The sequence below is a fragment of the Budorcas taxicolor genome, chromosome 23 (genome assembly GCF_023091745.1).
Source record: "Budorcas taxicolor isolate Tak-1 chromosome 23, Takin1.1, whole genome shotgun sequence".
NCBI lineage: Eukaryota > Metazoa > Chordata > Mammalia > Artiodactyla > Bovidae > Budorcas > Budorcas taxicolor.
This window is the reverse complement of record NC_068932.1, coordinates 36,949,954-37,094,132: the sequence shown is the minus strand read 5'-3', so window position 1 is coordinate 37,094,132 and position 144,179 is coordinate 36,949,954. Positions and strand designations below refer to the sequence as shown.

General features: G+C 42.0%; 1 protein-coding gene across 1 annotated transcript; it reads left to right on the top strand.

Moving 5' to 3' along the window:
* Window positions 1-66,152: 66,152 nt before the first annotated feature.
* Window positions 66,153-143,042, top strand: PDZD8 (PDZ domain containing 8). The gene is made up of 5 exons (XM_052660692.1): window positions 66,153-67,036; window positions 93,392-93,517; window positions 107,938-108,040; window positions 135,941-136,103; window positions 140,277-143,042. The coding sequence occupies exons 1-5, from the start codon at window positions 66,153-66,155 to the stop codon at window positions 142,469-142,471; spliced, it is 3,471 nt and encodes a 1,156-aa protein (XP_052516652.1). The 3' UTR covers window positions 142,472-143,042.
* Window positions 143,043-144,179: the final 1,137 nt, after the last annotated feature.

The following is a 144,179-nucleotide window of genomic DNA, read 5'->3' as shown; positions in this document are numbered from 1 at the left end:
AAAGTTGAAAAATCTCCAGTGCTACCCAGACCTGCAGCCTCCATGTGTCCTTTACCTCCCCGACGTGGGCGGGAGGAGTGGGCAGTGTTCTGGAGGCTGCCTCCACCCTGCCCTGGTGGACTTAAACAAACCTCAGAGTTGCCTAACTTCCCCTGACATATTCTTAGCTCTGCATTCACCTCCTGAATGTTTCTGAAATCTGTAGCTTATGCATCCCTCACGTTTCAAAGCCTTGAGTATAAAGTGCATAAGAGAGAAGGAAAGACTGCATCAAATTCTTCCAGGGACGTCGCCATGAGGTCCCTGGCACCTGGTGTCCTCTTACAGCCGGTGAAGCATGGCCTTGTGCCCACATGTCATGGCTAGGAACACACACACCTACCCCATCGTCTGCAGGGAGAGAGCCTCTGCCACTGTGGCTGCCTGCCTTGCCACCTGCTCTCTTACGCACCAATGCTGGCTGCTCTGGGGCAGTGGGCTGGCACGGCACTTACCCTCACTGCCCCCATCCACTTGGTGCCATCAAGGACTGCCAGCCTACTCACCAGTGTCTGGCCACCTGGTAACCTCTAGGCTGCCAGGGCCAATATCTACCAGAGACTACAATGATGCTTTGTAGTCTCGTGAACTAGTACTTTTTACCATCTGGTAGAGAAGGCAATGGCACCCCACTCCAGTACTCTTGCCTGGAAAACCCTATGGATGGAGGAGCCTGGTAGGCTGCAGTCCATGGGGACGCTAGGAGTCAGACACGACTGAGCGGCTTCACTTTCACTTTTCACTTTCATGCATTGGAGAAGGAAATGGCAACCCACTCCAGTGTTCTTGCCTGGAGAATCCCAGGGACGGCGGAGCCTGGTGGGCTGCCATCTATGGGGTCACACAGAGTCGGACACGACTGAAGCAACTTAGCAGCAGCAGCAGCAGCAGCATGAGAGGATTTCAGTATTTTAATCACCATGAGGAAATAACAGTGTGTCCTTAGCAAATCACAATCCTGAGTCAGAAGGACCTAGGGGCCATGAGGAAGGGCGGATGGGGATAGAGGGGCAACCAATGAGGAGGGGTTTCTCTATAGGCTAGACAGGAGCAGCTGAGGGAGGCAGCCCAGGAATCTAGTGTTAAGGCCCCCAGTGTCCCTGAGGGGATGGAGAATGAGCTGAAAAGAGAAGCTAGAAGTATGGGTCTGCTTTAAACATCTGAACTTTGTTCCCTTAACCACTTGATGGTAAAAACTAAGGGTGGAGTGCTGGGTAGATGTACCATGGACCATGTACCCACACCATGCCAGGCTCTGTGGAAGGCATGCCCCTAATAGTTTTCTTTACATTTTTCAAAGAAACTATCTCTTTAAAGAACATATTGCATATTGTCTCACATTTTACATGAGGATAGTGAAGCTCGGAGAGTCGACTATTTATCTATTCATTCACCCTACAAATGAACATACCAAATACTGTGCCTCGCACTAGGTAAGGACTGACCCAAACAGACATGGGCCCTGCCTTCATGGAGCTTACAGTCTGGTGAGGAAGACCCACATTAAAGAAATGAAGTGAAAATTGCTCAGTCGTGTCCGACTCTCTGCAACCCCATGGACTGTACTGTCCATGGAATTCTCCAGGCCAGAATCCTGGAGTGGGTAGCCTTTACCTTCTCCAGGAGATCTTGCCAACCCAGAAATTGAACCCAGGCCTCCCACATTGCAGGCAGATTCTTTACCAGCTGAGCCAGAAGGGAAGCCCATATTAAAGAAATGAGCCCACAAATAAATATATGATTATATGTCACTGTAAAGTATAGTTTAAAAAAGGCCAAAGGTACCATGAGAGTGAATGATGTGGGGACCTAATGCAAACAGACCACTCAAAGAGAACTTCCATCTGCAGGAGCCCTCCATGACCCAGGCAGTGAGCTGCAGAACCAGGATTCTAACGCACAGCCTTGTTCTTCCCAGTGGTTCCCCATCACTAAGCAAATGGGAAGAGAGGGGCTGATCAATCTCCCCTTTGATATCTACAAGTCTTGGACATATCGTTGGCTGCTGTGGCCTAAGTTTCTCACTTCTACCTTCCCATCATCTGTCTTACCAATCTCTCTTGGTGTATGGGGTTGGGATAAGTCAGACATGGGAAGCTAGTGATGGGACCACTTAAATAAATATTGACCAGTAGCAAGAAGCTTAGAGGCCCATTCCTGACTCTGCTGCTTACCAAGGATGAGACTCAGACACTTTGCTTTGCCCAGACTCTAAGGGGTCATGCAGTGATGTTGGTTACCTTTCACTAAGCACCTACCACACGTCAGAAGCTGAATAGCTGCTTTCAGTGAGCATTGTCCTCTGTGGTTGCCTGAATTATCAACGCTGATTCTTCATTCCTCCCTGCACTCATGCCCTTGCCTTGGGCCAATTGTGGGCAGACTGTGCTTCCTGATCCCTGTCACCAAGCTCAGCCACGTGACTTACTTTAGACAATGGCATGTTAGTAGAAAAGATGCAAGCAAGGACTTGAAATGTGCTTGAGCAGTCTTTTTCTTGTGTCTCTGCTCTGGCTATGAGAAGAGATTCCCCTAGGCAGCTGTTGCCACCTCAGCCTGGGCCCTCAGTAAGATTCATGGAGAAGACTGGAGTTATCCAGACACACAGCTTGAGCCAGAGCTGCCCAGCCTAGCCCAGCTCCAGCAGCTGGTCCCAGCCAACCCTTGGAAACATTAGAAGTAAATATTTTGTTATTGGATGTCACTGAGATGTACTGGTTGATTGTTACGCAGCAATAGCTAGCTAGCTGACACAGTATTTAAAACTTACAACAACTCTATGAAGTTTTGTTTGCTATCATTTTCTAGATGGATAAACTAGAATTGAGGTTTATTCTTTGGCCTATGTCATAAAATTAGCATGTAGCAGAGTTGGGATTTAAAGCTAGGACTTTCTGGGGCTAAAGTCCTCCAAAAGGTTTGTATTGGTGCTGCTTCAATAAAACCTTTGCATTGATACTGATTCTGTGATAATCTGAATTTGGATGTGATGTACTGGACAACTGGCCCCTAGAGCCTGGAGCTGCCCAGTTGCACAAGTTTATTCTAGTTGTTTTATAGACTTATCAGTGATGCTATCCTAATTCACAAAAATTTAAGTGCCTGTTTAATAGCAGGTTTTGTGGTCCTGGGCTGTCCCTGGTATGCAGGAGACCCCGGTTCAATTCCTGGGTCAGGAAGATCCACTGGAGAAGGGATAGTCTGCCCACTCCAGTATTTTTGGGCTTCCTTGGTGGCTCAGCTGGTAAAGAATCCACCCCCAATGAGGGAGACTTGGGTTCGATCCCTGGGTTAGGAAGATCCCCTGGAGAAGGGAACGGCTACCCACTCCAGTATTCTAGCCTGGAGAATTCCAACGAGTGTATGGTCCATGGGGTCGCAAAAGAGTCAGACACGACTGAGCAACTTTCACTTCACTTTGTGGTATTACAGCAGGTTTTGTGGTATTAAAATTCAGTAGAAAGCAGGAGCAATTTTTAGAATAAAACTTAAGTGTCTTGGAAAGGGAGAAAGAGAAATGAAGGAGATGGATTGTATTTAAGAAGATAAAAATCCCAGTGAGGGAAAGAAGGAAAAAGAGATGATTACTATTATTCATTTCAAGAGGCTGGAGTGGAGCTAACACTCCAACCAGGAGATCCATGAGAAGTCGCTTGTGGTTATCATCAGGCAAGTGACAGTGGTAACTTGAGCGAGGGTGAAAGGGTTAAGTGAGCTCCTGGAGAATGAACACACATGATGTGGCAAGCGTACTAAAGCCACGCTGTGAGGGAACTGGGCAAGTCAACCAACCTAAGGTCAATGGCATCCTCCAAGTTCCTCCTCCCCATCCAGACTTAAGAGCTACAGAGCCCAACTCTAGGTCAGGGCTGGTTTCCGGTTAACTGGGCACCTCATCTCTTCTTCAGCCTGGGTTGGGGTCCCCAGTTAGCTGGAGTCCCCAGCAGGATCCCATGTCCTCATAGCAGGAGGGCAGCTGTGTGACCTGGGCCGAGGTGCGTCCCCACTCCCCACTCTGCCTGGGCCTGTTCCAGTCTCACAGGAGGGTAGATTGCAGACCTGGGTCAAAGCTGAAAAGATGCTGGAGAAGCTTCCAGTTTTCATAGAGGCCAAGGTGGGGATGGGGAACAACGTGGAGGAATCCAGGCTTGAACTGCTTTGGATCAGAGACTGACCTTCTGTCTGCAGGGCATGAAATGAAAGCCAGGAAGGGGGTTGATTTATCTACCACAGGATGAACCAGACTTCTGCTCTTCACCCGATCAGATTCAACTCGCAAGGAAGGCCTGGGGACAGGGATCAGAAGCCTTTGTCAGGCAGTCTCTGGTGGTAGCTGACATCTGCTTCCTGCTCCCTTAAAACTCAGCAGTGGAAACTTGGGCAAATAAAGGACAACCATGTGTGTCACCAAAAGATACCAGGACCCCAGCCTCACTGCCTCCTGTATCCCTGGACTTGGTTCCAGAGGCCAGTTCTGCCAAGGGTGGAGAAGCCTTTCCCTGCTTAAGCATCTGGGTCATGGCTTTGCTAAATGTTTGTTTCTGAGAAGGCTGACTTCCTTAGGCAGTGACTAAGCTTCAAAGTCATAAAACCCGGTACTAAACCTGTCAGTGAGGCTGTCAACTGGGCCAGGATGCAGACAGTAGGTGGTGTTTGCAGCCAGGCAAGGCCCCATACTTCCAGTTCCTCCAAGTGCCCCAGGCGGTCCCTGTCTGACCTGCTCTGAAATCCACAGGCTCTCCAGGTCCTTTCTGATGGGCCAGGAGGTCCAGCTGGCATCTACCTTGGATGCAGAGCAGGGCTGTGCCCGGGTAGAAAGACGGGCCAAGATCAGTGTGACTTAGATGACCTACACTGAGTCATTCTCTGAAACCCTTTCTGAATCTGTGGTCAGAGAAACCTGGGATGTGTCGGAGGGGGCTGTCTCCCAAGGGGTTTCCAACCCAGCTCATTGCAACACCATGTACTTCCTGTGGATGGTTTTCACACACAGTGGTCATGAAACCCACAGTCTGGAGACTGACCTCAGCTCAGCTCAGCCACATGACTTGGGCAGGAGGCATCTTTGCTCTAAGCCTCAGTGTTTTTCAGCCATAAAGTGGGAACTAAATATACTAAAGATAGTATCACCTGTCCAGCCTGCTCCACAGGCATTTGGAAAAGCTCAAGAGGAATAATATACCCAGAGGATTTGAATAAGGGCAGAGTGCCCCATAACAGTGAAGAATAACAAGTCTTGAGTTCAACCCAGCAGACCTTTACCAAGTGCCTCCTCTCTGCCAGACGATGTCTGGGCATCAGAGATCAGAGACGAGGGAGGAGGATACAGGTCCTGCCCCCATGGGCTTAGCACTCTGCTGTATGCTCGGGGGAGACAAAAATGTCTCCTAATGGTAGATTCCCAGGTGGTGCTAGTGGTAAAGAACTCTCCTGCCAACACAGGAGACTTAAGAGATGCAGGTTCAATCCTTGGCTCAGAAAGATCCCCTGGAGAAGGAAATGGCAACTCACTCCAGTATTCTTGCCTGGAGAAATCCATGGACAGAGGAGCCTTGTGGGCTACAGTCCATGGGGTCACAGAGTTGGACATGATTGAGCACATTATAGCACTCATCTATTTTAGTAATAACAGCTCATTCACTGAGCACTTGCTGTGGCCCAGGCTTGAGTTAAATACCTCACGTACATGTAATCCTTGGACAACTAGGCAAGGAAAGCATGGCTATTTTCCTTTTACAGATGAGGAAACTGAAGTTCAGTGGAGTGCGGTCATTTGCCCAAGGTCACTCAGCTAAGCAGCGATTTCAAAATCTCTCTTCCCAAATGTGCATTCTTCTCTCCTGGACTCAGCCACCATGCACTAGTTTCCTTTTGCAACCTTTAGCAACAGGACTAAAGAGCTTTGAGCTTTATTGTGTCAGTGTAGACAAGGATGTGGGTATAGAGTCTCTGTATCAATAGAGCACCAGTGTGGAATGGATGCTTTTGAGCTGTGGTGTTGGAGAAGACTCTTTTGAGTCCCTTGGACTGCAAGAGATCAAACCAGTCCATCCTAAAGGAAATCAGTCCTGGATATTCATTGGAAGGACTAAGGCTAAAGCTGAAACTCCAATACTTTGGCCACCTGATGTGAAGAACTGACTCCTTGGAGAAGACCCTGATGCTGGGAAAGATTGAAGGCAGGAGGAGAAGGGGACGACAGAGGATGAGATGATTGGATGGCATCACTGACTCAATGGACATGAGTTTGAACAAGCTCTGGGAGTTGGTGATGGACAGGAAAACCTGGCACGCTGCAATCCAAATCTGAATCACAGAGAGTCAGACACAACTGAGTGACTGAGCTGAACTGAACTGGAAGCATCTTGTCTGTCTTCCTATTTAGACTGGACCCATCTCCCAGCAGGTGAGCAGCCTCTCTGTGCAGTGGGCCCACAAGTAGCAGTCACAGCATGCCCGGGCCCAAACTTCTGCTTATTTGAAAGCAAGCAGACTGTCCCAAGCCAGGCCTCCTTTTCCTGCAGCAGAACCTTGGGCAAGCTCTCTCACTGACCTAGTGTTCTCTGTGACATGAGAGGAGAGTGACACCTGCTTTGAGGTGCTTTCATGGAAGTGACAGAGAAGACGCCGCTACAAAGCCTGTGGATCCTGGAGAGCCTTCACCGCCCACTCCTCCCCAACTCCTTCCTGCCCCCGCCCCTCCATTTCCGGTCCCAGGCCCTCTAGGTAGACCCTGCCCTCAGCCTTCCGGGCAGGCCAGGCTCCAGCTCTGGAATCTTCTCCCACTTCTCAGAGGGCTCAGCCCAGCAGAGGTTGGCGGGTTTTTTTTCTTGTCAGGATGAGAGGATTGTGGTGACTGGCTCGGGCACTCGGGAAGGTGGGGAGCCTTTCCCACAACACAGGCTGTCTTAGATGTGGCTCCAAACAGACATCTGGGCCAAACACCCATTTTCAATCAGCAAGTGTGGGGTGGGCTCCAGCTGGTCTGAAGGCTCAGAGAACAGAGAGAGAAACCTGCCCCCAGGGGCTCCCCAGGCCAGACGAGACACAGGCTCACGTCCATGCTATAAAGGGCTGCAAGTGTTTCCATGATGTCTTCGCAAGCTCTGGGGGCCCAACGGTGAGGCTGGGGATTCCTGCAGGGAGGAGAGAGATCAGGGCTGGCTTCCTGGATGGGCGCCCCCATCGTCGGAACTGAAGATGCATTCAGGGGGAGCCAGGTGGAAGGAGAAGTGAAAGCAGTGGTGTGGAGTTTACAGGTTCAAGGAGCTCCCAGGCCTACCCTTCAGGAGTAGCAGCCCTTCCCTACCACAGCAGCCTACAGTATCCATGGGCAGTACCTAAGCAGAGGACTGTGTGCAATCTCTCAGTCCTGGCCGACTCTGGGACTCCATGAACTGTAGCCCGCCAGGCTCCTCTGTCCATGGGACTCTCCAGGCAAGAATAGTGGAGTGAGTTACCAGTTCCTTCTCCAAGGGATCTTCCCAACCCAGGAATCGAACCCAAGTCTTCTAGGTCTCCTGCCCTGGCAAACAGATTCTTTACTCCTGCACCACCAAGACATCTGCCTGGTCTCCCTGGGGCTCCAGCCTTTAAACTTGCCTTTGCCAGCCGTCACAGGCTCACTCTGCTATTCAGCATAGCAGCTCCGAAGGGTAGGATTAGATCAGAGGAGGAAGCTTTGTGGATATTTCACTTTAACCACATCTAGTTGAATTTGTTGTCATGCAAATATAGGATTTTAAATACATTTGGAGAGATCAGTCCTGGGTGTTGTTTGAAAGGAATGATGCTAAAGCTGAAACTCCAGTACTTTGGCCACCTCATGAGAAGTGTTGACTCATTGGAAAAGACTCTGATGCTGGGAGGGACTGGGGACAGGAGGAAAGGGGGATGACAGAGGATAAGATAGCTGGATGTCATCACCGACTCGATGGACGTGAGTTTGAGTGAACTCCGGGAGATGGTGATGGACAGGGAGGCCTGGCAAGCTGCAATTCATGGGGTCACAAAGAGTTGGACACGACTGAGTGACTGAACTGGACTGAACTGAAAATAAAAGTGGGGATTGGTGGAGAGCAGAGGGATGAGGTAGGTGGATTGGAAAAGAGAACTTTCCATGGCTTGTTTGCAATGAGAGATTCTGGTTGACCCATCCCAGACAGGGCCTGGGCAGAGTAGGGGAGAGAATGGTGCCAAGCTCTTGCCTTCTTCTTCCCTTCCTGCTCCCAAACACTGGGTTTGGTATCCACAGGCTGAACCCACCCTTACCCTTTCAAATCTTGCTCACTCTGTCCATTAAGCTTATTCAGAGACAGCACTTAGACTCTCACACCAAAGCTGATCTGAACCCAGAGCTGGGGTGAACCCTCAAATGGCCACCATTTTATTATTTTTCCATGTAGCCCATGGTCTTGCTTTGATGCTATTTTTACCAGTACATAGAAAGAGATTTAATGTGTGATACTTAGATATACACCCAAAAGTTTTTAATTTAACATAAGTACCACCTATATGCCCACCACCCAGGTTAAGAAACAAACTTTTTACCAATAGAATTGAAACTTATCACACTGTCTCCTCCCTCTTCAAAAAAATCTGAATTTGGGGTCCATCCTATTTATCTATTGAGATTAAATTTGGCTACAAATCAGAGAAACCCCAAAACAGCTGCTTAAGCAGGATAGCAGTTTATTCACCTTTATAAAAAGAGAACTGTTCGAGGCTGCTGTGGGAGCTGCATGATACTCAAGGACCAACTGTGCTGTGTGCCAACATCCACAGCACAATTTCCACCTCCTGGACTGTGATAGCTGCGAAGATCCAGCCATTGCATCTGCTTTCAAGCCAACAAGAAGGAGAAGGGAAGGAAAGGTGACTTCTTAAAACTGCTTACTATGATGATCACATATCCCATTGCCCAGAACTTGGTCACAAGGCAACACTCAGTTGCGAGAGAAGGTGGAAGATGTACAGTAGTCTCATTCCAGCTAGCCCTGTGCCCAGTTAAAAATCAGGAGTCTCCTTCTAAGGAGGAAGCAGAGAGTGAGATTGTGAGACACCCAGTGGTCTCTGCCACATCACATTCTTAATCAGAATGCCATTTTAGCACCTTGAAATGTTGAAGATGCCCGTTTTTGTTTTTGTTTTGGTAAAGAAAAGGCAAATATGAATAATAAAGCACAATGAGTTTTCACAAATGGATCAAGATATAGAATGTTACCAAAAGCCCAGAAAGCCCCCATTAAAAAAGAACTCAATTGGAAAATAAAATGCCAGGTTACGAGCTAGCTCTTTCTGTGTTGGCTCACGAGAATTTCGTTTGCATTACTCCTTGGTCTTACAGTGGAGTATTCCTACTTTCCCTTCTGGAAGTCTGCCTCCTGATGAACAAGCTGAAGTTGCACTTCCCTTAAGAGAAATCCTGACCCACAAGGGCTATGTCCATGGATTTGGTTCTAAGCTGCATTAGCTACAGAGAACTTTTATTGTGCAACTATGACGTGTCAGTGGATGTACTGAATGAAGATGCCACTTTTTAATTTAATTTATTTATGTTTGGCTGCTCTGGGTCTTCATTGCTGCACATGGGTTTTCTCTCGTTGTGGTAAGCGGGTGTTACTTTCTAGCTGTGGTGCGTGGGCTTCTCACTGAGTTGGCTGCTCTTTTGTGGGGCATGGGCCCGAGGGTGTGCAGGCAACTTTAGTAGTTGTGGCATGTGAGCTGGTAGTTTTTGGCGCCTGGGCTTAGTTGCTCTGAAGCATGTGGGAGCTTCCTGGACTGGGGATCAAACCCTTGTCCTCTGTACTGGCAGGCAGATTCTTAACCACTGGACCTACAAGGAAGCCCAAGATGCTGCTTTTGATGCCGTCCACACTCCTGGATCTCCCACTGCCTGGGGTATGTGATGTCACCTGGGATAATATTAAGATGATTAAAAGAGAAAAAAGTGGCCCAAGTGGTCTGTAAATATGAAACGACTTAAAGACATTGCCACAGGCTTGCTGTTGGTCCTTTTCCAACGGGATCTGAGCTGTGAGCCCTCTGCTTCGTGGAGCACAGCCTTCCTCTAGGTTTCTGGAACTCTCAGGCTGCCTACGTGCTCAACTTCCATGCTGCCTTCTTCCCTCCCTCCCTTTCATACTGTGCCAGCCCATAATAGACTTCGTTCTTTTAATCTTGCTTCATCAATCATTTCTGTAAGTCAAGTCCCTGAAAACGTTTCCCCTGAACCCCCTCCAAACCGTATCTAAAACACTTACCTTCTGGTAAATGCATCATAGCCAATTCAGTCTGCCACTGCGGTTGCCCTTAGAGAAAGAGGATGTGGAAACTGCAGAGGAGCAGAAAAGGCAGGCGCTGGCTCTCTGTGGACTGCTGTGTCTCTCTTTTGTCAAGATGCTGAAACAGCATTGAAAAGCCCTGCATGTAATCTACATTTTGGTCTTTACCATAGCAGTATAATCTGGTGGTTAAGGGTTTGGACTCTAGCTTGAGTGCCTGGGTTAATATCCTGGCTTCATCACTTGTTTGCTGTGGCCAAGTCACTTAACTTCTTGGAGCTCTGACTTCCTCAGCTATAAAATGGGAATGATGAGTGTTTACCTCACTAGGCAGTTATGAAAATTAAATGAGATAATACATGCATGGTATTTAATAAGTGCTCCAGAGCTGTTAGCTGTTGATTTATCCTGTGGCCCACCCAATATCCAGTCTCTCCTTGTCATTATTAGCAGAATGCCGATTTTATGCTGGGTGCCAATACACCTTGGTTTTAAAAAATTGATGATACTAATGTTTCCTGGCTTCCTTTGCACCCAGTACTCATGTGAGACTGTTCTTGCCAAGGTGACATCAGCTGGAATCTCCAGTAATGCACCCGGGGAAACTTTTTAAAGGAGCAGACTGAATTGGCAAATGCTTGTCTGCCCTTCTTCCCTTTCACCTTTTTCTTGTTTAGAATGTGAGTGTGATGTCTGGAGCTTCAGCAGCTATTTTCTAACCATGAGCCAACTTTGAGGATGGGAGCCATATGCTCAGAATAAAGGAATAGAAAAATAAAAGGAATCTGGAACTCTTCTCCCACATGATGCTATGGAGCTACCATACTAGTCGTGGAGTGCCTGCCTTCAGATTTCTCATTACCGAATGAATGAACAACCCTCCCAATCTGCTTAAACTTTTACTTATCAGGTTCCTGTGGTGGCTCAGAAGATAAAGAAACTGCCTGCAATGCAAGAGACCTGGATTAGATCCCTGGGTTGGGAAGATCCCCTGGAGAAGGGAATGTTTACCCACTCCAGTATTCTTGCCTGGAGAAATTCACAGACAGAGGAACCTGGCAGATGACAGTCCATGAGGTCGCAAAGTGTCAGACATAACTGAATGACTAACACTTTATTACTAGCAACCATGTACAACTCCTAGATACTACAAGCATTAGGCTTCTTCTGATGAGGAACAACTCCAGTTAGAGCTGGGCAGGAGAGCATGAAGTGGTTTCCACACTGCATGCCACAGAAGCCGGGCAGTTCCGTGGATCCCGCTTCTCAGACTGGAGATTGGGAGTGGGGGCGTAGGGGACCCCATTGCCTCTTCCTACCCCATCTTTTTTTTCCAACTTTCATTTCAATGTGCTGGAGGGGAAGAGGAGACCCACTTAGCTTTCATTTAAAGAACACATTTCAGGGCAAAAAAAGTAAAAGGTTTAGAAACCAATATTCTTTTCCAACCCCCTCATTTTACACACGAGTGATCTGAGGCGCCAAAAGGGAGGTCACTTGCCCAGTCGAGCTCAGCCAGGCAGAGCCAAGAGGAGAACCCAGGTTTTCTGCTCTTTCCGGGTGCCCTGCCAAGTGCTGGAACTGCCACAAAAAAAAAAAAAAACAAGCAGATCCAAAGAGTTTATAATGTCTGACGAAGCCCCAACCCTCTGAGCCCTGATCAGCTGCCGGCTTGGGACAACGGACAGACCTCTCCAGTTTGAACTAATGAGGGCTGGGAATGCCCTTTCAAGGATCTAGGCAGCCAGTGTGCCCTCCTGCTGAGAAAAATTTGGACCTGTTTCCGCTTCTAAGTAATTCATTAATTGTTTGTTTATTTTTTTTTTTTAACACACACACTGGATGCAAAGGAGGTAAATGGATGGTGTGAAATCCTCAGGACATGGGGTTCTTTGTCCCCGTTCCTGTAGTTCTCCTTTTCAAAATGGTGCCTTAATCAATTCAAGATCAATGGCTGCTAAGTTGCAGCTGTAAACAGCGCCTCTTTCAAGGTCAATTAGAGAGCAGCCCAGTGTTCTACAGCAGGAGGTTGGCTGTGGGAGGAGCAGCCTGGAGGGCCTGGGAGCACGGAGACTGCTATACCTGGCTGGAGGCCATGTCCTTGCAGGGTTTCCCTATTCAGGCACACTTGATCTACTCAGTAGAAAATAAATGACCACTTGGGTGGAACTGGTGGCTCAGTGTTCAAGAATCTGCCTGCAAGCAGGAGATTTCGATTCCTGAGTTGGGAAGTTCCCCTGGAGAAGGAAATGGCAACCCACTCCAGCACTTCTGCCTGGGAAATTCCATGGACAGAGGAGCCTGGTGGGCTACAGTCCATGGGGTCACAACAGAGTCAGATACCACTTAGCAACTGAATGACAACACTGGGTGGTATAGTAACAATTCAGAATATCTCATTCTAGGACTTTAACTAGAAACTCTTTTCCTTCTCCCTCCAGGCCATCCAACCATCCATCTACCTAGCCAGTATGTATCGAGCACCTTCTCATGGTCTAGCACTGGTCCTGAAGAAGACAGGCAAGGTCCTCATTTGCAGCTTATTTTGTGGCCTACAAGGAGAGACTGAAAACCAGCACGTTAACAAGCAAACAAACAACAGAGCCTGTGGAAGCTGCCCAGAGGAGGCCACAGGGTGCCTCCTCTAGGGCAGCCAGGACAGTACAGCTCTCCCCTCTCCCCCAGAACCGGCAGTTCAGGCAACCCAGGTTTGATCCCTGGGTCAGGAAGGTCCCCTGGAGAAGGGAATGGCAACCCACTCTAGTATTCCTGCCTGGAGAATCCTATGGACAGAGGAGCTGGGCAGGCTACAGTCCATGAGGTCACAAGAATCAAACATGACTTACCAAATAAACCACCACCATAACTGTCTTAGAACTATCATATCATGCAGTCGTCAGTTCAGGCCAATTCAGTTCAGTTGCTCAGTCGTGTCCAACTCTTTGTGACCCCATGAATAGCAGTACGCCAGGCCTCCATGTCCATCACCATCTCCCGGAGTTCACTCAAACTCACGTCCATCCAGTCAGTGATGCCATCCAGCCATCTCATCCTCTGTCATCCCCTTCTCCTTCTGCTCCCAATTCCTCCCAGCATCAGAGTCTTTTCCAATGAGTCAACTCTTTGCATGAGGTGGCCAAAGTACTGGAGTTTCAGCTTCAGCATCAGTCCTTCCAAAGAACACCCAGGGCTGATCTCCTTTAGAATGGTTGCATCTCCTTGCAGTCCAAGGGAATCTCAAGAGTCTTCTCCAACACCACAGTTCAAAAGCATCAGTTCTTTGGCGCTCAGCTTTCTTCACAGTCCAACTCTCACATCCATACATGACCACTGGGAAAACCATAGCCTTGACTAGATGGACCTTTGTTGGCAAAGTAATGTCTCTGCTTTTGAATATGCTATTAGGTTGGTCATAACTTTCCTTCCAGGGAGTAAGCATCTTTTAATTTCATTGCTGCAGTCACCATCTGCAGTGATTTTGGAGCCCAGAAAAATAAAGTCAGCCACTATTTGCACCGTTTCCCCATCTATCTGCCATGAAGTGATGGGACCGGATGCCATGATCTTAGTTTTCTGAATGTTGAGCTTTAAGATAACTTTTTCACTCTCCTCTTTCACTTTAATCAAGAGGCTCTTTAGTGCTTCTTCACTTTCTGCCATAAGGGTGGTGTCATCTGCATATCTGAGGTTATTGATATTTCTCCTGCCAATCTTGATTCCAGCTTGTGCTTCCTCCAGCCCAGCATTTCTCATGATGTACTCTGCATATAAGTTAAATAAGCAGGGTGACAATGTACAACCTTGATGTACTCCTTTTCCTATTTGGAACCAGTCTGTTGTTCCATGTCCAGTTCTAACTGTTGCTCCCTGATCTGCATACAGATTTCTCAAGAGGCAGGTCAGGTGGTCTAGTATGCCCATCTCTTTCAGAATTTTCCACAGTTTATTGTGATCCACACATTCAAAGGCCTTGGCATAGTCAATAAAGCAAAAATAAATGATTTTCTGAAACTCTCTTGCTTTTCTGATGATCCATTGGATGCTGGCAATTTGATCTCTGGTTCCTCTGCCTTTTTTAAAACCAGCTTGAACATCTGGAAGTTCATGGTTCACGTATTGCTGAAGCCTGGCTTGGAGAATTTTAAGCATTACTTTACTACCATGTGAGATGAGTGCAATTGTGCAGTGGTTTGAGCATTCTTTGGCATTGCCTTTCTTTGGGATTGGAATGAAAACTGACCTTTTCCAGTCCTGTGGCCACTGCTGAGTTTTCCAAATTTGCTGGCATATTGAGTGCAGCACCTTCACAGCATCATCTTTCAGGATTTGAAATAGCTCAGCTGGAATTCCATCACCTCCACTGGCTTTGTTCGTAGTGATGCTTTCTAAGGCCCACTTGACTTCACATTCCAGGATGTCTGGCTCTAGGTGAGTGATCACACCATCGTGATTTGTGGGTCATGAAGATCTTTTTGTACAGTTCTTCTGTGTATTCTTGCCACCTCTTCTTAATATCTTCTGCTTCTGTTAGGTCCCTACCATTTCTGTCCTTTATAGAGCCCATCTTTGCATGAAATGTTCCCTTGGTATCTCTGATTTTCTTGAAGAGATCTCTAGTCTTTCCCATTCTATTGTTTTCCTCTATTTCTTTGCATTGATCGCTGAGGAAGGCTTTCTTATCTCTCCTTGCGATTCTTCTCCTCCACCACCCCTGCCTCTTTCAGCAAGCCCTTAATTTACTAAAGCTCACTTTCCTAACCTATAAATCAGCGATAACACTATCTTACTCATGGAATTGTTATGAGGATTTTTTTTTAAAGTGATGCTGAGCACATTTCTGGCATGGAGTAGAGGCTCCATGGATGGTGGCTGAATCTGCCTTGAGGCAGGGAGTCTCACTAAGAGTTCAGGAGGGTGGATTGAGGCACAGGCACTGAGGGTCTTCCCTAGGCGGGGAGCCTTGGGGATGAGAACAAGGGCTGGGAACGATGTTGAAGTGCAAAGATAGGTGGGCCTGCACCACTACCTAGGCAGGAGTGGGAACAGTGATTCAATGGGGCAAGAAACTGGGAGAAGCTTGGGAGACTTGCTGAGAGGTGCCATTGACAAGACTGGGGACCCCAGAGATGCTCAGTTTGGGGATGCCAGTAGACCACCGGGTAGGCCTCAGGAGACATCTGGATAACTGGGAGTTAGCCACATGGTGGTAGTCATGGCAACAGTGGCTGGCAGGCTCCTGAAGGAGACATCTGCTGTTTCTCACTGTCCAGCACATGCACACACACCTCTTCTAAGAGCTGCTCCCCCTTCATGCCCATTAGGGGCATCTGGCAGGACCGCTGAGCCCTGCCCCACAATATACGAGGATACCTAACACAATCCTAGCACTCAACTCGCTTGGCCACGTGACTGCTCCAGTGATGAGGATATGACCCAACACAGGGTGCTCAGAGCCCTGCCTCGGGACTGTTAAGTTGCAGTTGGAGGAGAAGGGCTTGGTTTTTTAGTCCCAGAGTAGGAAGAAATTGAGGGCTGCCGGGTACCAGCCTCTGTGGTGTGTGAAAAAGCTAATTTTAAGGAGAGAATAAGCCAAGCAGAGTTGAAAAATAAAGAATTCTGACAGCAGCATGCTCCTGATTCCAGTTCACCCAAATCCACAAAGCTGCTGTGCTTCCTTGAGTTCTCTGAGCTACTCCAGGCATGTAAGCTTCTAAATTCCCTCTTTGTCCAACTTGGCTTAAGTTGGGTTTCTGTCACTTGCAACCCAGAGTTTCTTGGCAACCTCTCTTCTCAAAGGCAGAAAGATTACATAGCTGTGGCTTTTAACACTTTACTACTCATGGACCCATTTGAGAAGCAGATGAAAGCTACAGATGCACGCACAAAAATGTTATCTACAATCTAAGGTCCCAGCGTGGGGTGTTAGAACCTCTGGGATACAGGAAACAGCAGAGAACCTAGGCTGACCATTGAGGGGCAGTTCCTTTCAGAAGGCCAGGGGAGAGACTAAGGCCAGAGGAGAAGCAAGAACATAAGATGGAAGGAAAACCATGAGGGGCATCATGGTGGAAGCCAAGGATGGAGTGTTCCAAGAGGGAGGTTGCTACCTGTGACTGATGGAGGCCATGAAAGGCCATGAAATTTGGAAGCAACTGAGTAGATGGTGACTGCAGCCATGAAACTAAAAGACACTTACTACTTGAAAGAAAAGTTATGACCAACCTAGATAGCATATTCAAAAGCAGAGACATTACTTTGCCAACAAAGGTCCATCTAGTCAAGGCTATGGTTTTTCCAGTGGTCATGTATGGATGTGAGAGTTGAACTGTGAAGAAAGCTGAACGCCAAAGAACTGATGCTTTTGAACTGTGGTGTTGGAGAAGACTCTTGAGATTCCCTTGGACTGCAAGGAGATCCAACCAGTCCATTCTAAAGGAGATCAGCCCTGGGTGTTCTTTGGAAGGAATGATGCTAAAGCTGAAACTCCAGTACTTTGGCCACATCATGCAAAGAGTTGACTCATTGGAAAAGACTCTGATGCTGGGAGGAATTGGGGGCAGGAGGAGAAGGGGACAACAGAGAATGAGATGGCTGGATGGCATCACAGACTCGATGGACGTGAGTTTGAGTGAACTCCAGGAATTGGTGATGGACAGGGAGGCCTGGCATGCTGCTATTCATGGGGTCGCAAAGAGTCGGACACGACTGAGCAACTGAACTGAACTGAACTGAACTGAGTGGATGTTACAGGGAGTTCAGCAAGTGAAGCATGGGGAAGGTTCATGGAAGCCAGGTTGGGAGATATGTAAGAATGAATGACACTTGGAAACACTATGAAGTGAAAGTCACTCAGTCGTGTCCGACTCTTTGCAACCCCATGGACTGTAGCCCGCCAGGCTCCTCTGTTCACGGAATTCTCCAGGCAAGAATACTGGAGTGGGTTATCATTCACTTCTCCAGGGGGTCTTCCAAACCAAGGAGTCGAACCGGGGTCTCCTGCAAGGCAGGTGGTTTCTTTACCACCTGAGCTACCAGGGAATTTGGTGAAATGAGCCAGATACAAATGGCCACGTGTTATTTGATTACGTTTATATGAACTGTCCAAGCTAGTATAGGTGGATCCGGAGACAGAAGTTTAGCGGTTGCCGGAGACTGAGGAAGGGAGGAATTGGGAGTGACTGCTGATGGGTATAGGGTTTCTTTTTAGGGCAATGATAATGTTTTAGAATTAGATAGTGCTGATGGCTTCACACTATAGTGAACACACTAAAACCACTGACTTATACACTTTAAAAGAGTGACTATTGTGGTATGTGAATCATATCTGAGGTTTTTTTTTAAGGAGTGGGTAAAAAAGGATGGGAAACAGCAAGAGTAGACCCTCCTCCAAGGAGCTTAGCATGGAATCCAGGAGAGCTGGGTAGCACATGCACACAGGTAGCAGGACCAAAGAAACGGTTTTTCAGGATGAGAAATCCTGACTGCGGCGAGAAAGTGAGTACGGAAGGCAAAATATGACATGTGCATGCTCAGTCGCTAAGTCGTGTCCTACTCTTTGCGACCCCATGGACTGTAGCCCGCCAGGCTCCTCTGTCCGTGGGATTTCCCAGGCAAGAATGCTGGAGTGGGTTGCCACTTCCTTCTCCAGGGGGGATCATCCCTACTCAGGGATCAAACCTGTGTCTCCTGCATCTCCTGCATTAGCAGGCAGATTCTTTACCACTGAGCTACCCATTAAGCCCATGCAAAATATGACACACACACACACACACACACACACACACACACACACACCCCACCAAATGTTCCTGACTTAATCCCTGGAACCTGGAAATGTTACCTATCATGACAAAGGGGAATTAGGCTTCAAATGGAATTAAAGTTGGTAATCTGCTAACCTGAAAATTGAAAGATTATCCTGGATTATATGGATGGGACCAAAGTGATCACAAGGGTCCTTAAATGTAGAAGGAGGCAGAAAGAACAGTGAGTGATTCAATGGGAGAAAGACATAACCAGCTACTGCTGGCTTTGCAGGTGGACGAAGAAGGGGCCATGAGTCAAGGAACACGAGCAACTTCTAGAAGCCAGAAAAGATACAGGAAATGGATTCTCCCCCAGACCCTCCAGAAGAGCAGCCTGGCTGACACCTCGATTTTGGCCCAGTGAGACCTGTATAAGACATCTGACCTAAGAGCTCTAAGATACATTCACATTGTTTAAGTTTGGGGTACTTTGTTGTTAATACATTAGCCACAGAAAACTAATACTGTAAGATATTCCAGTAACAGAGATGATTAAAGTTACGTCAAGCGGATGTGAGATGGTGGTGATATAGGAAGACTCGGCTGAGAGTCACCTGACATGTGAAACCCCAAGCTGCCACTAAACTGACAGAAAGAGAGAGGGAAATCAACCCTGGCCAACCTAAGAGAAAATACCAAATCCTTACTGAAAGTATTGTGCTAAGTCTCTCAGTCGTGTCCGACTCTGCAGCCCTGTGGATTGTAGCTGCCAGGTTCCTTTGTCCATGGTATTCCTCCAGGCAAGAATACTGGAGCGGGTTGCCATTTTTCTCCTCCAGGGGATCTTCCTGACCCAGGGATGAAAGCCTACCGCAAGCACCACCTGGGAAGCCATTGCTTAGAAAATTAAACAAGAAGCAGAAAAAGAGGCAAGACCAAGTTAACAGAGAACACAGTCACGGGCATGCCACAAGAAAAGCTTGACTGAGACATCACTCTTGGCACCAGGGGACACTCCCGGTCACAGTCATTACACCAGCAACAGCGGCTACCAGCCGGAACAGCCTCTGCCTCTTTGGGTCACTCGAGATTCCAGGTCCCAGGGTAGAGAGCCAGTGGCCAGCACAGTTAAGTGCTGCCCCCTAGTGGACAAGAACGAAGAGACGCCCTCTGCTGGGCTTGGCCTTCCTCAGGGAACTGGAGGCTCCGCCTCCCACCTTAACCCATCCTGTGGGAGAATGTCTCCTAGAACCAAGCAGTTTCACACGCTGCTGCTGCTGCTGCTGCTGCTGCTGCTGCTGCTGCTGCTGCTGCTAAGTCGCTTCAGTCGTGTCCGACTCTGTGCGACCTCATAGACGGCAGCCCGCTAGATCCCCTTGAAAAGGTCTAAGGTCCCTTGACTTCAGATAATTACCGTGGATGGTGGAATTCCTTGGCAGTCCAAGGGTTAGGACTTGGCACTTTCACTTGGCGTGCGTTCAATCCCTGGTCGGGGAACCAAGATTCCGGAAGCGGTGCGAGGCAGTAAACATAGATCGATATAAATGGATAGATAATTACTATGGAATGTTCCTGCTGGAAAAGACTTTTGAGATCTATAATGCAGCACTCCTCTTTGGGAAGCTCAGAGGGACTGGTCCCCAGCGGAGTTGGAACTAGAACACAACCTCCCAGCTCCCTTTCCAATGGTTATCTGCCCCCACTGCACTATCCTGCAGCCTGCAACTAGCCTGCTGCAGGGTAGCTCCAGAGAGGAGGCGGGTGTTGCCATGGCAACCGAAAATCACAGCTTTTCCAAGACTGGATGGATTTCTTGAACTGTCATACTTTTCTAAGGAGAGATGAGTAGTATTTCTATGTGATTTACTCCTTCTACCTTTGTTAACATAACTTTCAAGTGATTACATTAACAGTTCAGCAAAACATCCCTTTGCCTGGTTCTGTATATTCTTTCCGAGAATCTGATTGCCCCAGGGACAGACAGGTTACAGAGCACCACTCAAGGGCCTCTGGGCAACGGGGCCACAGTGCCTGGGGTGAGAGGACGAAGAGAAAGCAAGAGGGAACCTGGGCAGGCAGGGAGGGAGCTGGGACTTCTAGTGAATTCATTACTTTTCAGCAAGCTGGCCAGGCAGCACTGCATCTTGGCTGGACAGGGCAATTAAACGGCTTCCCGAGCTCCTAATGAGTCACTTTCTTGAGATTTAAGCTGCCCTCAGAGTTTCCCAAGGGAATTTATTCTCAAAAGTGGCTTCCCCTGGATGCACCTGGTCCACTTCCACTGGGTTTGGCCAATTGGTTGGAAACCGGGAATTCTGGGTTCAGAGCCACAGCCTGTAATTTGCAAGGGGTGATCAGTTTGCACAGTTCAGCCCTAACTCCAGCACTCATAATCATGCCTGCCAAAGACTCTTCCCCTTGTGGGGGCAGCTCAGGGGTCTGCTTTCTCATAAACCTCTTCTAAGATGCCCATAGAGGGTCTACCATGCTTTGCACCTAGTTCACCAGGAGTTGGACACAGCCCCAAAGGCAGGATTTATGATTGACTTGGAGCCAAAGCTCTGTCCTAGAGCAGAAGCTAAACCAACCAGACTCTCTCCTGGGGCACTGAGAGCTGCAAAAAATTGTTACTAAATATGAGCATGAGCAGTGGAACGATTTGCTGAGAGGAGGGGAATGATGTTGGAGGGAGAGGAGTCTTCCTGAGGCATGGCTGCTTGAGGAGGTGGAGCATTTCAGTTTCTGTTTAATCTGGAACAACCTGAGTGCATCTCTGATCCTGTGACCCAAAAGATCCTCTTTCACACAGTCACACACACATAGAAAACCAGGTGGACAATGGTTCACTTCCATCTGACTGACTCAAGCCAGAAGGACTCCGCCTTTGCCTCACACTAAGACATATGTGTGTCTAGTTGCTCAGTTGTGTCCAACTTTTGTGACCCCAGGACTGTAGCCCACAAGGCTCCTCTGTCCACGGGGATTCTGCAGGCAAGAATACTGGAGTGGGTAGCCATTCCCTTCTTCAGGGGATCTTCCCAACCCAGGGACTGAACTCAGGTCTCTGGCATCGCAGGCAGATTCTTTACCATCTGAGCCACCAGGGAAGCCCCAAGAAGACATATGGGACCTAGAAAAATCCAAGAACTGTCCTCAGTTCCTCACTTTAGTTTTACCTTGAAATATGGGCAGGGTCAAAATAGCCTCCTTTGAAATAGAGTGATCTTGTACATGTTTGGTTTCACCAAATTATGATTTGTGTGTTCATGGGTCCATCTCTCCCAAGAGACTGCACTTATGGATTGAAACTGGGTCTTACTCATCTCTGGAAGCCTAGTGTCAATGTCCCAGTTACGTACTGCTACATAACTATCCCAAAACTTACTCACTTAAAATAATACTCGTTTCACATCATGATTTTGTGAATCAGGAATTTATACAGGAGTCATCTTGGTGATTCTTCTGTTATACACAGTCTCCACTGGGGTGACTCAGTGACATTCAGCTGGCCGCTAGCTGGGCTGGAGAGTCCAAGACGGCTTCCCATATCACTGGTGCTGCAGTGGGATGGCTGGAAGATTGGGCTCAGCTGGGACCCTCTCTCTAGTCCCAGAAGTATAATCAAAAGCAAACACTTCAAGAAGACATAGGCTGAAAGAGGCTCTGAAGACCTATCCTTAGAAGTCCCCGAATATCATTTCAGCTGCATCTTATTAGTCAAGCACATCAGTAAGAGCAGGCCAGATGCTAGAAGGAAATTCGATTCTACTGCTTGTTGAGGGACAGCATTCATGAACTGGAAGGGAAGACATTGGTGGTCATCCTCCTTATACATAATCTACCACAGCCTAATACAGTAATTGCCAATAAATATTAATGGATAAATGAATTAATATGAAAACAGATTAGCCCTACTTAGTTCACACAGATGATGGAGTGGTTCAATGAATACAAAGCACATGAAAATGCTTTCCAAACCATCAAGTGCTACAAAGAAATAAAGGTTTATCTTAGAAGAAAACTACGAAGCTTACTCTATTTACAAATGAGTGTTTGCAGGGTTCTCTCTGGGCTCTCCCGTCCCACGCAGAGATTCATGACAGACATCACTAATCAGCCACAGCTCTTTTCCACTGATGCTGTACACAGTCTCAGAATCCTTCTCAACTCAGCACTCCAGTCACCCAATACAAATTGGTCAAAGTTATCATGGGAGTTGAAACCTCTTTACTATCAATTTTCTTGCCTAAGTTCTTACTGCTAACCCACCCCCAAAAAGTCCAGGCCCTTAGTTTCTTAAAACATACACACAAACTGCTTCCTTTTTAAATAGAAAAACATAAAGTTTAAGTCCTGAAGAAGGTGAAATAGCAGACACCATCACCTTCCGAAATTGGTTTTGTAATGGAAACTGAAACTGATTGATGGCAGTGAGCTCTGCCACTGTGAACTCTTTTAAAATAAATAACTGCATGTAAGAATAGTCATAAGACATTTCAAAAAGGAGAGAATTTGTCTACCTTGACAAATTTTCCCGCATGGAAACTGCGTTTCAAGGTGAGGCAAGGCAAACCTTGCGCATCTGGATGAATGCAAGCTGAGCTGCCTGACCACCATCTGCCTCCATGCTCATCACCCACCCACTGATCCCCCTCACACCCACCCTGCTGGCTGTTCAGCCTTTCGGAAAATACGTTTTGATGACTCAGCTAAAGTCATTGAGGAAAGATAGAAAAATCCACAAAACAGCCTCTGGTTCTAACATGGCTTTCTGCCGTGTGATTGTTGATCCTGCAAGGCCAGCAGCAGGTCATGCCTCCCATGGGGTGAGTGGTCCTGAAAACTGCTTCTCTTCCCTCCCCAGCCTCCAGTCCTGCCCTGTTCTCAAGCAAGAAAACAAAAGGCTGACAATCACTGATAGAATTTGGGGAGGCCAACTAGACAGCTGTAGGTCACAGGATTTGGAATAAGGAGACGGATTCCGGTCTCTGGGAGGTTGGGCTTCCAATGGCTCAGTAGGTAAAGAATCCACCTGCAACAATGGGGACATGGGTTCCATCCCTGGGTCAGGAAGATCCTCTTGAGAAGGAAATGGCAACCCACTCTAGTATTCTTGCCAGGAATATCCCGGGACAGTAGAGCCTGGCGGGCTACAGACCATGGGGTCACAAAAAGTCGGACCCGACTGAAGCAGCTGAGCACAGCACAGCTCACTTATTAATCGCAGGTCAGCTTACATCCCTGAGCCCATCTGCTCATCTGTGCAATGGGAGCTATACTAAGACTGGCCTCGAGGGAGCTGGACAGTTCAAAGGCAGTGACAGATTGGAGCCGGGAGCCCTTTCTACACAGCTGGGCCAGGAGCCACCAGCAGGATATGGAACCACAAATCGGGTAGTCAGCTTTCCATGTCAGCATCCCGGCTTTCCCAAAAGTGGAAAATCCAGGTCTGTAAAGCTGCCCTCCCCTACAGAGAAGGAATCAGGCCACAGTGACTGGGATGATGCTTCATGGAGCTACGTTCCATGTCATCTGCTTAGAAACAACCCAAGTAGAGGAGTCCTAGCTGACCCTGCTGGAACCACACCTTGAGCTTCTTCATGAAGTGTTCCCAAGGAGTCCTCTAAAGTAGGCATGAGGTGTTATTGTTCTTGTGTTACAAATGAGGCAACAAGGCACAGAGAGGTTAAGGAGCTTACCCAAGTTTCCCCAGATGGTTGACTTGGGATTCAAACCTACAGAATCCAGCTCCAGTGGCTTTAACCTCTAGGCTACACTACCTCCCCCAGAAGATGAGGGTGGCTGGAAAGAAGTTGGGACCCAGCAGCTCACTCAGAAAGGGTCTCTTTCCCTCCGCTTCTTATACTTTGGGAGCAGTCTTTTTATTCTTATACTGCAGGGAAAATAAATGAGCCAGAGTCCCAGCAAAAAACAGTTGACATCAAGCATCCTGTAGAGTTAAAAAAAGAAGAAGGGATGATGTCATTTACCTAAATGTTTTAAAACATACAGAAAACATGACATTTTTTCTAGAGATTCAGACATACACAGCAGCACTGAGACATTCCTTAGAATGATAAACATCATCTGTAAGATTTACCTTGGGGATAGGTGCATATTGGGTAAGGGTACCCAAAAGGCTTCAAATATATCTATAATTATTCAAATCAGTTTCAGTGATGGGAACATGAACATTCAGTAAATCCCTATGCCTTTCTGAATGTTTAAAATATTTCCAAATTTAAAAAATAACTTTCTGCCTTAGAATACTAACATCTCAATATTGACATCTGATTCATTTGTTGCCCCTTAGGTTATATATCAGCTCCCATTTCTTTGTCAGCTGATGATCAGATTGCCTTGAGCATCTGCTAATAATAACAATAACAACAGTAACTAACACTTATTGAGAGCTTAGTATGTACCAATACGTGCTTCCCTGGTGGCTCAAACAGTAAAGAATCTGCCTGCAGTGCAGGAGACCTGAGTTCAATCCCTGGAGAACTTCTGGAGTCAGGAAGTTCTCCTGGAGAATGGAATAGCTACCTCACTCCAGTATTCTTGCCTGGAGAATCCCATGGACAGAGGATCCAGGTGGGCTACAGTCCATGGGGTTTGCAAGATTCGAACACAACTGAGCAACTAACACACACACACACACTTACCAATTTTGTTAAACACTTCTTAAATATCAACTCAGTATTCCCAGCGACTTTGTAAGGTAGGAACTGTTATTAGCCCCATTTCATAGGTGAGGAAGCTCAGGCTTAAAGGAATTGGAGCATGTCTATGGTTCCTCAGATAATATGCTACAGAGCTGAGATTTGAATCCATTACTGCCTGACTCCAGAGCCCGATTTTGAACAAAATTCAGGTGCTAGGGGAGGGGAGAGGCAAGTAGGAAGAATGACGTGACCCCCAATTTCAAGGGGCTTCTGGTCCACAGTGGACGCCATGATGTCCTCATTTCCCTGAGTCACTGGAGGCGCTGCTAGCCACAGCCCTCAGCTGAGCCCCTCTCCAGGACTTGCCCTGGGCTGAAGAGAGACAAGTGGTCCAAGGTCACGCCTTCTTCTGGGACCAGCTGCCTCCAATGACTCAATGAGGGGGTGGAAACGCCCAGTCTTTGCCCAGCTCTGAAAGCACTCCCATGGTAGCGCTCCTGGAGGTTGTCTGAGACCAAGGTTGCAGGGCTGCAGTTCATCTTCTTCCTCTGCCCACTCCTGCACCTGTTACTCCCCCATGAGCTTGGGCGTGAGAGCATCTCCAATAAACTTCTCGTGTGCAAGAGCCTGCTTCCCAGGGAACTGGCCTGGGATCCCATCTGACAAGAGAAGAAAGGACACAGGGACAATTCCATACTACACTGAAAATATCCCAGGGAGAGGTCTAGAAGGGCATGAGGAACTACAGAGCCTTCCTGGAGGAGACGAAGATTCAGCTGAACTTTGAAAGATAGGGAGAATGAGAATATTTCTATTTGGCCATAGAAAGGAATGAAGTTCTGACACGCTACGATACCCAGAAACCTTGGGAACATTATGCTAAGTGAAAGAAGCCAGGCACAAAAGACCACGTGTACCATTCCATTTATATGAACAGGGAAATGTCTGGAACAGGGAAATCTATTCAGAAAGGAAATAGACTATGGGTTGTCTAGGGCTGGTAGCCTGGGGCTGAGGGGACTGGGGAAGTGATGGCTAAAGCTTATCCAGTTCTTTTTTTTTTTTTTTTAATTAGTTTTTTATTTTTTTAATTTTAAAATCTTTAATTCTTACATGCGTTCCCAAACATGAACCCCCCTCCCACCTCCCTCCCCATATCCGGTTCTTTTTAAGGTGATGAAAATGTTCTAAAATTAACTGTGAAACATTGCACATACCTGTGAATACACTAAAAATGATTTTATCTTACACTTTTGGTGGATTGTGTGGTATGTGAATTGTATCTCAATAAAGCTGTTTTTTCTTTTTTTTTAAGAGGAGAATCTGGAGGAGAGTGGGAGAATCGCAGATGGGCAAAACCACAGGCAAATACATAGAGACTTACATGAATGTGTGTGGGCGTGTGTAGGTGTGATGAGAAACAGCAAAAAAACACAGGTGGCAGGAGGCCGTGGCCAAATAAGGAAGGTCAGAAGTCCCTCCAGAGAGGAAGTTTGTTTTGGAAGGTCTGGGAGTAGTGAGATGAACATGATGCTACCTTCCCCTCCTTCTATATTTTGTGACTGCTTTGTAACATTTTTTTTTCTTCCATTTTATTCAGACTACATGTTGTCATAATTTTAATTTAAAGAATCTCATAGGTCTCCAAGTCTTCTGATTTCTCCATCTCAAAGGCAGCCACTAAGGAGATCAGCCCTGGGATTTCTTTGGAAGGAATGATGCTAAAGCTGAAACTCCAATACTCTGGCCACCTCATGCGAAGAGTTGACTCATTGGAAAAGACTCTGATGCTGGGAGGGATTGGGGGCAGGAGGAGAAGGGGACAACAGAGGATGAGGTGGCTGGATGGCATCACTGATTTGATGGACGTGAGTCTGAGTGAACTCCAAGAGTTGGTGATGGACAGGGAAGACTGGCATGCTGCAATTCATGGGGTTGCAAAGAGTCGGACATGACTGAGTGACTGAACTGAACTGAACTGAACTGAAATTCTTTGCTTGGTGATATTTTTGCTACATCTGAAGTTGTACCATCCTGGGAAAGGAAGTTAACCAGCCAACAGAGATGTCCTCAGCTTTGCTTGGAATCTCAGTTGCTCTCTCTCCTGCTAGATCAGGTCAAGAACAGCTAAGCCAAACAACTTAGAGGGGGAATCCAAGAACAGCAGCCTTCAGAGATGGGGCTGCAGAAACCCAACTGTTTAATTAAAATATGAAGTCACGGTACACTTAGCTTTTGATCAACGTGCCTCTCCTGTTCCATTTTAAATCCCAGTGCTCGTGGCTCTGCCCGGCTTGGGAAGAGGTTCTGCCATCTGGTGTAGATCAGTACTGACATCCAGTGGTCGCAGAGAATTCTCTGCCTGAAGCTCTCCATCTCTGTCTTCCCAGAATCCAGTGGGTGCTCACCCAAGGAAAGGAGGAGCTATGGAAGCTGACAGCTACCAATACATGCTGTTAACTTGGCAAATGGTGTGATCTGTAGCCAGAGGCCAAGCAACTCAGTCCAAAGCCTTGTCAGTTTACAAGATGCCCAGGGGTTATCTGAATGACAACCCTAGTGTCATAGGGAGAAAATGGGGCCATCACCGGCAATGCAGTAAGACCATACAAAGTTAAAATGTTAAAGAGCCACAGGGCCTTGAAAAACACACTGGCTTTTAAGTTAGAAAGCTTGGTTCAAGGGACTTCCCTGGTGGTCCAGTGGCTAAGACTTTACACTCTCAATGCAGAGCACCTGGGTTCAATCCCTGGTCAGGGAATTAGATCCCACATGCCACAGCTAAGAGTTCAAATGCTGCAGCTAAAGATCCTGCAGGGCACAGGGAAGATCGAAGGTCCCACATGCCGCAGGTAAGACCCAGCACAGCCAAAGAAAAAAACCTTGGTTCAAGACCTGCTGCTCTGTGTCACCTTGAGCAAGCCCCTTGAACTGTCTGTGCTTCGGCTTCCTCACCTTCAAAGTTGGGCTGGTGCTACCTTCTCAGCCAGCTTCCTAGTTCTGTGGTAAGTGTCAGATGAGAATGTTTGCAAAGCATTTTGTAAGCTGCGAAATGCTGTGCAGCTGGGGCTTCTAGGATGAAATGGTGATGGACAGAGTAGGGCAAACAGGAGCTGGTAAATACATGTTGAGAAGTGACTCTGGAGGTTTGGACAAATGACAAATAACACTTCCAATTTCCAATTTCACTGAGGCTTTGGAGACTCAGCCTTGGACCGCCAGGGTGACCTCATCAGAAAAGGGCATTCTACATTTTCCCCTGGACTCAAGTCTCTGAGAGTTGAGTAACTTCAGAGCCCAGCTAACTTCAAAAATCATGTATCAAACAGGTTTTTAAAAATAGAATCATAACCCAAAGGAAAAACACAAAGCACCATTTCTTCTAATGTCGAAGGGAGCTATTGTTAACGCTAATTGCACTAGTAGACTACACCCTTGTACATTTCTTCTTTATTTTTTCTCGTGTTTTTCCATTTGTATTAGGACTAGGGTTTTGGCAAGGAAGACTAGTCTTGCAAAGTGGCTCTAAATGAAGTTATGAGATGACCAGAGATAGCGAAATGGGTTGTGCATAGGAGAGAAAATGTGGGGAGGTGACTTTGGAGACTCAAAGACCATTATTCTGACTCTTTCAATGCCACCAGATTTCATAAATTACCAGAGCGGAATTTTTTAAAGCTTAGTCCAGTCTTTCTACTTGAGCTTAATTTGAAAGAACTATAAACCAATTATCCCCTGCTTCCTTGAGGTATCAGAGGGTGTCGAAGCCAAAGAAATAATTATGTTGCTGTGTAAGTCTATCTGTCAAGGAAAAAAATTCTATTCTTGCCCTGCACGTGCTGTGTGCTAAGTTGCTTCAGTTGCAACCCTATGGACTATAGCCCACCAGGCTCCTCTGTCCATGGAATTCTCCAAGCAAGGATACTGGAGTGGGTTGCCATGCCCTCCTCCAGGGGATCTTCCTGACCCAGAGATCAAACCCTGTCTCCTCCTGCTTTGCAGGTGGATTCTTTACCACTGAGCCACCCGGGAAGTCCATTCTATCCCTAGAAGGGTTGTTTTGTTCCGTTTTGGTTTTTTTACAGTTTATAGAATTATAGGAAGGGCTGGAAAAGTATAATTTCCAGTCACACAGCAGAATCAGGCCACAGGGAGCAGGTGCCTCTTCTGTTACCAGGAAACCACCTACTGAGCTGGGTGGACTGGAAGCCTCCCTCCCTTTTTTTTGGTGCCTGGCAAAATCTATTGCCGGGACTGTAGATCCAATTCATTGGAATGAAGCAGGTGCAGTTCCTTGAAAAGGGGGAGCAAAGCTGAGAAAGAGAATAAGGGATGCTGACAAGTCATGATAAAAATGTCCATGACACCTCACAGAGCAATTGTGCAGATAAACTGATAATGGGTACAGAGCTCCCACAACATGGCATTGTTTAAAGCCTCCTACGGGATGCTTCTTGTCGTTTGTAGGCAGAACCACTGGCAAAGCTCAGAAGCCAAGTGGCTGGGTGACCAACCCAGGACTGAGATTCAGGTGTGATTGGTTTGTAACTTGTGACCAAGGCTGAGTCATAAAACCTCACCAAGTTCAGTCCTATTAGAATTAAATGATGATATGTGCCTGCCACAATGTCTAAGGCTTTAGTACCTTCCTTCCAACAATTAGAATCATTATGGAAGAAGGATTTCGAAGCCCAATGGTGAAAGTCAGATTTCTAAAGATGTCAGCAGCTGGGCAAACTGAATGGGACCCAGTTGTCTAAGGGGCGGCGGGGGGGACACTGATGCCAAATCAGCCTTAACCTGGAAAAGTTTTAAGTTACTATCGTCCATAGCAAAGAAATGCCAAAGGAAGTGTGAGTTCAGATGGGCATTTTTTTCCTTACTCAAGCCATTGTTCAGTTAATACCCTTTTTTTTAAAGCTGAGTCTGATATCAGTTCTTTGGGTTTCTGAGACCAAAACTGGATAGGCAGTGTGCATGGGGATTTCTTCAACTGTTTATCCACATCCTTCATTGGCCATAGGCCCATCACTGCACGCTGGGTGTACAACCTAAAAAGACCGGTTTATTAGCATGGTGCCTCATGCCCCAGGTCTTCTAGGACTGGCCCCATTTCAAATAGCCTGCCCTGCTCTCTTCAGGAGCTCACTCACTCTGCATCCCATTTTGCTTTCTTCATAGCACTTCTCTTTTTTTCAAAGTGTCCCTGTGTGTTCATTTCTTGGTTGACTTATTCATTTTTCTGCTACCCCCAGTAGGACATCAGCTGCATAAGAATAGCCCTCATCTCCCCAGCTCATTACAACATCACCAGCTCTCAAAACACAACTGGCTCGGGGGGTGACTCAGCAATATTTATTGAACGGTACTGAACTGAATCAAATGACTGAAGAATTGTCAGACCATGTGGTCTGTTTTTCTTTTCCCAAGAGATAGTCACAGCACTTGAATTTGGAACTTCAGTCCCATTTGGGCCTCCACTTTATAGATGAGGAAACATCCACAGAGGGTGAGTGGTTTGTTTGACATCAAGTGACAGAAAGGAACAGCATCAGGGCTCCCAGTCCAGCGCTCCTTCTACCCTGGAAACACATGGATGGTTAGATGCAGCCTAGCAGATCAGAGCATCGATGAGGAGGTGCTGAGGTGAGAAGCAGTTAGGGAACACCAAAAGTTGTGCTTTGTTTATTTGTTTGGTTCTGAAAGCTCTCTCTGGGAGCCTAATGTAATTTCAATATAGATACTCCAATTTACAGAACTCTCTTCTGACATCATCTCCTACAGATGCTATGATCTTTCTTAAGATCCAGATAGGGTTTTAAGGACAACCAGCTCTAAGCCTGTGAGTCAGGCTTTCTGTTTCTGTGAGTCAGGACACTTTGGGTTGCAAATACCAGAAACGCAACCAAAGTAGCTCAGACAAAAAGGTCTCTCATCCAACCATGGAAAGAGCTGCAGCAGGGCTACAGGAATGACTGAAACCAGGAACTCCAGCACCACCTTTCCTCCACCCGTTGAGTTAATCTCATGCAGCCCGGTTTTCTCCATGAGCTGAGAACACGCTCACTCATCGATCTCACATCTCAATGCTTCCACCTCCAAAGAGTTCCAACTTTTTAATCTTTTTTCCACTTTTTAAAAACTTTTTATTCTGAATTGGGGTATAGCTGATTAACAATGTTGTGACAGTTTCAGGTGAACAGCGAAGAGACTCAGCCATACATGTACATGTATCCATTCTCCCGCAAACTCCCCTCCCATCCAGGCTGCTGCATAACACTGAGCAGAGTTCCCTGTGCTCTACAGTAGGTCCTTGTTGGTTACCCATTTTAAATATAGTAGCGTGTGCATGTCCCTCCCAGGCTCCCTAACTCTCCCTTCCCCCATCCTCTCCCAGCCCCACCCCTGGAAACCGTAAGTTGGTTCTCTTAAGTTTGTGAGTCTCTTTCTGTTTTGTAAGTTCTTCTTTTTTTTTTTTTTTTTTTTTGACTTTTTTAAAAAATTTTAATTGGAGGCTAATTACTTTACAATATTGTGGCGGTTTTTGCCGTACATTCACATGAATCAGCCATGGGTGTATATGTGTTCCCCATCCTGACCCTCCCTCCCACCTCTCTCCCCATCCCATCCCTCAGGATCGTCCCAGTACACCAGCCTTGAGCACACTGTCTTATGTTCTAAATGGTTCCAAGTGTTTGAATTCCCAGGTAAGAACTCTGACCGGTCTAATCTGAGTCAGGTGCCAGCACTAAGCTAATCAATTGCTTGGTGTGGCATAGGATGAGACCACTCAGCCCAGACTTGGTCCTATTTCTGTGAGTTTCCTTCAGGGTTGTGATCTACATATCCCCATCATGGGTATCTACCACAGTTTGGTGCTTGACAATTTTGACTACCATGTTGCCTCTTCAGTTACTTCATAGCACTAAATGGTTCATGCCCTTCATAAGTTAAAACAAAACAAAACCCTCCAACTTGCTGCACTAAGGTTTAAGACACAAATGGGTTGACTGACTCTCAAGTCCCTGCCAGCTTCTACCCGTGAGTGGTTTCTGGATGACAGTTGCTCTATTGTCCCAACATTCTCCCCAAATGTGAACATCCCTCTGCTCTATCTCCTAGAACCAGAAAACCAGGTACCCAGGAAGAAAAGTTATGACCAACCTAGATAGCATATTCAAAAGCAGAGACATTACTTTGCCGATTAAGGTCCGTCTAGTCAAGGCTATGGTTTTCCCAGTAGTCGTGTATGGATATGAGAGTTGGACTGTGAAGAAGGCTGAGTGCCGAAGAATTGATGCTTTTGAACTGTGGTGTTAGAGAAGACTCTTGAGAGTCCCTTGGACTGCAAGGAGATCCAACCAGTCCATTCTGAAGGAGATCAGCCTTGGGATTTCTTTGGAAGTAATGATGCTAAAGCTGAAACTCCAGTACTTTGGCCACCTCACGCGAAGAGTGGACTCATTGGAAAAGACTCTGATGCTGGGAGGAATTGGGGGCAGGAGGAGAAGGGGACGGCAGAGGATGAGATGGCTGGATGGCATCACTGACTCGATGGACATATGTCTGAATGAACTCCGGGAGTTGGTGATGGACAGGGAGGCCTGGCGTGCTGCGATTCATGGGGTTGCAAAGAGTCGGACACGACTGAGCGACTGAGCTGAGCTGACCTGAGCTGAGAGAACCTAATGGGGCTGGAGAATAAGCCTGGTTGAAGAGGATGAAACTCTGTTGCACTGTGACCAGCAGGAAGAAACTCCCAGCTTACAAGGGCAGAATTGGGCAGAAACCAGGTCTTCTAGCTCTTCGCCACCAGCCTGCCATCCCTGAAAGCCTGAAACCTCTGAGGCCTCACTGTCCTACAAGTGGACACTTGGGTGTGCCCTACCCATCTCTCCCTGCAGAGATGTGGGTGTCCCCTTCCTGGTGGAGCCCAGGGGCTCCTGAAGACACAAGTCTGTGTGGATATGAGAGTCACACATCTAAAAGGCTCCAGCCCCACAATGGTGCTCTGCCCTTTGCCCTGTGACAAAGAGACAGTGAAAACCAAAGAAGCCAGCAGCACTTCCCATCCACAGGGATTAGTGCTCCTAGAAGTTACTGCTGAATCTTAAAATGAAAAGCAGTGCAAGCAACTTAATGCCTCTGATGGTGGCTCTCAGGCTCAAAAGACCTTCTGGATCTTAGAAGAAAACTGGGGGGTCTGAGTCTGGTGCCTCTATAGCAGGATTTCGGGGTTTGGAAATGGATCCAGTGCTTCTCACCCCTCTCACGTGCCTGCATTTTACAAAGTCGTGCCTGAGATGCCTCTCTTGGGTGTATTTCTTTGGGATGTGGCCCTGAACTTGGTTTAAGAAGTGGACAGCAGTTAACTGGGTGGCAATTACCTGCCATTTAGATGCAGACAAGATGTGGGGATACACGCAGGAGGAATAAGGCCTTCTAAGGACCAGGGAATAGGTGATGCTGGAGCTAGGACTTCAATACCCAAGTAGAGGCATGGAGAGAGAGCATGGAGAAGGTATAGAGCATGGGACATTCTGGAAGATCCTTGACTAGGATATAGGATGTGAGGTGAAGGGTAAGCTTATGATCATGAATGTTTTCTGACACATTTAAGCTGTACCTTCTAAGAACTGAACAAGCACAGACCACCTTCCAGGTAAGCTAACCATGACCAGAAAGAGGAGGGGACTTGTGAACCATACATGCCCAGAGCAGAGCACAGTTTGGGTTTCTCTGCCACCCTCAGCGGACAGTGGCCCATTGACTTACCAGCTTCCTTACCACAGGCAGCTGCTGGGAGAAGGAGAAAGATAAGAACAGGGAAGGGCAACATGCAGATGGTCCACTCAAGACCCACCCAACCCAGGAGGTGACTGGCAGCAGTATGCAGGCTGGCCATGATCCATCAGCCCCAAGTTAGAGCTGCTGGTGCCAGGTCAGTATTAGAAGGAGGGCGGTGTTGGCCCAGGAGACACCATGCTTTGCCAGCAAGGCTTGAAGCGCAGGGTTCAGGACCCCAGAAGGTTTATCACACCTGGACCAGAGGAAGCCCCTCCTTCATAGGCAGAGAGATTCCCCATGGAGGAAGAGTGATGGTTTGGTCAGAGTTGCCACCTGCCAATGCAAGAGACCCAGGAGACTCAGGTTCAATCCCTAGGTTGGGAAGATCCCCTGGAGAAGGGAATGGCAACCCACTCTAGTATTCATGCCTGGAGAATCCCATGGACAGAGAAGCCTGGCGAGCTACAGTCCATCGAGTCTCAAAGAGTCGGACACTGGAGCAACTTCACGTGTATGCATGCAAGCACTCAGGCAGCCCAGAGAGTCACCTGGCTGCTTCCTCAGCTCCTCAGGGGCCCCAAAAGGAGCAGGCACAAAATCAACAGGAGTTGGTTATAACAGCTGTACCCTCCTGTCTGCTCTCTCTCCCTCCCCCTCCCTTTAGTAAAAGACAACTCTCCTGGTTGGTTTCTGGTTGCCAGTCATTGTTCGTGACTTGTCATCAATCTCAAGGTGTGCTCGGATGCTTTATATTTACTTGGAGTTGCTTGCTTAGGCATGCTGAATCGGCAATCCTATTAGCGGAATTTTTCTTTTCATTGTGTTTGTGAAATGAAATAAAATAAACAGGCCCTGTCTCTAGGGAGCTCTGCCTGCCTCATTTCTCCAAACACTGTCAGGCTCTGGGGAGATCCTGTGAGGGCTTTCAATGCAGCCAAGGGTACACCTTTACCTTTGGTACTAAGAAGGCCTGGGAGGAAGGGTGGTTGGCTCCTCCAGCCAGGAAGAGAATCGTGGTGAAGAAGAGAGTCCTGACTGGCCACAGTGAAGGGGTTCTGCAACTGATCATGGCCCACGGCTGCGGTGCCAGACAGGGCAGGTAAGGTAGGGAGATGGGTCCTAGTCCCAGTTCTGCCCTTCCAACCTGGGAGCCTTGCATGCGAAGTCATTTCAGTCGTGTCTGACTCTTTGTAACCCTATGGACTGTAGCCTGCCAGGCTCCTCTGTCCTTGGAATTTTCCAAGCAAGAATACTGTAGTGGGTCACCATTTCCTTCTCCAGGGGATCTTCCTGACCCAGGGATCGAACCCATGTTTCTTACATCTCCTGCATTGGCAGGCAGATTCTTTACCACTAGCGCCACCTGGGAAGCCCTGGGAGCCTTAAGCATATAATTCAAGCTCTGAGTGTCACTTCATTCATTTGCAAAGTGGGGAGAACAAGTCCTGCCTCATAGAGATTAAATGAAATCTCCTACACGTAATGCCTTGGCACGATGCCTGGTGCAGACACATCTGGTGAATATTTCCATCCTTCCTTTAGGGGCATTGCATTCTATAGGGCTGTACGTTAGAGAGTGCTTTCTGATGGTGCAGGAAGAGGAGGGGACCTTTTGTTGGGTCCTTTGGGGGGAATAATAAAGGTATGGGAAAGGCTTTGAGAACCTGAAATATATATATGATTAATGAGACAAGAGGGCAGTGAGCTCTCCTGAAAGCTCCAAGGAAGTGATTTATTGCCCAGAAGCAGCGGTGCTCCAGCACCACAAATGGGGGAGCACTTTTCTGGGTCACAGACCTTGACCATGCACTCGCCATGCTCCACATGAATAGTGTTTGTGTCAGAGAATTCCAGGGATGGGGGAGCCTGGTGGGCTGCTGTCTATGGGGTCACACAGAGTCGGACATGACTGAAGCGACTTAGCAGCTGCAGCAGCAGAATTTAAAAGAAGTTCATTCCTAGCTGGCTTTTGGGGCTGCCTGCTCCATCACTGTGAGCACAGGCTCTGTGCAAAATGCAACCCTCTTGCTTCGTGCTGGAGAGAGACAGAGGGGAGGGACCTCCCCACTCAGTGAAAGGTTGAAAGTGAAAATCGCTCAGTTGTGTTCAACTCTTTGAGAGGCCATGGCTGTACAATCCATAGAATTCTCCAGGCCAGAATACTGGAGTGGGTAGCCTTTCCCTTCTCCAAGGGATCTTCGCAACTCAGGAATCAAACCCAGGTCTCCCACATTGCAGGCAGATTCTTTACCAGCTGAGCCACAAGGGAAGTCCGAGAACACTGGAGGGGGTAGCCTATTCTTTCTCCAGTGGATCTTCCCGACCCAGGAATTGAACCAGAGTCTCCTGCATTGCAGGTGGATTCTTTACTAACTGAGTTATCAGGGAAACCCTCAGTGCAAGGTTAGGACACATTTTAAGCAATTTTCATAGAAAAAGAAAACCCTCCTGTAAACTCCCACTTGTAGGGAAATCTTGGTCCAGTACTGCAAAGGGATTTTACTTGATCGGTAAAAACTTCATGTTGAAAAAAGACTGTGAAAAAAAGCAGAGTACAAAGTTGTACTACATGCTGTATGATCCAAGCTATGTTGAAATGCATTAAAAAATTTTTTTTAAGATGAAAACACCTTCTTGTGTCTAGCCAGCGGATGATGATTTTTTTTTTTTGTCTTCTGCCTACTTTTCTTTTTTTTTTTAAGTCAGTTTTTAATTCATTACAATATTGCTTTTGTTTTATGTTTTGGTTTTTTGGCCAGGAAGTATGTGGGATCTTAGTTCCCCAACCAGGGATTGAACTTGAACCCCCTGCACTGTAAAGTGAAGTCTTAATCACTGGACCACCAGGGAAGTTCCCTTCCTACTCTCCTGTGTTTTACTAATTTTTCCATGAGCATGTTGTTGTTGTTGTTGTTTTAAATTTTTTGGCCATGCCACGTGGCATGTGGGATCTTAGTTCCTCAACAAGGGATCAACCCCTATCCCCTTGCAATGAAAGTGCAGAATCTTATCCACTGGACTACCAGAGAAGACCCCAGCATGTAACTTTATAAAGATGATAAGGATGAGGGGAGAAAGGAAGAGGAGGAGGTGAGAAACCTTGAAAGGTCTCTCAAGCCTTTGTGTATTGCTGGTTTCCATTTAAAATTACACTTTCCCTCTCTGGATACCCAGAAGTCACTGGGGAGGTGGAGGCAGCATGGCAATAAGTCCATGGGCCTCAGGACAGAATTGACAGCTACAGGACCCAAGGCCACTTCCCAGCCCTGCCCAGTGCTGACAGCCTAGGGAATTACCTTAGTCGATAAAGAATCTGCCTGCAATACAGGAGACCTGGGTTCGGTCCCTGGGTTGGGAAGATCTCCTGGAGAAAGAAATGGCAACCCACTCCAGTATTCTTGCCTGGAGAATCCCATGGACAGAGGAACCTGGCAGGCTACAGTCCGTGGGGTCCCAAGAGTTGGACATGACTTAGCAACTAAACCACCACCATGTTGACTTACCTAGCATCTCACATGCTAGAGAAAGAAAAGGTCAATGAGGCCAGTTGTTCTCCAAAGGCCGTCTTATACACAAGTGTTGTGTTAGTTGTTCAGTCGTGTCTGACTCTGCAACCTCATGGACTATAGCCCACCAGGCTCCTCTGTCCATGGCTTTCCCAGGCAAGAATATTGGAGTGGGTTGCCATTTCCTTTTCCAGGAGATCTTCTCAACCCAGGGACTGAACCTGGATCTTCTGCCTTGCAGGCAAATTCTTTACTGTCTGAGCCTTGTACACAAGCTTAGTACATAAAACAGGTTACAAAGGAGCCAGACAGCTATTTAAAAGGAAGGAAGGGAAGCAAAGAGGGAAGGAGGGAAAGATAGGGAGGCTCCACCCATCCCCACCTCCATCCCCTGGTCTATGAGGCCCCTCTTTTGATTTTTGTGGAAAGCAAACAGAGCTTGAAAACCTTATAAGATGGGCTTGGGTTCAACGGTCCCATCATGTGGCAAATAGAGACTTGAAGAAAGTGGGATAGGAGGGAGGAGTCTATTTCTAAGGAATTGAGAAATATGTTTTTTGCTGAAAATCCATTTCCAATCAAGCAGGTCCATCCAGCTCTGTTTTGCTGCTGCTGCTGCTGCTGCTGCTAAGTTGCTTCAGTCGTGTCCGACTCTGTGTGACCCCATAAACAGCAGCCCAACAGGCTCCCTCATCTCTGGGATTCTCCAGGCAAGAACACTGGAGTGGGTTGCCATTTCCTTCTCCAATGCATGAGAGTGAAAAGTGAAAGTGAAGTCGCTCTGACCCTTCGAGACCCCATGGACTGCAGCCTACCAGGCTCCTCCGTCCATGGGATTTTCCAGGCAAGAGTACTGGAGTGGGATGCCATCGCCTTCTCCGAGCTCTGTTTTAGAAACAGGCAATAAAGATGTATTTACCAAACAATTCTGTCTCCTGGGAAAAGGGTAAGGTTTTATATGTGAATACATTTAAATCTGAATTATCTACTTGCTTCATGAGCCCTACAATTTATGAGATTGAATAAAATCATGATTACTAGCAGTTCATCCAGGCTTACAACAAGTTGTTTCCAACAAGTTATGTGCTGGGCTTCCAGAGTGGGGAAAATATCCTTTTAGATTTCCTTCTACTAATTCCTAATTGTCTCCTGGAAAACAGATTGCTGTGGGTGTTATTGATAGTTTCTTTTTTTAAATGAAAGGTGAGTTTGTGTATTATTGGAACTCATTTGCAAATATGATCTAAAATATCAGTATTAAAGGCAAGAAATGTATTTTTCTGCATTTGGACTGTCTCGGCACCTTTTTGAGGTCTAGATCCTGGTGAATGGGCAGCCTTCAAACACATCTGCCTTCTCAGTCTGTTCAGCCACTGGGCCTCTGAGTGTTTTCTTTCTTTTGTCTTTAAAGAGAGGCAGGCAGAGGCCGCAGGCAACATTCTCAAAAGTGCTGGTGTGAGTGAGGGTATATGTGGGCGGATGCTCAAAGGGTCACTCTGAGTGCGTTTCTTGTCTGTCATGTGCTATGTGCCAAGGGGACTCAGCTGAGAGGAATCACAAGAAAGGGTCTGCAGAGGGGCCAGCCTTGCATGTGCTCCAGAGAAGGCAAATATCTCCACAAGGACCCTTCACTGGGTTCACATCTGAGACTAGGGAGCCCTAAGTACAGGCTCTGGTGGACAACTGCCACCCCACCAGCTACTTCCGGGGTGACCTTGGGCAAGTTTTGCCGCCTCCCTGGGTCTGTGCTCTCACCTGTAAAATAGAGATAATCCCAGTAGCTTGTTGTGAAGACTTTTTACATAATTCCATTGGCATTGCAATTATATAAGAAAATGCCCATAACTTTTAGAGAGACTCACAAAATATACAGAAAGGAAACAGCATGAGATCAGGGGTTTAAAAAAATTGAGTAAAAATATAGTGGGGGATGAGTCCACATACATCAAGCTCAAGAAAGGGCAGAATGAATTTATGATGATAAAAATGAGAGTGAGAATTGAAATGAAAATGAAAGAAAAGCAATGAAAAATGAGAAATGGAAAAGAGCACCAGGACGCCTTCTGGAGTGCTGGAAATATTTTATAATCTGATTTCACTGATAATTGCTTAGATGGCAAAACTCACCAACCTGCAAATGGTTCAGAAAGATGATGACGATGACGATGACAATATGTGTAGAAAGTATGATAAAGCTAATGTGGTAAAATTTTAACATGTAGGAAGTCACATTAAAGAGTATATGGGAATTCTTCATGTTATTTTTGTAACTTTCTACAATTATGAAATCGTTTCGAAATAATAAAAGTTCAAATTTAAAAAAAACACATACCTATACACTAAATATATCTGAATCTCACTAAATATGAATTACATGTCAAAGGAAAATTTAAAAGGGGGATTAGGAAGTATACACAACAAGATCTTTAAATGTTGAGTCTGAGTGATAGGTGTATGGAGATTCGTTGTACTAATCCTTTCTACTTTGGTATATGTTTGACTATTTTATTACATTAAAAAAATTAAAAACAGCCAAAATATCTGTCAAGCTCCTGGCCTTGTGCCTGGCAGAGGGAGGCTTCCGCCTCTGAGAATGGCCACCCTGTATACTCTTGTAGGGTGATGGGGAATCACACATCTGCTGTTACTGGCATTGCCTGTGACCATGCTGGACAAACAATGCATCTGAAGCTGGTTTTCTCTGCTCTTCAGCTAAAGAAACAAATAACCAGACTACGCTGGGGATACATGTCCTTTCCTAACACCCACCGGGGTGAATCTCTTTGTCTGAGAGTCTTCCTCCTGCAGAAGCCACATTCACTCAGCTGTAGCCACAGCCAAGCCACAGGGAAGTCAGGGAGGACAAAGGCGGAGTCATGTAAACACCTTGTAAAACAAGCAGGAACCACTCAGGATCAAATTTCAGGTCTGCAAGGTAAACATTTGCCTTGGTAGAGACAGAGGGAAAAAGTGAGGGCTGATGACCTTTAAAGTGAAGCAAGCACATCTCTTAAGGAAGTCTCAGTTTTTATGAGGACAGGAGATTTGGGTACTTTCCCATCACAGATGACCTGTGTGACCTTGGATGAGTCACTTCCCTCTCCCTGGGCCTCTTTCTTCCACTTCCGAATGAGCATTTGGACCAAAGTCTTTGACTACAATCCAGCTTTGTGATTCTTTATTAAAACATAGACCCAGGACTCTAGGTCAAGGAATGAGCAGCAACCCACCCATGGAATCTACCAGAAGTCTTTGCATATTTCCCAAACCCAGACGGGAGACAAGTGAGGATGCAAACAGGACAGAGATTGTGGGAAAGATACCTGATATGGTTAAATCATCTGAATTTTCCAGAGAAGCTGAAAATCTAGATGTTTATGTCTGATTTTCAAATGATAGTAATGATTTCAAATTTTTTTGTCAGTGCAGCGCTAGGCTACCAAAAATATCCATGAGCAGAATTGAGTCCCTTGCTGCTCAAGCGTGCTTTGGTGTGATGTCATAGCCTCCTGGCTGCAGGCTGGAGATAGGGTCTCTGATCTTATCAACATTAGGATTTGGTGTCTCCCTAGCTCTCAGAGAAGATCACCTCAAAGCTCAACACAAATTTTAATAAGTATTTCAAACATTTTTTACCACAATCTACAGTAAAAAATCTATTTATGCTCCATCAGTGGTGACACACAATTGCACCGAAATATATAAAGCTGAAAGAAGAGATTAGCAAAATAAGAGCGACCCCCCCCCCCCACTACAAGTAATGCCCTCTGATATTTTCTATTCTATTTTTATCCTACTTTATTTTTTTAAACGCTGGTGGCAACCCACTAAACTGAGTTCAGGGTCATGTTAGAAAAACATGGCTTTAGAATTCAGTTAATTTTCATTTAATTCTCCCTGTCACCTTATGAGGTAGGAATTATTGTCATCCCCATTTTACAGGAGAAAAATGAATCTCAGGCTTCACACACCAGATCTGATTTTTTTTTTATTTTATTATTAAAAAAAAAAAAGAATGAGAGGAATTAGGAGACTCCAAAGGGCAAAGTCAGAGAAGAAGAAGTCCCAGAGATTAAGTAATCAAGAAGGGCCTTGGGGAGAGAGGGAACATATGTATGCCTGTGGCTGATTCAGAATATGTGGTAGAAACCAACACAATATTGTAAAGCAATGCAGTCTCTAATTAAAAGTAAATAAATTTTGAAAAATTTTTGAAAAGGAGGACCTTAGAGAAATAGAAAAATCAAGCAGAAAGAGTAAGCTGTATGCTGTGGGGCATGCAACATAAAGGCTCCCCTTTGTCTACCCTGTGAAATCTGCAGTAAAATCTGCATGGCTCCTCACACCATGGGTGAGTGATTTCTACCAGGAGGAACCAGATTTGTCATCCAGGTGACCCCAGCGGACTCAAAGAGGATGAGGAAGTTGTTAATCCCTAAAGTCACATTCATGAACTTGAAACTCCCGTTCTCCAGACATGTAGGGAAGGGTAATTGGTGGGAGAAGGGGTAGGATTTCACATCCAGATCTATCTGACAATCAAGGCTGGCCTGGGAAACCTTGTCACTCACCTCTGCTACTTCCCAGTTCATCATTAGTGAACTGACAAAAGCTCCGTATCTTCTCCATAGGCGATGATCAGAGAGGACAAGAGACAGAAGCCTAGCTTAGGGATGTCAGTGGGAAAGGTTTGGTGTTTTAAGACACTGATGAACTTTGCTCCTAATTGGACCAGTCAGCTAAGCCTGATAAAACTGCATCTAATCAAGCTTTGCAGCCATCTGGTCTGGAGCAGAGAGCCTGGCAGCTTTCTACACAGCCCGGCACAGTCCAGCATAGCCTGGCCTGCACTTGTAGCATGTCTGGGCTGCATTCTAGGATGGCTGAGTCTATCCCCATCTCTCTGTGTCTTTTCCTGGAGTCCTCCACTTCCAGACTCCTAAAGAGAACCAGTAGAGTTGTGTCTGTTTATATAACCAAGAGGCAACGATTTCAAGCATTTGCATTGGGTGACTTTCTGCTTTCTCTAAAGTGTTTGGTGCAAGCCCAGTTGTTGAGTAATGTTTAAAGGCAAGGAGTCCTAGATTAGCATCACAAAAGTCAATTAACAAGTCAATTTCTTCCCTTGGTTTGTATTTGTATATTATTAATGAACTACAAAGCCTGCCAGTGCAGTAAATTAGCCTAGGTAACTGGGGATCAGAGTACAAACATTTTTTTCCCTTAATGGCCCCAACTTTTATCTCATACTGAGAAAACTATATGCAAGTATGGGGAGAGCTCCTTGTTCTGGCAGCCGCTGTGGAAGCACGTTGGAACAGCTCTGATAAATATTGACGTCTGTTTATCCAAATGCCACAGACCATGCTGGCAAGTCGCCACCCCCTCCCACCCTTGCATGGCCCTAACTGGCAGGACTCATTATGCAAGGAGGAGACATAGGAGCTTCAGCTGCCTTTGCTGAAGGACTTTGAGCCTTTGTTTTCTGAACATGCACGTACACACACACACACACTCACAAATTAGGGGAACTAGTTGTCCTGATCTACCAAGGTCAAGAATAAGACACACAAAACAACAACAAAAGAAGCCTATGTCCTATCTTTAATGGAAGGGCAGAAATATATTCTCTTATGTAAAAAAAGAATGGTAATTGGAAGATTCTGCCTCACTGAAATAACTAGCTTAGGAATGTGTGAATCCTGCCCAAAAGTGGCGCTTTGTTACAAAATCAATGCCTTTAAGAACTGAATTGTGCTGCGTGTGTGTGAGTGCACGTGTGTGTGTGTGTGTGTGTGTGTGTGTGTGTGTGTGTGCTCAGTCCCTCAGTCATGTCCAACTCTTTGAGATCCCATGGACTTTAGCCCTCCAGGCTCCTCTGTCCATGGGATTCTCCAGGCACGAATACTGAAGTGGGTTGCCATGCCCTCCTCCAGGGGATCTTTCTGACCCAGGGAACAAACCCACATCTCTTGCATCTCTTGCATTGGCAGGGTTCTTTATCACTCCACCACCTGTACCAAAGCATTAACATGGAGATGTTAGTAACCACCCACTCGGTATGTCACAACTGAGCAACGACTCTGTACAACAGTGTGAACCATATCCTTCATCCAGTCTCCTCTCATCTATTACTAAGCAATATGATTCAGCTTCAAAATGTTTGGTACTAAACAGAGTGTAAATTAATAAGGTCTGTGTATTCATTCGGAGAAGGCAATGGCACCCCACTTCAGTACTCTTGCCTGGAAAATCCCACGGACGGAGGAGCCTGGTAGGCTGCAGTCCATGGGGTCGCTAAGAGTCGGACACGACTGAGTGACTTCACTTTCACTTTTCACTTTCATGCATTGGAGAAGGAAATGGCAACCCACTCCAGTGTTCTTGCCTGGAGAATCCCAGGGACGAGGGATCCTGGTAGACTGCCGTCTATGGGGTTGCGCAGAGTCGGACACGACTGAAGCGACTTAGCAGCAGTAGTAGAAGTATTCATTCCTTTAATGAATATTTATTGAATGCTTATAATGTGACTGCCAGGTGCCAGGCACAGAACAAAAACTGAAAAACACAGTCCCTCAAAGAGCCCGGTAGCTAGCTAGGGAAGCAGACAGATAGGAAAACACTATAAAGTGGACCACAAGAGAGGTGTAGCCCAGGCTCCCAGGATAGGTGGGGAGAGGGCCATCAGGAATGGCCAGTGAAGGTCAACGTCCAGGGGAGAAGGTAGACGCTCCTACTAACATCGCCAGCATTGATTCCTTCTAGGGTGATAAACTGACTCCTCCAGGTAGCCTTCTCAGACAAGCACATCATCAAATAGAAAAATCTCAAGGGGACATCTCCCCATGCCCTGGGAATCCCACCTCCCTTTGTTGTTGTCGTTCAGTTACTAAGTTGTATCCAAGTCTTTGCGACCCCACAAAATGCAGCATGCCTTTCCCACACCATCTCCCGGAGTTTGCTCAAATTCATGTCCACTGAGTCAATGATGCCATTTAACCGTCTCATCCTCTGTCATCACCTTCTCCTCCTGCCCTCAATCTTTCCCAGCATCAGGGTCTTTTCCAGTGAGCTGGCTCTTCACATCAGGTGGCCAAAGTATTAGAGCTTCAGCTTCAGCATCAGTCCTTCCAATGAATATTCAAGGTTGATTTCCTTTAGAGACAAAATAAGACAAAACAGTTCCTCATTTCAGAATAAATTTTCTTTCTGACAAAATCTGTTTTCTGTCTGCCTAAAGCACCTTTATTTATTTTTTTTAAACTTTTTATTTTGTATTGGGGTATAGCCAATTGAAAATACTGTGACAGTTTCAGGTGAACAGTGAAGGAACTCAGCCATACATGGACATATATTCATTCTCCCTCAAACTCCCCTCCCATCCAGGCTTGCCTAGTCTTCTTTAGACTAAGCTTCTTGACACACTTTAGGGGATGTCGACCCTGAGGGAGCCCTGGGGGGTCAGGCCAGGGATGCCAGAGGCTCTAGTGAGAGTTACCTGGAGTCAGAGGCCTGTTGGAAAGCCGCATGCAACCTCTTGTATCTGTGGATGTGCAGAAAAGCAGCACATGACTGCCTGATGTCTCATTTCTTCACACGTCAGTCGGTCTGTGTGTGTGTGAATGTCTCTACCTCTTATGACTTTCTACCTGGATGGTCTAATGAGTATCTACATGCATTCCCTTTACCTGGAATATCCCTCATCTCCCCACCTCTATTAGCTTCATCTAGTTACACACCAACACACTTTCAGATCTCAGGGATATGTGCCTTCTTCAGAGATGACTTCCCTGACTCCTCAGGCTAATTGCCCAAGTTATTCATATTCTCTGTGCCAAGCCCTCTCCTCCATGACCTTAGCTGTAGCTTGCAATGATGCATTCATCTGGGTCATTTTCTTTTATCTCTGCCTGCCTCTCTCAGGGTCACAGGCTCCATGTGGGAAGCACAGAGTCCAGTTTATTCCTCTCTGTAATCCCAGCTCTTACCTGGTGCAGGTTCAACCCCTATGTCAAGAAGATCCCCTGGAGAAGGAAATGCAAGCCCCTCCAGTATTCTTGCCTGGAAAATCCCATGGACAGAGGAGCCTGGTGGGCTACAGTCCATGGGGTCGCAAAGAGTCGGACACAACTGAGCGACTGAGCATGCATACATGCACAATCCTAGCTCTATTTCTGTGCATATTATGCACTCAGAAAATTCTCCTTGGTTATTCAATGAATTTCAAGTAATGAGATTCTCTCCCAGAACTTGTTTCTCCTGTTCTGCCACACCACTGCTTGGCTTGGATTTCTGTTTGGTTTGAGGCTTTGTTTTGTGGATCAAAGGCATTATAGGCAAAGGCAAAGTCCTTCCACCTCCAAATATCTCCTGTGCCAGTTGGCCAAAAGGAGCCCTTCAAAGGAAGAATGCAAAAATAGTAAATAGGAATTTTTAAAAATTAAGGTCTGAGTTCAAACAAGCCAAATATTTTGCCAAGAGTAGCATACACCGGTTGTTTCAGAAGGCTATCATAGACACAAATCAATAATGTTTTCCTTCTAGTAGATTAACTTCATGTTTAAAACAAGAATCTAGTGGACAGCTCTTTGCTTTCTCCCCTCTATGATATGATGCGGTTATACTATAGCGAGGAGTTTGAGGACACAGAAGGTTAGAAAGCTAAGGACATTGTCTAAAGCAGGAAAGAAGACTTGGAAAGAAGGTCAGATTCTCCCTGACCTGTCAAGTGGGATAGAATTGTTTATGCACTTGAAATGTGATGTGCAGATAAGTCACGTTGAAGGTGACTGTGTTGGCTGCACATAGAAAGAACCAGAGAAGGCCAGCCTGCTGACAGGGAGGATGACAAGAGGTCAAGTGTCCATGAACAAGACAGCCACCCCATTCCCACCTTCCTGAATCCTGATCTTTGTCCCTTATGAAGCCAGCCTGAACTTTCCATCCTTGGAATCCATGATACCCCTTGTGTCTCCTGAGAAAATGCCCACTCCTCACATTTCTTGGTGCCAAAGTTACTTGGAGTGAGTGAGTGAGTGAGTGAGTGAAGTTGCTCAGTCGTGTCCGACTCTTTGTGACCCTGTGGACTGTAGCCTACCAGGCTCCTCCATCCATGGGATTCTCTAGGCAAGAATACTGGAGTGGGTTGCCATTTCCTTCTCCAGAGGATCTTCCCAACCCGGGGATCAAATCCAGGTCTCCGGCATTGTAGGCAGACGCTTTACCCTCTGAGCTTTGAGTGTGTTTCTGTTCTTTATGTATTAGTTTCCTGTGACTGCTGTAACAAATTACCACAAACTGGGTGACTTAGAACAACAGAAATTATTCTCTCACAGTTCTAGAGGTTAGAAGTCTGAAGTTAAGGTGTCAAGATGGCCAGACCCCTTCAGGCGCCTCTAGGGGGAGAATCCTTTGCTTTTTCCAGTTTCTGGTGGCTCCTGGCATTCCTTGGCTTGTAGCCACATCACTCCAGTCTCTGCCTCCATTTTCACATGAACTTCTTCTTTTCTGCCTCTCTCCCCATTTGTCACTTCTAAAGACGTTTGCCATTGGATTAAGAGCCCACTTGGTTAATTCATGATCATCTCATCTCAAGATCTTTAACTTAATTACATCTGCAAAGATCCCTTTCCAAATGAAATCATGTGTATAGTCACTGTGGGTTAGGACTTGGACAAAGCTTTTTGAGGGTCACCATTCAGCTCATTATACCTTGCAACCCACTGAGCCCAGGGGTGAGTTGACCAAACATTCCTGATTAGGCTTGCAAAGTGTCAGTGACCAGTTGATGTAAAGCCCACAACACAAACTGTTCTAGATTCTAAAGAATGAATAAATGAAATAAAAGGCAATTTGTATTTTTTTTTTGGTAGGGGAAGTGCTTTGTGACCAGTTGTTCTTGAATATTCTGGGATGGAGTCAAGCCTTGGTCTGTCATATCTGAACTCACTGTCTTCTCTAGACCCTTCTGGATTTGTATTGATGATAATATAGTGTGGTGAATTGAGCACGTGCTAGGTATCAGACACTGTATTTGGCTCTTTATGGGGCAACACCATGATCTTCTGAGGGTGGTTTTCATATCCCCAGGAGTCACACTCAAATTGGTCTGGTGCAAAGTCAGCATTTTCATCACCAGGAAGACCTTTTGGAGATTTGGCACCTTTGAGGGCTGTGGATATTAGAGAAAAGAGAAGGACCTAGTATGGGCAGCCCCTACTATGTGTCAGCTTCCCAGGTGGCACTAGCTAAAGAACCTGCCTGCCAATGTAGGAGACACAAGAGATGAGGGTTTGATCCTTGGGTCAGGAAGATCTCCTGGATGAGGGCATGACAACCCCACTCCAATATTCATGCCTGGAAAATCCCATGGACAAAAGAACCTAGTGGGCTAGAGTCCATAGGGTTGCAAAGAGTTGGACATGACTGAGGTGACCTAGCATACACACATTACCACGTGTCAAGCACTGCCTTTGGTCATCACAGTTATCTCCTTTGATCTTTATAGATCCTCCATGAGAGAGATGGTACAGAAATTCACAGGAGGCCAATCAGGCTAACCAGGTCTTTCCCTGGACATAACCTGCTGAAGTCAGTAGGACAAAGTCCCATGTGCTCCTGCTCATCAGTGCCCAGGAGTTTTCAGCCCCTACAGATCTATTTCTACCAACCTAAGGAAACACAACACAGGTAGACACCAGAGTGGTAGTTGTAAACTGAAGGTGAGAAAGCACTTCCTGAATTTAGAATACTCTTCTCGCTGGAGAAGCTGCTAATATCACCTCTCAAGTTGTGGGCTTGGATGAGAAGTGAAGCAACCTTCAAGGTCATGCCCCAAAGGGACGGCTTCTCCTGGTACATGTTTTGTCTTGGTAGTTTTCTACCCCAACCCCAGGGAAGAGTTTATTTCCAAAAGCCTATTCTCATAGTTTCCCTCTTCCTCCTTATTGTCAGTGGAATTTTTCCCGACACACGGTGCAGATCAAGATAATCACTGACCTCCCCCTTTATTCCTACTCACTAGCTCTACCCACACAGTCACCTAAGTCAGCCACCAGGACGTCATCCTGAGCTCTCTCATGCCCAATCAGTCATCAAGTCCTGCTAGTGCTAAAGAACCTGCCCGCCAATGTAGGAGACATGGGAGATGAAGGTCGATCCCTGGTTTGGGAAGATCCCCTGGAGCAGGGAATAGCAACCCGCTCAAGTATTCTTGTCTGGAAAATCCCATGGACAAGAGGAGCCTGGAGGGCTACAGTCCATGGGATCACAAAGAATCAGACACAACTGAGTGACTAACGCTTTCACTTTTCACGTTTTTGCTTACATATGACCTCTGAACATGAACGGTAGGGGAAGGGAATAATGCAAGGCCTTTTGCAGTTGTTTTGTGGTTAAAATTAGTATGAAGTCCCTTGAAGGATCCTTTGCAGAGTAGAGAGTAGTTTCAAAGTAGAAGTTTCCTAACCTTCATAATACATTGGGAACATGTGTCAGATTTGTTCATTAGACAACATGGAGTATTAAGTGTTGGAGTAGGAATTTTTCCTTGGTCAAAGACATTTTGGTTCCTTTTCTTTAAGAATGAGACCCCACCCAAACCTACCCCCAGAGACCTTTGAGGTCACTAAAGAATGTGGAAGAAGAAAGTCTGCCCAGCTAAGCGATTTTATGGAAAAAATCATACACTTGTCAGTTGAAGTCTTAATTACTCTCACTGTGATGGGAATAACCATAAAAAGTCATGTGGTCTAAACTGGACAGGATAGATGGTTTTGAATTGTCTTCAGTCCAAAGATATTTCGGTCTGAGCCAGGAAGTGAGACACTGAGGGTAAAAACATCTGAAACCCATGAGCACCTTCCACCTATTGATCAAAGGTATTAGAGGATGTAATGAGCCCAAGCGTGGTTTGAGGAAAGTAGCTTTAGCACAAATGAAAGCAGAATTTCCTGGGGCTGAATAAGCATCTCGGTCAATTTCTATAGAGTTCCAGAAAAGAGAAGTTTTGACAGTTTACCTGATCAATGCATTCTGGTCCTCAAATGGATTTCTTTTAAATATGTGTGTATAAAGCCTGATCAGGCTCTTAATAAAGCATCGATTACTTGTCAATGAATCCAGTAATTGTCTAAGCTCCTGTTCAGTATGTATAAGAAACACGCCCACACATGTGACTTATAGTGTCAATAGTTGTACAATATCAGTGTGCTCATCTACCCACAGGAGTACACATAAACCAAATGCATCCAAATAATTCATTCAACACACTTTGAATTCCTGGGCTGGAGTTACAAACACAGATAGAATGTAATCCCTGCCTTCAAGAAGCACAGTCATGTGGGAGTGACAGGTATGTCAGCAAAATAAAAGTCCCTGTGGAGTGACTGAGTCAAGGATAGAAGTTTGTACTAAGAAAAGGGAGGTCTGGAGGCAGGGGTGTCAGAAGGCTCGGAGAAGGAATTTCAAGAAAAAAGAGGGAAGCTGGCAGGAAGACAAGGGCACGTCATTATGAGAGACCTGCTTGTGCAAAGGCCCTGAGGTATAAAGTCTTAGTACTCAGGGGACTGCCGATGGTTAGGTATGATGAGTATTGAAACAGGGATGTACGATAAAGGTGAAGAAATATAGGGAGAGATCTGATTTTTTTCAAAATCAATATTTTTATTGATGTACAGTTGATTTACAATGTTATATGAATTTTTGCTGTACAGCAAAATGATTATTATACATATATACATTCTTTTTTCATTTTCTTTTCCATCAAAATCACAGAATTTTGAATACAGCTTCCCTGTGCTATACAATAGAACCTTGTTGCTTGTCCACTATATATACATACATATACACATATCATCTGCTGCATCTGTTAATCCCAAATTCCCAGTCCATCCCTCTCCCACCCCACTTCCCTTTGGCAACCTCTAGTCTATTTTAAATGTCCCTGATTCTGTTTCATAGACAGATTCATTTGTGCCATATTTTAGATTTCACATATAAGTGATATCATATGGTTTTGTGTTTCTCTTTCTTCACCTCATATGATGCATCCATGCTGCTGCCAGTGGCATTATTTCATTCGTTTTTGTGGCTGAGTAGTAGTCCATTGTATATATGTAGCACACCTTCATTATCTGTTACTAACCTCAATAGACATTTAGAGGTCTTTGGTATTGTGAATAGTGCTGCTATGAACATAGAACTGCATGTATCTTTTTGAGTTACAGTTTTGTCTGGATATATGCCCAGGAGCAGGATTGCTGGATCATATGGTAATTCTATTTTTAATTTTCTGAGGAATCACCATACCGTTTTCCACAGTGGCTGCACCAACTTAAGTCCAAACAGTGTAGGAGGGTTCCCTTTTGTCCACACCAGGAGAGGTCAGATTTTTCACTCACTGCTTCAGATAGCATTGCAGACTCTACCATCTGAGCCACCAGGGAAGCCTCAGATAGCATTCTGTTCAGTTCAGTTCAGTTCAGTCGCTCAGTCGTGTCCGACTCTTTGTGACCCCATGAATTGCAGCACGCCAGGCCTCCCTGTCAGATAGCATTACTGAATACTTATTACTTACCAGGCAGGTACTTCTTGATACATCACTAAACAAGACAGATGCAGTTCCCAAGCTCATGGAGTTTATGTTCTGATGGGCTGAGACAGGATAAACAAGCTAATAAACTTAATTTCACATAGTGATGAGTGCTGTGAAGGCAATAATCAGGAGGCAAGACAAAGTAATGGGTTTGGAAAGCAGCTTAGAAAACATGGTCTGGGAAGGCTATTCTGAGATGAAGGCTGTTAAATGAGGCCAAAGATGAAAAGGCCAGAAATGGGGACTAAGGACCCTAGCCTTTCCCTTCTCCAGGGGATCTTCCTAACCCAGGGGTCGAACTGGGGTCTCCTGCATTGCAGGTGGATTCTTTACCGACTGAGCTATGAGGGAAGCCCCAGAAATGAGGACTAAGGACCCAAATGTGGAGGTTCTTATCATTTAGGGGACAGAGAAAGGAAGAAGAGGCAGCAAAGAAAACCAAAAGAAATAATCAGAGATTAAAGACAGGAGTTGGGAGAGGACAGCGTAATGGAATCCAAGGGAAAAACAGACTACAAGGAGAAGAAAGGCCTTCACTTCATCCTTCTCCCTTCACTTAGTTTTTTTAAAATAGATGGTTACCAGATTCCCAGGCAAAGACGGTGTATTAAGCCAAGCATCTGGTTTTCCTCCTCTTAAAAATCTCACTTAAAACTATATTAAAGAAAAAATTTCTAATACCTAAATCCACAAGGACAGAGAAAGTTGGCTAAGAGACAATATCAAAATTCTGAAAAGCAGATGTGTGTGTGTGCTAAGTCACTTCAGTCATCATCTGACTCTGCGACCATATGAATTGTAGCCCACCAGGCTCCTCTGTCCATGGGATTCTCCAGGCAAGAATGCAGGAGTGGGTTGCCAGTGGGTCCTGCAGGGGACCTTCCTGACCCAGAGATCAAACTGGCATCTTTTGTGTCTCCTGCATTGGCAGGTGGGTTCTTTACCACTAGCACCACCTGGGAAGCCCAGAGAGCAGACAGAGGAGTATTAATTGACTTGACAAACACAAGGAAGCCAAATTCTAAATTGACAATGGGGAATGTGGAGAAAATTCAAAAGACTCAGGAAATGGTGGCACCACATACCTTTAGAAATGAAAGTAAAGCTGGGAGATTAAAATTAGTTAAAACTGGGAGGACTTAGTTGAAAGCTGTGTGAGAAATAATTCCTTCCTCCCACTCCACATCACTACTCCTCTCTTACCCTGGCAGAGACTGGGATTATAATATTTGGAGAGAGTAAAACACAGCTGAGGGCATGAGTGCTATAGTAAAATAACTTAAAATTTGTAAATGGATGCAGCTGATCTCTGAATTCCTCCTGATTTCTGCCCTTACACGGTTCCCAGAACGCTGACATTCTGGTCTGTATCTTTAAGCCAGGAGAATCAAAGAACATTCTCTAAGGAATCTAACTTGCCTGGGAGGAAATATCTAATGATACAGCATGAGCAATTACTCTAAGGGTGGCTGATTCAGATCATTCTACAGACAGTTCAAAATCTAGAAGCAGACTAGCATACACAAAGCTCCTATCAGCTACCTGGCCCACCTCTCTTAAATATATGCAACAAGCAGGATCACCTGACTCCTGAGAAATAAACACTCACACTTATGGTCAACTGATTTTTGAAAAGGGCACAAGACAGTACAGTGGAGGAAAGGACAAAGTGTTTCCTACAGATGATTTGGGACAACTGGATATCTACATGAAAAAGAATGAAGCTGGACCCCTACCTCACACCATACACAAAAGTCTACTCAAGGTGGATTATGTACTACATACACGTAAGAGCTAAAACTATAATTCCTACAATAAAATATAGGGGCAAGTCTTCGTGACCTTGGGTTAGGCAATGATTTCTTAAGTAATGATGCAAACTGCACAAGAAAACAGATAAATTTGACTTCATCCAAATTGAAAACTTTTATACGTCAATGGACACTATCAAGGAAAAGTGAAAGTGAAAGTCGCTCAGTCGTGCCCAGCTCTTTGCAACCCCATGGACTATACAGAATACTGGAGTGGGTAGCATTCTCTTCTCCAGGGGATCTTCCCAACCCAGGGACTGAACCCAGGTTTCCCGCATTGCAGGCAGATTCTTTACCAGCTGAGCCACAAGGGAAGCCCAAGAATACTGGATTGGATAGCCTGTCCCTTCTCCAGCGGATCTTCCCAACCCAGGAATTGAACCAGGGTCTCCTGCACTTCAGGCAGATTCTTTACCAACTGAGCTATGAGGGAAGCCCAATCATCAAGGAAATGAAAAGACAACTCACAGAAAGGGAGAAAATATTTGCAAATCATATATCTGAGAAGGCACTTATATCCAGAAATACAAAGAACTCTTGTAAATTAATAATAAAAGACAAGTACCCCCAATTTAAAAATAGACAAAGGATTTGAAAAGATATTTCTCCAAAGAAGATCATCATTAGATGTGAGGGAAATGCACATCAAAACCATAAAGAGATCCTACCTCACACTCATTAGGATGGCTAAAATCAAGAAAACAAGCAATGGCAAGCAAGTGGAGAAACTGGAACACATATGCACTGCTGGTGGAATGTTAAATGGTGCAACTGCTTTGAAAAACAGCCTAGTAGTTTCTCAAAAGGTTAAACATAGAGCTACCATAAAATCCAGCAACTGTAGTCATAAGTATATATTCAAGAGAAATGGAAACATATGTCCACATAAGCATTTGTACACACTGTTTCATAGCAACATTATTTGTCATAGCCAAAAAAGCAGAGAAACCTAAATGTCTAACATCTGCTAAATGCATAAATAAATTGTATATTCATGCAAGGGAATATTATTTGGTCCTAAAAAAGAATAAAATACTCATAAATGCTATAGCATGGATGAATCTTAAAGGGATTATGCTGAGTGCAAGTTGTTATTCAATCACTGATTCACTCCCAACTCTTTGTGACTCCATGGACTGCAACGTGCCAGGCTCCTCTGTCCTCCACTATCTCCCAGAGTTTGCGCAAATTCATGTCCATTGAGTCAGTGATGTTATCTAATCATCTCATCTTCTGCTGCCCTCTTCTCCTTTCACTTTCAATCTTTCCCAACATCAGGGTCTTTTCCAATGAGTCAGCTCTTCACATCAGGTGGCCAAAGTGTAGCCAGTGACAAAAAAATCACATATTGTGTCATTTCTTTTACATGACATATCCAGATTAAGCACACAGATAGAAGATGATTCGTGGTTGCCTGGGGTTGGAGTGAGAGGAAAAGAAGGGTGATTGTTAATGGGCATGAGGTTCCTTCTTCAGGTAACAAAAATGTTCTAAAATTAGATTACAGTGATGGCATCACAACTCTGAATATAATAAAACTAATCAACTGCACAGTTTAAATAGATGAATCTTATGGTATGTGAAAAATATTTCAACAAACCTATTAAAAATCTCACTAATCATAAAGATATCAACAAAATATAAAACGTAAAGATATGCCGATATCTTCCTAGTACTACAGTATGTTTCCCCAGCTTGTTACTCAAAACCCTCTTGGCACTTTTTCGACTTGTAATAACCTTGTAAAGCCGGTTGGTCTTCAAAAGATGAAGCAAGTCAAAGTTTTGTAATTAGAGGGAAGAAATACTTCTAAGTTCAGAGGTCAGGTTTTTACTCAATAGGAAAGGGTAGGTCAGAAAATATTGTTTTACAACATCTTAAAACTAACTTTTAACACATGCTTATTAACTGTTTGCATGGTGTTAATAAGCTTTATTTGTCTTTCTGAAGAATCTGAGGAGTAAGAAGAATAAAGATGCTTAGCTAGGGGTCCCACTGAATTTTTCTTCAGTAATGTTGATTATTTGGTTCTCTGGATGTGAGATGGTAGGCAGCAAAGAGCCAGTATGTCAAGGTGGTCACCAGGTTGGAATCCAGACAAGTGAACCTGGATTCGTTTTCTTCCTTTGCCACTTAGTGGCTGTGTGACCTTCTGCATGTTGCTTAGCCTCTCTGTGCTTCCATTTCCTCTCTGTAAAATAGGAATTCTATCTCCATCCCATGAACAGAGGAGACTGGTGGACCCCAGTCCATGGGGTCATAAAGAGTCAGACATGACTGAAGCAACTTAGCATGCATGCGTCCTGATTCAGTTTTTATCTGAGGGCCTAGCCCATTGCAGTTACCTTTGTTTTTAAAAAGCTTTTAACAGGCGCTTATGAGCACTATCTCTTGGTTACTTTGTCCTGATTTTAAAAATAGTGTTGGCATTTTCTGCAGATCTGTATCTTATTCCTGTTTCATTAGTTCTGTTTTATTTTGATGTGTTTATTATTGAGTTACTTGTCCAAGCTCTTCCTTGAAACTCTGCTATCAATCAGGAAATAAAGAATTAAAGCATTTGATTGCTGTGTATTTTGTTACTGAACAGTGGTGGCTCTACTGCTGCTTAGCTGAAAAATAGAGTGTAGAGGGGGTGGGGGGCAGTAAGGGGCAGTAAGGGCAGGCGGCACTACACAAATTTCCTTTTAAAGGTCCCAGGTGGCAGCATTCATAAAGAACTCGCCTGCCAATGCAGGAGATGCAAGAGACACGAGTTCGATCCCTGGATTGGAGGATCCCTTGGAGTAGGAAATGGCAACCCACTCTAGTACTCTTGCTTGGGAAATCCTATGGCCAGAGGAGCCTGGCAGGCTATAGTCCACGGGTTCACAACGAATTGGACATATAATGAACACATATACATTATGCATTCACTCCAGAAATTCTCTGGGGGTTGAGTAGGAATCTTTGTAACAATGCAAGTATTTCTTGGCCATCAATAGCACATAAACAATAATAATAAAGTTCAGTTGTCCTTGATATTTTGCCAACTTTTAGCCACATAAAAACTAGAATGTGCAAATTTTTTTAAAGCTTTGCCATTGTGAATCCATATTCATAATACAGAAAGAGAAGACAAATCCTGTTTAACAGCCTGATTTATAATTTTCAAACATTTTCAGTATTCCTACTCTAGCCCTGAGTCCACATATTTTAAGACTGGGCCCCATTGCTTCAATCAGATAATCAGATGATTCTTTTCCTGAAGTTTAGCTAGTAATAACTTACTGACACTAAGCATGTGTCAGACTTCCTATTAAGCACTCTCCACATATTACCTTATTAAACCCTCTTAATAGTCTTGTGTCACCAGTAATTTTATTATCCTTGCTTTACAGAGAGGACTCTGAGGTTTGTAGAGTTTAAGTGACTTGCTCAAGGTCATATAACCTCTAAGTCCTGGAGCTGGGATCTGACTCCAGGAGGCCAGAGTAACTTTGGGAAGGGGTAGTGAGGAGAGGCAACCTTGATGCACAGTGCTGTGGGGAACTTGGACAGAGGAAGGTGATGTGGGAGGGTCAAGGTATAGGGAGAAAGGGCTGCAAGGACACGTTCCATTGGACTTTGCAGTCAGACCGGAGATTTGAGGTCCCCTCCAGGGAGCATCCCCAAGCACCAAGGACTAACAGATATCTGAACAGGTGGGCAGGAGTGCCAGTGTTGCCAGCTTTTCATATTTTCCTGACTTTAACATACACAGGGAAGAAGAATGTCACATGTAACTGTGTTACTCTTAGACGCTCGTTCTGAGGTCTGATTTCTTCTTTCCTTCCTTTCTCTCCCTCTCTCCCACTGTCTCCTCTTTCTCTGTCTCTCTCTTTCAGGAAATACACACCGAGTTAACACTATGCACTAAGAACTATGCCTGGTTCAGGACAAAACAGACAGAACCTCACCCTTATGTCCAGAGGAGAGACAGAGAGCAAACTAACGAGAAAAGACTGAAAACCGCCATGATGATCCAAAATGCCACGAAGGAGAGGTAGGTGTTCTGGAAAAGCGGGAACTAGGGGGATCTGGCCCAGTCTCAGGGTGAAGTGAAAGTTGCTGTCGTGTCTGCTCAGGCCAGGAATACTGGAGTGGGAAGCCTTTCCCTTCTCCAGGGGATCTTCCCAACCCAGGGATCGAACCCAGGTCTCAGGGATCGAACCCAGGTCTCCCGCATTGCGGGAGAGATTCTTTACCAGCTGAGCTACGAAGGAAGTAGGGACGAATTCCCTGAGGCAGTGACTTGTCAGCAATGACCTAGGTGGTAGTAGGGGTTAACCATACAAAGGCTCGGGAGAATGTTTCAGGCTGGGAGCCCTTTAAGGAAAGAGCCCTGTGGATTAGAGCATGAAGATTCTGAGAGGACGCTAGTGAGGCTGGATTGCGAATAGAGGGCAAAGTTCCAGATCTTCCAGACCAGGAAGTAGGCAAATTATGGCCCCCTGCTTAGTTTTGTAAATATAGCTTTCTTGGAATACAGCCACATTTGTTTATCTACCGCCTGTGGCTGTATTTGGCTACAATGGCAGAGTTGAGTAGTTACAACAGAGAACTCATAGCCCACAAAATCTAAAGTATCTCCTTTCTGCTCCTTTACAGAAAAAGTTTGCAGACCCCTGATCCAGGGGGTGTTTCCAAATGAAACCAGTGCTGGGCAGACAAAAAAAATATCCAGTGACATAACTAGGCCTGCTATATCTATGCTGGCCAGGCCAGTACCCACACGCTTTGTAGAGGAAGCCGCTTCTGCTCCTGTGGCCAGAGCGGAGTAGACCAGAGATCAGTCCCAGAGCAGCCTGCAACAACATCAGTTGAACAAAAGAGAGGCTGAACAACACTGAGATGACTCAGCACAAATGCAGGGTGAGGGGGCTTGGGGAGCTAACCAATCAGAGCTTCTCTTTTGGAAATATAAGTGCCGAGTCAGCAAAATAAGGAGGGCTATTTGCACTCAGATTGTCAAGGCCAACATTACTTAGAAAAGAGTCTTGGTTTCTAAATATGTAGCTCACCCTACATCCCAGGGTGTAAACAGGAATCCACACAGTAAATACCTCCTTGACTGAAGGAAAACCACACTTGACTCTTCCTCCTAAGGAATTTACCTGTCTTGATCACTATAGTCTGATGCCCTGGGAATATCTTCCTCTGCCTTTTCAAGAGAAAATGTTTCTGTTTTTGAGTTTTATTTATTTTATTAATTTGATTGCGCTGGGTCTTAATTTGGGCACACAGGATATTTAGTTGCAACATGTGGCATCTAGCTGCCTGACCAGGGGTTGAACCCCAACCCCTCTGCATTGGGAGCTCAGAGGCTTAGACGCTAGACTACCAGGGAAGTCCCTATCTTTGAATTTTAGACAGCAAGAAACAAGCTACTTTTCTGGCAAGGAATATGGTCAAAAGAAAGACTCCCTTATTGAAAGAGAATTTAAACACTTCAGTAGGTGCTTAGGAAAATGTAACCATGTTATGCCCAAGTCGCAAAATCTCCCAATGACCACCCGGGAGCCGATATCCGATGCAAAAGCAAGAGAGTTTTTATTACCAAGCTCAAGCTGGGGCTCCCACCGTTACTGACCCGGCAGCTAAGGAGAGGAGCCCCGAGTTTTGGGTTACACTGCTTATATAGGGAATATTCAGGTGAAAGGGTAACAAAGGGGGTGTTCAGGCTGAAGGACTACTGATTGGTTACTTCCTCTTCCACTTTTAAGGACTCTAACAATCATACTGGACACAATTGGATAATCCAGAATAATCTCCCTCTCTTAAAGGAAGCTGAATAGCAACCTTAATTCCATCTGCAACATTAATTCCTTTTTGTTGTATGACATAACTTATGGAAGGGTCCTGTTGATCATGGCATCCGGTCCCATCACTTCATGGGAAATAGATGGGGAAACAGTGGAAACAGTGTCAGACTTTATTTTGGGGGGCTCCAAAATCACTGCAGATGGTGACTGCATCCATGAAATTAAAAGACGCTTACTCCTTGGAAGAAAAGTTATGACCAACCTAGATAGCATATTCAAAAGCAGAGACATTACTTTGCCGACTAAGGTCCGTCTAGTCAAGGCTATGGTTTTTCCAGTAGTCGTGTATGGATGTGAGAGTTGGACTGTGAAGAAGGCTGAACACCGAAGAATTGATGCTTTTGAACTATGGTGTTAGAGAAGACTCTTGAGAGTCCCTTGGACTGCAAGGAGATCCAACCAGTCCATTCTGAAGGAGATCAGCCCTGGGATTTCTTTGGAAGGAATGATGCTAAAGCTGAAACTCCAGTACTTTGGCCACCTCATGCGAAGAGTTGACTCATTGGAAAAGACTCTGATGCTGGGAGGGATTGGGGGCAGGAGGAAAAGGGGACAACAGAGGATGAGATGGTTGGATGGCATCACTGACTCAATGGACGTGAGTCTGAGTGAACTCCGGGAGTTGGTGATGGACAGGGAGGCCTGGCGTGCTGCAATTCATGGGGTCACAAAGAGTCGGACACGACTGAGCGACTGAACTGAACTGAACTGGGGATTAGGATGTGGACATCTTTGAGGGGGTCACTATTCTGCCCACCAAGGCACCACTGGTGGTTTTGAGCACTTGAGTGAAACAATCAGACTTATGCTTTAATGCACAGGGGCATCTGTGTTTGAACTGACATCAGGGTGGCCAGGGAAGAAAGAGAGAGGCCACTGAAGAGTCTGCTCTGAAAATCCAGGCCCAATATGGTGCCTGAACCAGGATGTTGAATTGGTAAAATTTCAAATATATATTGAAGATAGAACCAACAAGATTGATCAACAGAGCAGATGTAGATATATGCAAAAGAAAGGTGTCAAGGACAACATGGGGCTTTTGGCTTGAGTACCTGGAAAAACAGAGGCACCATTAATAGAGGGCTGCCCGAAGAACCAGTAGTGGTGAATATTAGCTTAGTTTTGCACAGTATTAATATGTGAAGCCATGTGGTTGAATTAGATCACCTAAGGAGTGAATCACTCACCTAGAGCCAGACATCCTGGAATGTGAAGTCAAGTGGGCCTTAGGAAGCATCACTACGAACAAAGCTAGTGGAGGTGATGGAATTCCAGTGGAGCTATTTCAAATCCCGAAAGATAATGCTGTGAAAGTGCTGCACTCAATATGCCGGCAAATTTGGAAAACTCAGCAGTGGCCACAGGACTGGAAAAGGTCAGTTTTCATGCCAATCCCAAAGAAAGGCAATGCCAAAGAATGCTCAAACTACTGCACAATTGCACTCATCTCACATGGTAGTAAAGTAATGCTTAAAATTCTCCAAGCCAGGCTTCAGCAATACATGAACCGTGAACTTCCAGATGTTCAAGCTGGTTTTAAAAAAAGCAGAGGAGCCAGAGATCAAATTGCCAACATCTGCTGGATCATTGAAAAAGCAAGAGAGTTCCAGAAAAACATCTATTTCTGCCTTATTGACTATGCCAAAGCCTTTGACTGTGTGGATCACAAGAAACTGTGGACAATTCTGAAAGAGATGGGAATACCAGACCACCTGACCTGCCTCTTGAGAAACCTGTTTGCAGATCAGGAAGCAACAGTTAGAACTGGACATGGAACAACAGACTGGTTCCAAATAGGAAAAGGAGTACGTCAAGGCTGTACATTGTCCCTCTGCTTATTTAACTTATATGCAGAGTACATCATGAGAAACACTGGGCTGGAGGAAGCACAAGCTGGAATCAAGATTGGCAGGAGAAATATCAATAACCTCAGATATGGGGATGACACCACCCTTATGGCAGAAAGTGAAGAAGAACTAAAGAGCTTCTTGATGAAAGTGAAAGAGGAGAGTGAAAAAGTTATCTTAAAGCTCAACATTCAGAAAACTAAGATCATGGCATCCGGTCCCATCACTTCACGGGAAGTAGATGGGGAAACAGTGGAAACAGTGGCTGACTTTATTTTTGGGGGCTCCAAAATCACTGCAGATGGTGACTGCAGCAATGAAATGAAAAGACGCTTACTCCTTGGAAGGAAAGTTATGACCAACCTAGATAGCATATTGAAAAGCAGAGACATTACTTTGCCAACAAAGGTCCGTCTAGTCAAGGCTATGGTTTTTCCAGTAGTCATGTATGGATGTGAGAGTTGGACTGTGAAGAAAGCTGAGTGCTGAAGTATTGATGCTTTTGAACCATGGTGTTAGAGAAGACTCTTGAGATTCCCTTGTACTGCAAGGAGATCCAACCAGTCCATCCTAAAGGAGATCAGTCCTGGGTGTTCACTGAAAGGACTGATGCTGAAGCTGAAACTCCAATACTTTGGCCACCTGATGCAAAGAACTGATTCATCTGAAAAGACCCTGATGCTGGGAAAGATCGAGGGCAGGAGGAGAAGGGGACGAGAGAGGATGAGATGGTTGGATGGCATCATCAACTCGATGGTCATGGGTTTGGGTGAACTCCAGGAGCTGGTGATGGACAGGGAGGCCTGGCGTGCTGTGGTTCATGGGGTCCCAAAGAGACAGACACGACTGAGCGACTGAACTGACTGGCTGAAGGAGCGAATATAAAAACAAAAGAGGTGAATGTGCCCTGGGACCCCATTGTTGCATTGATTCCCAGCAGTAGATCTGGATCCGCCAGTAGATCTCAGGGGCTTACAAACTTCAAGCCTCTTGCAGTTGCAGCCTATCATTCTCCCCCACAGTTACCTTCCTCTGCTTTGCAGGGGAGTACAGCCAAGAGCAGTGTCTCTCCTCTCAGTCTAATGGGGCATTCTGGTAATAGCGCTGCCTCTTCTCTAGCCTTTTGCTTCAAACAAGTGGTCTCAAAGTTTCAGAAAAATAGGGTAGCTCTCTCTCACCAAAAGTGGAGAGGATGACATGTGAATATATTCATTCATTTAATAAATATCAGTTGAGCACTTACTACATTCCAAGCTCTACATTGACTGGGAAACACTGTGGTTTATAAGACACATTGTACAAGTGATGACAAAAAGACATGATGAACCTATATCAGGATTGAATCCCATGGGTTCGCAAAAGAGTTGAACACAACTTAGCAACTCAACAACAACAGAGACCTGAGAAATAGCTAGATAGCTTAAAGGATATATTTCTCTAAAGCAAAAGAGGTCCAGAGGTGGGACTGCAAGGTTGTATATAGGTTCAGTATCATCAGTGTTCTAAGATTCTTCTTTCTGTTTAATTATCTCCAATGCATTCTAAACTCTATGGTTTTCTCCATATCTTGTGATATTTGCATTATTTTATATCATTTTTATAAATGGTTGGTAGGTTACTCACAAAGTCTCCATATTCACATGCTTTGGCTTTCTCATCTTATTTGTTCCCTCACCAAGAGGAATTCAGAATTTAACAGCAGAAGTGGTTCACGCCTCTATCTGGCTGGTGAGAATGCTGGTCTTATTTGTACCCCATCTTCCAGTGTTCAACTGCCTTTCCCCTTGAAATGGATACTTCCCAGGAAGGCTGGTGAGGCAGATACATTCCAATGACATCATTTGAAACTCATTAAAAGGTCAGCAGGCTGGCTAAGTACTTCTTCCTTCAAAAATATACTCAGAATCATAAATGTTGAGAGCTGGGGGGTCAAAGGTTCTCAGACTTTTGAGTTTCTGTGAACTAGCATTAATATTTTTAAAAGGTTGCTGAATTACTATTCTTCCAGGGAATGCCATTAAAAATAACAAGCTTCTAGGAACACAGTATCACCTCCCACAATGCACAGGACATCCCTCATAACAAAGAATTTTCCAGCTCCAAATGACAATAGTGCCCAGGTTCAGAAACCCTGGGTTAGCTGCCCTTAATGAAAGGTAAAAGAAGAGAAGCCCCCAACCTGGCAGACATCTGCATTGGCAGACACTGTTCAAATGTGGGAGTGGGTTGGCCAGATGGGCTATGATGAGGTCAGCTAGACAGGCGGTGGACTGGCTATTCCAGGCCAGGGCAGGGTGGAGGGACAGGGCCAACGCTTATGGACATCTTGATTTTAAAATGGGATAAGGCACATAAAATCTGTAACACTAAGCCGGACACATGGGCTTTCCTGATGGCTCAGCAGTAAAGAAACTGCCTGCAATGCAAGAGACACTGGTTCAATCCCTGGGTTGGGAAGATCCCCTGGAGAAGGAAATGGCAACCCATTCCATCATTCTTGCCTGGCAAGTCCCATAAACAGAGGAGCCTGGCAGGCTACCGTCCGTGGGGTAGCAACGATTAGAACATGACTGAGCATGAGCACGAATGAATGAACCTTAGGGGACAAACTCTACTGGGCGCCTGATCAACCCTACATAATGGATTGAGAAGATTTGAGGTTCTCAGAGGTGATCTGAGGAGTAAGGATGAGGTAGGAGGGTAGAACAGGGAAGAGCCTGCAAGATGGAGTCTGAAACCGAGACTCCCAGGAAAATCATCAACTTGTGTGTGGGGGAGGGAAGTGGGCAAAGAATATTTTAAGATGCATAATGCATTAACGCACAATTTGAAGTATCTCAATAATATGAAGATTACTCAGACAATCTTCCACCTCACCTCCAGCTTCTGTGATGTTTAGTACAACGTGAACGTGTTATTGGCTCAGTCCTGTCTGACTCTTTGTGACCCCATGGACTTTAGCTCACCAGGCACTTCTTGTCTATGAAACTTCCCAGGCAAGAATACTGCAGTGGGTTGACATTTCCTTCTCCAGGGGATCTTTCCTACCCAGGGATCGAACCCAGGTCCTCTGCATCGCAGGCAAATTCTTTACCCTCTGAGTCATCAGGGAAGCCTTACTACAATGGTGCAGGAGTATTACAAAGGTTTTTGGTGGATATTAAGGGTCTACATTTCCCACTGGGGTTGAAACAGTGTAGAACTGAGACAGCAGCCCAGAAGCAGAGGCAGGAGCCAGAGGTGATCACAGGAAGAGAGGCTGCTTGGAGCTCCCAGATATCCCTGCAGGGTTCTGGACTTCCACAGGATGTGGAATATGGTTTGGAGCCTAGTTCTCTCATCAGGATTACATTTTCATAGTAAAGGAGCCATTCTGGTCTCATACCTGGGCATGCTGCTGCTGCTGCTAAGTCGCTTCAGTCGTGTCTGACTCTGTGGGACCCCATAGATGGCAGCTTACCAGGCTCCTCAGTCCCTGGGATTCTCCAGGCAAGAACACTGGAGTGTGTTGCCATTTCCTTCTCCAATGCATGAAAGTGAAAAGTGAAAGTGAAGTCGCTCAGCTGTGTTAGACTCTTAGCGACCCCATGGACTGCAGCCTACCAGGCTCCTCCGTCCATGGGATTTTCCAGGCAAGAATACTGGAGTCGGTCGCCGTTGCCTTCTCCAACTTGGGCACGAGTAAGTAAGATGAGATCAGCTTGGTTCCAAAGTTCTATACCTGCTCCAGCTGGGTCAGAATTCTGTTTTCGTTCTAGACTTGCCCAGACTCAGGACAGTCACTGGCTTGGGGATCTTACAGGACTAGAGAGGAGCCCTGCCCTGGCCCCTTAAGGCTATCCAGAACCAACGAGACTTTTAGGTATGGAGTATTCTGACCTTTAGTTCAGAAAACTAAGATCATGGCATCTGGTCCCATCACTTCATGGCAAATAGATGGGGAAACAGTGGAAACAGTGACAGACTATTTTGGGGGGCTCCAAAATCACTGCAGATGGTGACTGCAGCCATGAAATTAAAACATGCTTGCTCCTTGGAAGAAAAGCATGACCAACCTAGACAGCTTAAAAAGCAGAGACATTACTTTGCTAACAAAGTCCATCTAGTCAAAGCTATGGTTTTTCCAGTAGTCATGTATGGATGTGAGAGTTGGACTATAAAGAAAGCTGAGTGCCGAAGAATTGATGCCTTTGAACTGTGGTGTCGGAGAAGACTCTTGAGAGTCCCTTGGACTGCAAGGAGATCCAACCAGTCCATCCTAAAGGAAATCAGTCCTGAATATTCATTGGAAGGACTGATGCTGAAGCTGAAACTCCAATACTTTGGCCACCTGATGCAAAGAACTTGACTCATTTGAAAAGACCCTGATTCTGGCAAAGATTGAAGGCAGGAGGAGAAGGGGACAACAGAGGATGAGATGGTTGGATGGCATCACAGACTCGATGGACATGAGTTTGACTAAACTCCGGGAGTTGGTGATGAACAGGGAGGCGTGGCATGCTGCAGTCCATAGGGTCCCAAAGAGTCCGACACCACTGAGCGACTGAACTGAACTGAACTGATCTGATCCGTGTGGGAGTAGGGGCAGATCTTTGTGTTGTCCCTGTGGTTGGAGCACAAAAGCATTTATGATGTAACCAGACGGCAGGGGGAGTAACATTGTTGCTGGGCAACCTGGCTTCATTAACTCTATGGCTTTCCTCAAGGGGCTACCCTGTGCAAAATTTCCTAGTCTTTCCTCACCTCCCTCTCCCTCTTTCCCAACTCCCCCTTCCTGTGCCCCAGGGAACCAATCAGCCCCCTTCCAACTCTAGCAATCTTGTTATCCTAGTGCAGAGTGGTGACCGAGGACTTAGGGTTTAGTTTTAGACAAACCAGGCTCCATTGTGTAACCCAGCAACTTCCTTTGCCTCTGTGCAGCGTTTGCATTTGTAAAACGGATGCTGGCTAACTAAAACTGGTGGCTAACTAAAACTGTCTCTTAAATGGACTAAATGTGGCAATACACTCAGGGGCTTAACGCACTCCAAGAGCTTGACGGTGACTATTCATCTTCCAATCATCTAGCAAGTTCATCTCACTCCTCATTCATTCCTTGTAGCCGTTCTTTTCTGTCCTTCTGGTTTAAATCTCAAATATCTATCTAGGTTAGTTCGCATCTGAAGCTTTTTTTTTGGTTTGTCCCTCCTTCCCAGGGCCCACCCTCTGCGGACGCAGAGCGTCTGTTGGTCAGGCTGATGGTCGGTTACGGCAGTCTCCGAGGCAATGCAATCTTGTCCTCGGCTTGGAAAGTCTCCGAACCGCTAGCTCAGATCTTCTGCGGCGCGGCCCTGCATGGAAAGCCGCCAGCCCATTCTCAGGGGCGCGAGTGGAAGAATCACACTGCAGCAGAGGTAACAGACAGGGACCGAGGCCAATGAAGGGGGATGGGCGCATTAGAAGATAACGGGATGACCGGGATCAAGAACACGCCGCCACGCCCTCTCCGCCCGGCCTCTTCTCCTCCAGCCGGTGGCCCCAGTTATCCCCCTAGATCCGGACAGCGGCTTCCGAAGTGACAGCCACGTGGACTGCGGGGGACTAGAATGTTGCCATGGGGGGCGGGGCTGGAAGGGCGCCTGAGAGGTGAAGAAGGACCCGCGTACGCATGCTCGGGCGCCGGCTGCCAGGCGACGCCGCCGGGAGCGAGTACGCTCCTGACGTCACGCGCCGCTCGTCCAATGAGCGGCGGTCGGAGGGAGGCGCCGTTCCGCCCCCTCCCGCCTCCGCCGCCGCCGCCTCCGCCGCCACCACGGCAGCCGCCTCCGGGAGTGTCTGAGGGGGCGCGGGGCCGCCGCAGGCTCGGGCGCCGCATCGCGCGGTCCGGAGCCGCCGGACGAGGCCCAGCGTGCCGCTTGCTCCGACTCCCGCCGCCCGATGTCCTCAAGATGGAGGCAGCGGGGAGGGCGGCGTGAAGAAAGCGGCGCTGTGGGCGCTGGGGCAAGGGCCCGGGCGTCCCGGGCGGAGGCGGCGGCGGCGGCGGCGGCGGCGGGATGGGGCTGCTTCTCATGATCCTGGCGTCGGCCGTGCTGGGCTCCTTCCTCACGCTCCTCACCCAGTTCCTGCTGCTCTACCGCAAACAGCCCGAGCCGCCGCCGGACGAGGCCGCCCGCGCGGCCGACGGCTTCCGCTACATCAAGCCGGTGCCGGGCCTGCCCCTGAGAGAGTACCTTTATGGCGGCGGCGGCGGCGGCGGCGGCGGGGCTGAGGAGCCCTCTGGCGGGCCCCCCGAGGGCGGCGCGACCCCTGCCCCCGAGACCCCCGCCCCGCCGACGCGGGAGACCTGCTACTTTCTCAACGCCATCATCCTGTTCTTGTTCCGGGAGCTGAGGGACACCGCACTGGCCCGCCGCTGGGTCACCAAGAAGATCAAGGTGGAGTTCGAGGAGCTGCTGCAGACCAAGACGGCTGGGCGCCTGCTGGAGGGACTGAGCCTGCGGGACGTGTTCCTGGGCGAGACCGTGCCCTTCATCAAGACCATCCGGCTCCTCGGGCCCGTAGCGCCCTCGGCCACCGGGGAGCCCGACGGCCCCGAGGGGGAGGCGCTGCCCCCCGCCACCACCCCCGAGGAGCTGGCCTTCGAAGCGGAGGTGGAGTACAACGGGGGCTTCCACCTGGCCATCGACGTGGACTTGGTCTTCGGCAAGTCCGCTTACCTATTCGTCAAGCTCTCACGGGTGGTGGGGAGGCTGCGCTTCGTCCTCACCCGCGTGCCCTTCACCCACTGGTTCTTCTCTTTCGTGGAGGACCCGCTGATCGACTTCGAGGTGCGCTCCCAGTTCGAAGGGCGGCCCCTGCCCCAGCTCACCTCCTTCATCGTCAACCAGCTCAAGAAGATCATCAAGCGCAAGCACACCCTCCCGAGTTACAAGATCAGGTGAGAGGAAGGTTGCGGGGGAAGGTCGCCCGGGCGCTAGGGCCCCCTGGCTGCTGGGACCCTGAGCCTGGCAGGGCACTGCCTCCGTCGTTGGGTGGGAAGGGCAAAGACTTAAACAGCCCCTGCTTTCCAGGGCTCTTCCCCACCCTGGACGGGGCCCTCGATTAAGTGCCCACATTCTTTGCTTCCGAAGGGCATTAATAAGGAGCTGGAAGCCTTTCCGTGTGCTCTTGGTCATCCACGGTGCTGTCAGCATATTGAAAACGGAAGGGAAGTCCCTCCTTCCCCGGACGGCTCTGGGACTGTTGAGAAACTATTTCTCTAGGTGGTTGCTGCATTGAGGGCAGCCTTGCAGCATCGCCTCGGCCACACTGAGAAACTGTTCGTGGATACCAAGTACAGGCATGAGGAGTGTGCTGGGAGCCCAGAGCTGTTGTATTTTGCAACCGCAGGCCAGTTTTGCCGTGGTGCTTTGGCAACTTTCAAGGCAGAGGCAGCATCTATCGGAAAGGAATACTTTTCCACTGCAAATTGGAAACGAGTTGGGAGCCTATACATCTTGTACTTCTCTGTACCTTTTGTGTTAATGTCGTCTAGGGTAAATTCTGTAGCACAACCCCAGGCTGCCCCGTGACCTTTCAACTCTACTTGGCTGTAGGCTCCTCCCACAGTACCTGAAATTGCCCAACAGGTAGTATTTTAAGATGGGTAGTGATTTTAACTTTGTAAAGCCTACCTATATTTGGCGGCTTGATTTTTGTGTAGTATACTATTTTGATTAATGTACAAGGGTTTGGGTTTTTATTTATTTATTTTTAATATAAAAGTGGAAGGGGAAAAGAAGTTTTGTGGGGCTAGAGTCGGTGTTGAAGGGTCATATGTGGTTATTCTAAAACAGATACATTTTTAATTTTACGTAAAGTGTTTAACCCTTTTGGATTTTGTTCTTTACCATAAAATTATGTCAGCCTGGTATTTGGCTTACCTAGTTCCCTTTAGTGGAAGTTACATGTTGCTAGATCACTAACTTGCTACCACAGTTTAAAACGTCAATGACCCAGGTAATTAAGGAATGTTTTATGTTTGGGACAGAGTATTGACTTGTGTTATGTGGCAGGTTTACCTTAGTAATTGTGTTTGTTTAGGCTAATAGCACAGTGACAGCTTAAAACCATCAGGTGGCAGAAATTTATAATGGAAAAGTTCCATAGATTTGCAGAAGATGGTGAACTGGTCACTGTCTTGATTTCCTGTTCTGTGAAGTAGAACATAGTTTATGAAGCCTACTCTTTCAGCTCTGGAATATGTGACTAAATTCTCAATGAATGGCAGTGTTTAAGCAGTGAGGTGTTTATAGCAGTGTGTGGCTGAGAAAGTCATGAGAGAAAGTTGTTACAGATTTTGATATGTTTTCACAACTTCAGTTCTCATATTTTCTAAGTGGCTTTAAGATGCCAAAGACTTGACTAAGCTGTTACTAATATTTAGGGGTTATTTGCAGGATAGCCAGTGGTAACGGAGAAGGCAATGGCGCCCCACTCCAGTACTCTTGCCTGAAAACCCCATGGATGGAGGAGCCTGGTAGGCTGCAGTCCATGGGGTCGCTAAGAGTCTAACACAGCTGAGCGACTTTACTTTCACGCATTGGAAAAGGAAATGGCAACTCACTCCAGTGTTCTTGCCTGGAGAATCCCAGGGACGGTGGAGTCTGGTGTGCTGCCGTCTATGGGACACGACTGAAGTGACTTAGCAGCGGCAATGAGATTACATGTCATTTGAGTTGTTTGGTTGTTTGTTTTCAATGTTGACTTGAAATTCAGTTAAATCTGAAGGAAATTATGATTTTAGGGCTTATGGAGCCATTAATAGGTTTATTTCCTTTGAAGGAACTTTAGCACTGTTAAATTGAATAGCATCATCATTTAAAATATAGTCAAATTGCTTTTATTTATTGTATCCAAAAGGATTTTTAGAAAACCTAAAAATCTTCGGTGTGTTTGGGTGTTTATGATATTTCAACTTTTAAACCTTAAACGTTAAATGGTCACCTCCAGAAGTCTACACACTTGTGCTCTATATTCCAAAGCATTTCAGTAGTCAGTGAGTACTGCACAGAATATATCACTCAATTTGTAAATATTTACTGTGCATCTGCTATGTGCTTACCATTTTTCTGGGTACAGAGTTTCAATACAGTCTCAACCCTAATGGAGGTTGGAGTTTAGTGAGGATTGGATTAGCTGTACTTCATAAGATTTAGCTAGAATGTCATTGATGGGGTAACATTGAAGTCACTAGGAAGCTGATTTTAGTTTAGTAAAAGAAAATGATAGAAGTATGAGGATGGAGAGTGCTGCTTCAGAAAGTGTTGAGTTTTCTTATCTGTGTGTAGCTTTTCTGCCAGGAATATTTTAAACTACTGATGTTGTGGAGCAAATTCAAGTTTTAGCAAAGAGAATAAATTAAAATACATTTAAGATATGTCACAATTCTCATAATGAGAATTAAAATAGCTATGGTTTCTCCTTTTTTATAGATGGGGGAAGAGTGCTCAGAGTAGTTAAATAACTTGCTTAAAGTCACACAACTGTCAGATGGTGAAATGCAGCTCAGATAAAGCCAGACTACCCTTTTTTCTTAAACTATACTGTGTTGTCCTTAAGGGATTTTTAAAGTATGCCATCAGAATAATGTATGTGGGGGGTATCCTTCCAAATTAACTGAGAACTCTCAAGAGGCATATGACAGTACAGCTTTTTTTCCCCCTTAAATTAGAAGTTTTGCAAAAGATTCCTTTTAAATTTAAATCATAAGGTTAAATCTTTGGGTGCTGCTCTATTTAGCGTTTCATTTTTAATCCAGCAGATTTTGTTTCCAAATAGAAGGTCTTGCTAGTTTATCCTTTTTAGCTGTCTACTCTATTTAGTAGAGCTAAAGCAGGAAAGAAAACTGTTTTGAGTCTTAGGATCTTTTGGCACTTGGAATTATTATAAAGCAGAAATATCTTAACAGTTGGCCTTGTTGTCACTTCTTCCCCCTCCTCATTTGTTTTTCCATTTTCATGTTGCTAAAGTAAAAGTGTAAAGTGGCCCATCAGGGCTACCAGTTCTCATCAGATGAGAGGGCAGCTCAAGTGGTTGGCTGCTTTCTAAGGACCTAGCTGATAGACACTTCATTTTACCCAGCTAACATAGTTAGTAAAGGTTGTAGTATTTTTTTAATAAGTATACATTTTTTTACATATTATTCTAATTTTATTAATATTCCAGTGTCACTATCTCAGTGTTAATTTTTTTGATTTTTTTCTTAAAATGTACACTTTAAAATAGTAAAGCCATAATTTTAAAAATTATTATTAACCAAAAATTAGTCTTCAAGAGAAAAAGATTACCTTCAGTGTTCTATTCTTTTTTTTTTTTTTCTCAAAAATTTTTTTAAAATTCAATTTCCTATTAGCAGAGAATTGTGGGTTACCAGTGCTCTTGACTCTGTGGAGAACCCATCTTCAACATGAAATCTGAGTCATAGTCCTGAGGAGTTTAGGGTTTGCAAGTCAGATATTTAAGATTCTTACTGATGCTCCTCTTCCTAGGGTATCATTGCTGAATAGTCAGCAGTGGTTGCATACTGAAAGGCCAGATCTGGTTCGTAGGTACTTTCAATTTGGCCTGCACTATAGTTCTTTTGTTTCTTCATTGCCAGCATTTAAAAATGGAAAATATTGCATGATTTGGATTTCTGGCTTCTCTTAGGAAAATCTGGAAGATCTTAAAGCACTAGGCCTGCATTTGTCCTAGCAATAATAAGATGGGAGAGATGGAGTCTAGTCACAGCTGCAGGAAGCTGGTACATAGAGTGAGTCCCCACCCACTTGCTACATTTACTGATGACACTTGCCTGGCCTGCATTATATACATTTGAAATTGCTTACTAAATGAAGAACATTACTCTTGCTCTTCACTGCAAGTGGGAAGAGTGTCAGTAGCTGGGTAGTAGAGGGTGATCATTTTTATCCCTTTTTAAACATTATATCTTTGAAAAGCCTTTCACTGAACAACTTTATTTTATAAAAGATATCATTATAATGTTGAATGTTAAAAACATCATTCTATTGGAAATCTTTTTAAAATCCCTTGAACTGTTTCTCATTTATCTGATGTATAGTGATAGTAAGTAGACAGTGGCTGCTTTTCCCTTGAGTGCTGGACTTTTGCTTTAGTGCAAAGTGTGGGTCATCAATTAACTATGTATAAGTCTTTACTTCTCTGAGTTACAAATAAGGGGGCATCTACTTATTGACACTATTTGAATTTAATAAATGAGTATGGAACAAATATTGGAAAACTTCACTTTTCAAGTTCATGGAATGTCTTCTGAGCATGACTGTTTTGTCAAAACTGTTTCATTCAATGTTCTGATACATATTTGTAGAAAATTTTCACATATTCTTAATGACTGGAGATTGAGGATAGGTTTGTATTTAGTTCGATAGGTTCTTTTAGCATAATTATCTGTATCTTCTCTAATATATGATTAATTTCAGAGAACTAAATTAGGCTTGGTCTGGAAAGCTTCATACTCTATAATGTAGCTTGTAATTGTGTTATTTCTTCCTTGGTCTGAGATGAGAAAGAAAAACATTTATTCTTAATGTTAATTATAACTTTTAAAAATTTTATTGAATATTGGAAGTAAAGATAGTTTCTAGTAATCAATGTCTTCTTAAAAATTTTCAAAGTGAATTCTCTGAAAGCTGACAAAATCATTTGTAAAGTTAAATGTATTCTATTGTGTTTATTCACTTACACTTTCATACTTTTCTTTCTGTATATGGACTGCTTTTAAAAGATATCTTTGCTTAGGCTGGAAAGTACTTTAAAATAGCTACTAATCATAATTTTACTTACTCATATTGGTAGGAAATAAAGTTCACCTTTGGTTCTTTGGGATAGTGAAGACAAAGACATTGGGATATCACTCTAGCTATTCTAGAGTAATGATGTAATGTATTAGCTAATTTTTCATTTGTTATTTCTTGTACTTCTGCTCAGATGAGTATCTTACATATATGGAATTGTAAGATAACATTGTCTTAGATAATAATTGTCATTTTTAAAATAGTCACTTATTTTTAGTAACTATTTCCTGAAGACTACCATACCAGGTGGAGAAGGAAATGGCAACCCACTCCAGTATTCTTGCCTGGACAATTCCATGGACAGAATGGGCTAAGTCCATGGGGTCGCAAACAGTTGGACAATACTGAGTGACTAAAACACACACACACACACACACCATGCCTAGTGTTGTGGTTGGACAATACTGAGTGACTAAAACACACACACACACACACACACACACACCATGCCTAGTGTTGTGGTTGGACAATACTGAGTGACTAACACACACACACACACACACACACACACACACACACACACCATACCTAGTGTTGTGGTTGGATAATACTGAGTGACACACACACACACACACACCCCATACCTAGTGTTGTGGTTGGACAATACTGAGTGACTAAAACACACACACACACACACACACCCCCATACCTAGTGTTGTGGTAAGAGTATGATGATAAAAATGGTTATAGTGTAGTTCATGCTTTCAAGCTGGTTACTCTTCCTGGGAAAAACAAAAAACAGTTAAAGATCATTATACTGGCTTTTGTATATATCTAAGACCTTCAGTTTTGTGAGAAATAAAGAGGAGCAATCAGTGTCTGCTAGGCAAACACTTGATTACTTTGTGCTGTGTAATATTTTGTGACCTTGGAATACCTGAGTATGCTCCAGTTTAGTGCTGGTTTTAACTTCTTGCAAGTTGGGTTTTCTTCAGCTATTTTGAGTTATTATGATTTAGACATTTAAAACTCTTTAGATGGAAAATAGTATATTGAACATTAAATCTTTGCTCTAAAAATTTGACTTACATATTGAAAAGAGAAGAATAATAATGAGAAAGCTGTTGGTGTCTAATCAGTAGTGTAGAGATCTGTTGGCTTCTGAGAAAGCCCTACTGTGTTACTGGAAATAGCCAAAGCAGATCACTATAAAGTAGATTGCCTTGAAGGAGCATGCCTGATCAAACACTTAATATTGACTTATAAATATTACTAGTCTATCATATGAGATAGAGTCACAGGTGATAAAATCAGTTTGCTAACTATATGCAAAGCACTGTGTGTGTACTTCCATATACTTGCTATCTTTTTTCATAGTTCCAGGAACTGTGTAGGAGAAGTTGGTATCTCATTTTTACAGAGATGTTGGAAACTGGAGACTTCCAGGGGGTTAGTGACTTTCTCAGAGTCCTTTTAAAAAGTCCTGGACTCCCAAAGCCATGCTGTGTTTTTTCTACGGAGGTAAATCAATGGTTACTCTAAATACACCAGGAGTTTGCAAACAAACTGGTGCCAGACTCACAAATTAAGAATGGCTTTTGCATTTTTTAACTTTACATTTTAAAGTTGTTCAAACAAAAAGAAGAATGTGCAACAGACCATATTCGCCCATGGATTCTAAAATATTTCCTTTCTGGTCCATTATTAAAAAAGGTTTGCTAATCTCTGGTCTAAACCCTGAAACAGAAAGCCCTTAAAAAAAAAAAAAGTTGTGCTTAAGTGTATACAAAAAGGAACATGTGTGCATATACAGTACGTTGAAAGGTACTTTTAAACCTTTTTTTGAGGGTCCTATCTTTTTGGAAAGCTAGTGATAACTGTGGTACTTTGCAGAAAAATGCATGAACAGTTTAATTTCATGGGATTTTTGGTCCCCTGGAAACCTGTCTGGGATTCTTAGCCCAGGTTGCATAGTAAACACAAAGGAATACAATTTTGTTCCCATAAATACAACTAGAACTAATCTTCTGAAATAAATATTAAGCACTTCATACTTTTGCTGGCCTTATTATATGGCTTCTATGGCTCACTGACCCAGCATTTCTTCCCTTCTCGTTCTCCGTACCCTCGGAACATTGTCACCAGGAAACAAGTGCTGTTAAATCCCTTTGTTTCTTTCTAGAGTCATAGGACCTACCAACACTTTGTCATGACATCAGAGCATATCACACTTCGTTGGAAAGTTGTAAAGCACCTACCTGGTCATTAGCAGAAGTTTTACAGAGTAGTTTCAAAATCTCTCTTGCCAAATTGCTGCTGCTGCTAAGTCACTTCAGTCATGTCCGACTCTGTGCGACCCCATGGACTGCAGCCTACCAGGCTCCTCCATCCATGGGATTTTCCAGGCAAGAGTACTGGAGTGGGGTGCCATTGCCTTCTCTGTGCCGAACTGCTAGGACTCCGATAAAACCACATACTTTTGTAAGGAAAAATGAGGTGTTAAGTGTTAATAATTTACCTTCAAATGAGTAGAACTGCAGGTGTTACAGTGAGGCTGCCAGTACTGTGGAATTATTTCATCCTTTTGTTTGAGGCTACAGAGAAGTACTTCAGGTATCTATTCCAATATATAGAGTTTTGGATTACCGTATACCTTAATTCAGCACTCTGCTGCTCAAAATGACCTTGGACAAAAGGCTTTTATCTTCTCTTAGTCTCAGTTTCCATATTTGTAAAATGGAGATGAAATAATATCTATCTAATTAGAGATAATAAATGTCATATATGATACCTACTGAATAAATATATCTTTGCTTTAGTAACTAATTGAATGTACACATTTATTGATTATCCTACATTTGTCACGTTTTGCTAGAGGTATGTCAGAAATTTGTTAGGTGATACCGTAAAAAAAATTTCTCTTTTCAAATGAGTGGTAAGCTCATTGTAAAAAAAATAGAAACAGGGGAAACCTAACTGTTAGAGAAAATCACAGTGGAAAATCTCCTGTAATATGTTTTCTTAAAGAAAACTGTTAAAAGTCAGGGACTATTCTTCCATATTTTTTTCTAAATGTATTCTAATTTGTTGTTGTTCAGTCACTAAGTCATGTCAGATTTAGTGTGACCCTGTGGATTGCAGCACCGCAGGCTTCCCTGTCCTTTACTGTCTCCTGGAGTTTGCTTAAATTCATGTCCATTGAGTCGGTGATGCTATCTAACCATCTGATCCTCTGCCACCCTCTTCTTCTCCTGCCTTTAATCTTTCCCAGCAGCAGGGTCTTTTCCAGTGAGTTGGCTCTTCACCTCAGGTGGCCAGAGTATTGGAGCTTCCCTCTGTCCATGGGATCCTCCCAGCAAGAACACTAGAACAGGTTGCCATTTCCTCCTCCAGGGGATCTTACCTACCCAGGGAATCCAGCCAGTGTCTCCCGCATTGGCAGGTGGATTCTTTACCCCCTAGTGCCACCTGGGAAGCCCCTGTAATTTGTTACTAGTTTATAAAAACAGTTGGTATCCCACTGTTAGCATCTTGCTTGCTTTGTTTGTTTTATTCACTGTATCATAGGTTTTTAAATCTTAGGTTTTATCTTGCTTTATTTTCTTTTTAAAGGTGCTTGGAATTACACTGATTGCAAGTACCACAAGTTAACCAATTTCTTGTTGATTTTTTTCCCCCAGTTTTCCACTAATATATATAATGGTACCACAGACATTTCTCTATCTATATATCTTTGAGTAGAAACTAGTTTTTTTCTTGTGATTTGTTTTTTTGAAGGAGTATGTTTTATTTTGTTTTGTTTTTCCCCCATTTTTTTTGCCAGTGTTCAAGTAGTATTTAGGAGCATTAAGGAGTTGAAAATATACTCCTCTCCCTTTTAATTTCATTCCTCGATAAACCCATTGTTAAATTTGTGGTGTATACCCAGCTCTGTGCTCAATCACAGGTACATCAATACAAGCCTTTGAGGCGTACACCAAACTCTTACACTCAAACACACATATACAAGCCTCTTATATACTGAAGAGGTGCCTGTCTCCTCTCTTTCCCTCCCTCTCCATGTCCCCATCCTTTTCTCCTTAATAAAAAAATGGGGAGTGTAATATAAATGTGACCCTGAAAATTGGTTTGTAGGTGTAACACGAACATCCCTCCAGGTAGTATGTATAGGTCTAATTCACTGATTTATTCCACTCCTGGCCATACCTTATTTTCTCTATCTCTTATTTTCTCTGGCTCTGACCTTACATTCTATACCTCTTGCTCTTACTTAGTTTGTTCCAGCCTCCTGAGGGTTCTCACACTCCAATCTTGCAGCCATCCCGAGGCCTTGGCTAGTTGTTCTCCAGGAATATTTTTTCCACAGATAGCCCAAGAGCTCACCCTGTCACTTTTCAGGTCCTTGCCTCCTTATCACCTTTTAGTTATCCTATATAAAAAGTACATTAGCATGTTATATGGAATTATTATTTTTTTTGCACAGACTTTTTACTGACACATTATGTGTGTGTTTCTGTGTGCGATATAGAAACTGCCCAAATCCTAAGGATACACTTAAATTCTCACAAAGTGAACTCAGCCTTGTAACTGAAGTGTTGGAATTTTGAATTTAGTCTGAAGAATACCTGTTAGTTGACTTTCTTTAAATGAAATGTATAGAATATATTAACTTTTTTTTTTTAATGGTTGAAGGTTGTCGTTATAAACACAGACTGATGATGTAATCCAATTCTGATTGTAAAATCAGTACTGAAGAGGAATGCCTTCTCTCCCAACACACATACATGCACACAAATGATGCTAATTGAGGTTTCCAAAAGTTCGCAGTGCTGACTTCAAGGTCTGTCAGGCATCTTATGGACACCATCTCTCTTCCTCTGATTCTTACAAAGACAAAACATGAATCCATTTGCACCCTTCTCTAACACTCTAGAAACCTTGGTTTTTGATTTCACATTCTTTGGAAAGGTCAGTATTGATAAACTAGATTATCATCCTTCCCTTGGACTGATATAGAATAACAATAAAACTTATTTCCACATAATTACCAGTTTTCTTAAAACCAGCTGAATGCTTCAGAACATGTATTTCTTCTGTAATCAGCACATTGGGTCTTATTTTATGCCCATGAATTCTTTATATATTGTAGGGGGAGTGGAGCTGATGATATGCTAGGTGAATTACTGAAATATCTGTGCTTTGATTTGCGTAACTTTGATTAAAAAGCTGCACAATTTCCCCCTCCCCAGCATAATTAGTTTTTCTTGATATGTACTTAAAACAAACATGCTGATTAGCAAGCACAACAGTAAAGATCTTTAGAAGAGTTTATTCTTTTGTATCTGGCTTTCCAGGTGGCTCAGTACTAAAGAATCTGCCTGTAGCGCAGGAGACGCTGGGGAGACAGGTTTGATCCCCGGGGGGCGGGAAGAGCCGCTGGAGTAGAACATGGCAACCCACTCCCAGTATTCTTGCATGGAGAATCCCATGACAGAGGCCTGCTTGCAGAGTCGGACACAACTGAAGCGACTGAGCATGTGCACACTGTTTTGTGTTGAGTACCTGTTAATGTTTACTTGTTTCATTGGGTGAGGTATGTGGCTGTTATTGAATAGGTGTTTGTTTAGAAATGGTGTTTCTGCTAGGATCAACTCCATATCCTCCTAGATAATCTGCAGTTATAAGTGACTATTGTTTTTAGTTTAGTTTTTTTTTTTGCTGTAAAATCTTCAGTAGCAATATGGGGAGATAGTATTTCTGTTTAGTAGCTGGCTATAAGAATGTCTGTTTTGAAAATGACTGTGTTCTTAGTACAGCTGTTTCATGCAGGCATCAGTATCTACTAAACAGTATCTGGTGGTGTGTGCTAACTCATTGTCCTCCTCACAATAGCCTTTCATGCATGTAAGATTATACTCATACTCATTACTAAGGATGGATGTGGTTGCTGACTGCACAGTCTCTGCATTAGTTATTTGGTCAAGCAAGTAAATTATTCAAAGCTTTTAGTTCTGTGAAACTTCGTATAGCTGAAGTTAAGAGTCATTCTTCTATAGCTAATTTCATCATATGATAATTATTTTTATAACACACCGAAATTTTTGTTTTGTTCTCACCATTATTCAGTACAATATTCTGTAAAATTCAGGAGATGATATCTGGTCTATTTTAATATTTGGGAAGGTTATTAGTTCTCAATATTTAAGTTTGGATTTTAATCAGGACTAGAATTGCAGACTCTTAACATGGGAAGAATTTAAGTAAATGTTTGTAACGAAATATGGTAGCTTTTGTTTACTCATTCTGGAATGGTAGATAGCACAGATTTAGTTCAGGTATTTTGAAATTCGTGAAGTATAAGGAGACAAATCATGACAATCTTTGTAGTAAAGCCCATGAATATAGTTTATCTAAATGAAAGGCCATTTTAGGGATCAATTGCTTACCTTTATTTTAAGCTTCATGAAAGGTTAGAGTTTCAACGTAATTGGTCATAGGCCATGGTAAGAGACCTTCACGTTGTAGGTCGTGATGAACGTAAAAAGATAGATTTATTAGACGTGGTCAAGAGAATTGTTTTGGTTTCCTGAGCAACTCATCTCGATTGATACTTTCTCTCTCTCATGCATAGGATATCAGTTGACACTGACTCACCTTTGAGTCACCAGCTATTGAGTTCTTTAGTGAGGGACTTGTAGCCTCTGTTATCACTCTTATCAGCCTATATATAAAACCACTTCAGAAAATTTTGTAACATTTTAGACCTTGATTAGTCTATGCAGAATTAGGAGTTTGGATAAAAGTGAACCCCTCATATTAGGTAGAGGGTGTATGGATGAATGAGCAGGAGGGAAAGTTTTTTTGTAATATTATTTGTTATCCTTGTTTTTATTAGTTTCATTACCACTTAGAAGTGCTTTTTTCTCCCCAGGAGTACAGAAATTAAAATCATTTTCCCAAGTATGAACTTTATCCACCTAGTGTGCCCCAAGGAATTCCATAAATAGAACAATTCTGTGTGGGTTTCTTAAGGAAACCCATATCATAATATATTCAATTTAATATAAGCCTTTGTTTAAAAAGCTTAATGACACAGAAGTATAAAGGTGATACCTGAGGTAGGGAAGCATACTGGCTATTATTAACTTGTTTCTTTGCACTTGCAAGTTTATATCCACATAAAGGACACAGTTTTTAAAAGGTCAGCTAGTAGAGTGAAATCATGGTCATGTGAAATCTGAAGTCCAAGGAAGACAGACAGCTACAATCTTGAACATCATCCATGGTGAACGCTAAGTCCTGAGATGGTTCCTTGTGGAAGGGAAGAAGTTTGCTGTCTGACATGTCTCTAGGAGACCAGCCTTCAAATAAATAAAGTTTGACAGGAAATATTTCTAGAGCATCTCCCTATGCCAAATGCTTTATGTGAACTTTCTCATCTAATCCTGAGTAACCCTATAAGATAGGTTCTGATTATTTTTTTAATATAAATTTATTTATTTTAATAGGAGGCTAATTACTTTACAATATTATATTGATTTTGCCATACATCAACATGAATCCACCACGGGTAGGTTCTAATTATTATACTATGTTTACAGATGGAGAGCCTGAGGCTCTCAAAGTTGAAATAGCTTGCGCAGGTCTCAAAGCTAATAAGTGCTGGGCCTGAAATTCAAAACTAAGTCTTAACTAAAATCTGTGTCCTTACCACTGCTTTAAACTACCATGTTAAAAAGAAACTGAGAAGTGAGGGATGCTAAGTGCTTTACATTATTTCTTGTAATCCTTATAACAGCACTGTGAGATAGTTGTTATTATTGTCCTCCTTCTGATATGAGGAAACTGAGGCTTAAAGGCAAGAGTGGACTCAGGGTCATGTTGCTGCAAAGTGGCAGAACAGGACCCCAAGCCCCCCTGTCTGGCTCCAGAGTCTGCTCTTAACCGCTCTTCTGTTCTACCTGCGATAGATGTTTCCTCTCTTCAGGCAACTCCCTGTCTAGCTGGGGGGGTGGGAGGGGTGGGAGAACCACAGAGAGACAGACATGCAAACGGGGTGATTAGTGACAGAACAGAAGTGTGTGTAAAGTGCTTTTAGAGTACAGTTGAGGAAGCTGTGACCAGACGGTGGGGGTGGGGAGGGGGCTGCTGGTTAGACAGGAGGTGACTTTGAAGGAGAACTTGAATAGTGTAAATTAGGAACTTACCATCTGGGGCTAGTTACAAGATCAGAGTGATTAGCAAGCAGACAAGTCTTTCAGGAGAAAGAAATAATATGGCTGTGCTAACCTTGCTCAGTGGAGGAGCTTGACGTATGAATTGTCTTTTTAGTGTACTAACAGGTGAATTGTCTACATAAAATAGATTTGAAATTTAGCTCCATAGTTTCCCAATATAGAAAATAAAGAGTGTTTCGAACTACTTGTACTTTGTTTTCTTTCTCATTACACACGGTTTTGTATGTGTACCATACTTTGCATAATAATGGGCACCATACGAGTTATGACTAATAGAGGTTTGTGATGATGTTTAAATGCACCAGGAGAACTCTTTCTTTAAATGACTACTGAGGTGCCTCTGAAGAACAATGAATGGAGACACATTTTGAAACGATCACCACTGATTCATCTAGTTTATATATTTGGTCTAGGAGATTTGGGAGCACATTTAAGTTTGCTAGTTCCTAATGTGAGAAAGTCAAGACTGTCAGACTAAAAGGCAGAAACCACTCAGAACTCCCAGTGGCCTGCTCATATCTGCTTGTTCTGCTGCTCATTAGGCAAGATGTAGTGCTGTTTATGTTCCTGAGCCTGAGATAAGACTGGTCTCTGAGAGCCTGACTGTAATTGGTCTCTCCATTCTTGAACACAGTAAACCTTTGTTGAAGGGATGAGATGACATTTAAGCTGATTGTTGACGGATGGTGTGGCTTTAGACCTAGGGAGATGGGATGGAAGTTTAGTGTGGGTAGAAGAAATAGCAAAGGAACAGAATCAGGACACTGTGTACTATCTTTAGGGACATTAAGAAAGCCAGTTTGATGAGACTCAAGCACAGAGAAGGGAGAAAACTAGCATCTGTGTACCTGTTACCTGCTGAGAACTCTATGAGGTGCTTCACATGTGTGAACTCTCTAATTCATAGTCCTGTGAAGTAGCTTTTTATTTAAAGAAAATCAAGGACAAAGGCTCTTGTTTTGGGCTCAGAAAATAGTCTTTTTTAAGAAGAGGAAACATAATTTTAGAAGTCACAAAATTCTGAGTAATCATTGATAACCTGAACCAAGCTAGTGGGGAATGCAGAAGAATAGTAGAAGAGACAGTTTAGCAGTATGAAATTGGGGGAGTGGAGGTGAAACTGGATGGTCGTGAGGAGGAGGTACAAGTTAACTTCAGATTTGTAAGAGTTCATGAAATCAATGATGCCAATAAGAGAAAACAGGAGAGGACGAGCAAGTTTGAAGCAAAGGTATTCCATTTACTTTTAAGCATAAATATATGGAATTCATAGATGCAGTGAGAGCAAATGATGTTGCTAAGGAAAGTATAGAAGAGAAAGGAAAGAAAAAGAATCCAAGTTGTTTTAGTATACAGAATAAACTTCTAATTCTCCATTATGGGAAATTTCAAGGTTACTCAAAAGTTAAGAGAAATAGTTTGATAAACCCCATTATCTGTAGCCAGACAGTCATTAACTTGTAGTTACTTTTGATCAACTGTATCTTCCCATGCTCCCTTCCTTTGATTATTTTGAAACAGATAATTAGGAACTGGGACCATAATCTGTGTTTGTATGACTCTAAATCATGTTTACACAACACCTTGCCTCCTTGACAAGGCCTCCTCCAATCTCTATATGAATATTTTGAGAAATAGAAGGCAAGCAATGTTTCGAGACAGTTGTACCTTTTTTATTGTTATTATTATCTCTTAATTGGTAAAAAGTTTTCCATTTTATTGAGTTGAAAACTCTAGCTGATTTATTATTATGGCAAGGATGCAAGAACCCATGGTGAAGTCCAAAGTAGATTTAGGCCTGAGAATATTTTTACATTGGGTTTGTAGTAAAGCCTTTTCTCTAAAGATCACAGTGTTTGCAAACAGTTCTACTGCTGCCATGTGATGGAGATGTCACCAGCTGGCATTCAGGGTGCTTATAGAACAGTCTTGAAACATCTTAGAGCAAAAACATATTTTAGATGTTAAAAAAGATTCTCTCGGATCCACAAATGAGAAAAAGGCTTGGCATTTCTTGTAAGTGTAAAATTTTAAATATGTATTTTTAAAATGTTATCAAAGTAACATTTTAAAATTAAACATGGTTTTTCTTTTAAACTTTTACTGCAGTATAACTCACTGCTTAAAAAGCATACTAACTGTAAAAGTTCAGTGAATTTTTACAAAATGAACAAAACAGTGTTCAGAACAAGGACTAGAATATTGCCAGCAATTAGGAGGTCCCTCATATGCTACCTTCCCTGCTCTGCTTAGGAGTAACTACTGTCCTGCCATCTACCACCATTGCTTTTTGTGGGGGGCGGGGGGGGGCGGGGGGGCCTGTTTTTTAACTTGTATAAATCGAGCCATAGTGTTTACACTCATTGTTTTTCTGGTTCTTTGACTCAACAGTACATTTGTGAGATTGTTTCCATGTTATTGTGTATAGATATAGTTTGTTCATTGTATTTGCTGTGGTGTCTTCCACATGTACCTCGATTTATCCCTTCTACTGTTGATAGACAGTTGGATGTTGCTGTTATGAGTATTCTTATACATGTTTTTGGTGAACATTTATGCACATTCTATTGGGTATCTGGGATTGCTGAGTCATAGGTTAAGCGTCTATCCTGGTGTAGTAGATATAGCCACACAGTTTCACAGTAGTTACAATAGCACACTCGCAGTTTCACATCCTTTTCCTCATTTGATATCATCTGTCTTTTCATTTGGAGAACCTGTCTGCCGGTGTAGGAGACTTAAAGACACGGGTTTGATTCCTGGGTCAGGAAGATCCCCTGGAGTGGGGCCTGGTAACCCACTCCGGTATTCTTGCCTGGATAATTCTACGGACAGAGGAGCCTGGTGGGCTACAGTCCACAGCGTTGCAAAGAGTTGGACACGACTGAAGCGATTTACCATGTATGCATGCATGTCTTTTCATTTGAGTTAATGTACATAATTTTAAAATCAAACATAATAGAAGGACTGATAATTAAAACCAGTGATTACTTCCCTAAACCCTCTACTTTCCTCCCGTAAGTCACAGTCTTCAGTACCATTTATATTTCTGTTTTTAGCAACTTTTAATTTAAGAGGCAGTGATAAATAGCATAGATTTTGAAGCCAGACTGCTTAGATTCTCTTCTTGGCTTTACCACTTACTAATTGTGTAACCTTGAGCAAGTGTTTTAAACCTCTCTGTGTCTCAGTTTCTTCATCTACAAAATGGGGATTAATTATAGTATCTGTCTTAGAAAATTGCGAGAATTAATAAATGACTTATGTAGTACGTACTCAGTGAACGTTAGCTGTACTAATTAATTATGACATTACCTTTATTGTTCAACAAAGTCTTACAGTCAGTTGTCTTGCTTCAGCATCTTTAAATATTTTCTATTGATTGATTTCCTTCTAAGATAGATGAAGATTTAGCTAAATGATACCTTCTCACCTTCCTTTCGGAGAAGGAAATGGCAACCCACCCCAGTATTCTTGCCTGGAGAATCCTGTGGACAGAGGAGCCTGGTGGTCTGCTGTCCATGGGGTCGCACAGAGTCAGACACGACTGAAGCGACTTAGCATGCATGCATGCATTGAGTCAGACACGACTGAAGCGACTTAGCCCCAGCAGCATGCATTGGAGAAGGAAATGGCAACCCACTCCAGTATTCTTGCCTGGAGAATCCCAGGGACATGGAAGCCTGGTGGGCTGCCCTCTGTGGGGTTGCACAGAGGCGCACACGACTGAAGCGACTTAGCAGCAGCGGCAGTGCGTTCCTTTCTGTCTTTTCCAGTCCAGTTATGTCGCTATTTTCAGCTCATTCACTGAACTGCACCCTTCATTATATATGATAACAATTATGTTCTATTCAGACTTAAATCTTCCTTGATTGCTATATATACCTTATTGCTAGGTCTGTACAATTTTTTTTTTATTGCAGAACTGCCAAATATGCCGGTTTATGCTTCCTTTTCTATACTACAGTTTAAAAATCTTTGAGCCATTCAAGTAAGTTCCTAGAGTCAAGTTTGAATTCTTTTTTATCCTCTTAACAAATTGTCTTAACCAAATCTTCAAGATTTAATTGAAAAATGAACCTCTTCCTTATTTTTCTTTCATTCCCTATTTTCTGGAGATTTCCTTCTTGGAGTTTTCATCACCTTCCCCAAACTAGACTTGTCCCTTGGTTTGCCACAGTCCTGTCATCTGGGTTTAGGACATCATTGCCTTCTTGACTTGGATCCCCTGTTTCCTGGATTACGTTCTTCTTTCTTGCTTTAGACCGTCATTTTGTGGGCATGTATTTCATGTAACTTTTTAATAAAGGATACAGTCTCCAGCTAGGCTCTTTGTTCTCTCTGAACCTATTGTGTGAAATGGGGAAATGATCTGCAGCTGTGCCTCACCCTATTGTTGCTGAGTGAGAATCAAGCACAGTAGTACATGTGAAACCATGCCCATCCTTGTCAGATCACTGCAGACCAGGTTTAGAGCATGTGTTCCAGCAGAAATCAGGGTGGCCATCAAGTCAGCCTCAGGAACTGTAGACCAGGCTCTGGAGTTACGTTGGGGTTCTTTTATGGACAAATTGTGTCCCCAAAATGTTAAAGCCCTAACCTTCAGTGTAACTATTTGAGATAATAGGGCCTTTAAGGAGGTAATGAAAGAGTTCATAAGGATGGAGTTCTAATCCTAGTGAGACTGGCTCCTTACAAGAAAAGGAAGAGATAACCAGAAGTATGTGTGCAGTGTGTGTGTGAGGAGGATACAGCAAGAAGGTGGCTGACTGTGAGCCAGGAGAGAGCTTTTACCAGAAACCAGCTCTCCTGGCATCTTGATCTTTGACTTCTACTGTGAGAAAACAAGCTTCTGTTTTTCATGCCACCCAGTCTATGGGATTCTGTTGTGGCAGTGCTAGGAAACTAATATAGGTTCCAGTTTTGGCTCCAGTGTGTAGTGTTTGTGAGGCATCTAGGACTGTTTCCTTATGTACAGTGTGCTAATGCCTGGTTTGGGGGAGTTAAGTGAGCAAACAAGTGCTTTATACAGTCAGTCCCTGGTATGGTCGCCATTCAGTAACTCTTTCTCATAACCCTTAAAACAACCTGTAAGTTACTTTATTTTATTTTAGTTAGGAAAGGAGAGATCTATTGTTTTGTCAGGCAAAGGGGGACACACTGGGCTTCTGCCTCGAAAAACTGTGTGTCCCCTATAAGTTATTTTAATGAAAAGTGTCATGTATGGTTTTGTTTCTTTAATCAGATAATTCTAACCAAACATTTACATATCAAAACAATGACAAGAGCAATTATCTCTGGGTAACTGGGTTAGATTTTTTAAAAGTAGCTTTATTGAGATATAATTCATACTGCAAGTTGATCTATTTAAACCTACAAGTCAGTAGTTTTTAGTATATTCACAGATATGTACTACTGTCACTATCGTCATTTTAAACCATTTTTTATCACCTCAAAAACAAAACCCCATACCCTCAACCATCATCCTCCTTACCCATCTATCACCCTAAACCCTAAGCAACCACTAATTATTTTCTGTCTCTGTAGATGTCTTTATTCTCGATTTTCATATGAATGAAATCATGTAATTTGTGGCTTTGGGGCTTATTAGTTACCTCTGTTTTAGAGAAGGAAATGGCAATCCACTCCATTATTCTTGCCTAGAGAATCCCGTGGACAGAGGAGCCTGGTGGGCTGCTGTCCATAGGGTCGCCCAGAGTCGGACATGACTGAAGTGACTTAGCATGCATGCATGCATTGGAGAAGGAAATGGCAACCCACTCCAGTATTCTTGCCTGGAGAGTCCCAGGGACGGAGGAGCCTAGGGGGCTGCCGGATGTGGGGTCGCACAGAGTCGGACACGACTGAAGCAGCTTAGCAGTAGCAGCTACCTCTATTTGAATATTTTTTTTCTGCTTTTCTCTCTCTCTCCTCCCCTCCCACTGGCACTCCCATTATGTTTATGTTGGTATACTCAATGGTGTCATTTATCTAAGGCTCAGTTTGTTTTTCTTAATCCACCCCCCCCACCCCACCCCACCCCCTGTTCTTTGACTTGGCAACCTCTGTTGCTCTGTCTTCCAGTTCACTACTTTTTTTTCTTCTACAAGTTCAGAGCTACTGTTCAGAGCCCTTTTGTTGAACTTCAAAATTTCTCTGTACTTTAAATTTTATTGTATTTTTCAAGTCCAGAATTCACATTTTTTTAAATATATATTTTTAAAAATATATCATTGTATCCATTGATATTAAAGATTTCACGTGACATTGTCATAATACCTCCTTTTACTTCTTTAATCATGCTTTAAACATTTTTTGCGCAAACATATTTTTAAGAGCTATTTTAAAGTCTTTTTCTGTTAAGTCCAACACCTGGTCATTTTAACTGGCAGGTTGTAGTTTGTGTTGCCTACTTTCTTCCTGCTTTACAGATCATGCATTCCTGTTGCTTTATAATCTTCATATTTTTTGTTGGAAACCAAATATTTTAGATAATATATTATAGTAACTGGATACTGTCCCCCCTCTCCCAGGGTTTAGTGTGTGTTTAATGATTGTTTTAGTGACTTGCTTGGATTATTTTAGTGGTGTGTTAAGCCTCTGACATGACTTTTGTTTTCAACAATGCCCTGGAATGTTCCCTGGCTCTAGGTGTTGGATGTTAGATGGAAGTGAGATGCGGGGCTGGCAGAAGCCTCATGGGGTGGCAGAAGCCTGAGGTCCTCTTGGGTTGCCTCTCTTGGCAGAGAACCACTGTCATGAACCAGGGCAAGGACAGTCCAAGATGTGTTATGCCCAAGATAGAGTCTGCGTTTCTCAAGTGGGGACAGGGTCAATGAAAGGAGCTCCCAATTTCTTGAGCACTCTTGCCCTGAACTTAACCTCATCATAGGTAGTTGAGGGCCAGATGAGAAACACTGATGACCTGTTCTTTCCTCTGACAGGAAATTGGAGTTGGGGCGGTGGTGATGGCAAGGCAGCCTGTGTTCTTGGCTTCAGCAGTCCAGAGTGAAATCTCTTTCTTGCTGAGCCTATTGGTGGGAGAAGTCTTGACTTCAGCACCTCAGATTGTTATCTTTCTTACCACGTCTCTATAGGTTTTCTTGATTAGAAGTTTCTTTACTTGCTGTTTGCCCTTGGAACCATTTCCAGAGGCCTTAATATTTGTTTTCATAATTTCCCCAGTTTTACTGGGAGCAAGTCAATGGAGTATCTCATGCTGTTGTTATGAAAGACCATCTTCCCAGATTGGTTTTTAAAGTTTTCTACAAGAGGAAATACAGATAGCTTGTAAAAGGTTTGTCTTCTGGGAACTTGAGTGAGAAAACTGACAGTTTTAAGTTGATAGGTTAACAAGAGATAAAGGCTAATGAAAGGATTTTGTGGTAGGGTGGGATGACAAAGGTCAGTTCAGTCGCTCAGTCTGCTCTGACTCTTTGCAACCCCATGGACTGCAGCACACCAGGCTTCCCTGTCCATCACCAACTTCCAGAGCTTACTCAAACTCATGTCCATTGAGTCTGTGATGCCATCCAACCATCTCATCCTCTGTTGTCCCCTTCTGCCTTCAATCTTTCCCAGCATCAGGATCTTTTCTAGTGAGTCAGTTCTTTGCATCAGGTGCCAAAGTATTGGAGTTTCAGCTTCAGCATCAGTCCTTCCAATGAATATTCAGGACTGATTTCCTTTAGAATGGACTAGTTGGATCTCCTTGCTGTCCAAGGGTCTCTCAAGAGTCTTCTCCAACACCATAGTTCAAAAGCATCAATTCTTTGGGGCTCAGCTTCGTTTATAGTCCCAACTCTCAAATCCATACACGACTACTGAAAGAACCATACCTTTGACTAGATAGACCTTTGTTGGTAAAGTAACGTCTCTGCTTTATAATATGCTGTCTAGGTTGGTCATAACTTTTCTTCCAAGGAGCAAGCATCTTTTAATTTCATGGCTGCAATCACCATCTGCAGTGATTTTGGAGCCCCCCCAAATAAAGTCTGTCACTGTTTCCCCATCTGTTTGTCATGAAGTGATGGGACCGGATGCCATGATCTTCGTTTTCTGAATGTTGAGCTTTAAGCCAACTTTTTCACTCTCCTCTTTCACTTTCATCAAGAGGCTCCTTAGTTCTTCGCTTTCTGCCATAAGTGTGGTGTCATCTGCATATCTGAGATTATTGATATTTCTCCCAGCAATCTTGATTCCAGCTTGTGCTTCCTCCAGCTCAGCATTTCTCATGACGTACTCTGCATATAAGTTAAATAAGCAGGGTGACAGTATACAGCATTGACGTCCTCCTTTTCCTATTTGGAACCAGTCTGTTGTTCCATGTCCAGTTCTAACTGTTGCTTCTTGACTTGCATCCAGATTTCTCAGGAGGCAGGTCAGGTGGTCTGGTATTTTCCGTGGTTTGTTTGGATCCACACAGTCAAAGGCTTTGGCATAGTCAATAAAACAGAGGTAGGTGTTTTTCTGGAACTCGCTTTTTCCATGATCCAGCAGTTGTAGGCAATTTGATCTCTGGTTCCTCTGCATTTTCTCAATCCAGCTTGAACATCTGGAAGTTCACGTACTGTTGAAGTCTGGCTTGGAGAATTTTGAGCATTACTTTACTAGCATGTGAGATGAGTGCAGTTGTGCAGTAGTTTTAGCATTCTTTGGCATTGCCTTTCTTTGGGATTGGAATGAACACTAATCTTTTCCAATCCTGTGGCCACTGCTGAGTTTTCCAAATTTGTTGGCATATTGAGTGCAGCACTTTCACAGCATCATCATTTAGGATTTGAAATAGCTCAACTGAAATTCCATCACCTCCACTAGCTTTGTTCGTAGGGATGCTTCCTAAGGCCCACTTGACTTCTCATTTCAGGATGTCTGGCTCTAGGTGAGTGATCACACCATCGTGATTATCTGGGTCATGAAGATCTTTTTTTATAGTTCTTCTGTGTATTGTTGCCACCTCTTCTTAATTAATATCTTCTGCTTCTGTTAGGTCCATACCATTTCTGTTCTTTATTGTGCCTGTCTTTGCATGAAATGTTCCCTTGGGAAGACAAAAGGAAGGTATAGAAGTAGCCTGCTTCATTGTTTAGATTCCTTTATGAGCTTGAGCTACTAAAGACTTGAACTAAAAGTTTTGAAAACCAAGTGTTCTTTGAAAGTGTGTGGATTCTGTTTATTAACTTGTGAACAAGTGGCTTTTGTTTTGTTTTGTTGAAGTATAGTTTAATTTGCAGTGTTGTGTTAATTACTGCTTTACAGCAAAGTGACTCAGTTATACACACATATATTAATACATTATTTTTCATATTCTTTTCCATTATGGTTTATCACAGAATGTTGAATATAGTTCCCTGTGCTATACAGTAGGACCTAGATGTTTATCCATTCTATATGTTAAAACTTACATGTGTTAACCCCAACCTCCAACTTTATCCCTCTCCCAAATCCCTCCCCCTTGGCAACCACCAGGCTGTTCTCTGTGTCCTTGATTTTTCATGGATAGGTTCATTTGTGTCATATTTTAGATTCTTCAGGGACTTCCCAGGTGGTTCAGTGGTTAATGCAGGGGTCCCTGGTTCAAGACCTGGTTGGGAAACTAAGATCCCACATGCTGCGTGACTTGGCCTTAAAAAAGAAACAGTGGAAACAGTGGCTGACTTTATTTTTGGGGGCTCCAAAAGCACTGCAAATGTTGACTGGAGCCATGAAATTAAGAAGCTTACTCCTTAGAAGGAAAGTTATGACCAACCTAGACAGCATATTAAAAAGCAGAGAGGTTACTTTGTCAACAAAGGTCCATCTAGTCAAGGCTGTGGTTTTCCAGACGTCATGTATGGATGTGAGAGTTGGATTATAAAGAAAGCTGAGTGCCAAAGAATTGATGCTTTGAACTGTGATGTTGGAGAAGACTCTTGAGAGTCCCTTGGACTGCAAGGAGATCCAGCCAGTCCATCTAAAGGAAATCAGTCCTGGGTGTTCATTGGAAGGACTGATGTTGAAGCTGAAACTCCAATACTTTGGCCACCTGACGCGAAGAGCTGACTCATTTGAAAAGACCCTGATGCTGGGAAAGATTGAGGGCAGGAGGAGAAGGGGACGACAGAGGATGAGATGGTTGGATGGCATCACTAACTCAATGAACATGGGTTTGGGTGGGCTCCAGGAGTTAGTGATGGACAGGGAGGCCTGGCGTGCTGCAGTTCATGGAGTCGCAAAGAGTCAGACACGATTCAGCAACTGAGCTGAACTGATAAGTTATATTACATGGTATCTGTCTTTGTCTTTCTGACTTACTTCACTTAGTCCGATAATCTCTAGCTGCATCTGTTGACCTGTGCTGCTGCAAATGGCATTATTTTGTTCGTTTTTATGGCTGAATACTATTTCATTGTATGTGTGTAGCACATCGTCTTTATTCATTCATCTGTCTGTGGACATGTAGAGATTGTTTCCCTGTCTTGGCTGTTGTGAATAGTGCTACTGTGAACATAGGGGTGCATGTATTTTTCTGAATTATAGTTTTGTCTGGATATATGCCCAAGAGTATGATTGCTGGATCATATGGTAATTCTGTTTTTAGTTTTCTGAGGAACCTCTCTGTTGTTTTCTAGAGTGACTATGACCACACCAACTTACATTACCACCAACCAGGTAGGAGGGTTCCCTTTTCTCCATACCCTCCCCAGCATTTTTCGTTTGTAGACTCTTTAATAATGGCTCTTCTGACCAGTTTGAGGTAGTACCTCATTGTAATAATTTTGATTTGCATTTCTTTGATAATTAGTGATATTGAGCATCTCTTCATGTGCTTACTGGCCATCTGTATTTATTCTTTGGAGAAATGTCTTTTTAGATCTTCTGCCCATTTTTATTTTGGGCTATTTTCTTGTTCAGTTGTATGAATTGGTATATTTCAGAAAGTAAGCCCATGTCAGTTGCATCATTTGCAAATATTTTTCCCCGATCTGTAGGTCATCTTTTTGTTTTGTTTATTTATTTATTTATTTATTTTTGCTGTACAAAAGCTTATAAGTGTGATTAGGTTCTATTTATATTTATTTCTATTGCCTTGGGAGGTTGACCTATGAAAATACTGGTATGATTTATGTCAGAGAATGTTTTGCCTATGTTCTCTTCTCGGAGTTTTACGGTGTCATGTCTTAAAGTCTTTAAGCCATTTTGATTCTGTTTTTGTGAAATGATGAGAGGGTGTTGAACAAGTAGCTTTATCCCACTGTTTAGTGTGCTGTTTTTAAATGGAATACATTTTTTAAATTTTGGTTTATTTTTGTGCAGAAATCCTTTCAGCAACACCCCTAGAAGTATTAATAAACCCAAATTAGATTTTACTGCTTGTAACATTGAAGTCACACACCTGTGAGAAATTTCTTAATTGAATTTTAGCTTTATATTTGACAAGAAAAGGTAATTTATGGAGCAGCTGTGATTTAGCACCTGGATTATTCAAAGTTGCTAGTGTATGTAGTGCTTTTTGCGATTTTTTTGTTTTTAATAGAGTGACTGTAACATGTTCTTCAGGAGTCATAAGGCTTATTAAAAACACTCAGCTACCACATCATCTGTCATTTCTATGATAGATGTAGTTTCTAACTTTTTTTCCTCTCAGAAATTTGGCGCCAGTCTGTCTGAATCAAATAACTTCAGTGGAAATTAAGAAACTAAAGGGGCCTTTCTGCTTTCCATCTATTTCAGAAACAGAAGAGCACTGAGCGTTGTCTGTGTGCCTGCTCACCTTTCCCTGAGAAGTGCCTTTCTTTACTCCTGTTTTAGCGGGCAACCGAAAAATAGTATTTCTCTCCCTCTAACAATCTTTTTCAGTATAAACTGTTGAGGGCCATTCATATTTTCTTAATGTTTGTTTCATTTTTAATGTTGGATTTTTATAAACCAGATCGATACATGCTTCAGTCCTGATGGTATGTGTGAGGGGTTAGATAATTGTGAGACCAGATTATATCTGAGACTTCAAGGCATAAATGTCCAGCAATTTTTAAATCACCACAAGATAAAGAAGAATGAAAGCAGTGTGTGTGGTCTACCATGATTCAGGACCTAAATCTGGTTGTTTAGGGTTTGAGTAGGCTTTGAGGGATAGGGGAAACCTTCACTTTGTGCAAAAGGCTTGAAAGCAGGAATACACATGCCATCTTCTGGGTTCATGAGGTGACTACTCTTCGAGATTGGAAAGTTTCTATTAAGGAAAAATGCTATTGGAAAGATTGGTTTTGGTAGACCTTGAATATGAAACCAAGAACTTTTGACTATCTTTTATATTGTGTGGTTAGTGAGAAGGCATAAAGCTTTTGAGCAGGCAGATGTCATACCTAGTGACAGCAAGTAGGGTTAATTGAAAACTATAGACCCTCACCTCCAATTTTCTCTTATTTTCTTTGTCCTTTGCTTAAATGGAGAAGTACGAATTATGTGTCAAAGTAAAGATTTTTAAAGCTGCAGTTTGTAACTCACCACAAGCATCTCCATAAAAACCTAGAGTATTAACAACGAACACATAAAGACCTGAATAATTCGTAGGTAATGGAAGTGTTTGTTTATAAACACTACATAATGGAAGTGTTACGTAGTTTGAGCTTTGATGAAGTCAAAATAGCTTGAATTCTGGTTGTGCTACTCACTATGTAATGTTGAACAAATTCTTTAACCTTTCTAACCCTCACTTCATCTGGAAAGGGAAGCTAGTAATATTGCCCACTCAGGATTGTGAGCATGAATAAGATACAAAGCATGTAAAGCTCTTAGCACACTGCCTGGCAAATAGTAAACATCTCTGATAAATACCTTTGCTGCTGATAATTGTTGTTGTGTTATTATTTATCATTATCTAGTACTAATCACTATCTAGTTATATTGTTTCCATGGAACAGTGCATTCTGAATTTTGATCTTGTTACTGTAGGAACAAGATCCCATCTGGTCCAGAAAGAATCTCTCTCCTCCCCACTCAAGTTTCAGAGCCCACTGGTTGGCCTTAGATTTTCTTTAACTTTCTTCCCGGAGTCCTGCCTGGTCAGTGAGGTCATGCCAGAAAAACCAGGAAGTTTTGACTGCCGCAAAGAAAGCACCATTTGCAGCCAGTTATGCGGGAGAGTGGTAAACTTTGGTTTTATAATTTAAGTATTAGGTGTTTTGCTTTGTGTTGTTTCCTACAGGTAGGTTTTGTTACTATGCTTTAAAGTGTGGTGTTTATTATTCAGAAATTTAGACTTATCTTTACTTTTGTCAGGTATAAGCCTTTTTTCCCGTTCCAAACCTTGCAAGGATTTGAAGACGACGACGAAGAGCTTATCCATATACAACAATGGGCACTTACTGAAGGCCGCCTTAAAGTTACATTGCTAGAATGTAGCAGGTATGTTCTTTGTTATTATTACTACCTTAGAGGAAAGAAGGTATACCAAAAGTGCACTTGAGCAGTATTTGTGCTTGTTCCCCTCTGTGTTAATTTATATTATATTATCTGTAAATTCTTTAGTGGTAAATTTCATAAGAGTAGTCCTTTCCAACTTATAGAAAATATAAACTATATTTTAGAAAGCATGCTAATGGGGGGAATCATTTATCCTGCACTAATTTCCAGACTTCTTAGATACATAATGCTCTGTTGGCATATTTCTTACTACCTGTTAGAAAGCTGTTCATAGCATAACAGTTTGGAAAATTGTTTTTGATCATTAAAAATACCCTGGAAAGTTGCAAAACCAGACTTGTAAACCCTTGTGATTCTTAAATTTTAAGCTGGAAGGGAATCTCAGAAATAATCTGGCCCAGCCTCTTTATTTTTCCATCCCTATAGTCTAAGCTGTGTTTATACGTTGCTTGAACTACTTACTACATTAGCCTCCTTTCTTATCTCCTAACACTGGTTACCAATATGACAAGCAGAATAAGCTTTTCAAAATGCATATCTGATTGTCCTTTTCCTACTTAAAATTCTCTTAATGGCTTCCCCATTCCCCTTAGACTATAGACCCAAATCATTACCATGACATGCATGCCCCTCTTTACCTCTCTAGTTTCTTTTTGTACTCAGCCCCTCACTCACAGTGCTTCAGCCAAATAGGCCTTCCTAAGAGAAGAGGATGGCAGATTTTTCCTCTAAAGTGCCAGATAAGTAAATAGTCTAGGCTTTGGCATTCACATGGTTTCTTTTGCAATTACTCAACTCTGCCTTGTAGTAAGAAAGCAGTCATAGATACGACAGTAGGCAAATGAATGGGCCTGACTTGACTGTGTAAGCATAAAGCTGTATTATATGAATTTCATAATTTTTGTGTGTCATAAAGTTCTTTTGATTTTTTTTTTAACCATTTAAAAATGTGGAAACCGTTGGTAGCCCACAGGCCATAGAAAAACAAACAGTGGACTGGATTTGGTCCATGGGCCATAGTTCGCCATTCCCAGCCTTAAATATTTAAACATACCAAGCTCCTTGTGTCTATTGCTTGTGGCTTTTAACCACTAGCTATTGTTGCCTCCTTTGCTCACGATTCTCTTACTGCATCTGAGATACTGCTCACCTAAAGCCTTGGGTCAGTCTTGGACCCAAGACTATGAAGGCATCAAGAGAGTATGGTAAGGCATTATTTAGGTCATGTTGAATTGAGATCAATGATACGAAGAAAAACATGACAATTGTGAAGTATATGTATCCTACTTTACTTTAATAAGGACCTGTATAACAAAGAATATATAAGAAACCAATAAAGATTTTTATGGGGAAAAGGTGAAGGAAACTGGGTTAATGATGCTGGACAGGGGTGAAGGTGGGAGCCAAACTTCTCACTATAAACTTTTTTTGTACTGTTTGTTTTTTGTGACTGTTATCACCTTGTCAAAAAATAAAAATAAAGACCAGTATTTCTGGAGAGTTGAAGGACAAAGCCTGGACAGTGGTTCATGTTCTTATGTTAGTCCTTGTAGGCTTGGGTTATATAGTGCCAGCACCTTTTCCCGGGTGACAGCTTAATCTTGGAAACAAGCACTCTGTCTCAATAGTTTTTAGTCACTCTGGTTACACACCTGACCATGTAAAGTTACTTAGTGTTGTGGTGCTGTGTATTATTCACATAGTTTAAGGCATATGTAAAATTGTTAATGGAGGAGAGAATAAATTATTGTTTTCAACTCATCCTTGCTTTTTTGTCTTTGTGTTGAGAAGTTGAAACATTCACCTCATTTTTATTAAAATCTTTTTTACGTTATTTTCTTCTAAACATTTTTGTTACTATACAAATAGAACTCTCGATTCATATAGCGTCCAAGTTTCTAGAATTCACACTAAAGGAAATATACTATTGTAATCTCAGTATTTTAAGTTTTCTCCCTACTGAATATAAATTCATCTTGTGTGGTTTATTGTAATTTCTAAAACAGAAAATGACACTCTAGAAAAAACAGAAGAACAAATAATAATGCCCCCCTTTCTGGAGGAAGAACAAAAAAATGCTTTTCGTTTATTTCAATTTTGGAAGCTTAAGGCTTAAGAACTCTTAAGATATTTTTACCATGACTGCTTCACTTAGTGATGTGAAAAGTTGTTGTTCAGTTGCTAAGTAGCATCCGACTCTTTGTGACCTCATGGACTGTAGCATGCCAGGCTCCTCTGTCCTCCACTATCTCTTGGAGTTTGCTCAGATTCAGGTCCATTGAGTCAGTAATGCTATCTAACCATCTCATCTTTTGCCACCCACTTCGCCTTTTGGCTTCAATCTTTCCCAGCTTTAGGGTTTTTTCCGATGAGTCAGCTCTTTACATCAGATGGCCAAAGTATTAGAGCTTCAACTTCAGCATCAGTCCTTCCAATGAGTATTCAGTGTTGATTTCCTTTAGGATTGACTGGTTTGATCTCCTTGCTGTCCAAGGGACTCTCAAGAGTCTTCTCCAACACCACAGTTCAAAAGCATCAATTCTTTGGCACACAGCCTTCTTTATGGTCCAACTCTCACATGCATACATGACTACTGGAAAAACCATAGTTTTGACTACATGGACCTTTGTCGGCAAAGTGATATCTTTGCTTTTTATTTTTTATTTAATATAAATTTATTTATTTTAATTGGAGGCTAATTACTTTACAGTATTGTATTGGTTTTGCCATACATCAACATGACTCTTTGCTTTTTAATCTTTGGTTTATAATATGGTGTCTAGGTTTGTCATAATTTTCCTTCCAAAGAGCAAGCGTCTTTTAATTTCATGGCTGCAGTCACCGTCAGCAGTGATTTTGGAGCCCAAGAAAATAAAATCTGTCACTACTACTCTTCCCTTTCTGCTTGCCATGACATGATGGGAGCTGATGCCTTGATTTTAGTTTTTTTGAATGTTGATGTTGAGTTTCAAGACAGCCTTTTCACTCTCCTCTTTCACCCTCATGAAGAGTCTCTTTAGTTCCTCCTTACTTTCTGCTATTAGAATAGTATCATCTGCATATCTGAGGTTGTTGACATTTCTCCTGGCAGTCTTGATTCCAGCCTGTGATTCATCCAGCCCAGCATTTCACATGGTGTACTCTGCACAGAAGTTGACAATATACAGCCTTGTTGTACTACTTTTCCAATTTTGAACCAGTGAGTTCCATGTCTGGTTGTAATTGTTACTTCTTGACCTGCCTACAGGTTTCTCAGGAAACAGGTTAAGATGGTCTGGTACTCCTCTCTCTTAAAGAATTTTCCAGTTTGTTGTGATCCACACAGTCAGAGGCTTTAGCACAGTCAATGAAGCAAAAGTAGATATTTTTCTGGAACTCCCTTGCTTTCTCCATGGTCCAGCAAATGTTGGCAATTTAATCTCTGGTTCCTCTGCCTCTTTGAAACCCAGCTTCATGTGAAAATATTTGAAACAAATAGAACGTTTTAGAATGATCAGATTTTTGAAAGAGTATAAACCAGTTAAGATTAGAACATATCTGTAGACCACTTGTATGTGTATAAAATTGTTCTAAATTAGCATGCTATCATGATTCGAAGTTTCTTGGGTTTTTAACGTTTAGGCATGCATGTTCACACTTCTCCTTGAGACCTATTTAAACATGTCCAAGTTGTTACAGTATCATAGGGATCACTTAGTATTGTCATGTTCGTACATGCTTAGTCTCTCAAGTTGTGTCAGCCCATGGACTGCAGTCTGCCAGGGTCCTCTGTCCATGTGCTTCTCTAGGCAAAAACACTAGAGTGGTTTGCCATTTCCTCCTGCAGAGGATCTTCCCAATCCAGGGGTCAAACCTGCATCTGCTGCGTCTCCTGCATTGGCAGGCAGATTCTTTACCACTGAGCTACCTGGGAAGCCCAATGTTGTTGTAGTTTTAATTTAATATAATATATTTTTAAAATTTTTATCTTTTGGTTGCCCTGGGTCTTTATTGCTGCACACGTGCTTTCTCTAGCTCCTGTGAGAGGGCTACTCTTTGTGGCAGTGCAAAGGCTTCTGATTGTGGTGGCTTTTGTTGTGGAACACAGGCTCTGGGCACATGGGCTTCAGTAGTTGCGTCACGCAGGCTCAGTAGTTGTGGCCTGTGGGATCTAGAGCACAGACTCAGAAGTTATGGCACATGGGCTTCCGTAGTGTGTGGAATCCTCCTGGACCAGGGATTGAACCCATGTCCCCTGCATTGGCAGGTAGATTCTTATCCACTCTGCCACCAGGGAAATCCCCTAGCTTAATATTCTTTTAAATGTTTGTTTCTTAAGCATTTTTGGACTTGACCTTGAATCAAGTAAAATATAACTTTAATAATGTTTTCCCAAAATCCAGGAAAGGCTCATACTTACCACCCACAGACAGTGATGGCTTTCTGCAAGGATTTCTTTGTTTTTTTAAACTTTATTTTGAAATAATAAAATGGTTGGTTCTCTATGAGGATTTTTTTCTTTCTTAACTTTATTTTGAATTTCAGACTGCCAGAAGTCTGTGTGAAGATTTACCAAACTTAGCTGTTGTAATTTAAGAGTAAAGTTTGCCAAAGAGGAAACAAGTTAAGTATTCATAGACAACCGTTTACTGAAAATAGTGGAGTTGTACAGCTTTATGCTTCAGAAGGCAACGCGAAGTAGAAATAATCCTGACTTTTGAGTTACAAGTGCTATGTTCACATCCTGGCCTTACGGTTTTACTGTTAGTTACATGTTCTTGGGCAAATTACACATCTGTAAAAATGGACAAGTGTGCTGCTTTGCTGGTAATTGTGATCAGAGATAGGTAAATAAACTATAGTGCCTGTTGCTGCTGCTAAGTCACTTCAGTTGTGTCTGACTCTGGGCAACCCTGTGGACAGCAGCCCACCAGGCTCCTCTGTCCACGGGATTCTCCAGGCAAGAGTACTAGAGTGGGTTGCCATTACTACACACTAAGGCTTCAGTAGATGTAACTTCTGTTATTATGCCTTGATATAATCATTCTCATATTTATCAAGAAAAAAGTAAATCTTTATAGAAAACTGGGTTTTTTGGACATTAGTTGTGAGAACTGGAATTTGAATTTCATTAATTTGAAAGGATCTTGCACCGTGAAGGGAAGTTGTTTTCTAATTATATGAAATACAGTTTTGAATTTCCCAAATAAAGCTTGGGAATGGAAACATAGTTGTGTTTGTAAAAATTGGTTCTTATACCTTGCTTTTATCAAATGTTTTAGAAAGCAAACACAGTCATTCTGAAGTTGCCCTTTTTTTTTTGCATTGACTAAAGTTAGTTTTTTAATCACAGAAGATCTCAACTGCTGTGTTTGTAGTACTGCTATTAGAAGACTAAATTATTTCACATTAGTGTTGCAGTCACTAAGATTATTAAGATTATTTTTATAGTTCAGCTTCTAAGAGGATTTTAGATACTTTGCAAAAGAAAATAATATTCCCATGTGCAGTTAAATAGAAGATAAATTAGATCAAAAAAAAACAGCCTTGTAGAAAAGAGGTCAGTTTTCTGGAGAAGGAAACTTGATAGGTTTCTTAGTTTTTAATCTCTTGATAAACCATGCCTGCTTTTCAGGGGAGGAGAGAATCTGATGTCAAATTCTAGAAGGGATTTGCCCCTACATCTTTGTACATTAAACAGTGTAGTGGGCCTCTTCTCATCTCATCTCTACTGTTTTCCTGGTTTTAGCAACCAGTGATATTTTTAAGAAACAAGCTAAGATTATAGTCAGTGAAAGCAAAGCCTGTAAAGTTTTGTCGTGTGAGAGTTCTGTACTCTAAAGCAGTATATTTAGGATAGCCTGTCCTTATTATAGATAAAAGTTCTAATTAAGGTCAGTTCTTCACTGAGTCATACTTACAGTGTTGTAAAGCTTCTGTTTTCTCAGCACCTTTTAGAGTGTTGTTTTGTTTTACTGGGTTCCAAAAATACATCATTTAAAAAAATTTTTTAATGTTAACACAAATACAGAAAAACCATAGCCCTTGGCATTCTACTTTTATTATCAAGAGTTCTCCCTTATCCCGTAATTATCTGTTATCAGCATGCACTCATGGATTCCTGTTTTTTTCAATGGTTATAATTCTTTACCGTGCTTAATTATTTTGGTGCCTAAATTTTCTCAGATGTAGCTTCTTGGAGCCTCTTCAAACTGGCTCCTATATGCTTGTGACATGACCTTGTCTTTTTTCTTTGCTTTTCTTTTTCTTGCTGCTGCTTCTTGAAAACTGGACATTGGAAATAATGAGTTGTGGAAACTCTGGATTCTGTTATATTCTGGAATGATTGATGTTATGTTCTAGAGGGCAGTTGGCTTTCCTGTCCTCGTCTCCTTACCCTTCCCGCCTTTCCATCTTCCCAGCAGCAGCGTGTTTCCGCTCTCTGTTTTGTCTTCCCACTGCTGCCGTGTTAGACTGGTGTCCCAGAGTCTCCTCCTGTATATAGCAGTCAGCCAAGGATTTGAGCAGAGATGGAACTTACCCTCTCAGTGGTTTCTTTGCTCCTAGGGGTCACTCCATAATTTCTAGCTGCTCTGTCGGCTTTGCACTCCATCCTCTGATAGTTAAAACCCATAAAGCTTCAACTTTCTGCTGCATGAACTATACCACCATTTTCCTGCAGCTCTAGCCCTGAGCTATGTAAACCCCAAGCTAGTAATTTGTACTCCTTCTTGAAATTTTTTGAAATTAGACTGTCCTCTGGCTTCTCTCTGCTTTGGGAAGGTTTTCATTGCCTTTAAATGTGTTTTTACAATTCTTTTTATCCACTTTTTATACTGCAGTCTGTTGGAGAGTTTGTGTGACCACTTTACCACTATCACCTGAAGTACTGTTCACCTGGTTTTGTTGTAGATGTTGTTGACAGGTTTTGCCTTTGTTTTCCTGATTGTTCTCTGTGCTTTTATGGGACGATTTTGGAACCATGCTATCACTACCACCGTCCTTCTAGAACCAGGAATACATATATTTACTTAGATTTTTATAAGGCAAAGGGAAGGGTTTAATCATGTGATTAAACAATTTTGAAATAAAATTAGCTGATCTTGTTTCTTTTATTAGAGGCAGCTGAAATAAAAATTTGGCAGAAGTAATTAATACTTTTAAGTAGCGTTATATCCATATTATATAGTGAAGTACTTAGTTCTTCCATGGAGAAGGCTACTAACATGGAGTTTTGAAATTCATTTCAAATTCATGAGCTATTTAAAAAGTTAAAACCAAAGATATAATTCTAGCTTACATTTGTCTGTAATCTTCCATTTATTTTAGGATTGAGTTTGAGTACATTCACTTGTTTATTTTTGACTCAAGCAGTAACTTAAAAAAAATTATCTGCAGTAAATAATTTTAAATATTAACTTTCCCCTTCTGAGTAGTTGGTAAATAGATGTACCTTATAGTCTGTATTTACTTTAATATTTGACAGTTTTATCTTTTTTCAAAAGAGAAAATATCTAGCTAAATTTGAATATATTTGGGGGCATGATACCTTTATTGTTGTTAATAGCATTTACTTATTATCTGCAATATACATATATATATATATAGTAGGCACTTCGCATTCATTATTTCAGTCCTCAGAACATCTTCATGAGATTAGTAATATATCTGTTTTATAGATGAAGAACTGAGATCCACAAGTTACTTGCTTAAAATCACATAGCTGGAATTTGAAGCTAAGTTTGTTTGACTTCAAAATCCTTCACTCATTCTATCTTCATAGTCTTTTTTTTTCTTTAGCTTGCTGAAGAAAGTTTTGATTCTTAAATTTTTCATATTGTGTTAGAAGTATATAAATTTTGGAATTTTTTTAAAAATCTGTTTGAAGGCAAGTCATTTTTTAAATTACCTTTTCAGGAAGATCTTGAGATATAGAAATGTGTATTAATAATGAAGCATCATTTATATAAAGGCTGGAGGAGAGATAAAAGGAAATTAGCTCAAACATGAGATATTTAATTTTGTTTAAGGGAAAACTTCCACTCAAAGTGAGCTGTTGAAAAACAGAAGAATTACTTGGCACTGTTGCTGAATATAATTCCTAGAGTTTTTTTTTAAAAGCTATGTAGACTGTAACAATAATGGTCTGTAACTCTGAATTTGGACATATAACTCTACAAGATGAACTGAATTCCTAGAGATCTTATGCCTATGCCTGTATTTATTTAACTGTTTAAGTTCCTCTAGCAGTAAGAGATAAATAAAATAAAATAATTGAATGATTTCCCTTTGTTTCTATACACTTCTCTGGGGTATAATTAAGTAATCTTCCTGTAGTTCGGTTGCTTTTGACTAGAAGCAGGCTTCTCAGAAGATGCTAAATTTGGAGTTCACTTGCCCTAGGTTTATGTAGGTATTCTTTTCTCCCCCCGCTTCCTCTTCCCTAAGATTATTGTGTTGGAAATAGTATTGTTTCTTTTGTAATTGTATAGGCATAGTTCCAGAGCACCACAACATGACGATAAAGCAAATCACATGAATGTTTTGGTTCCCCAATACATATGAAAGTTATGTTTACACTAGACTGTAGTCTATTAAGTGTGTGATAGTATTATGTCTAGAAAAATGTACATACCTTAATTATAAAAGACTTGACTACCAAACGATGCTCACCATCATATGAGCCTTCAGCGAGTCATAAACTCTTTGCTGGTAGATAATCTTGCCTTCATGTTGATGGCTCCCGTGACTTAGCAAGTGTGGTGGTTGCTGAAGGATGAGATGGCATGGTAATTTCTTAAAGTAAGACAACAGAGAAATTGGCTGCATTGATCGACTCTTCCTTTCATAGACGATTTCTCTGTAGCATGCAGTTCTGCTTGATAGTATTTTGCTCACAGCAGAACTTTTTTCAAAACTGGAGTCAGTGCTCTCAAATCCTGCCACTGTTTTATCAGTAAAGTTTATGTAATAATCTAAATCCTTTGTTGTCATTTTCAAAAGTCAATTGAGTTTGAAACAGTAAATGCTAGAGAGGGTGTGGAAAGAAGGGAATTCTCCTACACTGTTGGTGGGAATGTAAATTGGTATAGTCACTATGGAGAACAGAATGGAGGTTCCTTAAAAAACTAAAAATAGAGCTACCATATGACCCCGCAATCCCACTCGCCAACATATACTTGGAGAAAAACATGATGTGAAAGGATACATTCACCCCCATGTTCAGCGCAGCACTATTTACAGTAGCCAAGACATGGAAGCAACTTAAATGTCCATTGACAGAGGAATGAAATAAGATGTGGTACGTATATTCAGTGGAATATTACTCAGCCATTAAAAAGAGTGAAATCATGCCATTTGCATCAACATGGATGGACCTCGAGATTGTCATACTGAGTGAATTAAGTCAGAGAAGGAAAAATATCATGTGACATTCCTTATGTGTGGAATCTAAAAAGAAATGAGACATGAACTTAACAAAACAGAGACTCGCAGAATGAACTTAGGGTTGCCAGGGGGAAGGGATACTTAGGGAGTTTTGGATGAACCCGAACACACTGCTATGTTTAAAGTAGATAATCAACAGTTACCTACTGTGTTTAGCACATGGAACTCTGCTCAGTGTTAGGTGGCAGCCTGGATGGGAGGGGAGTTTCGGGAAGAATGGATACATGTATATGTATGGCTGAGTCCCTTCTCTGTCCGCTTGAAACTATCACTGCATTGTTCAACTGAAATAAAAGGTACCTTAACAGATTTTTAAAAAGTCAAATAAGTTTGCCTTCTTCATGGTGCTCCAAAATAATTACATAATAGCATCAAGGATCATTCATCATAGATCACCATAACAAATATAATGATAATGAAAAATTTGAGATACTCTGAGAATTAACAAAACGTGACACAGACACAGAGTGAGCAAATGCTGTAGGAAAAATGGTATTGATAGACTTTCTTGCTCAATGCAAGGTTGTCACAAACCCTCAATTTCTAAAAATTGTAATATTTATAAAATAAAGCAAAGAGCAGTAAAGCAAGGCATGGTAAAACAGGTTTGCTTGTATATCCCTCTACTGCTATTTCATGTAGTAAAACAACGATTTTCATGCTTCTGATATCTGAATAGCAAAAGAACTTAAGAAAATTAGGTACAAACCCAGATGGCACAAAGCCAACACTGTTAAAATGCCAGACTCCAAAATATTTCAGTGTGCTGTTGGCATGCTATATACTTAAATATGATACTTTCAGCAAAAGGGAACTGTGAAATGAACTGTGGGCAGAAAAATAAAAATCCAAGGGTATTATATCTGAATTTCCCCTCTCTTTGCACCATGATGCCATAACTGTCAATCAAGTGCTTCTGATGAACTTATTAAAGATACCTGAAGGTGACATTAAGATAACACTTGTTTTCAGAAATTGCTGTTTATAGTATGGATTGCATAGTAAGAGAAATTGAAGGCCCAGAAACAAATTAAGAGGTATTATAGGTTAAAAGTGAGGAAGTAAGTTCTTGAAATACATGTATTAGTAGAAACGAAAAGGGACAAATGGTATAACTAGGACAGGATTTAGTGAGTGACAGAATATGTGGGTGGGTGTAGGTAGAAGAAGCCAAGGAGTGTTAAGAATTTGAGTCTAGGTGAGTTATGATCTTATTGAACTTTGATTTGGTCAAGTATTGGTTATTTTCTAATATTAGAGGTTATAAAGTTCAAGACAAAGTTTCTCTCTCCAGGACTAGTAGGGGAAATAGTGACACTTGTTTCAGAGGGAGAAGAAGGTACAGCCATCCTCACAGTCTGATTTTAGAACATTTTTGTCCCTGTCACAGAAGCGCCACACTCATTAGCAGTCAATTCCTATTCCCTCTAGTTCTCTTCCCCCAGACCTTATGTAACCAGTAGTCTTTTGAATTCTTATTTTTCTGACCACGGTTCATTTCACAGTTCACTTTTGTGGAAGGTATCATGTGTAAGTGTATAGCATGCCAACATCACACTGAAATATTTTTTGGAGTCTGGCATTTTAACACAGTGTTGGCTTTATGTCATCTGGGTTTGTACTTAATTTTCTCAAATTCTTTTGCTATTCAGATACCAGAAGCATGAAAATCGTTTTACTACATGAAATAGCAGTAGGGATACACAAGTATACCTGTTTTACTGCACCTTGCTTTACTGTATTTCATAAATATTACATTTAGAAATTGAGGGTTTGTGACAACCGTACACTGAGTGACAACCCTACACTGAGTGACAACCCTACATTGAGCAAGTCTGTCAATACCATTTTTTCCAACAGCATTTGCTCACTTTGTGTCTACGTCATATTTTGTTAATCCTCAGAGTATTTCAAACTTTTTCATTATTATTACATTTGTTATGGTGATCTATGATCAGTGATCTTTGATGCTACTTTTGCCTCTATAAATTTGCTTATTTCCAGACATTCCATCAGAGAAGGCAATGGCACCCCACTCCAGTACTCTTTTGCCTGGAAAATCCCATGGAGGAGCCTGGTGGGCTGCAGCCCATGGGGTCGCTAAGAGTCAGACACGACTGAGTGACTTCCCTTTCACTTTTCACTTTCATGCATTGGAGAAGGAAATGGCAACCCACTCCAGTGTTCTTGCCTGGAGAATCCCAGGGACGGGGGAGCCTGGTGGGCTGCGGTCTATGGGGTTGCACAGAGTCGAACACGACTGAAGAGCCTTAGCAAGCAGCACCAGCAGACATTCCATACAGTATGAGGTCTTTTGTGACTGGCTTTTTTCACTTAGCTTGTTTTCAGGGTTTATCCTTATTGTAGCATGTATCATCACTTCATTGCCTTTTGTTACCAAATAATATTCCATTGTGTATATATGCCATATATCATATCTTATTTACCTGTTCATGACCTCATGGACATATGGGTTGTTTTCACTTTTTGGCTGTTGTGACTAATGCTATCATGGACATTCATGTCAAGTTTTTATGTGAATATATGCTTTTATTTTTCTGGATTATATATCTAGGAGTAGAATTTCTGGGTCATGTGTTAATTCTATGTTAACTTTTTAAGAAGCAAGTGACTACATCATTTTCCAACCCCTTCAGCAATGTGTGAGGATTCTAGGTTCTCCATATCCTCACCCATATGTCTCTCTTTTTAAATTAGCCATCTAGTGGGTATGAAGTATATCTCATTGTGGTTTTAATTTGTATTTCCCTGATGACTAATGATGTTGAGCATATTTTCATGTGCTGATTGGCTCTTCGCATATCTTCTTTGGATAAATGTCTATTCATATTCTTTGTCCATTTTTCAGTTGGGTTATACTAGGTCCTTATGAGACACCTGATTTGCACATTCTGTGGATTATCTTTGCTTACTTGGTGGTATCCTTTGAAGGAGAAAAATTTTAATTTCAGTAAAGTTCCATTCACCCTTTTTTTTTTTTTTTGTTCTCCTGTTTTAAGAAATTGTTGCCTGATTAAGGTCACAAATGTTTGCTTTTATGTTTTCTTATCAGAAATTTATTTTCTGAAACAAGAAAGGAATTTATTTATCAGATATTTAGTTCTGTGGCTTACTTTTTGGTTACTTTTTATTACATGTTTTTACAATTAAAAACAAGTGTTGTCAAAAATATAGAATGATTTATGGTTTTAGGGAAGGATTGCAAGAATTATGCTTTCTCATTCCTGAATCCTGTAATACCTGTTGAGAATTTGGGAGTACTAGGTGGTGCATTGGAAAAGGCAGTGGCAACCCACTCCAGTACTCTTGCCTGGAAAATCCCATGGACGGAGGAGCCTGGTGGGCTACAGTCCATGGGGTCGCTAAGAGTCGGACACAACTGAGCGACTTCACTTTCACTTTTCACTTTCATGCATTGGAGAAGGAGATGGCAACCCACTCCAGTATTCTTGCCCAGAGAATCCCAGGGATGGGGGAGCCTGGTGGGCTGCCGTCTGTGGGGTCGCACAGTCAGAGACGACTGAAGCGACTTAGCAGCAGCAGCAGCAGCAGCAGATGGTGCAGAGCCTTCTCTGGATTGACAGTAAATCCTTCAGGTAGTTTGCTCTTTTGAACAGATGGTGGCAGCAGAGCTTTGCTGAATGAAAATTCTCAATTTTTAAGCCTAGTATTTTTGAGTTATGAAGATTTTTAATGTTCTTGGCAATAAATTGTTAGGCAGTAAGTTTAAATTTCCATTTAAGATTAAAAATTATTTAAATTTAGGGACTTTTTTGCTATGAGTTTATTCTGGCTTTTCAGTTTATGAAACCAGTTTGTGAGGTATGAGCATGGTTTTCTTCAGTTCTCCAACCTTAGGACATAATTTTCTCTTAATACTCTAAGGTCTTTTACCCACTTTTCTTTCATTATCTCACTCCTATCCCTATGATCTTTGTGTAGAGATAAAGTAATAGAGTAATAGTCAAAATGGTGGTTAATGCTAAAGCTATTTGCAAACTTACTCCTAAAACACATTGGCAGACTCACATTCTGACTTAGGAAATATGTAATATGGAAGTTGAACATGTGGGTAACAGTTTTTTCTGCTTCAATAAGAAAAACTGCTTTATATCATCTCAAGATTGGATTAAAGATTTCCTTTTTAGATCTAAATATTAAACAGTAAAATTAAGTGGTGCAGTTATTCTGTGACAGTTGTTTTACAAGGTAATAGAAATAGTAATCGTATATTGAGCACTGACTGTTCGCTAAGTGTTAGTCACTCAGTCGTGTCTGACTCTTTGAGACCCCCGTGGACTATAGCCAACAGGCTCCTCTGTCCATGGAATTCTCCAGGCAAGAATACTAGAGTGGGCTGCCATTTCCTTCTCCAGACTGTTTGCTGAACACTATGCTAAATGCCTTATGTGCACTGTCTTATTCTCACAACAGCTGCTTCTGAGAGGTAAGTTACTGTTTTTGGCCTGAAGTTTCCAGAGGAAGACAGGAGTTTAGAGAAGTTAAATAATTTGCCCAAGTCACATTAGTGGATGGAAAGGTGTGTGTATGTGTTCATAAGCAAGTATATTATACTATTTTATGTGTGTTTAATTTTTACAGAGATGGTATCACACTGTATATATGCATCACTTTGCAATTTATTTTTAAAATTCAACAGCCTGATTTGAAAATCTATAGCATTTGCTACTATGTATAGATGTCTGATCAATTTTTTTACCTCATGAATAGATACTACTTTCTTTGAATAAGCTGCTTAAAAACAGCTTGTCCTAGAGTTTCATCTGATTCTTCATTTTATTTCGCTTTTCCACTAGAGCATGTACCAAGTGTTTAATTAAATTTTTTCCTCTGTTAACAGAGTAATTTATTAATTTTTGGTATAATGATCAGGAAGAAAAAGCTTAATACATATAATTGGTATAATAGTCCCTATATTTTATTTTATACTTCAGATTACTTATTTTTGGATCATATGACACTGAAGCAAATATTCATTGCACACTTGAACTGAGTACTGGTGTTTGGGAAGAAAAGCAAAGGAGTTCTATTAAGACGGTAAGATATATTTGCTTAGTTTTACATCTGTATAAAGTTTATATTCTATAAGTGTTTTTTCAATATTTCTGTATCCTTGAGTTATTTTTAGTCATTTGCAAATAATTATGAACAGCTCTTATTTGTTTTGTTGTAGTGCATCCATAACAAAATGAATCACGTAAAACTATAATATTAATTGCTTGCTTGCATCAAAAACCTTGTCTGACTAATTTTCTTTTTATAACTTCAGTTGTTTCATAGTTGTGGGATCAGAGGGAAATAATTCTGAAAACATTGAAAAGTGTGTACATTCAGAGCATTCATTCACTCATTCATCGGATATTTTGTGAACACTTACTTGGTACCAGGCACTGTGTTAGCTGCTGGGGAAACAGTCTCTTGTCTCTCAAGACAAGAGACCCTGTTTTTGTTGTGCTGTCCTACGGGAGAGGTTTGATATTCGTCTGCCTGCACAGAGAAAGAATTACAAGAGGACAGGGGTAAACCTGCAGAGAAATCAGATCAGTTAAGAGGCATTTAGGGGAGGCATTGGCTACTTAAACTAGGTGGTAGCCAAGGAAATGGAAAGAAGAGAATGGATTTGGGACCTACTTTTGGTGTGTGAAGGACTCGGAGTTCTGGTTCCTTTTTTGATCTCTCTCAAAAGAAGCTGTCACCTAAATTGCAAAGAGTTTGAAAAAACTGTAAAAGCATTTAAAAAATATTTTAAGTGCTATAATTTAAAAAAAAAAGTGCTTTAATCTCATTATGTTTTATTTGGACTTGTCTGTGTTCTTTGGGTTCGTAAATGAGTAAAAATTGTCACTAGTTATTAGCTAATTTGTTTTCAAAGTTGAGTTGGTGTTTTTGAATGTTCTGCATAGCAGTTTTAGTAGCAGTTATGTCTTGCTTCTTGGAATTTGCATAAATCTAGTAGTCTATTAAAGATTTTAGAGCATTTATTCAAGATATTGTCTACAAAATTTCATTAAGCCCATGAAGTTACACAATGAAAATAGAATCCCAGAATTTTATGGCTGAAATTGAGAAGAAAAAAAAAGTTAGTGTCCTAAAGGGACCCTCAGACTGTGGGAAAAAAAAAAAAGGTTTATTTAGTTTACTGCATATACTGAGATATTATGGATTTAGTAATAATAAAATTCCAAGAGTGCTTTTGGAACCCCAGACCTCTCCAAAGTTACTTTTAGTCTGTTTTAAGGTAAGATCTGTTTAGTACATCAGTAGTTTTTTGCAGGAATAAATTATTGTGTGTTTAAAGTTGTGTTTAATAAGTTAGATATTTAGCTGTTCACATTTAACTCTTGGTGGCAGTATAACTAATCCTGTGATGATTATTTTTTAGCCAGTATTTAAGAAAGCTCTCTCTTTTGTCTTCATTATACGGGTGAATAAGTGCTTTTGAACTGTACTACCTAGCTGTTTCACAGTAGTAGTAAGGGTACTTTTTGGAATCTCTAGAATAATCTGTTATTCTTCATAGCATTTTTAAAAAGACAGTTCTCAATTTTTTGAACAGGTATGTAAACATATTACCATGCTTTCAAAAATTTTGACTTTTAACGGTTATGTGGTATTTTTATAGATGTCCCTTTGGCTTTTGAATTGTTGCCAGCTTCTCTATGTAGTAATTGTTGTGAACATTCTTATGTAAAAAACTTGAGCACTGTGAAATTCTTTTGGAATAGAGTAATTTCAATGAGTATGGGACAGGAGGGAGAAATGAAGCTGAAAAGGGAGGATGGGCTGACCCCCAGAGTTTGAATATGTGAAAGTGATTGGGAGCTAGGATTTGGGACATGGGAATGCAGTCCACAGGGCTGCAAAGAGCTGGACACGACTGAACGACTGAACTGAACTAAACTGAGTGACAGGGTCAAAATAGTTTTTTATAGGAAAACCTCCCCTTTCTCTTGTGGTTGTTCATGCCACCTTTCCTTTGTTACATCTCAAACAATTTGAAGCAACTTCTCAGAGAAAATAGCCAGGTTTACAGTTTGTTCTCAAATATATAAATACGTGAAAACCAGCATTGTTTTGTCTAGATATGAAAGGGTCCTAATTTGCCATTGCTGTTGGCATTTTCAGTTTCCTTTATTATACTTGCAAAGATATGAGATTAGACAGCTTTAATATTTTGTAGCAAAGGTTACTGAGACTTTAATCTTGAGTCATAATTTTAGATCTTAGCATATGTCATAGGTAGTTTTGGGGAAGGAATTCTAGGTTAGTAATTACATCTGGTGTCAAAAATGGCAGCAGCACTTAAGTGTCTGCAGGCATTAAATCAAATGTGTCTGAATTTAATAACTCTAGGGAGGAGAATCACAGTGTTTCTCAAGACTACGTAAAGCATTACAGAATAGGATTTGATAATTTGAGATACATTGCAAATTTGGCTAGAAATAAGTCTATCATTTCAAAATAAGTGTGCTAAAAAAAGTATTTGAAAGAAACTTAATTACATGTTTTAAATATGCCTTAGAGTTTTTCAAACCTTTTTTAAAGTGTAATGTACCTTATGCTCTTAAGTTGGGTAAGATCAATAATAAATGGAAAGTTTTGAATTTGTGGTATTTGCACAGATGTTGGAGCTGGGAGTAGAAGTGGAACAGTTGTAATGCAATAGCTGTAAGTCCTAGCTAAATCTAATGACTAGTGGCTTAAGCAAGAAAAGAACTTAATTGTCTTGTGAAATTTTTCTTAAATTGGGATGTCAGAGAATAATTTAAAAGAATAATTTAATAAATACCCTGCATAGAACCTACTTTCTACCTTATTAGAAATCTGAGGAAAGTTTGGATCAAACTCAGACACTCAGTTTGGTGCCCTGTTTGTTAGCTTATTTGCACAATAAAAGAGCTCATAGGGTAAATGAAGTACTCTATGGTAGTGTTTGTTCTTTAAAAATAATAAGTAAAGATTCCTCATGAGATAGAATGAGGAATAAATTGGAAATTAGGCTTAAACATAAATTACAGGATCATCTTGCAAGTGATGACAGTGTCAGTACTAAAAATGTATTTACTAGCACTAAAAATTTATTTACTTGCACAAAAGAGACAGGACACTTTATGATTTATTTCAGTCTGTTGCACTATACAGGTTTGGTGATGATAGTTTGCTTTTTTACTAAGGAACAAATTTAAGGAGTTTTCAGGTTTTAAAAATGTTTCAGGCGATGATATTTCAGTAGGAAGCGATGAAGACAACAGTATAGCTCAGCTCTATTGACAATACGGTTAACCTGACATCTGTTAAACATGGGACTTCGCAGGTGGCGCTAGTGATAAAGAACCCACCTGCCAATGCAGGAAACCTAAGACACACTGGTTCGATCCCTGGGTGGGGAAGATCTCCTGGAGAAGGGCATGGCAACCCACCCCGATATTCTTGCCTGCAGAATCCCATGGACAGAGGAGCTAAGCAGGCTATGGTCCATAGGGTTGCAAAGAGTCAGACATGACTGAAGCAACTTAACATATACACATATTAAACATATTGATCACAGTCATTATTGTGTGCATGGTAAAGCAAACAGATCTCATAAATGTTGCTTAGACACACATGGTTTTAAAGAAGGAGAGATCTTGAGTGCGACCCTCCCAGAATTGGAGTTCACTCATCCTTGACCACCCACTTGCTTTACCCTTGCTGCTGCTGCTGCTAAGTCATTTCAGTCGTGTCTGACTCTGTGCAACCCCATGGACGGCAGCCCACTAGGCTCCTCTGTCTCTGGGATTCTCCAGGCAGGAATACTGGAGTGGGTTGCCATTTCCTTCTCCAATGCATGAAAGTGAAAAGTGAAAGTGAAGTCGCTCAGTCGTGTCCGACTCTTGGCGACCCCATGGACTGCAGCCTACCAGGCTCCTCCATCCATGGGATTTTCCAGGCAAGAGTACTGGAGTGGGGTGCCATTGCCTTCTCTGCTTTACCCTTACTGCTGGACATAAGATAGGTTATCTGTAAATGCTCTTTTCTTTTACTCTCTCTCAACTATTCTGTCTGTGCCATCCATGTCTTCTCTTCCATCAGTTATCCAAACTGCCACTGGAGTCTTCAAACATTGTTTCATTCTTGGTGCAACGTGAAATTCTTGAGGCCATTTGGGGAGAAGAGAAGGCACCATGAAAATGAGCTGTGGAACCTCTGAATGTGGAAATTCTGGGGTTGAGGGAAAAGCAGTGTGGGCCTTTTGGCACCTGGCTGTTCAGTCTAGCTTTCCCTTGTTCTCCATTTTGAATAAAAATATAAAAGGAGTTTTAATTTTTCAAAACAAGCTTTTTAATGTACATTTTTGATACTAGCCCTATTCCCTCTCCTTCCAGCCTACCAGACTATGCCCAGAGACCCTTTATAGCAATTGTCCCTTGTAAGATTTAAGTTTTCCCTTCTCTAATTAGAGATAGAAGGCTAAAAATCTAAATAACTGTTAAGGCAGTCCATCCACATAAATATGTCACTATCAAACAGAAAGAATATCAATATATAGTAGGTGGACAAAAGAGAGCTACTGTTACAGTCACGTGTTCAGTATGAAAAGCAAAAGCACTTAATGTCTTATTAAGCACTTATGTAGCCCAGTATGTAGATGCCAGAGAGAACCATTAAAGACATTAGGAGATGTAATAACATTTCAGATTTGTCTGAAAAATAAGAAGTAATAAATTCCTGAAAAGCGTTCAGCTAACCACTTGGGGAGAGTCCATAAGTAATAATTTGAAACTCTTAATCAGAACGAATGTATTCCTTTTAGAGGGTTATGTGTTGTCAGCTGGCAACTTGAAACTGGCCACTGCTCTAAGAAGGGCTTTAGATAGGATCAGGCACCTCCAGAATCATGAAGTCAGAAGAAGTCATCTAGAGTCTAGACTTTATCTTTTTGTTTTACTTGATTGGTACTTTTCCTTCTCTCTACTACCGCTTCCCTATCAAAACCTCATTTTTTTGAAAGGATTTGATTCTGAGAGATAAATAATTTATATCAGATTCCCTTCCATTTTCTTTTAACCTACTCTCAGAATTAGACCCCCAGTTCGATTCCTGGGTCAAGAAGATCCACTGGAGAAGGAATAGGCTACCCACTCCAGTATTCTTGGGTTTCCCTTGTGACTCAGCTGGTAAAAAATAATGCCTGCAATGCAAGACACTTGGGTTCTATCCCTGGGTTGGGAAGATCCCCTGGAGAAGGGAAATACCCACTCCAGTATTCTGGCCTCGAGAATTCCATGGACTGTATAGTCCATAGGGTCTCAAAAAGTTGGACACGACTGAGCAACTTTGACTTTGACTGGAATTAGAGAAACATTCGATGAGATGATGCCTACTTTCTAAGAACTATCAGTGTAGGAAAAGAAACATGTAAACCAAATATGTCACATAAGTAATACTTAAGAGTCTACGAAATACTGGATTCTTTTACCATATATAAAGAACCAAAGTCTTTTTGCCCATAGGATCTGTTCTTGTTCCCTCAAATCCCACTACCTCTTAACAAAAGTTAGACTGTGTGTGGTAGTCTGATAATTAGGAGACAGTTTGGGAGTGGTGTTAGTGGGATTATTTTAGACCAGAGGCAAGGAGAGCTTTGAGACTGTGGAGAGATGGAAGTTGAGTGGAAGAGCCTTCATAATCAGGTCAACCATGTTTAATTGCCAAAGATCGAGCTTGATAATCTGCGTTAATATAGAGTCCAATGAGTCTGCTACTGGAGATCAGTGGAGAAATATCTCCAGAAAGAATGAAGAGACAGAGCCAAAGCAAAAACAACACCCACTTGGGGATGTGATTGGTGATAGAAACAAAGTCCAATGCTGTAAAGAGCAATATTGCATAGGAATCTGGAATGTTAGTTCCACGAATCAACACAAATTAAAAGTGGTCAAACAGGAGATGGCAAGAGTGAACATCGACATTCTAGGAATCAGTGAACTAAGATGGACTGCAACGGGTGAATTTAACTCAGATGCCCATTATATCTACTACTATGGGCAAGAATCCCTTAGAAGTCAACCAAAGAGCCCAAAATGCAGTACTTGGATGTAATCTCAAAAACAACAGAATGATCTCTGTTCGTTTCCAAGGCAAACCATTCAGTATCACGGTAATCCAAGTCTGTGCCCTGAGTAGTAATGCTGAAGAAGCTGAAGTTGAACAGTTCTGTGAAGACCTACAAGAGCTTTTAGATCTAACACCCAAAGAAGATGTCCTTTTTTATCATGGGGGACTGGAATGCAAAAGTAGGAAGTTAAGGGATACCTGGAGTAACAGGCAAATTTGGCCTTGGAGTACAGAATGAAGCAGGGCAAAGGCTAATAGAGTTTTGCCAAGAGAACGCACTGGTCATAGCAAACACCCTCTTCTGACAACACAAGAGAAGACTCTACACATGGATATCACCAGATGGTCAACACTGATATCAGATTATATTATTTGCAGCCAAAGATGGAGAGGCTCTATACAGTCAGCAAAAACAAGACCGGGAGCTGACTGTGGCTCAGATCATGAACTCCTAATTGCCAGATTCAGACTTAAATTGAAGAAAGTAGGGAAAACCACTAGACCATTCAGATATGACCTAAATCAAATCCCTTACGATTATACAGTGGAAGTGACAAATAGATTCAAGGGATTAAATCTGATACAGTGCCTGAAAAACTATGGATGGAAGTTTGTGACATTATACAGGAGACAGTGATCAAGACTATCTCCAAGAAAAAGAAATGCAAAAAAGCAAAATGGCTGTCTGAGGAGGCCTTACAAATAGCTGTGAAAAGAAGAGAAGCAAAAAACAAAGGAGAAAAGGAAAGATATACCCATTTGATAGCACAGTTTCAAAGAATAGCAAGGAGAGATAAGAAAGCCTTCCTCAGTGATCAGTGCAAAGAAATAGAGGACAGCAATAGAATGGGAAAAACTAGAGATCTCTTCAAGAAAATTAGAGATACCAAGGGAACATTTCATGCAGAGATGGGCACAATAAAGGACAGAAATGTATGGACCTAACAGAAGCAAGGAGATCCAACCAGTCCATCCTAAAGGAGATCAGTCCTGGGTGTTGATTGGAAGGACTGATGCTGAAGCTGAAACTCCAATACTTTGGCCACCTCATGCGAAGTGTTGACTCATTGGAAAAGACCCTGATGCTGGGAGGGATTGGGGGCAGGAGGAGAAGGGGACGACAGAGGATGAGATGGCTGGATGGCATCACCAACTCAATGGACATGAGTTTGAGTGAACTCCGGGAGTTGGTGATGGACAGGGAAGCCTGGCGTGCTGTTATTCATGGGGTCACAAAGAGTCGGACATGACTGAGCGACTGAACTGAACTGATCTGAACAGAAGCATAAGATTAAGAAGAGGTGGCAAGAATACACAGAAGAACTGTACAAAAAAAGATCTTCATGACTCAGATAACCACAATGGTGTGATCACTCACCTAGAGCCAGACATCCTGGAATGTGAAGTCAAGTGGGCCTTAGAAAGCATCATTACGAACAAAGCTAGTGGAGGTGATGGAATACCAGTTGAGCTATTTCAAATCCTAAAAGATGATGCTGTGAAAGTGCTGCACTCAATATGCCAGCAAATTTGGAAATCTCAGCAGTGGCCACAGGACTGGAAACGGTCAGTATTCATTCCAATCCCAAAGAAAGGCAGTGCCAAGGAATGCTCAAACTACTGCACAATTGCACTTATCTCACAAGCTAGTAAAGTAACGCTCAAAATTCTCCAAGCCGGACTTCAACAGTACGTGAACTGTGAACTTACAGATATTCAAGCTGGATTTAGAAAACGCAGAGGAACCAGAGATCAAATTGCCAGCATCTGTTGGATTATTGAAAAAGCAAGAGAGTTCCAGAAAAACATCTATTTCTGCTTTATTGACTATCCCAAAGCCTTTGACTGTGTGGCTCACAATAAACTATAGAAAATTCTGAAAGAAATGGGAATACCAGACCACCTGATCTGCCTCTTGAGAAATCTGTATGCAGGTCAGGAAGCAACAGTTACAAATGGACATGGAACAACAGACTGGTTCCAAATAGGGAAAGGAGTACATCAAGGCTGTATATTGTCACCCTGCTTATTTAACTTATATGCAGAGTACATCATGAGAAACGCTGGGCTGGATGAAGCACAAGCTGGAATTAAGATTGGTGGGAGAGACATCAATAACTTCAGATATGCAGATGGTACCACCCTTATGGCAGAAAGTGAAGAAGCACTAAAGAGCCTCTTGATGAAAGTAAAAGAGGAGAGTGAAAAAGTTGGCTTAAAACTCACCATTCAGAAAAGTAAGATCATGGGATCTGGTCCCATCACTTTATGGCAAATAGATGGGAAAACTGTCCCAGACCTTACCTTGAGGGGCTCCAAAATCACTGCAGATGGTGACTGCAGCCATGAAATGAAGAGTCTTACTCCTTGGAAGAAAAGTTATGATCAACCTAGATGGCATATTCAAAAGCAGAGACATTACTTTGCCAACAAAGGTCCATCTAGTCAAGACTATGGTTTTTCCAGTAGTCATGTACGGATGTGAGAGTTGAACTATAAAGAAAACTGAGCGCTGAAGAATTGATGCTTTTGAACTGTGGTGTTGGAGAAGACTCTTGAGAGTCCGTTGGACAGCAAGGAGATCCAACCAGTCCATCCTAAAGGAAATCAGTCCTGAATATTCATTGGCAGGACTGATGTTGAAGCTTAAACTCCAATACTTTGGCCACCTGATGTGAAGAATTGGCTCATTAGAAAAGACCCTGATGCTGGGAAAGATTGAAGGCGGGAGGAAAAGTGGACGACAAAGGATGAGATGGTTGGATGACATCATCGACTCTGTGGGCATGAGTTTGAATAAATTCCGGGAGTTGGTGATGGACAGGGATGCCTGGTGTACTGCAGTCCATGGAGACGCAAAGAGTCGGACACGACTGAGCGACTGAACTGAATGATTCTTCCTCTACTTCCAGAGTGAAGGTTAGGCCCACTGAATACAGGAAGCATTTGGAGAAGGAAGCTAGTCATTTGGGAGAAAATCAGTGTATATGGAGATCTTTCCTGTCTAGTGTGAAGATGTTAAACAAACATATAAAAGGAATGGAAACAGTAAATGCATTCTCAACTTTCAAAAAGCTTTTGATGAATATCCATACTGTAGGTTCCCAAATCATCTAATTACTAGGAGAATATTTTGTCACAGATTTGCCTTAAGGATAAGGGGAAACAGGATAAAAATAACCAGATGTAATATCCTGGATGATTGAATTCAGGACTTTGATGAGTTTTCACAAATGATCTAAAATAAAATAGCACTCTCCAATAGAAATAAAATGGATGCCACTTAAGTAATTTTAAATGTTCTTGTAGTCACGTTTGACAAAGTAGAAATTAGCCAGTAAACAATTTTAGTCATCTTTTATTGGACCCATAAACCTAAAACATTGTCATTTCCGCATAACATAAAATTTAAGGAGACTGTTTTTTTATAGTCTTTGAAATGTGGTGCATATTTTACAATTACAACGATTCACAATTCATCCTAGCCACATTTCAAGTGCTCAACCACATGTGACCATATCCAACAACACAAATGTAGAGAAAGCAACTCAGCTTTGCACATATCATTAAACTTCTAGAATGTGCCCCGTTAAGAGGTACAAAATTGAGAATGCACTCTCAGGACAAATGTGTAAGAAAGAATTCCAAACTGTGCCTAAAATATGTGAAATCTAGGTTCCCTAAAGAAATAGATAGTTATATCATTGTACCTCCAAAACAAGACAGCTTTTCATTAGAGTGAGAGTGAGTGTCGCAAAGTGAATATGCTTATTTTAAAGCTGTGAAATTCTCAGAATAAGTTGTTTGTACATTTCTGTTTTCTATAATACTACAAATTTATATTTGCTAGATAAGCTAGGGAGAAAGAACTAAAGTTTACATGGAAGTGAGGCAGCCATATAAAGATAAATGGATGGGAAAAAATTAATGTTCTTCAGCTGAAAAGACAAATGTGGGTGAATGATTAATGGAAAAATATAAATATAAAAAGTAAACAATAGAATGATCAAATTTACGGAGTCAAGGAACTAAGTCTGTAGGTCTGTGAAGGAAATCTCATAGCCCTGCTGAAAGAAGGGTACTTAAAAAGTCTTTGGTAATACTGCACACTACGTACTTGCTGATAGACCTTGCAGGAGCATAAATATATTCTATTCTATTTACACTATGTGTCCTACACCTATTAGAATTCCTGGCGTGTTGCAGTTGTTCTGTGAATGTCCTGGGAGGGGACGAGGAGGATTGGTGGCCTTCATGGCTCCATACTTCTCACAGGACACAAACTCACTACACTTGTACCTTCTGGTGGAAAAATCTGCTTGATGCTCCAGCCTCTAGCCTCTGCTAATAATATTATAATTCCTCCCTGTGTTCAGCAAGAGCTTCTAAAACTCCCCACAACTTAAAGGGAAGTAAGGCTAGTAAAATTTAGATCCCACAGTGTTTCTTCCAAACTTTCAGCATGGCTTAGTCACATTTCTGTCCCCTTTCTCCCTTCAAGTCTATCTCTGATGTATGTTTTAAGCAAATAAAAATATTTAGGTTAAGGATAACCACAAAATGAGATTTATGGCTCAGTATTCAAGAGGCCTAGTTTTTAGAGTGAGGAATTTACACATGTGGCACATAAAAGTATAATGGCATTATTGAAAATATCAGAACTTTTTACCCAATGTGTGTAATTCAACATATCCTGAAATAAAATGACTGGGATCTAAAATTTTACTTGCCTCACTTCTTTCTTAGTTTTGGAGAGTTTTAGAAGTTCATGCTGAATAGTATTCGTCCCTGAATTGTGTGTACACACAAACGGTTGAAAAGAGCTCCTTAAAGAACTGTGATTTTAAGTAAGAACATAAGAGACAAGTTTATAAGCACATTAAGCTAGATACTTCAGAGTTGGCATTTCGGTGTGTTTGTTTAAGGCCAGATGCCTTGCAGATGGTATTTTTTGGTGCTCCTGTTTAACCATTTGCCATTTACAGTCTTAATCTTGTTGAAAGGAAGAGAAAGATTAAAACAAATAAAGCTTTTTTGAAAATGTCAGTTTTTATGAAAACTCTGCTTTAGTTCCATTTTATAATATTTATGAATTCAATAGGGACTCTGGAATTTTAACCATATATAACCCTCTGTAATTTGGCTTCTTAAATAAACTAAATACCTTTGAGCTTTAGGAGTAAATCCTATTTAGCATTTCCACTCTTAAGTTCATCTTGGTTAGAAATGAAGGATGCAGTTTTCTGTCTCATGTTTTCTGTGTTTAATATGATTGTGAAATCCTGTGAAAAGAATAGAACTTAGGTTAAAATACAGAAGTATCTCCAAATCAAGTCAGTATAAAGCATTGAGTATGAGAAAGAGGAAACTGAGCATGAGGTGCAAGGCGATGAGAATGTGGTCCTTTACTTCAAGGAGGAGGAAATAAGATCAGCAATATAATGAGCATACCTGAATGTTCATTGGAAGGACTGATGCTAAAGCTCCAATACTTTAGCCACCTGGTGCAAAGAGCCGACTCATTGGGAAAGACCCTGATGCTAGGAAAGATGGAAGGCAAAAAGAGAAGGGGGCAGCAGAGAATGACATGGTTAGATATCATCACTGACTTAATGGACATGAATTTGAGCAAACTCTAGGAGATAGTGAAGGACAGGGGAGCCTGGCTGCTGCAGTCCATGAGGTCACAAAGAGTCGGATGCCACTTGGCAACTGAACAGCAACAACATGATGAGCATCAATATTCCTGTTAGCACATGAATGCTCTAAGAGAGTTTCATGATAAAGTATAATAAGGTTCCATTGGAGGGTAGATAGCTTTCTTTTGGGAAAACCAGGAAAGAATATTTTGAGGTGACATTTGAGCCAAGCCTCACAGTATATGTAGGATTTTGAAATGTAATAGGGAGGGCATTTAAGGGTGGAAAACATGGGGTAAATTCAAATAAATAGTATGAATGTTTGAGCATGTTTAGGATACATTGTGGAGAAGGAAATGGCAACCCACTCCAGTGTTCTTGCCTGGAGAATCCCAGGGACGGCGGAGCCTGGTGGGCTGCTGTCTATGGGGTCGCACAGAGTTGGACACGACTGAAGCGACTTAGCAGCAGCAGCAGCAGCAGGATACATTGGGGGCTTCCCAGATAGCACTAGTGGCTAAAAAAAAAAAAGAAAAACCCGCCTGCCACTGCAGGAGACATAAAAAGACTTGGGTTCAATCCCTGGATCAGGAAGATCCCCTGGAGGAGAGCATGGCAATCCACTCCAGTGTTCTTGCAACCCACTCCCAGTATTCATGGGAGGATCCCATGGACAGAGGAGCCTTGTGGGTTACAGTCCATAGGGTCACAGAGAGTCGGACACAACTGAAGCAACTGAGTGAGTGAGCATGCATTGAGTCATCCAGGTTGGCTAAAGAATTTGGTAATGCAGGTAGATCATGCAAAACAAGAGTAAAAGCAGTGGGATCATGTTAAATTTGACTTAACTCCCAGACAGTAGTTACGGAGGCTTTTAGAATGAAACTGATGTCAGCACAATCTTGATTTAAACAGACTTGGCTCTCACTTTGAGTCTTAGCTGTTTCACTTATTGGCAGGAGGATCTTAAAGTCCCCAAATCTGTCTCATTCACAAGTATTTTGTCTCTCAAATACTGCTCAGTCATTTCCAACTGTTTGTGATCCCATGGACTGTAGGCTGCCCAGCTCCTCTGTCCGTGGGATTCTCCAGGCAAGAATACTGAAGTGGGTTTCCATTTCCTTCTCCAGGGGAACTTAGCTACCTGGGGATCGAACCCAGGTTTCTTGCAGTTGCAGACAGATTCTTTACCAACTGAACCAGTAGATAAATGAGATTATGTATACTAAAATGCCTAGTACAATATCTGGCATATAGTAGGTAATAAAATGTTCACTAAACCTGGCAGCAAATGGGTAAAAGCGAGGATGATTTGACAAGGGAAAGACTTGAAATAGAAGAGGTGAAGGGTAATGGAAGTCTAAAACAGAACAATGGTGAATGTGGAAAATAGAATCTGCGTGGCTCAGATACCACTGGAAATGGAGGGTTTTGGAGAATGAGAGAGAAAACCAGAAAGACAGGAGCCATGAGGAGGGTAAAGGAAGAGGAGAAAGGAGGTCTCATTCTGGATGTGCTGAGTACACACACATCACTGTCCCTGTAACATGTTAGGGTACAGTGATGGTCAGAGGTCAGTCCGGAGATAATTTTTTTTAACGTGCTGCTTTTATTGTTTTGTGTTCATTTGTTTTTAATGTTTTCAGTGCTGTTCAAAGTTTTAATATCTGGTAAGTTGAACACTTTATTTGGAATATCTCTTGTGGTTCAGCTGGTAAAGAATCCACCTGCAGTGCAGGAGACCTGGGTTCGATCGCCAGGTTGGGAAGATCCTCTGAAGAAGGGAAAGGCTACCCACTCCAGTATTCTGGCCTGGAGAATTCCATGGACTGTACAGTCCATGGGGTTGCAAAGAACTGGACACGACTGAGCAACTTTCACTTCACTTCACTCTATTTTTAGATTTCTTTATTTAAGGATAAAAAGAAGCAGAATGGTTTTGCAAAAGAATAGTAAGAATCTAATTTTTTTTTTTTTTAAGAGCCTTTGAGAACACATTAAGGAAATAATACTAATGAGACCTAAACACTGGTTTGGGGTTTTTTTAATAAGAACTCTCCAGTTCACTGCAATCCAAGTAAAACTGATTCCCTAAGTCCTTACTTTGTCATGAACTAAAACATTCTGTTCAAGGCACAGTAGCACCTTCCCATAGAAATCCACTTAGCCAGATAGCTCATTTTCTGACTCATACACTCAGATGCAGGATACAGAACTAGGAAATAGACAGTTTAGAAAAGTGTTAGGTTTTATCAGAGATCTTGCAGTGTATTACAGCTCCTTGCCCACATGTGTTCATTCAGTCCAGTGGTATTTTAAGAGCAATAACAAGATAGCAGTGATTTCTCTGTGCCTCTTGGGATTTTAAGACACATGCATTAAATTCTTATAACAACTCCTTGAGGATAGGCACTATTATCATCTCCATTTTATGTATGAGGAAACTGAGGCACAGAGAGAAAGTAACTGACTCAGACCATCCAGCTAAGCAGATGGTAAGACAGTCTGCATACCCAGGCAGTGTGACTCCAGAGCTGGGGTTCTGCATTACTATGCCATCTCCATGAATGGTGGCTTCAAGTCTGGTTGTTCCACTCTAGTTCTATGCCAGTGAACAAGTTATTTCATAATTCTAAAAGAGAAATAGTAGTAACGGTTGGACACTTAGCCCAGTGTCATGGTAACTATAACAGTAACTATTATTATTGAACTTGACCCAAATGCTGCCTCTTTTGCACCAGTGTTTTTAGTGCTATCTGATATTTTGTACATTCTTATAAATCCCCCTCTCCCTTTTAAATCCTTCCTGTAACAAAGTGAGGAGGACAAGGATATAGCTTCCTGAAGGGATAGTATTGTTTTAAGAGTTTCAGATGGTTACTTTTAAAAACATCTACAAGGTTATTAAAAGCTATTAGAGGAGAGAGAGAGATCAACTAGCTACTGCTCATCACAGCTGATGATTATCTTTTGTAAACTGATCAGAACTTCGGGCTTCCCTGGTGGTGCTCAGTGGTAAAGAACCCACCCGCCAATGCAAGAACCACAATGAGATACAGATTCGATCCCTGGGTTGGAAAGATCCCCTGGAGGAAGGTATGGCAACCCACTGCAGTATTCTTGCCTGGAGAATCCCTTGGACAGAGGAGACTGGCAGGCCACAGTCCATGGGGTCACAAAAAGTTGGACATGACTGATGTGACTTAGCACACGTATGAGAATGTTGTCACAAGTCTAAGTAGGAAACCATTGAGCATGAGGAAGTAGGTATCATGAAGCAGAGTTTTAGTTTTTGTTACACTCATTTGTGAAATTGGATGAAATTTGTGTATTTTAACAGTAAAATCAGTAATTTATATAAGATTAAAATGATATATGTTTGGAAATTGGTATGAGCTTTCTTTTTTTGCCCATACTAAAAAAAAGAGAAGGCTATAAATAAAACTGTAAAAGCCGGCCATATTACTACTTTCCAGAGAAACCACTAATAACTTTTAAGAAGAACTTTATAGATACAAGCATATACACACAGGTATTTATATGGTTCTGTAAATAAGAAAAAAATGAGATTGTATATTTTATAGCCTACTTTTTTTTCCAACTAAGCAATATTCCAAGGGCATATTTTTATCTCAATACATATGTTATTGTTTTTATGTCTGCACGATAGTCCACCGTGTACCATGATCTATTTAACCAATCATTTATTGGTAAACATTTGGACTTTTTCCAATTTTTTGATGTAGAAAAATATATAATGGCTATGTGTGTATATATATGTATATATTCACACACATTAATTAAGTCATAGTTTGGCACACTTTTTCTATAAAGGGCCAGATAGGAAATATTTTAAGCTTTGTGGGCAAGATGATAAGTCTCAGAACTACTCAACTCACCTGTTTAATTCTAAAGCAGCCAGAGACAATACATAAATTAGTGTGGCTGTTTTCCAATACAACTTTTTTAGAAATAACTGTAGTTTGCTGATCCCTGATCTAAATGATTCCTTGATCAAAGATTATGCCCTCCCCCAAAAAAGCATTTAGTAGGTATTTCAGAATTGCATCCCAGCTAGAATCAAGGCTATAAATTAGATAATAGTATTATATCAGTGTTAATCTTCTGACCTTGATAACTGTGCTGTGGTTATATAACAAAATGTCCTCTTTAGGAAATACACAGTCAAATATTTAATGGTGAGGGGACATCATGCCTGCAACTCATTTTCAAATGGTTCATGAAAAAATATGAGAGAGGGAAAAAGCAGGAAAATGTTAATAATTGGTAAATCTGGATTTAGGATAAATGGAAACCCTTAGTGCAGTGTTTCTGTATAATTTGAAATTATTTCAAAATAAAAAATGGTCCAGCTCTAAAGCTCTCATACTTTCTTAGTGAGGTGTAAATCACCCAGCAGAAGGATGGTTGACAATACATGGAGCTGCGAGTTGACTTGGTGATTCAGAATCAACTGTTTCTGTTTGACAAAGGAATTAAAAAGGGCGAAAGTGTTCCACTGCGTTGTTTCCGCAACAGCTCAGACTTAATGTACTTTTCAGAGCTTTTTATTTCACTGGAGATCAAAATATTAATGCAGACTTCAATTGCATTTAAAAAGAGAGAGAGAAGAAACCTGGGGTATGGCAAGGTAATCATTTGGCTCAGCTTACTTTCCTAAGAGCCTTTGAACCTGGGCAAAGGGTCATTATTATTCTTTGGATCTCTTAGGTCAATGGTATATTTATAATGGACTTTTTTTCTCAGCGGATCTGTACATCTTTGTTGTCTCTCAGATGAGGCAATGAAAGGATGCAGCCCTAATTTACCATCCAGTTGCTTTAGAGACAAGATTATCAGGTGGCCAAGCTGGCATTCCGTTTTAACACTTCAGGGTCTCACTTGTATTTTTATCCCAGAAAGAGGTCTTCCTCATCCACCTGAACAGAGATAATTAAAGTGCCTGAATTGTACTGGAGTTTATTCCTGGTGTTCATTTAATCTTGACAACACCCCAGTGTGGTAGATGTTAGTGTCCCCTTTTCACAAAGAAGACCCCATAGAGGTTAACTCACTTGCCTGAGACCACAAAACTAGTACATGTTACAGCTAAAATTCAAATCCAATACGGAATACAGGCCATCTCAGACACTGCAGTTTTTCTTCAAAGAAGAATTTTGAATTGGTCCTAGTACTGAGGAGTTTATTTCAGTATTTTTGTTGTTTCTTTTGTTTTTTTTTTTTTAACCTATTCATTAAGATGTGATGACTGAAAATTTAGACATTCTAACAAAAAAAGATGTGTACTTGTCTTTGTGAGAGAATTTACGGTTTATCCCCTGTACCATTAATATATGCCTTTTTAAGAAACACCCATCTCTTTTAAAAATAATTTTTGTCATCATTTGGGACAGGGCATGAAAATTTACTTCTGTGGTGGCACTTCTCTATCTGACAGATTCTTCTATTTTTTATTTATCTGGCTTATGAGTTTAAGATCTGTTATGATTTAAACCTTTATGAAGTGGTTAACTTTAATGCCGGTCTTTGAAAAAGTTTACTGAGTTGATAGTTGTTTGCCAAGCGATAAAAACAAGACATTTGCCATATGTATGTTTTAAGAGTTACACTTTTTTGTGAAAAAGACAGTAAATTGTGAATTTTCTTTGCTGATAAGAGTTTGAAAGAAGACAGCTAATAAACATAGAATCTTCTTTTTTCTGGTCGAGTGATAAACTTTAGTGGAAGACAGTTGAGAATTTAGTTGAATCTTTGGAAGCAGCATAGTTACCCAATAGTCTAGAGCCCCATGACTAACTAATGGAGTTAGTGGAATCATCAATTATGGTTTTGCTTTTTAAAGGTGATAGACGGTAAAATACACAGTGGGTGAAGGTGATTGTGGGAGGAATTGAGAGTAACGTTGGCATATATACACTGCCGTGTGTAAAATCACTAACCAGCAGGAAGCTGCTCTATAGCACAGGAAGTTCAGCTCCTCAGTTCGATGCTCTGTGATGACATAAAGTGGTGGAATAGGGGTATGGGAAGGAGGCTCAAGAGGGAGGGGATATATGTATGCTGCTGCTGCTGCTAAGTCACTTCAGTCGTGTCCGACTCTGTGCAACCCCACAGACGGCAGCCCACCAGGCTCCGCCGTCCCTGGGATTCTCCAGGCAAGAACACTGGAGTGGGTTGCCATTTCCTTCTCCAATGCGTGAAAGTGAAAAGTGAAAGTGAAGTCGCTCAGTCATGTCCAACTCTTCACGACCCCATGGACTGCAGCCCCCCAGGCTCCTCTGTCCATGGGGTTTCTCCAGGCAAGAGTACTGGAGTGGGGTGCATTGCCTTCTCTGGGATATATGTATACATATGGCTAATCCACGTTGTTGTACAGCAGAAACTAACACAGCATTGTAAAGCAATTATGTTCCCATTAAAAAAAAAGATCACACCCACAAAAAAAGTGAAATCTGGCTCTAGCTCTTCAACGGCCTCATTGCTGCTTCTAATTGAGATGGACCGTAAACTGTTGGTCCCAAGCCTGGCTGTATTCTGTGCCCTGTAGCCATAAACAGATTGATCTGACATCTGGAATTCAAGCAAATGACCGGAAAGTTACACCTCTAAGACAAGTTACACCTCTAAGACACCTCTGTGCCAAGTATGTTGTACTTCAAAGTTTCCCTTGGAAACAGCTCAGAAACTTATATTTAATATAAAAGTTGTTCTAGTTTTAGAAATCTTGACCTCTCAAATATAAATCAGAGTTTGGGGATAAATCTTTAATCATAATTGACTGGGCCCCAAATATTCAGAATTTAAATGCCACATCCCAAAGTAAGCCAAGTAAAGGTGATCTGTTAAAAAGTTCAGTTTTATACAGGTGCTGTATACGTATATGTACAGGCTGTTGTGTCATTTCTCCTCCTTTTCCTCTACTCTACTAAAAAAGCTAGGAAATAGTCCTCATGATGTCTTTTTCAGAAGCTTTTTTTGATGAAAGAATACTCAGAAGTGTACATGGTCACAGTAATTCAAGGGTCTTTCACATAGACCCTTTTATTCTTTCTTGCATTTTTGGTTTTTTGCTCAATGTTACAAGCTCAAGTAAGAGAACAGTTTGTGAAGGAGTTATATTGATGTGTTATTAAAATAAATCCTCTTCTTATCAATTATATAAAATTATGTCCCCATTAGGAAGGGATTTAAAAATCAATATGTTGTTTCCCAACCTCTTAGGTGAAAATAAGGCATCACAGCTGGGTCCAGGAAAGGCTAAAATTATGTCAGAGTGTGAGAGCTCTTAAAGGCTATCTTGGTGTTTTTACTAAATCGCTGTCCACCAGATAGGTACCCATACAGTTAGAATTTTTTAACCTGAGTCCAACATTATTGGTGAAGTTAAATGCAGGCTGTCTGCAATCTTGTATGTATTGACTAGTGATTTAGCTCAGGTAATTGCATTTAGTTTGTATGTGTCAGCAGTTCTTGACAATTGATAAACTTTTTTTTTGGTATATCATGCAAAAGAATATTGGAAATAGTATTTCTTTTCCAGTAGAAATTTATCTTTTGGTTTCGGCAAAATTCAGGCCAGTTGATACATGCTAAGCCACAGAGAAAACACTTTTCCATCCTACATTTTTTTTTCTATTCCTAGTAGAGGTTGGTATATTGATTATGTTTACAGCACAGTTAAAGAATTTCTTCATAACAGTTCAGAGTATAATCAACTACTAAGATACAAGTTACAGATGTTAAAGCCCACTTTACTTAGCACATGAGGGTACTACAAGGGCAGGGAGCAGGGGTGTACTCCTGCCCAACAACAATGTCTTCTAGCAGTTCCCTGCTCTTCCCAGACTCTCTGAAGCCACTGTGCTTCTCCTGGGGGCTGGGGACAGCAGCTCAAGCCTCATGGAGACCCTGGAGACACAGCTTATGAGTTTGGAGATGCCTAGACCTGCACCCTTCCAAGAGCCTCTCTGTCGCTGACACTCCAGGACCTGGAGCTGCCAGCCTGGGGGTCCTCTTGTTATGGAGCAGGGCTTGTGTACCCGAGATGTAGCAGCCCAACATTGACAACAGGGGCATGAATCAAAGCGAGGCTTTGTTTGTAGGGTGCTGAGCAAGGGAGTGGGGGACGGATCTCAGATCCACTCCGATTTGGTCTTTGATTCAGGGGCTATTTTAAAGGGTAAGAAAGTCACAAGATTAATCATCACCTTGTGATTTAATTGAGGCATAGCTGATGTATTATATAACTTTCAGGGGAACAACATAATGAGTCACCATTCTATAGGTCGTATACCCTTTATAGTTATTCTAAAACACTGGCAACCTTCCTTGTTGTGTGTGTGTCAGTCACTCAGTCATGTCCCACTGTTTGTGATCCCATGGACTGTGGCCTACCAGAAATCCTCTGTCCGTGGGATTTCCCAGGCAAGAATACTCGAGCGAGTTGCTATTTCCTGCTCCAGGGGACCTTCCCGACCCAGGGATTGAACCCAGGTCTCCTGCTGGGACTTCCCTGGTGGCTCAGACGGTAAAGTGTCTGCCTACAATGCAGGAGACCAGGGTTTGATCCCCGGGTCGGGAAGATTCCCTGGAGAAGGAAATGGCAACCCACTCTTGTAGTCTTACCTGGAAAATCCCATAGACAGAGAAGCCTGGTAGGCCACAGCCCATGGGGTCGCAAAGAGTCAGACATGACTGAGAGTCTTCACTTTGTTTCTTTCTCCTGCGTTGCAGGCAGATTCATCTTCCTTGTGCTGCATGTGTAATACATCTGTGTAGCTTACTTATTTTGTACATAGTAGTTTGCTGTTTTTTAACCCCTGGTGGTGGTGGTAGTCACTCAGTCGTGTCTGACTCTTTGCAACCCCATAGACCATAGCCTGCCAGGTTCCTTTGTCTATGAAATTCTTCACACAAGAATACTGGAGTGGGTTGCCATTTCCTTCTGCAGGGGCTCTTCCTGACCCAGAGATCGAACCCAGGTCTCCTGCATTGCAGGCAGATTCTTTACCATCTGAGCCACCAGAGAAGACCTTTTAACCCCTGCTCCTGTCTTGTCCCTTCCCCCTTCCCTTCCCCCACTGGTAACCACTAGGTTGTTCTACATGACATTTCTTTTTTTAAACTATAGTTGATTTACCGTGTGTGTTAGTTTCAGGTATACAGCACAGTGATTCAGTTTTATATATGTATTTTTTCAGATTATTTTTCATTACAGGTTATTATACAGTATTGAATATATAGCTCCCTGTGCTATAGAGTAAATCTTTGTTGCTTTGGTGTTGATCTTTTGTCTACAGTAATTTATATCTATTAATCACATAGTGTATGTCAGTCAGTCAGTTCAGTCGCTCAGTCATGTCCAACTCTTTGGGACCCTGTGGACTGCAGCACACCAGGCTTCCCTGTCCATCACCATCTCCCGGAGCTTGCTCAAACTCATGTCCATTGAGTCAGTGATGCCGTCCAACCATCTCACCCTCTGTTCCCCTTCTCCTCTTTCCCCGCTTCAATCTTTCCCAGCATCAGGGTCTTTTCCAGTTCTCCACATCAGCTGGCCAAAGTATTGGAGTTTCAGCTTCAGCATCAGTCCTTCCATTGAATATTCAGGACTGGTTTCCTTTAGGATAGACTAGTTTGTTCTCCTTGCAGTCCAAAGGATTCTTAAGAGTCTTCTCCAACACCGCAGTTCAGAAGCATCAATTCTTCAGCGCTCAGCTTTATTTATAGTCCAACTCTCACATCCATACATGACTACTGGAAAAGCCATAGCTTTGACTAGACAGACCTTTGTTGGCAAAATAATGTCTTTGCTTTTTGATATGCTGTCTAGGTTGGTTATAGCTTTCCTTCCATGGAGCAAGTGTCTTTTAATTTCATGGCTGCAGTCACCATTTGCAATGATTTTGGAGCCTCAAAAAATAAAGTCTATCACTGTTTCCACTGTTTCCCCATCTATTTGCCATGAAGTGATGGGACCAGATGCCATGATCTTAGTTTTCTAAATGTTGAGTTTTAAGCCAACTTCTTCACTCTCTTTCACTTTCATCAAGAGACTCTTTAGTTCTTCTTCACTTGCTGTATATGGCATGTCTTAATCATAATCTTAGGAGTCAGGGTATCTCTGGTTTATGATTCTCAGGCCAGGTGTTCCCCAGGGACTTGTTAGCTAAACTTGCCCTGGAGAAACAACTTGAGTTTGTACTTTAAAGATGGTATCTACAGTAGCAATTTTGATACATTAATGATGTTAGCAGTAATCTTAGCTATGACTCTAGTTGATTGCTGTTCAGTTAGCACAGGATTGGAGTAAGAGGTGACAAAGAAAGGAAATAAAGCTTTAGATAGAATAACCACAAACCCAGTAAGGGAACTCTGCTTTGGGGGGACTTGGTTTTAGTGAGGATAGCACCCCACTTCTGAAGCCTCGAGTCCCCTTGAGCTGCTAGACAGGCCGCTGTCTGTGGAAGAGGCAGCCTGTGTTGTCAGGAGGAGCTGCTGGTACAGTGCCAGTCCTCATGCTCCTCCCTTCTCTGACCCATCTCGCAGGCCCCAAGTCCCTGCAGGGGGAGGCAGCAGAGGCCCCTGGCTACGTACAAGCAGATTTCCCCCCTATACTCATAATGTATCTGTAGCTGTGTAGTTAATAAATATAGCAATTTGAGTTTATGACATTGTATATCATGATTTCTAAAATAGGGCCTGGTCAGCCTGAACATGTTTAAAACAGATACCTACTAAAACTTGCTTAAGCACAAAACGGGTACTTATTCTGAGGATTCCATGGTGTTTCATGCCACAGTCAGGTGTCCTGGTCACTGTTCAGGGTTGTATGGGCTAGGTTCTGCATCGCTTTTAGTAGGAATCCAGCTAGGCTTTAGCCGCAAACTGGAACCCGAAACTAAACCACTCTTTTTCCTCCCTGCTCCTGGCTGTTCAGTGCTGTATTCTTCACTCTGTACACTTGCTTTCTCCCCTTCCCAGCCCATAAGAAGATACACAGACACCTATAGCCATGTTTATTTTTATTCCATTCAAGGAACCTCTGAATCTGAATACCTACCAGCCAGGAAAGGACTCTGATTGATACAGCTTGGGCCAGGTTTGTGCCCCTGGACCATCCAATGAGGCAAGGCAGTAGAAGCATGTTATATAAGCATGGCTGTTCCCACTGTAACTGTAGGAAGGACTAAAGGGTTGCAGACATAGTCCCAGAGAGGAGAATTTGGCAAACATTAGTGTTTATTTTACCAAGCCTGTGGTAAGTATTAATTTCATTTCTTATTTCTCTTATAAAATATCTGCCATGCTACAAAGTACTCGTTCAGGAACATGTTTATAGCAACTAGATATTAGTTTCTATATTCTTTATACATTTATACTCTTTATACATTAATTGCAAACTCTTTATACATTTACCAAACAACTTCCTATAGGACTTTTTCTCTGTAGGATAATCAGAATATGTAGGATTCTATGAATAGGTAATGAAATGTTCTCTGAAAGGCTATTTCTTTTTCCCAGTAAAAGGTGTTTTACTGTAATTCAGTTTAGTTCAGTTCAGTCACTCAGTTGTGTCCGACTCTTTGTGACCCCGTGGACTGCAGCACGCCAGGCTTCCCTGTCCATCACCAACTCCCGGAGCTTGCTCAAACTCATGTCCATCGAGTCGGTGATGCCATCCTACCATCTCACCCTCTGTCATCCCCTTTTCTTCTTTCCCCTCTTCAGTCTTTCCCAGCATCAGGGTCTTTCCCAGTGAGTCAGTTCTTCGCATCAGGTGGCCAAAGTATTGGAGCTTTAGCTTCAACCTAAGTCCTTCCAATGAAATCAGGACTGATTTCCTTTAGGATGGACTGGTTTGTTCTCCTTGCAGTCCAAGGGACTCTCAGGAGTCTTCTCCAGCACCATAGTTCAAAAGCATCAATTCTTTGGTGCTCACCTTCCTAGAAGTCCAGCTCTCACATCCATACATAACTGCTGGGAAAACATAGCTTTGACTAGACGGACCTTTGTTGGCAAAGTAGTGTCTCTACTTTTTAATATGCTGCCTAAGTTTGTCATAGCTTTTCTTCCAAGGAGCAAGCGTCTTTTAATTTCATGACTGCAGTCACCATCTGCCATGATGCAGTGATTTTGGCATCCAAAAAAATAAAGTCTGTCACTGTTTCCATTGTTTCCCCATCTATTTGCCATGCAGTGATGGGACCAGATGCCATGATCTTCGTTTTTTGAATGTTGAGTTTTAAGCCACCTTTTTCACTCTTCTCATTCAAAATATATGTTCTTATTTGTCCATGAGAAATATAATTTTTTTTATCTTCCTGCTATTGCTTTTCTTGACTCCTTCCCCTTTGATTTGATATGTCTTTAGTCTTCTATAGAGGAAACTTTCCAGTGGGATAGAAACATAATTTAGATAGAAATACAAAAACATTATTTTGTGAAAAGGTAGATATTTATCATCACTGCGCTGGTTTCTAGATTTCAGAAATATTAATAAAGACCATGCTTGAGCCCATTCTTCTCCTAGTGGGTTTGAACCAGCTGCTGTTCTCTTATTGAATGTTGACATCAGTCACCATCTTTGTCTTTTCTAATGAGACAGTTTTTAAATTTTTGAATTTTATGTGATCATAAAATTATTTTTAGCTTCTCAGTCTTGATCCTATAAAAGTAAATTAACGTTTGTATGATATAAACTAGTTTAACTGTTCTAATGTCCTGAATTAATGTTTGTTTCATGATATGTTTGCCTTGTTTGAGCAGTATATTAAGTTCACAGGACTTCCCTGGTGGCTCAAGATGGTAAAGCGTCTGCCTACAATGCAGGAGACCTGGGTTCAATCCCTGGGTCGGGAAGATCTTCTGGAGAAGGAAATGGCAACCCACTCCAGTATTCTTGCCTGGAAAATCCCATGGATGGGGGAGCCTGGTAGGCTGTAGTCGATGGGGTAGCAAAGAGTCAGACACAACTGTGCGACTTCACTCACTCACTCACTCATGATATGTTTGCCTTGTTTGTTGAGCAGTATATTAAGTTCATTTACAGCAGATTGGTTTTTAAATTTGCTTTTGTATCCCATTTTGACTAGTGATGCCAAGTCTTACTAATAGGAATAATAATAAATGCTGAAACTTTTCACAGCTCCACATATGAAAAAGATGTCATTTTGTCAATGACATTCACAGAACTTAATAGTTGCCTAAAGTCATAGGCAAGGATTGTTGAAGACATTGTATTTCACCTCTAAGTATTTCAGTATGAATCTTCTAAAAATAGAACATTTTACTACATGTTCTATTGGTAGATAGATGCTACAATAACCATCACACATAAAAAATTAATTCCTTAATTTGTCTATATTAAAATGCTCCCAATCCATAAATGTTTTTGTGAGTTTTTTCCCCCCCTAAGCTTACGTCTTACCAAGATTCATACATTGCATTGTGTTGTTTACATCTCTTTAGTCTTTGTCTCTCTCTTTTTTAATCTAAATGCTTCTCTCCCCTTTTGGGAGATTATAAAAGAGTGATTTTTCAAATATAATCATTCTTTCTGTATTTATTAACTGGCTTTTTTTAGGCAGGAATGAGGGAGAGGTAAAGAAAAACTTCCCTTTGACCAAATGCTAAATAATTTAATATGTAAACAAATGGATAGGTGCATTTAAGAGCTAATTACAGAAACAGTACTTATTACATAAATCCTGCATTTAAAGTGAAAGCTGTCGTTTTAAGAAAAACCTCCAAGAAAAGCAAGAACAGAAAATGTAAAGATGTCCAGATCTCAATGAATAATATTTATATAGTTATAAAGTTTTAAACATAGCTGACTTTCAGTCAACCTTGATGGCTTAAAATAGTTTAAAAATGAATATAATAGTTATCAACTTTGATGATAGAGTTTAGAAAGTAGAAAGTGACTTATACTGTTGACTCCTGGCTGCTTGAATCAGCCTTGAATTCCTGAATCAACTCCACTTGATTGTGATTATTATCCTCATCTACTAGTGAAATTCCCTAAAATTTTGCTACCGGATGTAAGGAAAATATTTAGGATTTCTATTTTCACTTCATCATTTAAAAGTTTACCTATTTTGTCGTATGTTTTATAGTATGTGGTATATCCAATAATCATATAAAAATTTAAAATATAGATACATGTATATAGGGGAGAATTATATAATTATTTTGGTATTTTTAATATAAAAATAGTTTCACCCCAATGGACATGTCAGTTTTGTTTTAAAAGTATGGGATATTTGAATGGTCTTGTAAACATTATCTTAAATTTTCATTAAAATAAAAATGTTTTGTGATATTCATCTTTAAATATTTTCTTTAAAATTTTTCTCAGGTTTTTAATTATTAGGGGTTTTTATACTTTAAAACTTTTGAATCATTGTCACAACTTAATTTTAAGTTTTTGAATCATTGTCACAACTTAATTGTAAGTTTTAAATTTGTATTTCAGAGAAGGCTGGAACTAATTCTGAAAGTAGATGGGTCAGCAGTATTAGCTTAAAAGGAAATAAGCTTTTAATAAGAAAGGAGATGAAATAAATAGTATCTTAAGCTCTGTACCCTATGTATGAAATTAAGAGCATTTACTAATAATCAGAAAAGTTGGGAGAAGGAAGTAATTTAGTATTTGCCCTTATTAATTATTCCTACTAAAAACCTTTTTTCCATCTGAAATGTTTACTTCAAGGATCATTGGAAATAAGAAAAGCAAAGGAAATAATATGATTGGTTGGGAGAAAATAAATTAAGAAACTGAATTGTGCAGAAGCCTGTATTAGACTTAATTCCCTTCTCAACCCCACCATCCTCCCATCTCTGTTCCACTTTAGGAGCAAGGAGTAGGTCACAAAAAAGCACATTCTAAATGTTAATTTGTAAAATTTACAGTTCTTAGACTCATACAGTTTAGCGTTTTTTTATCCATTTGCCATTGTTAACTTTTTGAAAGTAGAAGAATTTGGATTCTTTTTAAGCTTTGGTACTCTGTATAGCTTTTATTAACTGAAAAATGCTTTTAACATTATAAGGTGATTATTTACTATATCATGAGGCAAGAATTGGACCAGTGTTTCTGGACGTTTAAACAGAAATGATGTTTTATGGAAGGATTGTTTTGGTAGATTTTTTGGTAAACTTTTAAATAGTCAAAAACTTGACTACATTTTCCATTTCTTGAACATATTATTAATATTGGTAAGATTTTTCTTAATATAAAAATAACTTGTCAATATCTATTAACACCCATATTAAAGAACAACATTCAATAACATCATTAGGCCAGCATCATTAGGTAGGAGAATTGAATTTTTGGCTTTTAAATGGGATTTATCAATTAAAGCACTACAGACAGTGATATATGTGGATATTAGCAGATTATTTGGCAGAGTCCTTCATGAGATAGCTTGAAGAATAGACATGGCCTGAGTAATAATACAATTAGACTGATTTATAATTTAGCTTAATAAACACAGATTAAATTCTTGTCATCTTAGAGGGTTGTGGTATTCTATCCATTTTTTAAATCAGTGATTCAAATGAGGACAGATAGCATATGTTGTTTTTCTTAATTTATAGATGATATGAGTCTGAGACACGTACTCCTAATAAATTGGATGGTATTTCTTTAGAAAACAGAATGATCTTGATGAGTTAGAACAGGATATTTCACAAGATAATTCTTAATAAAACATGAGCATAAACTCCCCCCCCCAAAAATTTAACAATATACTATAAAAAATGGAAGTTCCTAAGCACATCTTAATAGATATTAATAGAAGATTATTCCCATTTTATTTCAAAAAAGCAAGATTCAGGATTATATTCATAATGGGGTCTCAACTCTACACACACACACAGCAGTTCTAGATTAGGAGTGATTTTCTTTTCATTTTGCCTTATTTTCAGATTTTCTGCAGCAAGCATGCATCTTTCCTAACATATGTGAGATAAGGTGTTTCATGTTCCAGTGGCCCAGATGTGCAGTCCAAGCGTAGGTTAGTCTCTGTTGTCACAGTAGAGATTTCCTGCCTTGTATCGGTCTGTAATAATCACCAGGCGCAAAAGCATCAGCTATAGTGCTCTGTGTGTTCGTGTTTTCTCACTCCACCATTATGGACCCACTGAATCTGTTTCCATTTTTTTCTCTTTATCAAAGGTTGAATTAATAAAGGGGAATTTACAAAGTGTCGGACTTACACTTCGTCTTGTCCAGTCAACTGACGGCTATGCTGGGCACGTCATAATTGAGACTGTGGCCCCAAATTCACCTGCTGCAATTGCTAACCTTCAGCGGGGAGATCGACTGATTGCTATTGGAGGTAATTATGCTGATGTGCAGTATACTTGACATTTACTGAGAAAACCAGAGAGTGGATGTGGGGCTCTTTTCCTCTTGCTTCTTTGTTTCTATAAGCACATTACGTTTATAATGGGAAAAAATTCATTACTATAAGTAAAAATCTGAAGGAAGCCTTAAAAAATTTGAAACAGGTATCATTTTAGTTCTAATGTATAAATCTTTAAAATACTTCCTCTTTAGACCACTTTCCTCCTTTTACTTCTCAATTTTTTACTGAATATGAAAGGGCAGGTCAACAGTTATCTTATTTTTCTGTATGTTCACCACCATTACTAGTCTGAGCCTAAAACTGACAGAATTAGCACGGCTACCCCCTCACTTAGGACTAGCTAATGAACAGGAGAGAGATTCCTTGTCTAACAGGGCATGCCTGATCTATCCTGTGACCCCCATATTGCTGGCCTGTATTGTTCCTTATTGGCCAGCCTTTTGTTGATAGACTGTCATTCAGAGTGCAGCCCAAGTCACTGTCACTAGCAGAAAAATGTGTCACCTGCATGCCTTCCTGTCAGTTGCATTGATATAACAAAAACTGCAAATCTATTGATTGGCAGATTATTTGCTTGCATGTGTATAAATTATCAATAAGGCTAACTTACGGACACCAGTGGGGAAAAGTCTAAACCTTTTCAGATCTTTGTAGTACCTGGCCCACCCATTCTAGACCTGTCAAGAGATTCTTTAAACACATGGTTGGTTATAGCTGAGCTTTTAAAGGCAATGTGGAATATTCTCTCACAGCTAAGACAATAAATAACCAGGTAGCTTAGTTCCTAAATTAAGGAGCAGTTGTCTTTGGTTATATGTCAAAGAAAGTCTGCCTTTATTTTAATTCATATCCATCATGACAATAAAATAATGAAAATTTTTTTAAGTTTCAAAATATTGAAAAATTAGAATTTGAAAATTTTGAAACAGTGCTTTTCAAAGTCTTTTGTGTATTCCAGTCACCCAGGCATGGTGTTAAAGTGTGAGTTCTGACTTAGTAGATCTGGGGTGGGGCTCCAGGTTCTACATTTCTAACAAGCTCCCAGATGATGACTCTGGTTCACAAACACCTAGGATAATAAGGCTATAAAATAGGCCTCATCTGTTACATAGTCATTTAACATAAACATAACACTTATCCCTCAGCCAAAAATCACAGTTCAGTATAAATTTTTTATATTTATATATACCCTGTTTTTATTTTACCTGCAGCATTAAATTTTCCTTTTTAGGCCCTTTTACGGGAGATATTTGTTTTCAGTTACATAAGTCATAAATATCTATTATCAAAAGTAAATCCAAGCAATATAAATATAGATGGGGTGAAAAAACAAAAGTCACCTCTTCATATCTAATATTTGTTACAAATTATAATATTGAGATAAGGGGCAGGTATAATACACATTCTTTTCTTTTTAATCACTGTACTTCATTTATGCAGGTATGTATCATTTAAAAAATATTTTTAAAATTAACAGGATTGGTGATAGTTGAAATAAGACTGACAAAATATTATATTGAAGCTCAATGATGGAGTTCATTTTACTATTTCCTCTGCTCTTGTGTATATTTGAAATATTCCAAAAGGAAAATAATCCAGATTTGGCTGGCTGGTTCTGAAGGATGAGTTTAGATTGATGTGAAGTTTTGCCTACCTCAGATCTTCAGATGGACTTATTTTTTTATGTCAGACTACAGTTTTGCTGGAAAATAGTATGGTTAGAGGGAGGCAGTAGAGCTTAAGGCTGGATGAATCATGAAGTCATGTTAGCTCTCGATTTCCGTATGACTGAGTTTAGCTAAAGGGTTTTGAACCAATGTTTTAGGAAAGTTGGGAAGCAGCATATGTTTGGCGATTAAAATAAGGACGCTCCAAGTGAGGGATCATAGTAAAAAGCTATTTATTAATGTAGTTGAAACAAGTGGTCAGGAGGATCTGAGCCAGGAAGGAAAATGGACTGGAACTCTTGGATTCACAGCAGAATGAACCTCGAGTCCACCATCTTCATGATTCAAATCAGGTTAACTGTGAGGGCAGCAGATTGATTCATGTACTAGTGAGGACAGCAAGATGAGAATGTCAAAGAGAAGTTTTAACTTTTATCAACAAAACATCCAGGTGGTGATATCCAGAAGCCTTTGGGAATGTATGACTAGATTGAAGACGAGGGGTCGCCACCCAGAGAAAAAGTTAATGGTTGAAACTACTGAATGGGTGTAATCTAAGGAGAGAACAAAAAGGTCAAGGAAACTAGTGACAAAACCATGGGAATGTTTGCATACAAGGGACCGATATAGGTGGGGGGAGAAAGAAAGGAAAGGAAAGGAAAGGTGATCAGAGCTAAATTACCACAGCATTGTAAAAAACAAGGGGAAGGAAGGTTTTAAAGGAAAAGAAGGACGGGAATTTGCATTTCAGCAAGAATAATTGACAGAGCAAAGTCCTGAAGGAGATGGGGAACAGAATCCAGAGTACAGGTGAAGGGCGGCTTCCCCCTCTCAGACAGCTCAGTCCAGAAAATGATTGGCAGGGAGAAAAGGCAGCAGTTTGTTGGTCTTTTCAGTAAATAAAGTGATGTCATCTATAGAATAAAAGAGCAGGAACGGTGGGTTTCAGGGGAATAAGAAAGGTTTGAAGCTGGTGTTTGGAGACTTAGTTGTTTAGAGACCAATTCAAAGAATGCTAAAGCATCACTGAGAAACACGCTGGAGACAGATGGCATAACTTGATGCTGTCTCCAGGTAGGAAGCTCAGCAGCAGGAAAGGGCAGGGAAGGGACTAGCCCAGCTAGGGATCATCGGGACAGGCAGATGGTAGAAGAGGAGAGGGCTGGAGCAGAAGCATAAAAAAGCTTGTTGTGAACACCATTATGGTGAAGAGGACAGGCTAGGGCAAAAGCATAAAAAAGCTTGATGTGAACACCATTGAGGTCTTGAGACTGAGCCTGGGGAGGGAAGCAAGTGGATCAGCTGGACCATGAGAGCAAAAGGAGGAATCACCGGGCATGGACACTACCTCAAAACAGATTCAGTTAGCAGACAGGCTTGTTAGAGGTGGAAATAGGAGACTGTGATCAGAAGTTCATTTCCAAGTAGAAGATCTTTGATGTGGAAAAGTTCGAAGTGATGACCAGATCTAAAGCATGCTCTTGCCTGGGCAGCTGAAGTTGGAGAATATAGAGGTTGGGGAACTCTGAAGTCAGGTTATTAGATGGGGCTGATACTCTTTTGATCTATTGAGGATGGCTGTAGGATCTTTGGAAAGCCAAGACTCACCTTTCTCTTAAGTCCTATAGCAGCGGTTTGCTTAGGTAAGTACTGTTTGAGGGAGGGCAGAGAGACCTTTTAAAGTTACACCTGGAATGTCCCTAGAAGAATGCATCAGAAGCTGCTGGCTTTGCTTGCCTCAGGGAAGGGAGACTTTCCACTGTGCTTCTTTTTGTGCCTTTTTAATTTTGAATTAATATAGCACCTATCAGAAAATAGAATGAAAACTTAAGATAGGTATTATTGATACAGATACAGGTAATAAACAACTTGGTTAACTTTAAAGCCCTCCTATCCCTTCCTTATTCTTTCTCGTCCTGAAAAAGATTTGTTTCATGGGTAGGGCTAATAGAATCTGTAAGCGTCCACTATTCACAGCATAGTATTTTGCTAAGTTTAGTTCAAGCACCGGTCTCTTAATTTGAATCATTCATCACCTAGCTTATAATCCCTGAAGCGCTGTAGAATTTCCTTCAGTAGAATCACAGTTTCCCATCATTTTTAAGCCTGGTTTAACCATTAATAAAATCCTTTTCAATAGGTTTCACTCAGTTCACTTCAATTCAAACTGAGAAAAAATGTCATTTAAACCTAGGAAGGAATGGGAAGCAGTTGGGAGTTAGCAGCTTGACACCCTCCTAAGATTTTCATGGCACCATTTGGTTTGGAAAGGTAAACAGTTCCAGGACGTTGGAGCAGTCAGAGTTTTAAGAATCAGCACACTGATGTATCCATAAGCCCATAACAGATTTTAGAGTTTCCACTATTGCTTTTCTGTTAGTTAACTGATCATGAATTAATGGCAGTTATACTTCGTGAATGTAGGTAATTTTTACTGCAGTAATTTTCTGTTTTCCCTTTTAAAATCTTGAAACAGGTGTGAAAATCACATCTACACTGCAGGTGCTGAAGCTCATCAAGCAGGCTGGTGACCGAGTGCTGGTATATTATGAGAGGCCTGTTGGCCGGAGTAATCAGGGTACAGTGCTGCAGGATAACTTTGGACAGCTGGAAGAAAACTTTCTGACAGGCTCCTGCCAACCGAACTTTGAAGAGGAAGCCACTGGGTTGGCAGTAGATGCTGAAAATAGAGACCTGGATTCTGAATTTGAAGACTTAGCAAGTGATGTCAGAGCACAAGCTGAAGTCAGAGAGGAGGCACAGTCGCTAAGTCACAGCCCCAAGCGAACTCCAACAACGCTTTCTGTGAAACCCCTTGGAACTATATCACCTGTTTTAAACCGTAAATTAGCTGTAGGAAGTTACCCACCACCACCAAAACTTCCATCCAAAGAAGGAAATAAGCCCTTAGCCCTAAAATCTTCTGAGGTAACAGAACCAGCACCAGTGTCAAAACCCACCCAAGGATCCACTTTCAAACCACCTGTGCCACCACGACCGCAAGTCAAAGTTCCTTTGCCTTCTACTGATACCCCGACTCAGGCTGAACCAGATATTTCTGTTGAAAAGCCAGAGAAGGTGCTGCCACCGCCTCCTGCAGATAAACCTGCTGAAAAGCAAGTGAAGAATCTGGATCACATAGAAGAAGCAGCTGCAGCTAAGCAGTTTTTAGCCAAGCAAGAAGTGGCAAAAGATCTGATTTCTGAAAGCACCTGCGCCCCTAAGGACAGTTCAGATGACCATCAAACGTGGGAATCATCGGAAATTCCTTATCGCAAGAAGCTGGGAAAATGGACAAGAACCAGAGCCAGCTGTTTCTTTGACATAGAAGCCTGCCACAGGTACTTAAACATTGCCCTGTGGTGCAGGGACCCTTTCAAACTAGGGGGTCTCATCTGCTTGGGGCACGTGAGCTTGAAACTTGAAGAGGTGGCGTTAGGATGCTTAGCTACTTCGAACATGGAGTACCTTTCCAAGTTCAGACTGGAAGCTCCGTCACCTAAGGCCATGGTCACGAGAACCGCACTGCGCAATTTGAGTATGCAGAAGGGGTTCAACGACAAGTTCTGCTACGGCGACATTACTGTTCACTTCAAATATTTGAAAGAAGGAGAGCCAGACCACGCAGTTACTAACTTAGAGAAAGAAAAAGAACTCCATTTGGTTGAAGAGGTTTCTGCCCTGCCTAAAGAGGAACATTTTGTTGGACAAATGGGTTTAACAGAAAATAAACACAGTTTCCAGGACACTCAGTTCCAGAACCCGACTTGGTGTGATTACTGTAAGAAAAAAGTGTGGACTAAAGCTGCTTCCCAGTGTATGGTCTGTGCTTATGTCTGCCATAAAAAATGTCAGGAAAAGTGTCTAGCCGAGACTCCTCTTTGTGGAGCAACGGATCAGCGGATAGACCGGGCCCTGAAAAATCTCAGGCTGGAAGGACAAGAAACCCTCTTAGGCCTGCCCCCTCGTGTTGATGCTGAAGCTGGAAAGTCAGTCAACAGAACAACAGGTTTGACGAGACATATTATCAATACTAGCTCTCGTTTGTTAAACCTGCGTCAAGTCTCCAAAACTCGCCTGTCTGAGCCAGGAACTGACCTAGTAGAACCTTCACCAAAACAGACACCCAACACATCAGACAATGAAGGCAGTGACACAGAGGTCTGTGGTTCAAATAGCCCTTCTAAACGGGGCAACAGCGCAGGAATAAAGTTAGTGAAAAAGGAGGGTGGTCTGGATGATAGCGTTTTCATTGCCGTTAAAGAGATCGGTCGTGATCTGTACAGGGGCTTGCCTACAGAGGAGAGGATTCAGAAACTAGAGTTCATGCTAGATAAACTGCAGAATGAAATTGATCAGGAGTTGGAACATAATAATTCCCTTGTTAGAGAAGAAAAAGAGACAACTGACACAAGGAAAAAGTTACTTCTTTCTGCTGCTTTGGCTAAATCTGGTGAAAGACTGCAAGCTCTTACACTTCTTATGATCCACTACAGAGCAGGCATTGAAGACATTGAATCTTCAGAAAGTCCAGACCAGCACTCCAAGAAAATCAGCAAGTACACAGATGACACAGAAGAAGACCTCGACAGTGAGATAACCCAACTCATAGACTCTCAGCCATTCAGTAGCATATCAGATGACTTATTTGGCCCATCTGAGTCTGTGTAACAGTCCATATTTAAACTTACAGGTGATTGAGGAGAAGTTGCATCTAAAGTACCATAGATACAACCACGTTTAAACCCTCTCATTATGCACTTTGGCCTGCTTCTTCACAGTTATTTACTTGTGTGAGAACTAGAGTGGAAAAGGTGGTTTTCCAGCTAAAACATGACCAGCCCACTAAATTGGTTGTTTCAGATTGCATTTATAGCTATGCTTTTTTGGGTTTATACTGGGGATTTATTTTTACTAATTTATTTTTAACTTTTTCTAATTATGTAATTATGTAAGCTAACTTTTTGTGTTTATGTATGTGTGATGTCTCATCGTGTTTTTTTCCCCCTTCTCTTCCTAGTTTTTGAATTAGTGTTAAATAGCATCCTGTCCAGATTCTTGAAATATTTTCACTTCCATCACGGTTGTAACAACAAATTTGCTGCATGCCCAACTTGACAACAGCAATCATTGAGGGAACAGGTTTTGAATCTTACTTTGTGTTATGAAGTTTGTAATTTCTACTTGCTTGAGATTTTTGTTATTTTGGGGTTTGGAGGTTATGCTTTCTGTTTTGATTTTGCCAAATGTAATATGAAAGCAGATGCTGCAGCTTTAGTTAGTTATGCTGATTTAGTAAAAAAAAAAAAAAATTACATATATTGCTTGTTTATTATGCTTCTGTGAAATTTTTTTCTAAAGCTTCTGTGCAGTTTAAGTATAGTAAGAATATAGTGATTAATTTGAAGAGCTTGCATTGAAAAACAAAATGTAACAGGGAATAAATATAGAATATAGTTGGTTAAGAATTTTGAGAGGATAACAAGATTACTTTTAAAAAAACAGTAACCATAGGATTTTGAAGTATAATCTTTCAAAATATTGATACTTTCCTTTCAAATAGAAGTTTTAAACATATTATGATTATTTTTCAGCTTCAGTTCTCCCATAGGAAATAAAGCATGTGCAAGGATATTTGAAGTTTCAGAGGACTGTTCTTAAAATGACCTTGTTGATATCTGGTTTGGCTGTTTTGTTTTAGAAATTTTTTCATGCATGAGAATGTTGTGAACGAGAGGAATCATGCAGAATACATTTATTGTTTTATCTGACATCTGCAGACTTAAAGGAATGATCACTCTGAATGCTTCTATAGTTCGGACTGTCTTTTATTCATTTAAAAAAAAAATTGGACAGCGTAGACACCTAGGAATTGGGACCACGTATCTTGAAAGGAGGGTCTACTGTAACAGTTGGTTGTGTGGCGCCGCGGTAATACACGGCTGAGGGAAAACGTGTGAGCATGACCTTCGTTGGTACACCATGAAAGTTTTGGCCTTTTATATGTCTATAAAAGATATGTACATGTTTTTCCCTTTCGTAGGTAGCTACTATGATAATTGCTATATAGTGAAACTGACATGAATTTAAAACTAGATAGTACAGCTTTTATAACTGGCAGGAAAAGGCATCGTATAATAGTAAGGATTCTGGCCCAGGTCCACAACCCAGGATTCCATACAGGAGTTTAAGTTGAAGCTCTTCTGTTGGCCATTAGCAAACTGTGTAAGCATAAGCAAGCCACAAAAGGGCTCCATGCTGCAGTCTCCCCGGCTCTAAATTAGAAATAAACCAAAACTTCCTCTTAACTACCTCACAGAATTGTTGTGAGGATAACAACAGCATAACTGTGGAAGTTCTCTGAATAGTAAAAAGCTGT

Excerpts from the sequence above, each read along its gene's own strand:
- PDZD8 (XM_052660692.1), top strand. The coding sequence starts at position 66,153 with ATGGGGCTGCTTCTCATGATCCTGGCGTCGGCCGTGCTGGGCTCCTTC. Across the intron at positions 93,518-107,937 it reads ACATTGCTAGAATGTAGCAG|ATTACTTATTTTTGGATCAT; the intron begins GTATGTTCTTTG and ends TTTATACTTCAG. Across the intron at positions 136,104-140,276 it reads TCGACTGATTGCTATTGGAG|GTGTGAAAATCACATCTACA; the intron begins GTAATTATGCTG and ends ATCTTGAAACAG.